The sequence below is a fragment of the Taudactylus pleione genome, unplaced genomic scaffold (genome assembly GCF_031769625.1).
Source record: "Taudactylus pleione unplaced genomic scaffold, aTauple2 ptg000065l, whole genome shotgun sequence".
Taxonomy (NCBI): domain Eukaryota; kingdom Metazoa; phylum Chordata; class Amphibia; order Anura; family Myobatrachidae; genus Taudactylus; species Taudactylus pleione.
The window spans coordinates 10809952-10954130 of NW_028284467.1; the positions used below are offsets into that span (position 1 = coordinate 10809952).

Here is a 144179-nt window from a genome sequence, read left to right on the forward strand (position 1 = left end):
CACACTGCAGCAAAAACAATACTTAAATCCTACATGATAATAGCGATTCAGAGGTATTAGTTACATACATTTGCAAATATATGAATAAGCGCCAGGCCAATTGTCAAGGCTCCTCTATACTGGCGTCCCTAGCATTAAGGGGTTCACGTCCGAGAAGCAAGGCACCCCAAAAAAATTCCAACCAAGGGCCATCCCCAGGGCATCACACGAAAAAGGGAAAAAGGTGATAGTGAAGTATAAAGAAAAGATGTGTAAGTATAAATCAATAAGTGTTAATGAAATGAGAAAGAATTAAAATGACACAAATAAGATACAAACAAATAGAGAAGTGATAAAGGTATTCTATGTGAATTAAGTGGTGATGCCATGAGAAAGGCCCAGTCAGAACCCCCCCGGGGGCCCCACTCCCAAATGCTCACCCCAAAATAATTATTGCTACATAATGGTAGCACCCACTCTGGGTCATATAATTACAATTGATGTACTGCATGATAACAGTACATATAAAAGCTGAGAGCTAACTTACCTTGGAGGTACCCCAAAAAACCTCCACATGGCACTATAAGCATCAGCACATCCTCCTAATGCTGACTGCCTTCATGCCTCTCCAAACTTGCAAAAAAAATGGTAGTTGCTCAGATCAGCTTAATTGCATAACACAGGTGCTTGTAAAGGGCGGGGTTTACACTGAACACAGAAAAAAAAGAGATTAGCCCCCCAGCACACTGCAGCAAAAACAATACTTAAATCCTACATGATAATAGCGATTCAGAGGTATTAGTTACATACATTTGCAAATATATGAATAAGCGCCAGGCCAATCGTCAAGGCTCCTCTATACTGGCGTACCTAGCATTAAGGGGTTCACGTCCGAGAAGCAAGGCACCCCAAAAAAATTCCAACCAAAGGGCCATCCCCAGGGCATCACAAGACAAAGGGAAAAAGGTGATAGTGAAGTATAAAGAAAAGATGTGTAAGTATAAATCAATAAGTGTTAATGAAATGAGAAAGAATTAAAATGACAAATAATATACAAACAAATACAGAAGTGATAAAGGTATTCTATGTGAATTAAGTGGTGATGCCATGAGAAAGGCCCAGTCAGAACCCCCCCGGGGGCCCCACTCCTTGACGATTGGCCTGGCGCTTATTCATATATTTGCAAATGTATGTAACTAATACCTCTGAATCGCTATTATCATGTAGGATTTAAGTAATGTTTTTGCTGCAGTGTGCTGGGGGGCTAATCTCTTTTTTTTTCTGTGTTCAGTGTAAACCCCGCCCATTACAAGCACCTGTGTTATGCAATTAAGCTGATCTGAGCAACTACCATTTTTTTTGCAAGTTTGGAGAGGCATGAAGGCAGTCAGCATTAGGAGGATGTGCTGATGCTTATAGTGCCATGTGGAGGTTTTTTGGGGTACCTCCAAGGTAAGTTAGCTCTCAGCTTTTATATGTACTGTTATCATGCAGTACATCAATTGTAATTATATGACCCAGAGTGGGTGCTACCATTATGTAGCAATAATTATTTTGGGGTGAGCATTTGGGGGTGGGGCCCCCGAGGGGGTTCTGACTGGGCCTTTCTCATGGCATCACCACTTAATTCACAAAGAAAACCTTTATCACTTCTCTATTTGTTTGTATCTTATTTGTGTCATTTTAATTCTTTCTCATTTCATTAACACTTATTGATTTATACTTACACATCTTTTCTTTATACTTCACTATCACCTTTTTCCCTTTTTCGTGTGATGCCCTGGGGATGGCCCTTGGTTGGAATTTTTTTGGGGTGCCTTGCTTCTCGGACGTGAACCCCTTAATGCTAGGGACGCCAGTATAGAGGAGCCTTGACGATTGGCCTGGCGCTTATTCATATATTTGCAAATGTATGTAACTAATACCTCTGAATCGCTATTATCATGTAGGATTTAAGTAATGTTTTTGCTGCAGTGTGCTGGGGGGCAAATCTCTTTTTTTCTGTGTTCAGTGTAAACCCCGCCCTTTACAAGCACCTGTGTTATGCAATTAAGCTGATCTGAGCAACTACCATTTTTTTTGCAAGTTTGGAGAGGCATGAAGGCAGTCAGCATTAGGAGGATGTGCTGATGCTTATAGTGCCATGTGGAGGTTTTTGGGGTACCTCCAAGGTAAGTTAGCTCTCAGCTTTTATATGTACTGTTATCATGCAGTACATCAATTGTAATTATATGACCCAGAGTGGGTGCTACCATTATGTAGCAATAATTATTTTGGGGTGAGCATTTGGGAGTGGGGCCCCCGGGGGGGTTCTGACTGGGCCTTTCTCATGGCATCACCACTTAATTCACATAGAATACCTTTATCACTTCTCTATTTGTTTGTATATTATTTGTGTCATTTTAATTCTTTCTCATTTCATTAACACTTATTGATTTATACTTACACATCTTTTCTTTATACTTCACTATCACCTTTTTCCCTTTTTCGTGTGATGCCCTGGGGATGGCCCTTGGTTGGAATTTTTTTGGGGTGCCTTGCTTCTCGGACGTGAACCCCTTAATGCTAGGGACGCCAGTATAGAGGAGCCTTGACGATTGGCCTGGCGCTTATTCATATATTTGCAAATGTATGTAACTAATACCTCTGAATCGCTATTATCATGTAGGATTTAAGCAATGTTTTTGCTGCAGTGTGCTGGGGGGCAAATCTCTTTTTTTTCTGTGTTCAGTGTAAACCCCGCCCTTTACAAGCACCTGTGTTATGCAATTAAGCTGATCTGAGCAACTACCATTTTTTTTGCAAGTTTGGAGAGGCATGAAGGCAGTCAGCATTAGGAGGATGTGCTGATGCTTATAGTGCCATGTGGAGGTTTTTTGGGGTACCTCCAAGGTAAGTTAGCTCTCAGCTTTTATATGTACTGTTATCATGCAGTACATCTATTGTAATTATATGACCAAGAGTGGGTGCTACCATTATGTAGGAATAATTATTTTGGGGTGAGCATTTGGGAGTGGGGCCCCCGGGGGGGTTCTGACTGGGCCTTTCTCATGGCATCACCACTTAATTCACATAGAATACCTTTATCACTTCTCTATTTGTTTGTATATTATTTGAGTCATTTTAATTCTTTCTCATTTCATTAACACTTATTGATTTATACTTACACATCTTTTCTTTATACTTCACTATCACCTTTTTCCCTTTTTCGTGTGATGCCCTGGGGATGGCCCTTGGTTGGAATTTTTTTGGGGTGCCTTGCTTCTCGGACGTGAACCCCTTAATGCTAGGGACGCCATTATAGAGGAGCCTTGACGATTGGCCTGGCGCTTATTCATATATTTGCAAATGTATGTAACTAATACCTCTGAATCGCTATTATCATGTAGGATTTAAGTATTGTTTTTGCTGCAGTGTGCTGGGGGGCAAATCTCTTTTTTTTCTGTGTTCAGTGTAAACCCCGCCCTTTACAAGCACCTGTGTTATGCAATTAATCTGATCTGAGCAACTACCATTTTTTTTTTACTATTTATTATATCATGCAAGAAATTGCTATTATTGTATATCCATGTCTGATAATGAAAAGGAACATACACTACCATCATCATGAGACTTATCTCTATCAAATCTTACTAATATATGTGTATTACACTAGTGCACTATTAAGAACATATGTCATCATAAAGTACTTATACCTGACCAATATGCAGTCAAGATTTACTGATTAAAGAATGGCAATAGCTGGGGAAGCACTTTCTGTATATAATTATTCTTAACTACCAAACAAAACCAAAGCACTCCCTTACTCCCTTACGAACAACAAAGAAAAGATCTTAACTAGTTTTTCATGGGGCAGTGCCAAAGCTCTTGCTGGGTTAATACAGATGCAAATACCAAGAGTAGAGTCATGGAGTTTAATGTATCAGTGGTGTTCACCAGGGAACCCGCAAGGGGGTTTGAGCTCCGCTGCACCTGAAACACAGGTCCTCTGACTGGGTTCCTAATGTATGTGACTGGTGAAATTTGAAGGAACTAAAAGCAGTGAACTGGGTGGTGTGAGGCGTACTGAAGAGTGGTCCTCAGAAACCGGTCAGAACCAGTCGGGCAGTGCGGTACCAGGAGGCAGGCAGAATCAGGTCAGGAAAAGCCAAAGTCACTAGAAGCAGTACCAAAGGCACATGCGAGGAGAATTGTCAGATATTTTGGATCAGAACACAGGTAAGTTCAAGTAGAACAGATGCTGGAGATCAGGTAGTGAGCCTAAAGCTCTGGCACTGCATAAACTTGATATTAGTATGTAGGCAAGTGGCATAAACCTGTTACCCGTTTTGTGTTTGTTGCCTGTGTCTGAGACTAGTTTATGCTGGTACTTGGTCAGCGCAGATTTTGCTTTTTTTCAGTTTCTCCAAATTACCAACATACACAGAGGTGGGTTATCTGCTGCAGTTCTATTTATCTTATACATGATTTACAGTGATTAGCTAGAAGCACCAGAATTGTGTTTTTTCTCTATTATTTGTAAAACTACATGAGTTACACATTTCTTTATTTATATACAGTGAACATATTAATAAAACACCAACATATTGATGGAAATGGGGCAGTGATCACTGTAGTGTCACATTAGTATGTAGGCAAGTGGCATAAACCTGTTACCCGTTTTGTGTTTGCTGCCTGTGGGGCCTATTCATTAAACCTAAAAATTCTCTAGAGATAATTAGGTTTAGAACTCTCATAGAGTTCTACCTAATTATAGGTGGAATTCATCATTCCACCTTTCCATAAGTATCTATTCTGAAAAGCTGTCATTTTTGCGATGACAGCTTTTCGGGAAATAGATACTTTTCCCTGCCTACACTACCTTATTGCATCCGGAAACAGTGCTGCGCATGCGCTGTTACATCTGTAAAACCAGCGCATGCGCAGCACTGCCTACAGATGCCTTAAGTTTGTGTACCCCCCTGACCCCCCTCCGCTCACCTACCCCCCCCCCCCCCCGACTTACCTGTCCGCGCAGCAGCCTCCGGCTCCGTCCTGCTGGTCTGTCATGTGGTTTCCCAGCAGAGCGCCGGAGGGACTTGTCGGGGGACCTGGACACGCCGATACAGGTAAGTCGATTCTGCTATTCGCCACCTCACAGTGGCGAATAGTAACTGCATCAAATTCCGAAAATTCATAATTTTTGGAATTTGATGAATACCACAATTTCCACATCCCCATACTAATGTATGGGGAGTGTGGAAATTAACGCAGGGGAACTTAGCAAGGAGATAATTGTGATATCTCCTGTGCTAAGTCTGTTCATGAATACCAAAATAATGTTATTTAAGGAAAATGTCCTTAAAAACGTTATTTTAGTGCTGATGAATAGGCCCCTGTGTCACAGACTGGTTTATGCTGGTATCTACTTTCCTCTGGCTCAGCAAGATACAGATTCCCCTCCTAAGGTGAGGGATTCTTTTGGGGACAATGTGACCTGTATCATCAGCAGCTTTGACCGATAGATTTAAAATGGCAATACAAATAAATGCTAATCAGGCTTGTTTTCCATTTATTTCTATAAAACTGTTGGTCAAAGCCGCCGATGATTGGTAACTTTGACAACCTGCTCCTTAGTAAATCTACCCCCTTGTTTCATCTGGACGGGATAAGCTTCTGTAACGGAGCAGCTAGAGAGGGAGGAACGAGGAGGAGCACCACTGCCTAGCTTGCCGCACCAGTCTTTTTAGTTACACTGTCACACAGAATATCCAGACATGGTGCAAAGTAAAAAGTGCATTGGCGCCGGCTTGTAAGATCCTCTGCCACACCCAGCATTAAGTAGATATTGGAGACATGCTTATGTTTTTAGTGTTGGGCAGCGTTGGCAATGCCTACCAGGTCCAAGCTCCCGAGACAGATGGTTAAAGCTGCCTAATGGATGTGTCTGCCATGTAGGGCTGTCACCTGCATCTACAACCAGAGAAGGGTATGTCATTTTAGTCTGCATTGTCTTGGTGCCATCCAGGGTTCTCTTGATGCTGGAAAGATTAGTGGGTTCAGGATACTTACAGTAATTGATAAGAGAGGTGCAGGTTATTAGTCAATTTGTTGCTGGTTACTAATGAGATGGGTGCAGGTTAATAGTGAATTAATGCTGCTTAATGAGCAGATAGGTGCAGGTTACTGGTCAATTGGTTGTCTGTTAATAGTCAGATTGATGCTAGTTACTGGCAAAATGGATATTTTACTATTCTTTTTAAATGATAACTGATCTAATTGGTGCTGCACTACCTGCTAGTCTTATGTAGTATGTAAGTGTGACTATGAGGTCTTTGGCATAATATATGGCTGAGTCTGAACAGGCCACATTATACATTCTTAGGGCAGTTCAATTATTAGCGACCCTTCCAGAGTGACTTGAGAACAGTCATGAAGGCACACTGCGGTCATGTATCTTCACTTCATTTTACTTTGCACCCCATAGAGGCACACAGGAAAATTAGCTGATTCCTTACCGTAATAAGCGGTAAAGTGCTCAGCGAATCAATGGTTACGATTTTCTGACCTGGTAAAGTGGGTTATCTTTCCAGGAATGTTGTCTTGAACGGGTAGATCTTGAAGTAGCAAAGTGATGTTTGTATAGGGGGTGAGCTTTGGGCAAATAATTTGAGGGGCTTATTTTGTCCTGTTTTGCATATTAAATGTTGAGGTATACATTTCCAGAATTTGTATCCTACTTATTTAATTTTGTCATGTGGTTACCAGTCATACTTCACTGTGTACACCCAGTGGCATCACAAGGGGGGTGTGGGCCGCAACCAGGTGTCACCCGCCGAGGTGCAGAGTCTCCATCACAGTACAGGAGCCAGGTGCTGACACTGTTAGAAAGCCGTCACTGCACACAGGGAAGATCACACCTCTGGCACCCCCCCTCCCCGTCCCCACAGCTAAGACCCATTTTCGGCAGCGCACGGCTTACCTGCGCACACAACATCCCTCCCCACACCGGGTGACACCACGGGGAGGAACGTCACTGTGTACACCTCTGTACTAGCACAGCAATTACTACAGCGTAGCGGTTGTCACTGACAGAGGAATTCAATGTTTGGTCATGTGTATTATTACTACATGATCTATATAAAATAGTACCAGTAGCAGTAAAGGTACTCTGGTTATATTCATATATACTGTCTTGTGTCTACAAAACTACACTGGTTAATTACATATACCATGATATTTGTAGACATTGTCATGGGCCCACTTACAGGGAAATCTGTTTATATGTGTATACTGTACTGTAGGTTGGTGAGGCCATGGACATAGGGCCTGCTTCCCATTTGTACATTATTGCCCAGCTGCAGGGAAGCTGTCTGTGCTGTACAACTAAAATGCAATACAGTCGGAGGTGTCAGTAGGAAATAGATGCCTCCAGCATTCATCTACGATCCGAGTGCTGCAACCAGAGATGCAGCATGAGATAACCTGGTCCGATGGTCGCAGTCCTCGGTCATTCTTCAAGAGGGAATATGATCCTGCAGTGTAACATGAAGACTTTTCAGAGACACAGACAAGAGTAAACATAATCACTAAATACACCTAGTAAATGAGTGTGATGCAATGGATATACTGTATTGCTGCATTCAAAAAGTAGACAAATTTACATTTCATATCCTGCATATATATAGTAGAATTATTACCACTGATTGTGTGTCCTTTTCTATTGTGTTCTACTTTCCCCTATGTTAGGGGTCATTTATGTTTTGAATAAATAGTGATTACTTTATCTAGTCCCTTCTATTTTGATTTTTATTTTATTTACTCAGCGCTTTGGTGGGATTTGTCTACTTTTTGCATACGTTTTTACGGTCCAATTAAAGTGATAGGATCTCCTCTTATTCCTATAAGCTGCAGAGCTCTGCGTCCAAAAGTGTCACATATCCTTTATATCTATAATGCTGCATTTTGCTTATGTATGAAAAGATTGAAACTGTTATAAGATATTTGCTGGGGATAAATTCTTTATTAGCAATTTGTTATTCGTATTCAGTAATATATATACATATATATATTATATTTTATTGTTGTTTGCAGAATTCTTTCCTGGGAGAAAGGTGTGATACATTTAGACATTCTGGAAAAAAGAAGAAAATATATTATTAGAGCACAATCTCACGTATTAGACTCTGATAACAAGGAGCAGAAATATCAGGACCACTTGTACTTGTATAACAGTACTGCAGACACAAATACCCCAAATATGTAATTTTAGACATCACTTCATTGACATTGTAGTAGCTTTAATAAGCTATAAAAAGGTAAAAGTCTAAATAAAGGCACGATTTGCTTATAACTGCAGTGTGGGTAATGTATAGTGATAAAGTGATTTTGTTTACTTTATGTCCTGACATGATGATTGTACCATTCAGACGTAAATGACCCAAGTAATATACTGTAACAAATAATATATAGGCCTGCGTTATCAATTAGTTAAAAAATGCTTTGTTGCTGTATTTACATCTAATGTATTTGCACCCAATTTGTAGGAGTTACTTTAAAACATAATTAAAATTAGTAAATAGACCCCACTGTCACACAGACTAGAACAGCCGGACCTGGTGCATTGGTGCAAGCCTGTAAGATCCGCAGTCACTGTCAGCATTAATTGACATTAGGGACATATATTATATATTTCAGTTGCTTTAAAAAATATACTATTACCTCACACATCTCTACTCTCCTGGAAGTCGCGGGAGGCTCCCGATATTTCGGGTAACCCCCCGCGAACCCCGGTAGAGTAGGCACTTCTCCCTCATTCCTTCCCACTTCCTAGTGAAGGGCAGAATGGAGGGAATTTTCAAGAAGATCGGGGTCCCCGAGTAGGGGGCGGGGCTTAATGATGCAATTCTACAAATATTGTCATGTGGCCTGCCCCCTATTTAAATATGTGCTATTTGCATCAATTTATTACAAGGGGGCGGGATTTAATTACGTGAACACCATCAGTCCCTCCCCATCTGCACCCACCTGCCTCTCCTCCCTGGGCTTCTCCCACGGGAGGAAAAATGAAAAGTTAGCAAGTATGTAGTACTTGTTAGTGGCACTAAAGCCAGGAGAAGTAGAGAACTAACCCATAACAACCAATCAGCTCTAGTCATCATATATCTAGCACAGTCTTTAAAATGACAGACGCTGATTGATTGCTTTGCAACTTCTTCACTTTATCTCTCTTAGGGCTCTATTTACTACAATCCGCATTTGTAATGCAGATTGTAGTGTGATATTACCAACTGATAGCCAATATCACAGGGATTTACTGCAAATCCCTTGCAGGGACAGAGCTTGTGATAAAGCTCTGTCCCTGCGAATCCCCTCCGGAGCCTTATCACGGTATTTTTGGAAAAAATACTGTGACAAGTGCCCTGCGCATGCACCGACTGGCCGCCGCTGCTACCCCCCGTCGCCAAGGACTGCCCCCATCGCTAAGCCCCACCCCCTGTGATCGCAGACACCCCGCAACCCCCCTTCCCTAAATTACACTCCTGCAGTTATCGGACCTCCGGTGATGTCCTCTGTAGCTCCGGTCAGCTGACATCCCATACTGCACTGGGACCCTGTCAGGTGACGACCGGGCCCCAGTGCAGCATGGGAGACCAGCTGACCGGATGGTGGACATCACCGGAGCCCCGAATTCCGGTCCCTGGACTCAGGTAAATTTGTTTTTATTTGACTTTTTTTACAGTGAATCAGCGTGTTGTCTGTTTAGACCATACAGCTGATTACTGGGACCGGCTCCGGGCTCTGCTCTGCACGTTAGAGCGGAGCAGGAGTCCGATAACCGGGGGAGACCCTGGATAATGCCATCTCCAGATGGCGTTATTATCACAGGGCTTTCTCTGGTATTTTTTCACATTTTATTTTTAGTAACTTTGGTCAGATCACATTTCCAATTAAATTATGGGAAATGCGATCTGCTTACTAAAAATAAGTGATACTTAGGGGTTGGAGTAGTATTTTACGACTTCTACTCCAGTTGCCTTTTAGTAACTGTAGGTGATACTAAAATAATTTTGTAAAAATAATGTTAATAAATAGAGCCTTAAAGATTTAAAACATCTCCCCCACTGTATACTATGAAATACTGATAGTATTTCACACTTGAGACATCCTATAGCACTTTACTTCCCTGTGATATACAATTCAGTTATGCCACAGTTCCTAGTAGGGGTGAGCGGGTTCGGATTTCTGAAATCCGAACTCCCCCGAGCCCCCCCGATCCGAGTCCGATCCGAGTCAGGCTCGACTTTTCCCGCCTGACTCGGATCTGAAATCGAGGCAAAACGTCATCATCCCGCCTTCCGAGTCTCGCGGTTTTTGGATCCTATATAAGGTACCCACGTCGGCGCCATTTTCTCACTCGGCTGTGGACAGTGAAGAGGGAGGGTGGGAGTTAGGGCTGGCTGGGCTGTGTAGTGTAGTGCAGTGTAGTGCTGCTGTTGTCCACTACTTCAAAGTCCTTAGGGGCTGGCTGTGTTGTGCTGTGCTGCTGTTGTTAATAGGGGCTGAGTCCACTACTTCAAAGTCCATAGGGGCTGGCTGGACTGTGTTGTGCAGTCAGTTCTCCATAGGGGCTGTGTCCACTCCAAAGTCCTGTGCAGTGTCCCAGTCCTAAAGGGGTGCTGTAGTGTTGTCCAGGGGGTGCTCTGTCCATCAGGGGTGCTCCCCCCAAGTGCTAAAAAAATAATATATTTTCTGTGCTTGTGAATTGTGTGCGCAGTAGCCGCACGTGCATCAACAAAGTAGTGCCAAGCGTGCGCCTGTGTCATCATAAGTAAAGGGCCGGCTGGCTTGACCGTTAAAGGGTGCTGTAACCCCCAAAGTACACTCCAGTCCAAACTAAAAAAAAAATTATTTTCTGTGTTTGTGAATTGTGTGCGCAGTAGCCGCACGTGCATCAACAAAGTAGTGCCAAGCATGCGCCTGTGTCATAAGTAAAGGGCCGGCTGGCTTGACCATTAAAGGGTGCTGTAACCCCCGAAAGTACACTCCAGTCCAAACCAAAAAAAAAATTATTTTCTGTGTTTGTGAATTGTGTGCGCAGTAGCAGCATGTGCATCAACAAAGTAGTGCCAAGCGTGCGCCTGTGTCATAAGTAAAGGGCCGGCTGGCTTGACCATTAAAGGGTGCTGTAACCCCCAAAGTACACTCCAGTCCAAACCAAAAAAAAAATATTTTCTGTGTTTGTGAATTGTGTGCGCAGTAGCCGCACGTGCATCAACAAAGTAGTGCCAAGCGTGTGCCTGTGTCATAAGTAAAGGGCCGGCTGGCTTGACCGTTAAAGGGTGCTGTAACCCCCAAAGTACACTCCAGTCCAAACAAAAAAAAAAAATATTTTCTGTGTTTGTGAATTGTGTGCGCAGTAGCTGCACGTGCATCAACAAAGTAGTGCCAAGCGTGCGCCTGTGTCATAAGTAAAGGGCAGGCTGGCTTGACCGTTAAAGGGTGCTGTAACCCCCAAAGTACACTCCAGTTCAAACCAAAAAAATAATATTTTTTGTGTGTTTGTGAATTGTGTGCGCAGTAGCCGCACGTGCATCAACAAAGTAGTGCCAAGCGTGTGCCTGTGTCATAAGTAAAGGGCCGGCTGGCTTGACCGTTAAAGGGTGCTGTAACCCCCAAAGTACACTCCAGTCCAAACCAAAAAAAAAATTATTTTCTGTGTTTGTGAATTGTGTGCGCAGTAGCCGCACGTGCATCAACAAAGTAGTGCCAAGCGTGCGCCTGTGTCATAAGTAAAGGGCCAGCTGGCTTGACCATTAAAGGGTGCTGTAACCCCCAAAGTACACTCCAGTTCAAACCAAAAAAATAATATTTTTTGTGTGTTTGTGAATTGTGTGCGCAGTAGCCGCACGTGCATCAACAAAGTAGTGCCAAGCGTGCGCCTGTGTCATAAGTAAAGGGCCGGCTGGCTTGACCGTTAAAGGGTGCTGTTACCCCCAAAGTACACTCCAGTCCAAACCAAAAAAAAAATAATTTTCTGTGTTTGTGAATTGTGTGCGCAGTAGCCGCACGTGCATCAACAAAGGAGCAGCGCCAAGCGTGCGCCTGTGTCCCATAAGTAAAGAGCCGGCTGGCTCATTTCTTAAAGGCTGGTGTAACCCACAAAGTGCACTACTCTCCAGCAAAAATAAAGAAATATTTTCTGTGTTTAGCCGCACGTATATATCAAATCGATATAACATAAATGGAGGACCAAACTTTCTCCGATAAAAATAAAATAGAGAAAGATCAAGAACCACTTCCTCCTAGTGCTGAAGCTGCTGCCACTAGTCATGACATAGACGATAACATGCCATCAACGTCGTTTGCCAAGGCCGATGCCCAATGTCATAATAGAGGGCACATACAATCCCAAATGACAAAGTTCAGGAAAATGACCTTGAAAAAAACATTTAAATCAGCTGAAGAGAAACGTAAACTTGCCAATATGCCATTTACGACACGGAGTGGCAAGGAACGGCTAAGGTCGATCCCTAGTATGTTCATGACTAGTGGTTCAGCTTCACATGACGATGGAAGCCCTCCTCCCACTAAAAAAATCAAAAGAGTTAAGCTGGCAAAAGCACAGCGAAGAACTGTGCTTTCTAAGAAGATATCACAAATCCCCAAGAAGAGTCCAAGTGTGGTGGTGGTTGCGATGCCTGACCTTCCCAGCACTGGACGGGAAGAGGTGGCTCTTTCCACCATTTGCACGCCCCCTGCAAGTGCTGAAAGGAGCACCCACAGTCCACTTGCTGATATGCAAATTGAAGATGTCACTGTTGAAGTACAACAGGATGAGGATACTGGTGTAGCTGGCGCTGAGGAGGAAGTTGGCGAGGAGGATTCTGATGGTGATGTGGTTTGTTTAAATCAGGCTCCGGGGGAGACAGTTGTTGTCCGTGGGATGAAAAAGCCCATCACGGTCATGCCTGGGCAGAAGACCAAACATTCCACCTCTTTGGTCTGGCAATATTTCTATCCAAATCCGGACAACAACTGTCTTGCCATATGTACCTTATGTAAAGGTGGAATAAGTAGGGGTAGGGACGTTAACCACCTAGGAACATCCTTCCTTATACGGCACCTGCAGCGCGTTCATAATAAGTTACTGTCAAGTTCAGAAACTTTGGCTAAGACCGTAAGCAGTCCAGGGACACCTAAATCCTGTTGTCCTGTTGTATCCAAGCGCCTGCAAACCACACCGTCGACTCCCTCCTCATCAATTTCCTCCTTAGTCAGGATCGGAAGTAGTCCTGCAGGCCATGTCACTGGCATGACTGACTCTCCTATCCGGGATTCCTCCGGAGGATCCTGCATTGCTACGCCTCCTGCTGCCGCTGCTGCTGTTGCTGGGAGTCGTTCATCATCCCAGAGAGGAAGTAGGAACTCCACTACTTTTACTAAACAATTGACCCTCCAACAGTCCTTAGCGAGGAGGATGAAGTACGACAGCAGTCATCCTGAAGCAAAACGTATAACTGAGGCCTTGACTGCTATGTTGGTGTTAGACATGCATCCAGTATCTGCCATTAGTGCAGTGGGATTTAGACAATTGATGGAGGTAGTGTGTCCCCGGTTCCAAATCCCGTCTAGATTCCACTTCACTAGGCAGGCGATACCGAGACTGTACAGAAACGTCAGAAAAAGTGTCCTCAGTGTCCTGAACAATGCCGTTGTACCCAATGTCCACTTAACCACGGACATGTGGACAAGTGGAACAGGGCAGACTAAGGACTATATGACTGTGACAGCCCACTGGGTAGATGTATCACCTTACGCAGCAACAGCAGCAGCGTCTCCAGTCGCAGCATCTCAGAAACGCCAGCTCGTTCCAAGGCAGGCTACGCTGTGTATCACCGGTTTCAGTAAGAGGCACACCGCCGACAACCTCTTAGAGAAACTGAGGGAAATCATCGCCCAGTGGCTTACCCCACTTAGACTCTCCTGGGGATTTGTGATATCTGACAACGCCACCAATATTGTGCGGGCATTACATCTGGGCAAATTCCAGCACGTCCCATGTTTTGCTCACACAATAAACTTGGTGGTGCAGAATTTTCTGAAAAGCGACAGGGGCGTGCAGGAGACGCTTTGGGTGGCCCGAAAAATTTCAGGCCACTTTCGCCATTCAGCGACTGCGTGCCAAAGACTGGAGCACCAGCAAACACTCTTGAACCTGCCCCGCCATCACCTGAAGCAAGAGGTTGTGACGCGGTGGAACTCAACCCACTATATGCTTCAGAGGATGGAGGAGCAGCAAAAGGCCATTCAAGCCTATACATCCACCTATGACATAGGCAAAGGAGGGGGTATGCACCTGACTCAAGCGCAGTGGAGAATGATTTCCGTGTTGTGCAAGGTTCTCCAGCCCTTCGAACTTGCCACACGTGAAGTCAGTTCAGACACTGCCAGCTTGAGTCAGGTCATTCCCCTCATCAGGCTTTTGCAGAAGCAGCTGGAGAAAGTGAAGGAGGAGCTAAGACGGAGCGATTCCGCTCGGCATGTGGGACTTGTAGATGAAGCCCTTCATTCGCTTTGCCAGGATTCCAGGGTGGTCAATCTGTTGAAATCAGACCACTACATTTTGGCCACCGTGCTCGATCCTAGGTTTAAAGCCTATATGGTGTCTCTCTTTCCGGCCGACACAAGCCTGCAGAGGTGCAAAGACCTGCTGGTGAACACACTGTCAGCTGAAGCGGAACGTGACACGTCAACAGCTCCTTCTTCATTTTCTCCCGCAACTGGGGCTGCCAGGAAAAAACTTAGGTATCCTAAGCAACCCGCTGGTGGTGATGCAGGGCAGGCAGGACCAAGTTTGGACATCTGGTCCGGACTGAAGGACCTGGCAACAATTTCTGACATGTCTACTGTCACTGCATATGATACTGTCACCATTGACAGAATGGTGGAGGATTACATCGGTGACAGCATCCAAGTAGGCATGTCAGACAGTCCATACCTGTACTGGCAGGAAAAAGAGGCAATTTGGAGGCCCCTGTACAAGCTGGCTCTATTTTACCTGATTTGCCCCCCAGTGTGTACTCCGAAAGAGTGTTTAGTGCAGCCGGGAACCTTGTCAGCGAAAGGCGTAGGAGGTTGCTTCCACAGAATGTGGAGAAGATGATGTTCATCAAAATGAATTATCAGCTCTTCCAGGGAGACCAGCCTCCAGAACGTACAGAGGGACCTGTGGTGGTGGATTCAAGTGGGGACGAGTTAATACTTTGTGAGGATGAGGATGTACACAACACTGAAGAGGGTGAGGAATCGGTGGATGAGGAGGATGAGGATGACATCTTGCCTCCGTAGAGCCAGTTTGTGCAGGGACACATTAATTGCCAGCTTGTTTTGTGGGGGCCCAAACGAACCAATCATTTCAGCCACAGTTGTGTGGCAGACCCTGGCGCTGAAATGATTGGTTTGTTAAAGTGTGCATGTCCTGTTTATACAACATAAGGGTGGGTGGGAGGGCCCAAGGACAATTCCATCTTGTACCTCTTTTTTTTCTTTGCATTATGTACAGTTTGGGGCCTAGTTTTTCAAACTGCCATCCTGTCTGCCACTGCAGTATCACGCCTAGATGGGTCACGTGTTTGTGCCGCCCACTCATGTCGCTTAGCATAGTCATCCAGCTACCTCGGTGCAACCTTTTGGACATAAAAACACTATTGTGAGGTGTGAGGTGTTCAGAATAGACTGGAAATTAGTGGAAATTAAGGTTATTGAGGTTAATAATAGCATAGGAGCAGAAAAACCTACAAATTCTGTGATTTTAGCTGTTTTTATGCTTTTTTTCAAAAAAATACAGATCCAAAACACAAAACCCAGAACCCAAAACACGGAAGGGTGGTTTTGGCAAAACCAATCCAGATCCAAAACACGAAGAAAGATCCAGATCCAAAACCAAAACACAAAACACGAAAAGTGGCCGGTGCACACCCCTAGTTCCTAGCTATTATATACTGTAGGTGGTGCTAGAAGTATAACAGATGGTTATACAGTATATACATTAGAATTATGACATAAGAAGGAAAGCACTGTTATCTGGAACATCCATAATGGGTCACTTATGCTGTTGATCCAGGCAGTGTAAACACTGATGGTTTCTGGACGTACTGTAGTTGCACCCAAGAGAGGATTCAAAGCTGACAATACCATGGACCTGGTACACACCACTGATAGAGCAGCTGAGGGGTCCACCAGAATCACCCTAATGAAAACACAGACAACAGAGATAATTGATATTACACATTAATACAACAGTTCGGTAATTAATTATATTGCTTCATATTTTTCACCCATTAGGGACTAATTCAGAGATTTTTGCACAGCCGATATTTATGCAAATCGAGCGATTGTTAGCTATTGTGCATGTATGAAAGCCGCACTGTGCATTCACAATGAATGCATTGCACATATGCTCAAACAGAGGAACCACTTGCAAAGTGGTAGTCAGAGGTGGTAATGGGGGGTGGTTGGTGGTTAGAAAAACGCAGGCGCGTCGGACCGTTTAATCGCTGTTTCATCGGCGTGTATAAATTAGCCATTGTGATCTCCTTCACAGCATGAGAGCTGTCTGCGTGTCAGGAAAGCTGCAGTACTTGGATTTGGTCAGACCTGACTTACATGCCAGATGTGCATCAATGTTAACGATGTTTATACCGTTGCATGTCATCGGACGGATATGAGAAGGCAGCAGTGGGCGTCCCTATGCTCGGCTATGCTTTGGAAGGCATTAGCATATTTTAGCAACTGCGATCCGTGAGAGTAAATCTCGGAACCAGGTCCTTAGGGGAAGATTTAATTAAGCCTGGAGAGAGATAAAATTGTGAGCGTTGAATCATCAACCAATCAGCTTCTAAATTACATTTTGCAGCCTGTGTTTAAGAAATGATAGTTTGGAGCTGATTGGTTGGTGATATATATTTCACAATTTTATCTCACATCAAGCTTTGATACATATGCCCCTTTGTCTATTAAAAAAAAACATAAAGAAACTTCCGGTGCGCGGGGCATCAAGCATGGCCACCTTTTAGCTTTCTCCCCAGAAAGGGATCTTGACATCTACCTTAATCCACTGTATTTAGGACACTTTTCACTTTACTAACCAGCCTATCACCTTGCCTTGGTAGTGGTGGTTTGATATTGTCCCTAAGGGAGTCTTTTACCACCGAAGTCTGCCCGTGTGTTTCAATGGCCTGTATGACCGCCTCAATTGTGGCAAGAAACTTACAGTAGAGACGGTTAGCTGCTGACTAGGCTCTGTTCCGTGCTAGTGGCTGGCCCTATACTTACTCACCGAGATCATTTTACTTGAGGATAGCTTACTGTGATTGAGTGTTTCTGTGCTGCACCTCCTGAAGTTCCCTTCTAATCGCTGGGTCCCCGGAAAGGATTGCTCTATCCTGCGCGGTCAACAGCCTGGAGGCTCCGTTTTACCTTCCAGTTAGCGGGCACATGGGAGGTTTACTCACCTGACTGCCTGCTGTGAAGTTGAGGATGTGATTCTCTGCTCTCCCCTGTAATCGTGCTGCCTGCCAAATAAAACTTCTCCCTGCTTCCCACTGTCGCTAGTGCAGTGCCTGAACAACTGCTGTGTGAGATGATTCTCTGAGCCCTGAAATACTCAGCATGGAGTTATTTCCTCCCCCCCTATCAGTAGCACACGCAGGGGGGTTTCTGACTACCCAGAAACCCCCCCTGAAGGACCTAATTGTTTTTTTCAGAGACGGAGACAGCCTTGTCTCCGTCTCTGCACCAGCCGCAGGCCAACGGGAGCCGAGGTGCCGCGAAGATGGCGCCGGAGCGATTTAAGGGAGGAGGGGCGCCCTGCGGCCCACGGGCCAGCGGCGGGAAAATGGGAGGACGGGCAGGTATGCCCGTCCTCCCCTTTCTCACACCTGGGGCGAAGGGCAGCCAGTAGAGGCCATCGGGGGCCGGCGCAGCGCACAAGGGTTTAAATCGGGAGGAAGGCGGGGGGCCAAGGCATTCGCGGGTAGCAGCGCACAGAGCATTTTCCCCTTACCTTCAGCGGCATGGAAGTACAGCAGGCACGTGCGGCGAGGAAGAGGACCCTGCCCCAGCGTTTTCGGGAGGCATCCGAGCAGCGAGACTTGCAGCCTAGAGCAGTGCCGATAGGAAGAAGCAGGCAGCAGCAGAGCTCTTCTAGGAAGCACGTGGTCGGAGCTCCCTCTGGTGGCCGGAGAGGTGCAAAGCGGCTGCACGAAAATAAAAGGAGACCAAGCAGCAAACAGCCAGACGGAGCTTCTAAAACCAAAGGGCAAGGGGGAGTACTTCCCAGCCAGGAGCTTTCGCAAGGGGCGAGTGGATGGCCGGCAATGTCAGATGATGTTCCGGTGGCTACAGAGTCAGATGGCCCCGAGTCGGGAGGGGAAGAGTAGGACTGTTACCTGCGCCCACAACCTTGGATCACCCCCAGCTCTCCCATAGGGCCGGCGAGGCAAATCCCCACATTATATCCAGAACACAAAGACAATTCACCAAGAGGGTCAGAGGGGCAAGCGCAAAGGTTTGAAGACACAGATGGTGAGCAGGATGCCACAGCAGGCTCACAGGGGGCATGGGTGTACCTCGCCAATACACAGTTATTTCAAAGGGCAGCGCAGCCACCTTGTTTCACCCCGAGAAGCAGGGGGCGGCAGAGTGTGACCCACCACAGCCAGCGGGAGGGCCAGTTGAGCAGTACCCAATATCAATATCATGCCTCCCCGCAATACCTCTCCCCCCCCAGGAGCAGGCACCATTTTCCATCCCCCCATGGGAGCCTAAGGAGTCAATTATCGCCCGCAAGGTCAGCCCGCCACCAGTGCGCATCACCACAAGGGAGCAGTGCGCGGGACCAAGGCTGCCGATGCTGCTGCAGGCATTCAGACAAGCGTTTAACACAAGGGATGCAGAAGGACGTTCAGCTGTTTTTACAAAGTAGCAGAGACAACCACCGCAGCAGTCCACAGCAGCATGGCAGGGCTGAGCCAGCACAAAGGGAGAAGCACCAGGGAGCACTAGCAGCGGAGCGTATTTGCAACACGGCCCACGTCACACGTGATGGGGCTCCTACAGCATCAGGACAGGCGCGCAGCCATGATACCACCCAGGCGGTTTTTCATGGCACCGCAACCTTAGCCGCGCCACGCAGGACAGCGCAAGGAGACATCGACACGGTCCACGCCTCATTCAGCGGGACTCCAGTACCAGCGCTGCAGGCCGAACAGGCCGCGACGAATCCAGCCACCGCCATTGCCAGCGGGGCCGACGATCCGGCTCCGCACAGGAAGGGTGAGAACATCAATAGTACTTGCAATGCTCATAATTTAAATGTTAATGCAGGGATTGTGCAGGGTGTTAGCGAAGGCAATAATACTGGCAATTCTCATAATGTAACTGTTTATCCAGGGATTGCGCAGGTGGTTAGTGAGAGCAACAAGGTTTGCGATGCTCATAAGGAAAATGCTAAGGCAGGGGTTACGCAGGATGTTAGCACTGCCATTGTAACATTTACGGGAGTGACTAGCGCTAAGGCAGCAGTACAAGGCAACACACAGGAAGGTAGTTCGTCAGAGTCAGACGAGGACGATGCGTGTAGGGTGTTGAAGGAGCAGCTGAAGCTAGCAAGGGCAAACAAGAAAAAAGAGAAGGCGGCCATCCCAGGTGCGGATGCAGTTAGAGACCAGATGGGGCAGGTGCAGCAAAAGAAGTTAGGAGGGTTCCTACAAGAAGGGGTGGCAGTAGGCTGCGCCCTGGGGTCAGTGGCGAGGCACTTGCCAAAGCAAACTAGGAAGGAGATTGTGAAAGGCGCATTTGTGGACATTTGTTCGTTGACGGAGGCGGGCTTGAAGGACAAGGAAAGAGCCGCAGTGAAGGGAGGGCAGTCTGAGGCATACAAGACCATTGAGCACTGGCTCAGCGGCATGTTTGCCTACACAGGCTGTTATACAGAGGCCTACCCGGAGGTAGGAGCGGGCTTGCTAAAGTATACAGATTTCATTTATTCTGTGTACAAGGAATACGGAGGATCCGTATGGCGCAGGTACGATGAGGCGTTCAGGCAGAAAGTACAGGGGGGAACGCCCATCGACTTCGGAGTCAGAGATGTGGACGAGTGGCTCAGGGCGCAATCTAGCGGGTTGGCTGAGAAGGGCCCGCCAGGGCAAAAGTCCTGGGCCGGGAGGCCTGGCACGCAGAAGCAGGATCTCAAATGCTGGGCTTTCAATGAGTCGCAGTGCACACGGGCACAGTGCAAGTTTAAGCACGCCTGCACATTCTGCAGTGCAAACCACTCCGCCAGGGACTGCAGAAAGAAAAGGGCTAGTCACGCACAGAAGCTACCCGCAGCGGCAGGGCTTAGCAAAGACAGTTAGTTCAGTAAAATTAGGTATGATCCTGGAGTGGCTGTCCAGGTACCCAAAGCCAGATGAAGCCGAGCTATTAAGGGCGGGGTTTAGGGATGGTTTCAGGATTCCGGTGGCGAGAGCGGTTCCTTCCTCAGTTAGCAGCAGGAATTTGAAATCCATCGCGGAGCAGCCGCTCGTGGTGCAGGGCAAGATTGTAAAGGAACTGGCACTAGGCAGGATGGCGGGTCCGTTCAGCGCCCCACCGGTGCCAGAGTTAGTGATTTCACCTCTCGGGCTGGTCCCGAAGAAGGTGCCGGGAAAATTTAGGCTCATTCAGCACCTATCTTATCCAGAGGGGGCATCAGTGAACGATGCCCTAGACAGGGACCAGTATTCAGTGCAGTACCAGTCATTTGACAGAGCGGTGCAGATTGTGAAAAGCCAGGGCAGGGGAGCACTCATGGCGAAGCTGGATATTGAATCCGCTTTTAGATTGCTGCCCCTGCATCCCGAGAGCTTTAGACTCATGGGTTTCCGTTACGACGGATATTTTTTCATAGACAAGTGCTTGCCCATGGGTTGCGCTATTTCGTGCGTTTTCTTTGAGGTCTTCAGCTCTTTCTTGCAGTGGTGTTTTCAGGAGCGCGCAGGTTCCAGGGCCATAGCACATTACTTAGACGACTTCATGCTAGCAGGCCCCCCGAGGTCAGAAGTTTGCGGCCAACTCCTGCAGGAGCTCCAGAGCATGCTAAGGGAATTTGGCGTCCCTATTGCACGAGAAAAGACAGAGGGGCCGAAGACCATAATGGCATATTTGGGCATAGAGATCGATTCAGAGAAGCTACAGTGCAGGCTCCCAGCGGAGAAGGTGGTAAAACTAGGTCGCGAGATCGGTTTTTGCGCAAGGGCAAAAAAGGTCACGCTAGGCCAGATGCAGTCCTTGTTAGGGAGGCTCAACTTTGCATGCCGGGTAATACCCATGGGCAGGATTTTTAAAAGGCGGCTGGAGCAGGCCACGGCAGGTATTAAGAAGAAGCACCATTTTATTCGCATCTCCAAGGACCTCCGAGACGACCTGACAATGTGGGAGGAATTCATCCGGCATTTCAATGGCGTTTGTATCTGGCAAGCGCCAGCAGCGGGCAACCATGCGTTGCAATTATTCACAGATGCGGCGGGTGCAATAGGCTTTGGGGCCTACCTGCAGGGTGAATGGTGTGCCCAGCAGTGGCTGGCCAGGTGGGTGGCCACTGGGTTGACCAAAAACCTGGCAGCGTTAGAATTGTTCCCAATAGTGGTAGCAGTGGTCATCTGGGGCCACAGGCTGGCCAACAGACGTATACAATTTTGGTGTGACAATATGGGGGTGGTGCAGATTGTAAACAACCAGCGGGCATCATCTCCACCGGTCATCAGGTTAGTGAGGAGATTAGTGGCGGCCTGCCTGCGGCACAACATCACATTCAGGGCCAAGCATGTGCCGGGGGAGCAGAACGTCATAGCAGACGCATTGTCTAGACAGAAGTGGAAGGCGTTTAGGGCAGCGGCGCCACAGGCACAGTTGACAGGTTTAACATGCCCCTCCAATCTTTGGCAGATAGTCGAGCCGATCACGGTCTGAGCGCCCTCATTGAGCGGTCCCTGGCACCTAGGACATGGACAGCATACAGAACCGCCTGGGAGAAGTGGCAGCAGTTTGCGAGTGCAGAAGGACTAGAGGGTAAGGACCCTCACCAGAAAATGTTGGGTTTCCTAGGCAGGCTGAGAAGGGAGAAGTTTTCCAGGGCAAGGGCAAATACGACGTTGGCCGGCATATCATTTTTTGCAAAGTTGACAGGGGAAAGGGACGCGACCAAAGATTTTGTGGTCCGCACAATAATGAAAGGGTGGGCCAGAGCAGAGGGGCGGAGGCTGGACAGTAGGGAACCAGTGACGAGTGAGAGGCTGACAAAGCTAGTGAGCATGGTGCCAGGGGTATGCAGAGACGTGGGCGAGGCCACATTATTTAGGACAGCTTTCATCATGGCATTCAGGGGAGCGTTTAGGGTGAGCGAACTGGTGGCAGAGTCCAAAAGTTCTCGCGACTCAGGTCTGCAGAGCACGGACGTGACGCTAGCTGACGACACAGTATTGTGCAAGATACAGAGGTCAAAGACCGACCAAGCCGGCAGGGGCAGATGGGTCCAGTTGAGAGCACAGCCGGACGCAAGGGTATGTCCAGTGACTGCAGTCAGGGAATTTCTGGTTAGTAGACCCAGGGAGGGTGACAATTTTCTCATCCATGCGGATGCATCCCCGCTAACTAGGTTTCAGTTCTCAGCGGTATTTAAGAAATGCGTAGGAAAATTGGGTTGGGATACGCGCAGATTTGGTACCTACTCTTTTAGGATAGGGGCAGCAACCTCAGCGGCCAGCGAGGGGTGGCCAGTGGATGATATCAAGGCATTGGGCAGGTGGAGGTCCAACAGCTACAAGGCGTATATCAGACCTGTAGTAGACAGCGCGGCAGCAAAATTATTAATCAAATATCCCCGTTAACCCCCCTCCCCCCCACAATTTTTATTTTTCTCCTCGCAGGGCGCAATGGAGGGAGGCGGATATGGATTGTTGGGCACTCCTTTATTTATTGGGCAGCAGCCAGGGCCGCCACCAGGCCCTACGGGAGGCAATTGGGGCTGCTGCCCGGGAAGGTATTCTGGTTTGGGAAGAGGGGAATGAGATGGTACGAGCTAAGAAGGGCCCTATTGTTAGCGGAAGATGGGGCGGGACGGCCAGACGCGATAGTTCTGCACCTGGGGGGCAATGACCTGGCCAAGGTGAGGTCCCTCGACCTGCTGGCAGCCATGCAGGAAGAGTTGGCATGGATTAAAGACCGCTGGAGTGCGGTGCACATTATCTGGTCTAGTATCATACCTAGGCTGACGTGGTATGGAGCATGGCACGGGGCGGGGGTGGAGAGAGCCAGGAAAAAGGTGAATGCGGCAGTCAAAAAACTGGTCACCGCGGTGGGGGGTGAGGTCATACAACATGGGGACATAGTGAACAATAGGGAGGGCATGTACAGGAGGGATGGGGTGCATTTGTCGGATGTCGGTATTGACCTGTTTAACAATGCATTCCAGGAAGCGCTTGAGGCGGTCATACGCCTGTAGTGGCAGGGTGGGGGCTTCGGTTCTGAGGCTGGCCCACAGAACCTCGGGTGGCGGAATGAAGCAGTGCGCAAAGCAGAGGTAAGGGGGGAGCCAGCCGAGGTTTGCAGATTCACCCTCGGCGAATGGCCGCACACTCGGTTCCAGCTTTGGACGGTTGGGCCGCTGGGGCTGCGTGCCAGGCGAGCGTGATATGCGCCACAGGGGCGGCTCCCAAAATGGGCGTAGCCTGGGCGCCTACTGGGTAGGCGGGGCACGCCCCGGAAAATAATCTAGTGAAGTGAAGATAGCCTTGCTCATTTTGGTGCCCTGCAGCGTATGCTAATAAGGTTGAAAATAAAGCTGTGGCCAGTTTGGTATCCCAAATTTCCTGTCTTTGAGTTTGATTTATGGGTGGGACAGCTGGGTAGCGGGACACAGGCGGGTCGGCCTCTCCCCCTTACCCCCATGATTGGAGCTGCCTGGGCACTGCATACAGTCCTCCCAGAGAGAGCGTCAGAAGGAGTGTGTGTGCTGCTGTGTAAGACAGGGTGTGTGCTGCTGCCATGTGTGACATAGTGTGTGTGCTGCTGCCGTGTGTGACAGTGTGTGTGCTGCTGCCGTGTGTGACAGGGTGTGTGCTGCTGCTGTGTGTGACACAGTGTGTGTGCTGCTGCTGTGTGTGACAGGGTGTGTGCTGCTGCCGTGTGTGACAGGGTGTGTGTGCTGCTGCTGTATGTTACAGAGGAAAGAATTAATGGGGAATATTATTGATTTGTTGTTTATGTACTGTAAAAGCCTCTTTCTTGGAGTGTGAGTTAGCCACTATCTCTGATTATGTGCTGCTGTGGATACAGTATATACAGCATATATATATTTGCTTGTTAAAAAGAAAAAAAAAATCAACCGTTTGGAAACCCCCCTTTAAAATTCCTGCGTTTGCCCCTGCCTAGCCAGCTGTCCTCTCTCCAGTATAACTGTGAGGCTGTTTGATCTTTGTGGGCTCTGGACTGTCTGGGGATCTAGGAAGGTCATCTGGAGTCAAGACCTTGTGGTTCCTTTGCTGCTTAGCTTCCCAGAGAGTTAGACGCAGTGCTGCTTCTCCACCCCAGGTACTAACACTGTTTGGGCTTTCCTCTTTTTTTAATATCAACTTTTAGCTAACCCTCTTTCATTTTACCCCAATCTATTTTCCTACCTCCCTTCTGTGTGACCCCTCCTACCCCTCCTTCTCCCCTCTCCCGTACCAGGTCATATTTTGCCCTTCTTTAAACCCCTACTTCGATCTATATTGGCTAACTGACAGTACCCTATTGCGATTTTTATGCACTTTACCTGCTGTATAAATTAGGGATGAGCGGGTTCAGTTCTCAGAGAACCGAACCCACCCGGATTTTGGGGATCCGGAGCGATCCGAGCCAAGCTTGGATCTCCCTCACCCGAGGTTTTGTATTGAGTGGGCTTAACGCTGATTGGCTGAGAGAGCCATCTGTCACGGCTCTCAGCCAATCAGCATTAAGCTAATTTAATATGCACACAGTAAGCAAAAGAAGATAGCGCCCGCCATCCCCCGCTGCCTGACACCTCTGGAACCCACCACTGTCGACATCCCCCACTACTGACACCACAGCTGCCGACACTGCCGGTAACCCCTGCACTGCTGCCCCACATACTGAGGACACTGTCAGCAACCCCCACACTGCCGACACTGCCGCCACTCCCACACTGAGGACACCACCAGCACGTCTGCACTGCTGACACTGTCAGCACACATGCACTGAGGACACCGCTGGCACCCCCGCTCTGCCAACACCGCCGGCACCCTGCATTGAGAACACCCCTGCACTGCCGACACAGTCAGCAAACCTGCACTGAGGACACTGCTGGCACCCCCACTGTGCTGACACCGCCGGTACCCTGCACTGAGGACACTGCCAGCACCGCAGCACTGCCATTCCATGTACTGAGGACACCGTCAGCAACCCCGCTCTGCCGACACTGCTGTCACAGTAAGTGCACTATTGGTGTATCCACCCCACACTGTATAACACACTGTATCCGTGTTGGAAATGGGAAGCTGAACAGCCACATGTTAGTGCCACCCACTGTGTCGCTTAGTTTAGTCAGCCAGCTAGCTGGATGCAACCTTTTGGCCTTAACTAGATGAAAAGAATGATATTGTGAGGTGGTCAAAATTGATTGGAAATGACTGGAAACAAATGTTATTGAGGTTAATAATACTGTAGGAACAAAAACAGGCCCATTTTATGTGATTTTAGCTGTTTTTATGATATTTTAAGAAAATATCCAGATCCAAAACTAAAACTGAAAAACAAAACACCAATGAAAAAAAATCCAAAACCAGATTCAGATCCAAAACCAGGTGATATCCAGATCCAAAATCAAAACCAAAAGATGAGGGTCAGCGCACATCTCTAGTTTAAATTTCCCAGAGGCTCTTAAGTGAGGTTACTAAAGCGGACTTGCTGAAAACTACTGTATAAGAAGGATGTCAAATTATTTATCCCCGTTCTTTGCTTTATATATTCATAACCTTCTGGTCTTGGTCTCTGAGGTCTTTATCTTTGAGCTGAGATCACTTATTATTCTCTTTAGTATGCAGTAAAGTGAATTGTATAATTTCACTTGGGAGTAGTTTGCGGTGAAAGCCGTGACTACCCCCTTTTGGTATTTTGGTAGGGAAAATTAGAAAATGTTTGTTTAAGAAGCTTGGTATCACAATGCGCATTATATTGTATGTTTTGCATATTATTACAATATTATTGTGGATTTCTATTACCTGAAACAACAAAAAGTAATCCCCCAGCACTCAGAATGAAATCAGCAATATCCCGGAGGTCCCTATCACTTGGTCAGAGTCTGGGGTGCAGAACCCCAAAAAAGCAAGTGAAGGCCAGCCATCCCAGTGAAGCACACCAGTGAGAGACTAAAGTGTTAGTTTTTGCTTTATTCTTATTAACACATACTATGTGTTACTAGGTGAAAGGTGTAATTAAAATGCTAAGAAAATAAATCTAAATATATATATACACACATTAAGAGAAAATAAATAAAGTGCTAAATAAAGTGTTAAAGTGTGCCACCCCAGAGCAGCCCAACCACACCAACCCCAGGAGGCACCGCACCCCAAACTCATCCCCATAACTGATAGGCATAGATGGGACCAGCGTTTGGAGGGCATGCTAGTTCTTGTAGTGCCATTAGGAGGATATAGGGGTGACTCCAAGGTAAGCTGGCTCTCAATTCAGGTATATTTGTATGTGTCATTATCATGTGGCCTTATATTGGGCAATTATATAGAATCAGTATGAAATACCGCCGACCCTGAGGCCGACAGTTCGAATCCTGTCAGCGCCTGGCCGACAAAAGCAGAGTTCCCGGCAGCAGAAGCCCGACAGTGCTGGAAATCCCGATCGTGGATAGGCAAGTATCTACTAACCTAACCTAACCCCCTAACCCTCCTTAGGGGTGCCTAACCCTAACCTCCCCCCCAAGTGCCTAACCCTAATACCCGATCTAAGTGCCTGGGCAGCACAGACGGTGTAATGGTTAGCGTTACTGCCTCACAGCACTGAGGTCATGGGTTCAATTCCCACCATGGCCCTAACTGTGTGGAGTTTGTATATTCTCCCTGTGCTTGCGTGGGTTTCCTCCGGGTACTCCGGTTTCCTCCCACACTCCAAAAATATACTGGTAGGTTAATTGGCTCCCAGCAAAAAATTAACCCTAGTGCATATGTGTGTGTGCGATTGTTATGGAATATAGATTGTAAGCCTAACATCAGTCCCTGGGGCAGGGACTGATGTGAATGGCCAAATATTCACTGTAAAGCGCTGCGGAATATGTGTGCGCTATATAAATAACTGGTAATAAATAAATAAATAACCCTAACCCCCCCCTTCCCCGCTGCCTAAAACTAAGTCCCCCGGGGTGGGTGCCTAACCCTAAGTCCCCTCCGGGGGTGCCTAACCCTAAGTCCCCCCCGGGGGTGCCTAACCCTAACCCTCCCTCCCCCTAGCCTAACCCTAACCCTCCCGGGGGTGTGCCTAACCATAAGTCCACCCCGGGTGCCCTAAACCTAACCCTCGCCCCCGCGGCTGTAGATATAGACGCTGGTCATTTATCCCACGCTGGTATAAAGCAATCGGGAAGCCGGCTGTCGGGATTAAGACAGTCGCTTTTCCAATTGCATCCCCAATTATATGACCCAAGTTGGATATAGTTATCAGTTATGGGGATGAGTTTGGGGTGCGGTGCCCCCTGGGGTTGGTGTGGCTGGGCTGCTCTGGGGTGGCACACTTTAACACTTTATTTAGCACTTTAACACCTTCAAATATTTTTTTTCTCTTATTGTGTGTATATATATTTATGTTTATGTTTATTTATTTTTCTTAGCATTTTAATTACACCTTTCACCTATTAACACATAGTTTTTGCTTTATTCTTATTAACATATACTAACACTTTAGTCTATCACTGGTGTACTGCACTGGGGTTCTGCACCCCAGACTCTGACCAAGTGATAGGGAACTCTGGTATCAGAGACGCTGTGACGGGGCTTGGAGACTAAAAGCCCCCATACACCTACGTGATTTCTAGACGATCACATGATTTTCGACTCGGCGCACGTTCAGTCTTGTTGAAATCGTGCATTTTTTAATCCGATGCACGCTCCCGTGGGTCCTTCAATCATATCTTATGATCATATGTGCAGCACATATGTTCCATCGTATCGTGTTCAGAACGTGGCATTTTTTTCTTTTACATGCGATCCATCGTGCGGTAATTCAAGTCATTTCAATGACTGTTTGTCCCTATTCCCATAATGAGCTTGTGAGGCACAGGATCGATCTTACGACAGATCCTGTGCTAAGAAAAAAAAAGAAATAGTAACGACGGGACTGCAGGGTAATCTGATGTGAATCGGATCGGATGCTGATAGCGTAGGTGTATGTGCCCTTTTAGCCATATTTTTGCAACTGAGATCTCTGAATTATGTACCACCATGTAGTTTTTCAAATTTTATTGCTGATTTCGTTCTGAGTGCTGGGGTAGGCAAGTATGCCTTACATGCACCTGAGTGATATTACTAAGTGATTGAGCAGCTACCAACATGTATTACTGTACCGATTTCTATTACTTGTCATGTGCAATGTTTTTTATTGCTTAAACTTGGCATCATATTATGCTTTATACTATATGCTTTGCATTTTGTTGTGACTTTGTTGTGGTTTTCTATTATATGTCATATTTAATGTTTTTTATTGTTTACTGAATTGTTTGTGATATCACTGTATCATTTTGACCTATGTACTTATCTCAACATGTAATGTATTACAGGTATGTCTTTACTAATTGTGATGTTGGATTGTGGTGCTTGTGCTTCAATAAAAATAAGTTAAACAAAAAAGACATAAAGTTCATTCAACTTACATTGCAGGAAGATTTGATTCCATCACCACCAGCACAGATCATGAGGTCTTGACAGTGGAGCTCCACCAGGCACTAGTAGAGCAGGTTGCATGGGCAACAACGGGCAGGGTGGCCTGCTGGAGGATGCTGGGAAGAGCCCCACCGGCTGCAGAGAAAGATAAGTTAGTATTCTAAAAATAAATAATAATACATAGTCAGTGGCATTACTTTTTTACATTACTTCTGTGTGCTCTATAGAGGCAGAGATCTACGGTCACACCAACGACAGTTAGTCAATTTAATTGGAATCAGTATAGAATGCAGTCAGTCGGGATCCCAGCTGTCAGAATCCCGACACCGGCATCCCAACAGGGCTAGCATACCGACACTTGTTTTGTATGCTAACCCTCTCCCTACCACCCTCCCTGTTTGGTGCCTAACCTCCCCCTCTAGTGCCTGAACCTAACACCCCCCAGCACCTTAAACCAAACCTTCCCCCCTTAGTGGCTAACCCTAACCCTCCTCCTAGTTCCTAACCCCTAACCCTCCCCGCCACCCTGATTCTTACCTTCAGGTCGGGATGTAGGCACTGGGATTGTGATAGGCATCGGAATTCCGGCACCGGTAATATTAGTGCTGGCATCGTGGCCACTTGGATACTAACTGACTATATCCCATTTCATCAGATTCCTCTGATATAGCAGCAGAATTATTCCCTTTGTTTATTTTCTATTTAATTCTATTAAATTATAAAGTATAGGTTTTTATCATTCTCATATTTTTATTTGATCTTTTACTGTACTTATGATTCTGACAATGTTGAATATATATATATATATATATATATATATATTTAACAAAATAAAACAGACATGTCCTTTCCTAAAAATGTGCTATTGCTCTTATGCCTTTTTCATTTAAGCCTCTCCAATTATATATTACTATAAAATCTAGCCCATTTTATAGACAAAGCTGTACACAGAGAACTTACTGGTGAGTCTTCCCCAGCCTGTAACAACGCAGTTGTAGTTGTGGGCCAGGATATCGCCATCAGTGGTTAGTGTAGCCACTTTCACAGAAGTGTTCAGGGTAGCACTGGAGGCCAGCCAGAGTATAGCAATATCAAAGCTGCAAAAATACAAATATTGAGAATATTCCAATAGGTAAAGGAAACATGCATAATCTGAATACATTGTATATTATATTGTATAAAATAACATATTGTTTAAAAGTGTTCTATTTTGTTAACCATGCTAATGTCAGTGGTTGTTACTGTCAGCGAAGAGGTTTACTTATTGGCTAAAATACTCTATAGACAAAATAAAGCAAGAGGTGGGGTAGCACACTTCATACTTGCCAACTTTCCCTCATTGTCAGGGATACTCCCTGTAATAGTAGCAATCTCCCTGTCTCCCTGAAGAGTCTAGTAATCTCTCAAGTAAGGTATAATGAAATGTAATCAATGAGATAGTAACAGAATAAAACTTAACTTTTAGTTATGAACCTTAAAAGCATGACGTACAACAAATATACATAAAGATCATCCAATCCGGAGGATCATCCAATCCGGATTAATAGGGGTTAAATAGGTAAATGACGTACACATATAACAGCTAAACATGCAAATCATCCAATCCGGAGGATCATCTAATTCGGACTAATAAGAATAAATAGATGATACCTGGCGTAAACAGAGTTACTTAATGAAGATTATTTCTCACAAATTATAGTCATAGGAAAACATCTGTTATGACATATATATTGACTCTGTCGCACAACATATATCAATATACATCATATGGCGAAAATATTTCTTATATGCGGGTCTCTATTAATAAATTATGTTCAATAAAAGAGAGATAAATAGCACACACAAAATTAGTATATAGTGCAATAAATGCAAAATACAAATTTCATCCACTAAAATACATTATTTGGCACTACCAGGTTAATGTAATCTTATTCTGTAGATAGTATTAAGAAATAAATCAATCAAGTGGATGATGCTGTAGATACATACTGGAAACCCGAACTAACAGAAGAAAGTAAGGCCTGGGATATAATTGCGCACACACACTTCTACTGTCACCTGTCTAAATCAAACAGGGGATGAGAGAGTGTGTACAGTCCCAGGTGAAGGGAAAGATACGCGTCCTTTCTTTGCTACTTCAGTAGCCTGTTTGCCGCCTTCCACACATGTCCATTGCATGCTGCATGCTGCCTCCTTGGATATAAGGTACTGCACTTTCCCTCCACCGTGCTCCTGTACTGAGCACATCAGCGGATCACTCTCCCTGCAATGCCTGTTGGCAACAGGGCTGAGATACAGCTGGCATCTCAGTTTCCACCAGCGTCACTTTTTCCTTCCCTTGTGAACCACGCGGTCACTCCTCCTGTATCCCCAGTTTGATTTAGACGGGGCAGATTAGAGTGGAGTTTCTGGATTCTGTGGATTACAGGACTTAGGGCCTGATTCAGAGCCGGACGCAAGTGGCCGTTTGTTCGTTCGGCGCACGAACAAAAAAATATAAATTCAAGCGCTCTCTCGTATGTTCGCTCGCAGTTAATCTTCCGCCCCATAGTCTCCCAACCCCTCCTCTAGCTAGCGAACGTTCTAAATAGCGACCGTCCGTCTCCTCTTTGGTTGCAGGGAATGCTCGCACAAGTCAAATCCGGAAGTGGGCCTGTCATTTTTCGATTGCCTGCTATTTCAATCTGCAAACATACTTTAATCGATTAATAGCAATCAGTATATTCATTAGCTTAATTGGTATTCACATCTTTGCAATCCGTTTTTTTTTTCACTGTCAATAAACTTTATTGTTGTTCGTGTGTGTCATTCCTTCCACAGAATACATACGTTTGTACCAAGGGGATGGTTTTTCAAATTTTAAAGTTTGTTTGTGTGCTACTATTGTTTTGCGTTAGTTTATATGCAGATTTTTCATCTTTATTAATAATATTTAAATTAGCTTACGCATGTCACTGCATCAAGCCTATCATAACTCACATTATATTTGTGAGGGTGTAGGTCACATGACTCATACAATAACCAATACAATGCTTTCTGTTAATTTTCAAAGTACATTAGCCAATCAAATTTTTTCTGGTACCTTTATTAAAACTGTTTTGTGTTGAAAAAATCATTGCCATCATGAGAGCTGCAGCATTTACACGCAGAGAACTCCTGGTCCTCACAGATGTGATGGAACGGAGAATTACTTCGTATCCGGTCCCCATCACTAACTGTCGCAATCGGCAAGCTTATGCGGAGGTGCGGCACCGGCTGCGTAACTTGGGCTACCGCCGCAATATCGGCCAGCTCGAAAGGCGCTGGTCCTATCTCCACCGCAGATCCCCACGCCTTTTGGCCAATTTGCGTCAGCAAATAAGCAAAAGTAAGTCTATTTTTGAAACATTTTAAATGTAAGCATACCTGCGTGTGCATGTTTTCCGTCTAGCCCTGTTTCTTTATTTAGGACAAACCTGCGTGTGCATGTTTTCCTTTTTTTTTTTTAAGAAATTTTTGGTTGTGTACATTTTTAACAAAACCCCCCCAAAAAAATAATATTAAAACTTTTTCTCCATCATTTAGGGGCTGAGCGCAGACTACGACGTATAATACGTCAACGACGTCGGCCTCGTCCCCTATCCCCCACTCCCACCCAAACCTCTTCTCCCCAACCTTCCCCAAATTCCACCTCCACCCCAGACTGGCCAGACCGTGAGGCCCCACCCTCTCCTAATATTCCCATCCCTCAAAATTCATCCTCCCCTCCACCCCCCCCTCTCTTTTCATCACCCTCCCCTCCACCCACCCCTCTCTTTTCCTCCCCCTCCACACCAAGTCAAATCTCCCCTCCTCCATCGGCCCAGCACTGGCCCACCTCAGAGGAGGACGATGTCGGGGCTCCAGAACCAGTCATCAATATGACCGGTATGTTTCCCTTTTAAACTATGGTTGCTTTTGCATTTTTTAGATTTTGGGTGATGTTGTCCTTTTGCCTGTGCATTTCCAATTTGTAAAGTATTTCTAATGTTTTGGATATATATCTTTGCAAAACAATGTCTAGGATGTTTTCCCCTTACACATATCACACATGTCCAAACACTCATACTTGTGTCTTTCTAGTTTACGGTACCAACAAATGTAGTGTTTTTGCGTACTTCTTCCTTTTTTTTGTTGTCTTTTTCTGTGTAATTTTTTTAGTTTTTATTTATACAATCTTTGAGTTTGCCAATATTTTATTTTTTTTCTCTTTTTTAAAGTATAGTCTGATTTTTAAGTTGTTTGGGAACATATAAATTAAGGTGTCAGTTTAGTAATCCACACATTTTTTTAACCCACAGAGGACCAGAGGCGGATGCAAGAAATGCAGGATTGCTTGCACAGGTTGAGGGGCCATGTTGTAGACATGCTCGTGGTCCTGGATCACATGTTGGCGCTCCTGCGCCACTAATTTTTTTGTTTTTTCTCCATAAAAATGTTTAAAAAAATAAAATATATTTTGATTTATTAAAGTTTCATTCATTGTCTGTAAATATTAGATTGTTTAACCTTACATAAGTCGACTATTGGAGCATGTTTTTTAAAGTAATGTAAATTAGATTGTAGAAAGCTCAAGAAAGTATGTAAGCTGGCACACTAAACACCTAACAATACCAATAGGTTTGTAGAATTACCAGCAATTTTTTATTTTTTTTTGGTGGGTAATGTAAATATTAATTCAAAGCTGCTTAGGCCTAGATTAGAAAACATACTGATTCACCATAATACCTTTGGTGTTTGTTTTTAGCCACAAAGCATGGTAAAATACTTTACAATTTAACACATTACAGGATTAGCCATTAAGCAAGTTTGCCTTTTTTGGACCAGGTTACACTTGCTTGTAATTTACCAAGGAAAAGTTTTTTTTAACGTAAACCCAAAATGTAATCCACACAAATAATAAACACAAAGTGAATTGTGACAAGCAATTCACACAGTGTAAACACACTCCAAAAAACAACCAACACCAAAAATAACAAAATAACAACAACAATCAAGAACTGTTTGAAGAAGTAGCATGCCAACATGAATCCACAAATGAGGCGAAGAAATAATTGTTCCAGAAGTTAAATCCAATGTGGCCACATGAAGACAATTTTTTGGATCAGGTAGTAGGCATCGTTTTTTCGGGTAATTTTATGGAAGAAAAGACAAAAAAAAAAAAAACTAATTAAAATTGGCCATTAAAATCTTACATGTCTACATTGTGTCAATTAACTAAATTTGTAACAATAATTACCTAAAAAATCTGGACACCACATCATCGCTTATGGCCTCCCCACATACTGACCTCCGACCAACCTCGGGGGGGCCATCCTCAGGCAAGGCATCCTCTGGCTGCATTGGGACACCACTCCTTATGGCGATGTTGTGAAATATCCCACACAGGACCACAATTTTCGAAACCATATCCGGCAAATACATGAGCTCGCCACCAGAGCGGTGGAGGCATCTGAATCGGCCTTTCAAAAGGCCGATACAGCACTCCACCACCTGCCTGGTGGCTGTAAGTGCAGAATTATACTCACTTTGTGGCCCTGGTGTGGGAGCCAAATAAGGAGTGAGCAGCCAGGGCGTGCAAGGGTAACCACTGTCTCCTGTGACAAAAAACAAACAAACATCAGGACCATTGTGTAACAAGCTTTGCAGTGGTTGCAACAGAAGGTGTCAACTTACCCAGAAGCCAGGCATCACCAGCTTGTAGGTTGTCTAATTTGTGCCAAATCCCTGATTGCCGGATGATGAAGGAATCATGTGCACTCCCGGGGAATTTGGCATTCAGGGACAGGATCTGGAGGGAGGCATCACATACCACCATTACATTCAGTGAATGAAAGTGTTTGCGGTTCCTAAAAATAGCCTCCAGCCTTGCTGGAGGCTGAAGTGGTATGTGAGTGCCATCCACAACCCCTATGATGTGTGGGAAGCCAGCTATTTGGTAAAAATTGGCCTTCGCCACACTAAGTGAACCCATATCCAATGGCATTGTAATAAAATGATGGAGGTGTGTAAAAATGGCCTCCATCACTGCCCTCAGGATCCTTGAAAAGGAGGATTGGGAGATTCCGGCAACTATTCCCACAGTGGTTTGAAAGGATCCTGAGACACAGAAATGTAACACCGACATTAATTGCGTAAGTGGTGGTATTGCTGTAGGACTGTCAATTTGCCATTCAAGATCACTCTCTATTAATGAGAGAGTGTCTAGGATGATTTGTGGAGGAAGACGGTATTGTCTTAATACCTCATCATCTGGCATTCCAGAAAGGGTGACACGTGTTCTATATATCTGGGGCCTTGCATGCCTACGAGGCCTACACCTGGGATGAAGTTGAGGTTGGTCGGGTTCTGGAACCATGGCCAATATAATACGACCAACTTCAACCTGAAATGGTAAGCCAGGTAGTTATTGTTTTAGACAAATGTGTAAAGAAAAATATACTTATCTTTTCTAAGACATCCAAAGATGCTTACAGGCCGGGGTCTTGTCATGAGTAGAACAACCTACAGCACACATTAGTTTGGAAAATCGCACGCTACATTTAGTGGTAAAACATGATTTTACACTGAAAAAATAAAAACACATTAGTGCGCTAAATAGTACGCATTTTTTACAGTTAAATGAGGAGACATTAGTGCGCTAAATAGTACGCATTTTTTAAAGTTAAATGAGGAGACATTAGTGCGCTAAATAGTACGCATTTTTTACAGTTAATTAAGGAGACATTAGTGCGCTAAATAGTACGCATTTTTTACAGTTAAATAAGGAGACATTAGTGCGCTAAATAGTACACATTTTTTACAGTTAAATAAGGAGACATTAGTGCGCTAAATAGTACGCATTTTTTACAGTTAAATAAGGAGACATTAGTGCGCTAAATAGTACGCATTTTTTACAGTTAAATAAGGAGACATTAGTGCGCTAAATAGTACGCATTTTTTACAGTTAATAAGGAGACATTAGTGCACTAAATAGTATGCATTTTTTACAGTTAATTAAGTAGACATTAGTGAGCTAAATAGTACGTTCATTTTAAATTAAAAACAACTCAAACATTATTTCGCAAAAGAGTACGTTATATTTAGTGGTAAGACATGATTGGTCCAAGAAAAAATAACAAGATTACTTAGCGAAACATATGCGAAGACCAACACATCGAAATTGTAACTTCATGAAACTAAAAACAATTACCAAAAACAGACAAATATCCCAAATTACAAAAACTTCAATGGGGCAATGCCAAAATAACTGTAAAAAAAAATAAAAAATAAAATAAGTACTAACATTTGTAAACTATTTACTATTATTTTTTACGGTGGTTTTTAAAAAGACACTCAAAAACTCCAAAAAAAAAGCTAAACAATAAAATAAAAAGTGAACAGAAATTAAATAAGTAAAAAACCAAACAAAATGATCACAATAGAAAAATACGCCTCATACTCCAAATACCGCCAACAATCAACTCCTATGCCGAACCTCCAACATTCATAACCCGCCACCTCGACTCGAGTCACACCAAGCCATAAATAGTCTTTATATTCCCGCCCAAATTAAGGACGGACAATAGGAGCACACAATCAATGATGCGGCCAAATAATGCTGACGCATGTATAAAAACGTCACTGAAAACCCCAATCGGTCTGCTGTAGTGAGACCTGAAAGTCAAAAATGGCTACAGAGCAGCAAAGCACTGGCCAAGAGGCGCCAGGTAAGTATTTGTCTTTTTGGGACTAAAGGATTCTGTTTAACAAAAATTTGGGTAACGTTTGACATTATAATTTTTACAATCTTTTTTAAAAAAGGAGTGGAGGATGCCATGGAAGACGCTGCTGGGCCTACTAGGGCAACTAAACAAACAAAAAAAAAGGCCGCCACAATTCACAAAAAAGGAGATGGAGGTTTTGGTGCAAATGTGCAATGACAACCTGCCACAGGCACCAAGGAATATGGGTGCAAGCCAGAAATGGAAAATGTGGGATGACATAGCCAGTGGTGTCAATAGGGTGGGTGATTGTGAACGTTCAACCTGGGAGGTCAAACGCCAGTACGTCAAAACTACATTTTAGTAAAAAGTGTTTACAGGTCCAAATACTGCAGGAATAATGCCAACTTTTTACCCCACAGATGGAGCAACTTCAAATATCGGCTTAAGCAAAAACTGGCTGATAGGGCTAGGCATGCAGGGGGGACAGGTGTCACTGGAGCTCACAGATTTGGAGGAGCTGGCCCAGGGGTATGTGCAGGATGAGGAGGTGTTTGGTGTGTCGAACATGGATACCGACATGCCAGACTTTGCGGCTCCTCATGTTGCCCCAGGTAAATGTTGTAATGTTAACAACTCAGAAATGTGTTTGGGACAATATCTAGATTATAATGTTACTCTTTTCTCTTTTTTCTCACAGAGACACAGGCGGATGAGTCTGCTCCAGAGGGGAGCTGTGGCCGCAGAATATCTGCTGGCTCTGCAGGGGAGGAAGCAGTAGATCCGGCTGTGGACCCTGTGGCAGACAGTCCAGGGCATTCCCCCTCGCAGGCAGTGGGCCTCCTCACTGATCTCAATATTAAAATGGATCAGCAGACCGAGATTCTGCTGAGGATGGACGCCAATCTGCTACGGGTTGTGGACGCCCTGGAGCAAAGTGCTGCGGCCAACGTGACCATCGCTAAGGCCCTGGCGGAAAATACTGGGGCCAACGTGCGAATAGCAAATGCCCTGGAGCAGCTCGTTCGCCAGCACATGTTGGAGCCGGCCTCCCTTCCTGCCAGAACATCAGACCCTCCACCTCTGGTACAACAACAGCCATCCCTCCAAATGTGCCTAGCCCTATGCCTAGTCCAGAGGCCACAACATCTGCCTCTGGCCAGGCCAGCAGAAGGATATCCAAGACCCGTTCAGGCTCCCTCCCTACCCCGGCCAAACAGGCCAAAAGGCGATGACAGCACTGGCTAATTTCCCCCCAATCCATCTCTGTGTTTGCCCCATATTCCTTAATGCCCAAAACCTCCCTCTCCTTTCTTGTGAATTTTTTATTAATTGTGTTTGTTTGTGGATTTCAAATGCCACTTATTTTGTTTGTGTGTTTTTTAAAATCATTTGTTATTTGTTTTTACGTTATCAAGTTTTTTTTATTTGCCCAAAATTTGTTTAGAAATAAACACAAAAAATAATAAAATGCTGTTGAAAATCTGCACAATTCTATTGTTAATTTATTTAAAAACTGGTTAAAAGGTAAACCCGCAAACAACATTACAAACATTACAACGGAAATCGAAACATTTTTTAGGGAAAAAAACCCCAAGGGTTAAAAACAATTTATGAGTTTTAGTTAACACTTAGCAAAAAACAAAAGGATGATTGTTTTCTTGGCCCCTAAAAAAATGAAGAAAAACAACAAACCTGCGTACAATATTGTTGCCCGAAAAAAAAAAAAAATTTGGCAAAAACATGCAAATGTTAAATTTGTAAGCTAATTGATTGTCTAACCCAGAAATGATCAGCTGAGTAGTTCACCTGCGCACGTTTTTTTGCTACTAAAAAAAGGCTATTAGCTAAACACCTTACAAGCATTTTTGCAATTCAAAACTGATTGTTTTTGTGTCCTCAATTGATAAATCGGGAACCCATCAATAAGCCTCGGGAAGAATGAAGAGACCATCGTCATTGCGGTAGAGAATACCAGACCACAAACTGAGCGAGCAGTTTGACTGGAAAGTGGATCAGACAGTGACGTAACATTTTTTCCGTTCACATTGGACGTTCGCATCAGATAATTTATGTACGCCCAAAAAATGCCTCGACACGCCTGCGTTTTCCCACCCCCGTCACCGCCCCAAAATGGACAGTTCTGTCAATCACATTTGACATGTCACTTCCTGTTCGCTATTCGACGGACGACTGAAAAAATGATCGCAAACAGCCGTACGCACATGCGCACTGTTACACCGGCGCATGCGTGGTTTAACAACATTGGATGACTACGAGCGTACGAGCGCTTACGAGCGGCTCTGGATGAGGACCTTACTTCTTTCTTTCTTTCTTTCTTACTTTTACACACTTGACATTTAACGTTTAACCAATATTTTTTTATACATCTGTGTATCCCTTATTTATAGATACAGTAGGAGCGTTGACTCCTGCTCATGTTTTATTACACATAACTTTAGTAGATATTTCCTGAGCACACTCAATCCCACACCCTTTTGTATCCCTCCATCAAGCTCTCTCATCTGGGTCCCCTCTTTTCATCTCCTCTGTAATACAATCTGTACCAGAGGAGAGATACAGTATATTGGATATCCCAGAAAGCAGAAGCATTGCCTATCTCTTCACCTGGGACTAACGTATCACACACTCTCTCATCCCCTGTTTGATTTAGACAGGTGACAGTAGAAGTGTGTGTACGCAATTATATCCCAGGCCTTACTTTCTTCTGTTAGTTTGGGTTTCCAGCATGTATCTACAGCATCATTCACTTGATTGATTTATTTATTTCTTAATACTATCTATAGAATAAGATTACATTAACCTGGTAGTGCCAAATAATGTATTTTAGTGGATGAAATTTGTATTTTGCATTTATTGCACTATATACTAATTTTGTGTGCGCTATTTATTTCTCTTTTATTGAACATAATTTATTAATAGAGGGCCGCATATAATAAATATTTTCGCCATATGATGTATATTGATATATGTTGTGCGACAGAGTCAATATATATGTCATAACAGATGTTTTCCTATGACTATAATTTGTGAGAAGTAATCTTCATTAAGTAACTCTTTTTACGCCAGGTATCATCTTTTTATTCTTATTAGTCCGAATTGGATGATCCTCCGGATTGGATGATTTGTATGTTTAGCTGTTATGTGTGTACGTCATTTAACTATTTAATCCCTATTAATCCGGATTGGATGATCCTCCGGATTGGATGATCTTTATGTATATTTGTTGTACGTCATGCTTTTAAGGTTCATAACTAAAAGTTAAGTTTTATTCTGTTACTATCTCATTGATTACATTTCATTATACCTTACTTGAGAGATTACTAGACTCTTCAGGGAGACAGGGAGATTGCTACTATTACAGGGAGTATCCCTGACAATGAGGGAAAGTTGGCAAGTATGAAGTGTGCTACCCCACCTCTTGCTTTATTTTGTCTATAGAGTATTTTTAGCCAATAAGTAAACCTCTTCGCTGACAGTAACAACCACTGACATTAGCATGGTTAACAAAATAGAACACTTTTAAACAATATGTTATTTTATACAATATAATATACAATGTATTCAGATTATGCATGTTTCCTTTAACTATTGGAATATTCTCAATATTTGTATTTTTGCAGCTTTGATATTGCTATACTCTGGCTGGCCTCCAGTGCTACCCTGAACACTTCTGTGAAAGTGGCTACACTAACCACTGATGGCGATATCCTGGCCCACAACTACAACTGCGTTGTTACAGGCTGGGGAAGACTCACCAGTAAGTTCTCTGTGTACAGCTTTGTCTATAAAATGGGCTAGATTTTATAGTAATATATAATTGGAGAGGCTTAAATGAAAAAGGCATAAGAGCAATAGCACATTTTTAGGAAAGGACATGTCTGTTTTATTTTGTTAAATATATATATATATATATATATATATTCAACATTGTCAGAATCATAAGTACAGTAAAAGATCAAATAAAAATATGAGAATGATAAAAACCTATACTTTATAATTTAATAGAATTAAATAGAAAATAAACAAAGGGAATAATTCTGCTGCTATATCAGAGGAATCTGATGAAATGGGATATAGTCAGTCAGTATCCAAGTGGCCACGATGCCAGCACTAATATTACCGGTGCCGGAATTCCGATGCCTATCACAATCCCAGTGCCTACATCCCGACCTGAAGGTAAGAATCAGGGTGGCGGGGAGGGTTAGGGGTTAGGAACTAGGAGGAGGGTTAGGGTTAGCCACTAAGGGGGGAAGGTTTGGTTTAAGGTGCTGGGGGGTGTTAGGTTCAGGCACTAGAGGGGGAGGTTAGGCACCAAACAGGGAGGGTGGTAGGGAGAGGGTTAGCATACAAAACAAGTGTTGGTATGCTAGCCCTGTTGGGATGCCGGTGTCGGGATTCTGACAGCTGGGATCCCGACTGACTGCATTCTATACTGATTCCAATTAAATTGACTAACTGTCGTTGGTGTGACCGTAGATCTCTGCCTCTATAGAGCACACAGAAGTAATGTAAAAAAGTAATGCCACTGACTATGTATTATTATTTATTTTTAGAATACTAACTTATCTTTCTCTGCATCCTCCAGCAGGCCACCCTGCCCGTTGTTGCCCATGCAACCTGCTCTACTAGTGCCTGGTGGAGCTCCACTGTCAAGACCTCATGATCTGTGCTGGTGGTGATGGAATCAAATCTTCCTGCAATGTAAGTTGAATGAACTTTATGTCTTTTTTGTTTAACTTATTTTTATTGAAGCACAAGCACCGCAATCCAACATCACAATTAGTAAAGACATACCTGTAATACATTACATGTTGAGATAAGTACATAGGTCAAAATGGCCACTTTTCGTGTTTTGTGTTTTGGTTTTGGATCTGGATCTTTCTTCGTGTTTTGGATCTGGATTGGTTTTGCCAAAACCACCCTTCCGTGTTTTGGGTTCTTGGTTTTGTGTTTTGGATCTGTATTTTTTTGAAAAAAAGCATAAAAATAGCTAAAATCACAGAATTTGTGGGTTTTTCTGCTCCTATGCTATTATTAACCTCAATAACCTTAATTTACAATCATTTCCAGTCTATTCTGAACACCTCACACCTCACAATATTGTTTTTATGGCCAAAAGGTTGCACCGCGGTAGATGGATGACTATGCTAAGCGACACGAGTGGGCGGCACAAACACGTGGCCCATCTAGGAGTGACACTGCAGTGGCAGACAGGATGGCAGTTTGAAAAACTAGTCCCCAAACAGTACATACTGCAAAGAAAAAAAAGAGGTGCAAGATGGAATTGTCCTTGGGCCCTCCCACCCACCCTTATGTTGTATAAATAGGACATGCACACTTAACAAACCAATCATTTCAGCGCCAGGGTCTGCCACATAGAAAACAAAGAAAAAAGGTATGTGACTTGCGCTAAAAGAACGGCAGCCGGGGTCCAACCCACAGAATCACCAGCTCTTAACCTTGCAAAACATATACAGAAAATAAGAGAAGGCCACCCAGCGCTGCTCTGAAAAACAATTATTTGTTAAAAAGATTAATAAAATATATTATGAAAGGTTCTTCTGTCCGATAACACCAATCCAAGTCCTTAGGGAACTTCAAGCAATCGATGTCAACTGATATATCCCAATGAGAGTATGCTCACCTCAAAATGGTGAAAAATGTGCACATAAAGGTATCTTTAAGGAGATCTTCTAGATTTATTCAGGGATAACCTTTGTCCTACTGTAATCGATGTTCCATGGACCCTCAAATAGAATCACAGAGAGCGCACTCCCATCGTGTAAAGCAGTAAAGCAATTTATTCACAATAAACACGTAACAAACAGCACAGGACAAAAAGATATGTATAATAATAATAATTTTAAAAATCCCCCTTCGGGGTATCCTGCGTACCGGAATGGGCCTAGAGATAGGCACTGTAAAGAACGTGGGTGGATAGATGTTAACCCGGGTACATCTCCTCCCCGATCAGTCCAGAGAAAATCCTTTCCTAGGTCCAGCCAGGCAGCAGTAATTTCTCCCACACCACCAACGCGTTTCGGAAACCTGTTCCTTCCTCAAGGTGTATGGGAGAAATGGAAACTAAAGCTCCTTATATACCTGAACACATGATTGATAGTGTTCATTAGTAAAAACACCTGTGATCCTAATGATACATTTTTTAAAATAATAAATGCGTCAAAATGACCAAAAAAAAACTCTGCAATATCCACATAACACACATGATGATAATCCCAAGACCCTAAAACAAAACAAACTTTAATAATAAATATATAAAAAATATATAAAAAACATGTAAAATCTCACAAAGTGTCCCCGATTGGTAAGAAACAAAGTGCGGTGCATAATCCTAGCATAAGGCTATCCATCCTTAATGATCCAATTATTTCATTGATCCATTTCCTGCTTTGTTAGTACAGAACGATGTATCCAGAATGTAGCTGCGACGTAATATCCGGTGCGCGGAATCTAAAACCGGATGTCGTTTGCCGTCAGTGAGTCCATCTGGCTTGACACGCAAAAAAGGTATTTCCGGGATATGACCCGCAAAACCGGAAAGTGTAACAATGTCTCAAGTCCTGACTGTAGAACGCACAAGCGGAAGTCATGGATGGAATGGAGAAATTGCTCCGCAGTGTAAATATCAATTAGCCACGCGCTCCGTTAACTCTTTGTTCACTGCATCTCCGTTCACTAAATAATACCATGGGGATGGAGAATGGTCTCAAAAAGCTGATAACACTGCAGGCACAGGGATACCTCATAATAAAGAAAACATGCAGTAAGAGAACAATATAAACAAACACCTAACACATTCTAAAATTATAAATATTATAAAAACCACTTAGTCTCAAAGTCAATATTGAGACCCCTTGGGGTCAAAGTGCGTAGATCATAAATGGTCTTCATTTCTAGCCTGGCTAGGTCTCCTTCCTGATCTTGGGTTCTCCATTTACAGGGAGATATCTTAATGCCACAAAAAGAAATTAAATATTTAGGATCACATAAATGTTTATCTTTAAAATGGAGGGGAACACTATGAGTTTCAACACCCTTACGGATATTCCTACAATGTTCTGAGAGTCTTTCTTTCAGCATACGAGTAGTTCTGCCTACATACTGACTCCCACAGCTGCATTCCAGTAAATAAACACAATTCTTGCTGTGACATGTAATAAAATCTTTAATAATATATGTCTTCCCTGTTTGATTTGATTTATATTGAGTGATTTTACTTGTGGGGCTCTTACATGTTTTACACATCATGCAAGTCCCACATCGATGGAACCCCTCGGTTTTAATCATTTTCCTTGGACCTGGTTCGGAGGTCATACTACGTACCAAGGAGTTGTTTAAATTATCAGCTCTTCTATAAATAAAAGTGGGTTTCTTCTCAATAAACTTTCTTAATGCTGGATCTCTATATAAAATCTGCCAATGCTTAGAAATTATGTTCTCCACTTGACGAAATTGATTATTGAATTTTGTAATGAAGGGGATACATTCCTTGTTATATTTTTTATACCCTCCATCTTTTTTATTAAAAAAATCATTCCTATCAGAATTTCTAATTTTTACACGTGCATCCTCAACTTTTCCAGCATCATAGCCTTTCGCCACAAAATGTTTTTTTAAAATTTCTGATTGTTCTTCGTATTCTAAAATCTCCGTACAATTCCTACGAATGCGTTGGAACTGTCCCGCAGGAATACTTTTTAACCAATTAAAATGATGGTTGCTAGTGTAATCTATGTAAGAGTTGCAATCTGTAGGTTTAATGTAATTCCGAGTTAATAGACATCCATCCGTTATATAAAGTGTCAAATCCAAAAAATTCACTTGGTTAATACTAATATCAAAAGTTAAAACAATATTCTGAGTATTGGAATTAAAGGATGAACAAAAAGTGTCTAAGGATAATCTGTCACCTTTCCAAATAAAAAAGATGTCATCTATATAGCGTGTCCAGAGCACTAGACTGGCCCCAAGAGATGGATCCTCAAATATCGAAGTGGACTCCCAATGGGCCATAAATAAATTGGCATAACTCGGAGCCAGTCTAGTGCCCATCGCTGTCCCAGATACCTGAAGATAAAAATCACCTAAAAACCAAAAAAAGTTATTGTTTAAAATGAAGGATATACCATCAATAATAAAAGATTTTTTATCCTCTGAGATGTCCTCCTTGTTCAAAAAATATTTAATGCCCTCTAGACCTGCTTGATGTTGTATTATGGTATACAGTGAAGTAACATCCGCAGTGACTAGAAACCAACCTGCCTCCCAAACAATGTTTCAATCGTTCTATCAAAGCTAAGCCATCTTTCAAATAAGAAGGGGTTTTGTGGACTAATGGCTGAAGTAGATGGTCTAAAAAATGGGATAAATTTGAGGTCAAGCAGTTGGTTCCAGCCACAATGGGGCGCCCTGGGGGTTTTTCAGCATTTTTATGTATCTTGGGCAAGATATATAGTACCGGTATTGACGGTTTTTCTATTTTCATATATAGTCTCTCTGAATCTGAGTAGATATCCTTATTTGCATATAAAGCCAAAAGGATATCTAAGTTTTTTACAATCCTTTCAGAGGGGTTACCTCTCAACTTCTTATATGTGTTGGAGTCCCCTAATTGTCTTATGACTTCCGCATTATAATCCTCTATTGACATAATTACAACCCCCCCCCCCCTTTGTCTGCGGGTTTTATAACTATTTCCTTGTTCTTTTTTAGTGATTTAATAGCTTCTAGTTCTTCCTTTGACAAATTCATGTCCCTTCGTTTCCTTGGTTTCAGCAATTCTAAATCTTCTTTGACTAGTTTCTCGAATGATTCAACAAAACATCCTTTCTTGTATGTGGGATTAAATGTCGATTTCCTCTTAAATACTGATATTGGACCTTCTGGGATGGGTTCCATACCCTCACTTTTCTCTGAATAGAACTTTTTAAGTGCAAGTTTCCTCACAAATTTTTGAAGATCGATGAAAACCTCAAAGGGGTCCATCCTACTACTAGGGGCAAACTTTAGGCCTTTTTCTAAGACCCGTATCTCATATTGGTTTAGGGCATACTTACTGAGATTATAAATCTTAGTACTCGACTTTAAGTCCGAAGTGTCCAATTTTTCCCCAAGAGGGTGAATATTTGGGGGAGAACTATCAGCCCCTTTTTTTCTTCTTTGTCTAATCCTTCTTCTACTATTTAAATGCTTACATTTTCCTCCTCTCTTCCCACGTTTTCTCTGTTTCTTCTGTTGGGCATTCTCATTTGAGACCGACCCTCTCCTAAAAAACGATCCTGATGTGGTCTTCCTGAAAAGGAACCCTTCCTAAGGGAGACCTCATCATCATCATATCTTCCCTCATAAGGGCCAGAACGAGAGCTCTTAAAACCTCTTTGAAAGTTTGTTTTTGATCTAGAGTAAACATCTCCACCTGGATTATAAGATCTTCTACCATAATATTGCTTTCTTACAGAGGGGCTCTTATGATCCCAATCCCATTCTTGTTTAGAATCCCCATAATTGTAAATATTTGATTTATTTATCAATCTATCATTATAAGGGGTTTTGGATATAGGTCCAGAGACCCTAAGTGATTTTTCTTCTGGGAACGATTTCCTTTCATATTTATCCTGGAATTGAATCTCTTTCCTGGTAATATGATGTTGCAAACCAAGTTTATAATCATTTTTATCCCTTCCATATTTTTTCCGTTTTTTGGAAATAATTTCCCTTTCATGACTGTGGCTGAAATGATTGGTTCGTTTGGGCCCCCACAAAACAAGCTGGCAATTAATGTGTCCCTGCACAAACTAGTTCTACGGAGGCAAGATGTCGTCCTCATCCTCCTCATCCACCGATTCCTTGGATAAAACAGGAAAAAGGGATTTAGGTGTCCCTGGACTGCTTACGGTCTGAGCCAAAGTTTCTGAACTTGACAGTAACTTTTTATGAACGTGCTGCAGGTGCCGTATAAGGGAGGATGTTCCTAGGTGGTTAACGTCCCTACCCCTACTTATTTCACCTTTACATATGGTACATATGGCAAGACAGTTGTTGTCCGGATTTGGATAGAAATATTGCCAGACCAAAGAGATGGAATGTTTGGTCTTCTGCCCAGGCATGACCGTGATGGGCTTTTTCATCCCACGGACAACAACTGTCTCCCCCGGAGCCTGATTTAAACAAACCACATCAATATCAGAATCCTCCTCGCCAACTTCCTCCTCAGTGCCAGCTACACCAGTATCCTCATCCTGTTGTACTTCAACAGTGACATCTTCAATTTGCATATCAGCAAGAGGACTGTGGGTGCTCCTTTCAGCACTTGCAGGGGGCGTGCAAATGGTGGAAAGAGCCACCTCTTCCCATCCAGTGCTGGGAAGGTCAGGAATCGCAACCGCAACCACACTTGGACACTCCTTGGGGATTTGTGATATCTTCTTAGAACGCACAGTTCTTCGCTGTGCTTTTGCCAGGTTAACTCGTTTGATTTTTTTAGCGGGAGGAGGGCTTCCATCGTCATGTGAAGCTGAACCACTAGTCATGAACATAGGGAAAGACCTTAGCCATTCCTTGCCACTCCATGTTGTAAATGGCATATTGGCAAGTTTACGTTTCTCTTCAGATGATTTAGATGTTTTTTTCAAGGTCATTTTCCTGAACTTTGTCATTTGGGATTGTATGTGCCCTCTACTATGACATTGGGCACCGGCCTTGGCAGACGACGTTGATGGCATGTTATCGTCTATGTCATGACTAGTGGCAGCAGCTTCAGCACTAGGAGGAAGTGGTTCTTGATCTTTCCCTATTTTATTTTTATCGGAGAAAGTTTGGTCCTCCATTTATGTTATATTGATATATATGTGCGGCTAAGGCGCACACAAACACAGAAAATAATTTTTTATTTTTGTTGGAGACTAGTGCACTTTGTGGGTTACACCACCCTTTAAGAAATGAGCCAGCCGGCCCTTTACTTATGGGACACAGGCGCACACTTGGCGCTGCTCCTTTGTTGATGCACGTGCAGCTACAGCCCGTACAATTCACAAACACAGAAAATATTTTTTATTTTGTTTGGAGTGCTCTTTCGGGGTTACAGCACCCTTTAGCTGTCAATCCAGCTGGCCCTTTATTTATGGGACACAGGCGCACACTTGGCACTACTTTGTTGATGCACGTGCGGTTACTGCGCACACAATTCACAAACACAAAAAAATATATTTTTTTATTTTGTTTGGATTGCCCTTTGGGGGTTACAGCACCCTTTAACGGACAAGCCAGCCAGCCTATTACTTATGGGACACAGGTGCACGCTTGGCGCTGCTCCTTTGTTGATGCACGTGCAGCCACAGTACACACAATTCACAAACACAGAAACATTTTTTTAATTTTGTTTGGAGTGCCCTTTGGGGGTTACAGCACCCTTTAGTGGTCAATCCAGCCGGCCCTTTATTTATGGGACACAGGCGCACGCTTGGCACTACTTTGTTGATGCACGTGCGGCTACTGCGCACACAATTCACAAACACAGACAATATTTTTTTATTTGGTTTGGAGTGTACTTTGGGGGTTACAGCACCCTTTAAAGGTCAAGCCAGCCGGCCCTTTACTTATGACACAGGCGCACGCTTGGCACTACTTTGTTGATGCACGTGCGGCTACTGCGCACACAATTCACAAACACAGAAAATATTTTTTTATTTGGTTTGGAGTGTACTTTGGGGGTTACAGCACCCTTTAACGGTCAAGCCAGCTGGCCCTTTACTTATGACACAGGCGCACGCTTGGCACTACTTTGTTGATGCACGTGCGGCTACTGCGCACACAATTCACAAACACAGAAAATATTTTGTTATTTGGTTTGGAGTGTACTTTGGGGGTTACAGCACCCTTTAACAGTCAAGCCAGCCGGCCCTTTACTTATGACACAGGCGCATGCTTGGCACTACTTTGTTGATGCACGTGCGGCTACTGCGCACACAATTCACAAACAGAAAATATTTTGTTATTTGGTTTGGAGTGTACTTTGGGGGTTACAGCACCCTTTAACGGTCATGCCAGCCGGCCCTTTACTTATGACACAGGGGCACGCTTGGCACTACTTTGTTGATGCACGTGCGGCTACTGCGCACACAATTCACAAACACAGAAAATATTTTTTTATTTTGTTTGGAGTGTACTTTGGGGGTTACAGCACCCTTTAACGGTCAAGCCAGCTGGCCCTTTACTTATGACACAGGCGCACGCTTGGCACTACTTTGTTGATGCACGTGCGGCTACTGCGCACACAATTCACAAACACAGAAAAAATATGTATTTTTTTAGCACTTGGGGGGAGCACCCCTGACGGACAGAGCACCCCCTGGACAACACTACAGCACCCCTTTAGGACTGGGACACTGCACAGGACTTTGGAGTGGCACCTGACTGCACAACACAGTCCAGCCAGCCCCTATGGGCTTTGAAGTAGTGGACACAGCCCTATGGACAACAGCAGCACAGCACAACACAGCCAGCCCCTATGGACTTTGAAGTAGTGGAGACAGCCCCTATGGACAACAGCAGCACAGCGCAGCACAGCACAGCACAGCACAGCACAACACTACTCTGCACTACACTACACTACACTACACAGCCCAGCCAGCCCTAACTCCCACCCTCCCTCTTCACTGTCCACAGCCGAGTGAGAAAATGGCGCCGACGCGGGTACCTTATAAAGGATCCAAAACCCGCGAGACCCGAAAGGCGGGATGATGACGTTTTGCCTCGATTTCAGATCCGAGTCAGGCGGGAAAAGTCGAGCCTGACTCGGATCGGCCTCGGATTGGGGGGGCTCGGGGGGGTTCGGATTTCAGAAATCCGAACCCGCTCACCCCTAATTTAGACATTCTGGAAAAAAGAAGAAAATACATTATTAGAGCGCAATCCCACGTATTAGACTCTGATAACAAGGAGCAGAAATATCAGGACCACTTGTACTGCAGACACAAATACCCCAAATATGTAATTTTAGACATCACTTCATTTACATTGTAGTAGCTTTAATAAGCTATAAAAAGGTAAAAGTCTAAATAAAGGCACGATTTGCTTATGACTGCAGTGTGGGTAATGTATAGTGATAAAATGATTTTGTTTACTTTATGTCCTGACATGATGATTGTACCATTCAGACGTAAATGACCCAAGTAATATACTGTAACAAATAATATATAGGCCTGCGTTATCAATTAGTTAAAAAATGCTTTGTTGCTGTAATTTACATCTAATGTTTTTGCACCCAATTTGTAGGAGTTACTTTAAAACATAATTGAAATTAGTAAATAGACCCCACTGTCACACAGACTAGAACAGCCGGACCTGGTGCATTGGTGCAAGCCTGTAAGATCCGCTGTCACTGTCAGCATTAATTGACATTAGGGACATATATTATATATTTCAGTTGCTTTCAAAAATATACTATTACCTCATACATCTCTACTCTCCTGGAAGTCGCGGGAGGCTCCCGATATTTCGGGTAACCCCCCGCACCCCCGGGAGAGTAGGCACTTCTCCCTCATTCCTGCCCACTTCCTAGTGAAGGGCAGATTGGGGGGAATTTTCAAGAAGATCGGGGGTCCCCGAGTAGGGGTCGGGGCTTAATGATGCAATTCTACAAATATTGTCATGTGGCCCGCCCCCTATTTAAATATGTGCTATTTGCATCAATTAATTACAAGGGGGTGGGATTTTATACATTCATTTATACTAGCACCAGGAGTTGGTTAATATATTACCCTTTCCCCCCTTTTTTAAGGGGGCAGGATTTAATTACGCGAACCATCAGTCCCTTCCCATCTACATCCACCTGCTTCTCCTCTCCGGGCTTCTCCCAGGGGAGGAAAAATGAAAAGTTAGCCAGTATGTAGTACTTGTTAGTGGCACTAAAGCCAGGAGAAGTAGAGAAGTAACCCATAACAACCAATGAGCTCTAGTCATCATATATCTAGCACAGTCTTTAAAATGATAGACGCTGATTGATTGCTTTGCAACTTCTCCACTTTATCTCTCTTAGGGCTCTATTTACTACAATCCGCATTTGTAATGCAGATTGTAGTGTGATATTACCGACTGATAGCCAATATCACCGGGATTTACTACAAATCCCTTGCAGGGACAGAGCTTGTTTAAAGCTCTGTCCCTGCGAATCCCCTCCGGAGCCTTATCACGGTATTTTTGTAAAAAATACCGTGACAAGTGCCCCGCGCATGCACCGACTGGCCGTCGATGCTACCCCCGGTTGCCATGCCCTGCCCCCATCGCTAAGCCCCACCCCCTGTGATCGCAGACACCCCGCAACCCCCCTTCCCTAAATTACACTTACCTGCAGTTATCTGGCCTCCGGTGATGTCCTCTGTAGCTCCGGTCAGCTGACATCCCATACTGCACTGGGACCCTGTCAGGTGACGACCGGGCCCCAGTGCAGCATGGGAGACCAGCTGACCGGAGGGTGGACATCACCAGAGCCCCAAATTCCGGTCCCTGGACTCAGGTAAATTTGTTTTTATTTTACTTTTTTTTACAGTGAATCAGCGTGTTGTCTGTTTAGACCATACAGCTGATTACTGGGACCGGCTCCGGGCTCTGCTCTGCACGTTAGAGTGGAGCAGGAGTCCGGTAGCCGGGGAAGACCCTGGATAATGCCATCTCCAGATGGCGTTATTATCACAGGGCTTTCTCTGGTATTTTTTCACATTTTATTTTTAGTAACTTTGGTCAGATCACATTTCCCATTACAATTATGGGACATGCGATCTGCTTACTAAAAATAAGTGATACTTAGGGGTTGGAGTTGAATTTTACGACTTCTACTCCAATTGCCTTTTAGTAACTGTAGGTGATACTTAAATAATTTCGTCAGGTTGCTGCATGTCAGGGAATGGGGGAGAGAGCCCGGCGCTGAACGATATCGTTAATGATATCGTTCAGCGGCTGTGCTCAATGGGCCTGATTCAGACCCACTCGCGAGCGGCTGTCCGCTCGCAAGTGGGTCGATGTTATGGACTGAGCATGCGCACGACGGAGGGAGCTCCGTCGTGCGCATGCGTCAGACGCGACGAGCGAAGGAAAGTCCTTCGCTCGTTGTGTCCGATCAAAGGGGGCGTGCTGTCAATGTTGATTGACAGCACGCCCCCTTTGGTGGGCGTGCCGGGGGCGTGCCTCCCTGACGGGGGCGTTCCTAAGGGAACGCCTCCCGTCAGAAGCCGGCCCACTGACATCACTAGTGATGTCAGTGGGAGTGATTTTGGCTCTGATAGAGCCAAAATCACTCCGGAGCTTGCGGTTGAAAACCTCAACCGCAGACTCCGGCTCGCAAATTCGATGGTCGCGATGGTCTCGACCATCGCGACCATCACAATGCACGCTCGTATAGCCTGTGGGTGGTGACCCACAGCTATACGAGCGTCCAGGAGGACGCTCCATGAAAATGGAGCCCGGCCCTCATTCAGAGCGTGCGCTCTGCTCAGAGCGTACGGCTCTGAATGAGGGCCAATGTCATGAACGACATTGAGCACAGCCTGCCGGGGACGACACTACACGATATCGCTCAGGGAGCATATCGTGTAGTGTGTACCCACCATAAGTCAGAGATTTTTGCAAAGCCAATATTTATGCAAATAGAGCGATTGTTAGCCATTGTGCATGTATGAAAGCCGCACTGTGCATACACAATGAATGCATTGCACATATGCTCAAACAGAGGAACCACTTGCAAAGTGCTAGTCAGAGATGGTAACGGGGGGTGGTTGGTGGTTAGAAAAACGCAGGCACGTCAGACCGTTTAATCGCTGTTTCATGGGCGTGTATAAATTAGCCATTGTGATCTCCTTCACAGCATGAGAGCTGTCTGCGTGTCAGGAGAGCTGCAGTGCTTGGATTTGGTCAGACCTGACTTACATGCCAGATGTGCATCAATGTTAACGATGTTTACACTGTTGCATGTCATCGGATGGATATGAGAAGGCAGCAGTGGGCGTCCCTATGCTCGGCTATGCTTTGGAAGGCATTAGCATATTTTAGCAACTGCGATCCGTGAGAGTAAATCTTGGAATCAGGCCCTTAGAGGAAGATTTAATTAAGCCTGGAGAGAGATAAAATTGTGAGCGTTATATCACCAACCAATCAGCTTCTAAATTACATTTTGCAGGCTGTGTTTAAGAAATGATAGTTTGGAGCTGATTGGTTGGTGATATATATTTCACAATTTTATCTCACATCAAGCTTTGATACATATGCCCCTTTGTCTATTAAAAAAAAACATAAAGAAACTTCCGGTGCGCGGGGCATCAAGCATGGCCACCTTTTAGCTTTCTCCCCAGAAAGGGATCTTGACATCTACCTTAATCCACTGTATTTAGGACACTTTTCACTTTACTAACCAGCCTATCACCTTGCCCTGGTAGTGGTGGTTTGATATTGTCCCTAAGGGAGTCTTTTACCACCGGAGTCCGCCCGTGTGTTTCAATGGCCTGTATGACCTCCTCAATTGTGGCAAGAAACTTACAGTAGAGACGGTTAGCTGCTGACTAGGCTCTGTTCTGTGTTAGTGGCTGGCCCTATGCTTACTCACCGAGATCATTTTACTTGAGGATAGCTTTCTGTGATTTAGTGTTTCTGTGCTGCACCTCCTTAAGTTCCCTTCTAATCGCCGGGTCCCCGGAAAGGATTGCTCTATCCTGCGCTGTCAACAGCCTGGAGGCTCCGTTTTACCTTCCAGCGTGGGGGTACATGGGAGGTTTTCTCACCTGACTGCCTGCTGTGAAGTTGAGGATGTGATTCTCTGCTCTCCCCTGTAATCGTGCTGCCTGCCAAATACTGGACATGCTCCTGTGTCCTTGAAGTGAAGTCTTACTTGCCGGTGTCTCGAGCGTGCTGGCAGTTTTGGATGTCCTGTTGGTCCGGACCCTGAGCTTCTCCCTGCTTCCCACTGTCGCTTGTGCAGTGCCTGAACAACTGCTGTGCAAGATGATTCTCTGAGCCCTGAAATACTCAGCATGGAGTTATTTCCTTCCCCCCTAGCAGTAGCGCACGCAGGGGGGTTTCTGAGTACCCAGAAACACCCCCTGAAGGACCTAATTGTTTTTTTCAGAGACGGGGACAGCCTTGTCTCCGTCTCTGCACCAGCCGCAGTCTAACCACCACGATTGGAGCTGCTGGGCACTGCATACAGTCCTCCCAGAGAGACCATCAGAAGGAGTGTGTGTGCTGCTGTGTAAGACAGGGTGTGTGCTGCTGCCGTGTCTGACATAGTGTGTGTGATGCTGCCATGTGTGACAGTGTGTGTGCTGCTGCCGTGTGTGACAGGGTGTGTGCTGCTGTCGTGTGTGACACAGTATGTGTGCTGCTGCTGTGTGTGACAGGGTGTGTGCTGCTGCCATGTGTGACAGGGTGTGTGTGTTGCTGCTGTATGTGACAGAGGAAAGAATTAATGGGGAATATTATTGATTTGTTGTTTATGTACTGTAAAAGCCTCTTTCTTGGAGTCTGAGTTAGCCACTATCTCTGATTATGTGCTGCTGTGGATACAGTATATACAGCATATATATATTTGCTTGTTAAAAAGAAAAAAAAAATCAACCGTTTGGAAACCCCCCTTTAAAATTCCTGTGTTTGCCCCTGCCTAGCCAGCTGTCCTCTCTCCAGTATAACTGTGAGGCTGTTTGATCTTTGTGGGCTCTGGACTGTCTGGGGATCTAGGAAGGTCATTTGGAGTCAAGACCCTGTGGTTCCTTTGCTGCTGAGCTTCCCAGAGAGTTAGACGCAGTGCTGCTTCTCCACCCCAGGTACTAACACTGTTTGGGCTTTCCTCTTTTTTTAATAACAACTTTTAGCTAACCCTCTTTCATTTTACCCCAATCTATTTTCCTACCTCCCTTCTGTGTGACCCCTCCTACCCCTCCTTCTCCCCTCTCCCGTACCAGGTCATATTTTGCCCTTCTTTAAACCCCTACTTCGATCTATATTGGGTAACTGACAGTACCCTATTGCGATTTTTATGCACTTTACGTGCTGTATAAATTAGGGATGAGCGGGTTCAGTTCTCAGAGAACCGAACCCACACGGATTTTGGGGATCCGGAGCGATCCGAGCCAAGCTTGGATCTCCCTCACCCGTGGCAAAACATTGCGATCGGGTTGTGAGGTTTTGTATTGAGTGGGCTTAACGCTGATCACAGCCGTCTGTCACAGCTCTCAGCCAATCAGCATTAAGCTAATTTAATATGCACACAGTAAGCAAAAGAAGATAGCACCCACCATCCCCCGCTGCCTGACACCTCTGGCACCCCCCACTGTCGACATCCCCCACTGCTGACACCACAGCTGCCGACACTGCCGGTAACCCCTGCACTGCTGCCCCACTTACTGAGGACACTGTCAGCGACCCCCACACTGCCGCCACTGCCACCACTCCCACACTGAGGACACCACCAGCACCCCTGCACTGCCGACACTGTCAGCACACATGCACTGAGGACACTGCTGGCACCCCCGCTCTGCCAACACCCTGCACCCTGCATTGAGAACACACCTGCACTGCCGACACAGTCAGCAAACCTGCACTGAGGACACTGCTGGTACCCCCACTGTGCTGACACCACCGGTACCCTGCACTGAGGACACTGCCAGCACCGCAGCACTGCCATTCCATGTACTGAGGACACTGTCAGCAACCCCGCTCTGCCGACACTGCTGTCACAGTAAGTGCATTATTGGTGTATCCACCCCACACTGTATAACACACTGTATCCGTGTTGGAAATGGGAAGCTGAACTGCCACATGTTAGTGCCACCCACTGTGTCGCTTAGTTTAGTCAGCCAGCTAGCTGGATGCAACCTTTTGGCCTTAACTAGATGAAAAAAATTATATTGTGAGGTGGTCAAAATTGTTTGGAAATGACTGGAAACAAATGTTATTGAGGTTAATAATACTGTAGGAACAAAAACAGGCCCATTTTATGTGATTTTAGCTGTTTTTATGATATTTTAAGAAAATATCCAGATCGAAAACCAAAACCGAAAAACAAAACACCAAAGAAAAAAAATCCCAAACCAGATTCAGATCCAAAACCAGGGGATATCCATATCCAAAATCAAAACCAAAACATGAGGGTCGGCGCACATCTCTAGTTTAAATTACCCAGAGGCTCTTAAGTGAGGTTACTAAAGCGGACTTGCTGAAAACTACTGTTTAAGAAGGATGTCAAATTATTTATCCCCATTCTTTGCTTTATATATTCATAACCTTCTGGTCTTGGTCTCTGAGGTCATTATCTTTGAGCTGAGATCGCTTATTATTCTCTTTAGTATGCAGTAAAGTGAATTGTATAATTTCACTTGGGAGTAGTTTGCGGTGAAAGCCGTGACTACCCCCTTGTGTTATTTTGGTAGGGAAAATTAGAAAATGTTCCTGGAAGAAGCTTGGTATCACAATGCGCATTATATTGTATGTTTTGCATATTATTACAATATTATTGTGGATTTCTATTACCTGAAACAACAAAAAGTAATCCCCCAGGTCCCTATCACTTGGTCAGAGTCTGGGGTGCAGAACCCCAAAAAAGCAAGTGAAAGCCAGCCACCCCAGTGAAGCACACCAGTGAGAGACTAAAGTGTTAGTATGTGTTAATAAGAATAAAGCAAAAACTATGTGTTACTAGGTGAAAGGTGTAATTAAAATGCTAAGAAAATAAATCTAAATATATATATACACACATTAAGTGAAAATAAATAAAGTGCTAAATAAAGTGTTAAAGTGTGCCACCCCAGAGCAGCCCAACCACACCAACCCCAGGAGGCACCGCACCCCAAACTCATCCCCATAACTGATAGGCATAGATGGGACCAGCGTTTGGAGGGCATGCTAGTTCTTGTAGTGCCATTAGGAGGACATAGGGGTGACTCCAAGGTAAGCTGGCTCTCAATTCAGGTATATTTGTAAGTGCCATTATCATGTGGTCTTATATTGGGCAATTATATAGAATCAGTATGAAATACCGCCGGCCCTGAGGCCGACAGTTCGAATCCCGTCAGTCTGGCCGACAAAAGCAGAGTTCCCGGCAGCGGAAGCCCGACAGCGCTGGAAATCCCGATCGTGGATAGGCAAGTATCTACTAACCTAACCCCCTAACCCTCCTTAGAGGTGCCTAACCCTAACCTCCCCCCCAAGTGCCTAACCCTAATCCCCGATCTAAGTGCCTAACCCCCCCTTCCCCGCTGCCTAAAACTAAGTCCCCCTAACTAAGTCCCCCAAACTGTCCCCCTAACCGTAAGTCCCCCCCCCGTGGGTGCCTAACCCTAAGTCCCCCCCGGGGGTGCCTAACCCTCCCTCCCCCTAGCCTAACCCTAACCCTCCCGGGGGGGTGCCTAACCCTAAGTCCCCCCCGGGTGCCCTAACCTAACCCTCCCCCCGCGGCTGTCCGCTGGCGCCGCCCGGCGTCGGGTAAATGACAGGCGTCTAGATATAGACGCCGGTCATTTATCCCATGCCGGTATAAAGCAATCGGGAAGCCGGCTGTCGGGATTAAGACAGTCGCTTTTCCAATTGCATCCCCAATTATATGACCCAAGTTGGATATAGTTATCAGTTATGGGGATGAGTTTGGGGTGCGGTGCCCCCTGGGTTGGTGTGGCTGGGCTGCTCTGGGGTGGCACACTTTAACACTTTATTTAACACTTTAACACCTTCAAATATTTTTTTTCTCTTATTGTGTGTATATATATTTATGTTTATTTATTTTTCTTAGCATTTTAATTACACCTTTCACCTATTAACACATAGTTTTTGCTTTATTCTTATTAACATATACTAACACTTTAGTCTCTCACTGGTGTGCTGCACTGGGGTTCTGCACCCCAGACTCTGACCAAGTGATAGGGACCTCCAGTATCAGAGACGCTGTGACGGGGCTTGAAGACTAAAAACCCCCATACACCTAAGTGATTTCTAGACGATCACACGATTTTCGACTCGGCGCACATTCAGTCTTGTTGAAATCGTGCATTTTTTCAACTTACATTGCAGGAAGATTTGATTCCATCACCACCAGCACAGATCATAGAGGTCTTGACAGTGGAGCGCCACCAGGCACTAGTAGAGTAGGTTGCATGGGCAACAACGGGCAGGGTGGCCTGCTGGAGGATGCTGGGAAGAGCCCCACCGGCTGCAGAGAAAGATAAGTTAGTATTCTAAAAATAAATAATAATACATAGTCAGTGGCATTACTTTTTTACATTACTTCTGTGTGCTCTATAGAGGCAGAGATCTACGGTCACACAAACGGCAGTTAGTCAATTTAATTGGAATCAGTATGGAATGCAGTCAGTCGGGATCCCAGCTGCCAGAATCCTGACACCGGCATCCCGACAGGGCTAGCATACCGACACTTGTTTTGTATGCTAACCCTCTCCCTACCACCCTCCCTGTTTCTTGCCTAACCTCCCCCTCTAGTGCCTGAACCTAACACCCCGCAGCACCTTTAACCAAACCCTCCCCCCTTAGTGCCTAACCCTAACCCTCCTCCTAGTTCCTAACCCTCCCCGCCACCCTGATTCTTACCTTCAGGTCGGGATGTAGGCGCTGGGATTGTGATAGGCATCGGAATTCCGGCACCAGTAATATTAGTGCCGGCATCGTGGGATACTGACTATATCCCATTTCATCAGATTCCTCTGAAATAGCAGCAGAATTATTCCCTTTGTTTATTTTCTATTTCATTTCTATTAAATTATAAAGTATAGGTTTTCATCATTCTCATATTTTTATTTGATCTTTTACTGTACTTATGATTCTGACAATGTTGAATATATATATATATATATATTTAACAAAATAAAACAGACATGTCCTTTCCTAAAAATGTGCTATTGCTCTTATGCCTTTTTCATTTAAGCCTCTCCAATTATATATTACTATAAAATCTAGCCCATTTTATAGACAAAGCTGTACACGGAGAACTTACTGGTGAGTCTTCCCCAGCCTGAAACAACGCAGTTGTAGTTGTGGGCCAGGATATCGCCATCAGAGGTTAGTGTAGCCACTTTCACAGAAGTGTTCAGGGTAGCACTGGAGGCCAGCCAGAGTATAGCAATATCAAAGCTGCAAAAATACAAATATTGAGAATATTCCAATAGGTAAAGGAAACATGCATAATCTGAATACATTGTATATTATATTGTATAAAATAACATATTGTTTAAAAGTGTTCTATTTTGTTAACCATGCTGTCAGTGGTTGTTACTGTCAGCGAAGAGGTTTACTTATTGGCTAAAAATACTCTATAGACAAAATAAAGCAAGAGGTGGGGTAGCACACTTCATACTTGCCAACTTTCCCTCATTGTCAGGGATACTCCCTGTAATGGTAGCAATCTCCCTGTCTCCCTGAAGAGTCTAGTAATCTCTCAAGTAAGGTATAATGAAATGTAATCAATGAGATAGTAACAGAATAAAACTTAACTTTTATTTATGAACCTTAAAAGGATGACGTACAACAAATGTACATTAAGATCATCCAATCCGGAGGATCATCCAGTCCGGATTAATAGGGATTAAATAGGTAAATGACGTATACATATAACAGCTAAACATACAAATCATCCAATCCGGAGGATCATCCAATTCGGACTAATAAGAATAAATAGATGATACCTGGCGTAAGCAGAGTTACTTAATGAAGACTTAACTGCAGACTTTCAGATTTAATTTGAGGGTAATTACATCCAAATCAGGTGAACGGTGTAGTAATTACAACGGTTTCTATATGTGCCTCCCATTTTTTAAGGGGCCAAAAGTAATGGGACAAACTAAACAATCCTAAATCTAACTTTCACTTTTCAATACTTTGTTGCAAATCCTTTGCAGGCAATTACAATCTGAAGTCTGGAACGCATAGACATCACCAGACGCTGGGTTTCATCCCTGGTGATGCTCTGCCAGGCCTCTACTGCAAATGTCTTCAGTTCCTGCTTGTTCTTGGGGCATTTTCCCTTCAGTTTTGTCTTCATCAAGTGAAATGCATGCTCAATCGGATTCAGGTCAGGGGATTGACTTGGCCATTGCATAACATTCCACTTTTTAGCCTTCAAAAACTCTTTGGTTGCTTTTGCAGTATGCTTCGGGTCATTATCCATCTGCACTGTGAAGCGCTGTCCAATGATTTCTGAAGCATTTGACTGAATATGAGCATATAATATTGCCCGAAACATTTCAGAATTCATTCTGCTGCTTTTGTCAGCAGTCACATCATCAATAAATACAAGGGAACCAGATCCATTAGAGTTCCCTTGTATTGTATCCCAGATCCATTGGCAGCCATACATGCCCACGCCATGACACTACCACCACCATGCTTCAATGATGAGGTGGTATGTTTTGAATCATGAGCAGTTCCTTTCCTTCTGCATACTCTTCTCTTCTCATCACTCTGGTACAAGTTGATCTTTGTCTCATCTGTCCATAGGATGTTGTTCCAGAACTGTAATGGTTTTTTAGATGTTGTTTGGCAAACTCTAATCTGGTCTTCCTGTATTTGTGGCTCACCGATGGTTTACATCTTGTGGTGAACCCTCTATATTCACTCTTGTGAAGTCTTCTCTTGATTGTTGACTTTGACACATATACACCTACCTCCTGGAGAGTGTTCTTGATTTGGCCAACTGTTGTGAAGGGGTTTTTCTTCACCAGGGAAATAATTATTTTGTCATCCACCACAGTTGTTTTTCATGGTCTTCCGAGTCTTTTGGTGTTGCTGAGCTCTCCGGTGTGTTCTTTCTTTTTAAGAATGTTCCAAACAGTTGATTTGGCCACACCTAATGTTTTTGCTATCTCTCTGATGGGTTTGTTTTGATTTTTCAGCCTAATGATGGCTTGCTTCACTGATAGTGACAGCTCTTTGGATCTCATATTGAGAGTTGACCACAACTGATTCCAAATGCAAATGTCATACCTAGAATCAACTCCAGACCTTTTACCTGCTTAATTGATAATGAAATAACGAGGGAATAGCCCACACCTGTCCATGAAATAGCTTTTGAGTTGATAGTCCCGTCACTTTTGGCCCCTTAAAAAGTGGGAGGCACATATTGAAACTGTTGTAATTCCTACACCGTTCACCCGATTTGGATGTAATTACCCTCAAATTAAAACTGAAAGTCTGCAGTTAAAGCACATCTTGTTTGTTTCATTTCAAAACCATTGTGGTGGTGAATAGAGGCCAAAATCTGAAAATTCTGTCAATGTCCCAATATTTATGGACCTGACTGTATATGTCATAACAGCTCTTTCATTCTGCAGCAGCCTGAGGGCCGACCACGCCCCCCCTTCGGCCTCGCATAATGCAAACCACCCAACCCCCCCTCTCCTCCAGCACCGCTGCAACACTGGACCACCGGTGAAGAAGCTAACCATAATGGACTGGAGCACTATGGAGGACTGTGCTTTCTAATGCCCTCCCAGCGCTAGTAAATGGCAGCAGCGGAGCCTTCACGTCATGTGACGTCACTGCGTGTGACGTCACATAGCTGCTGCCCGCCACTGCCACCGCACCGCGTCTTCGTGCAGCCCGTCCCAGGCAGTGCACTGACCACCGGCACCACCACCGTCACATGCTCTCAGCTCCTCCGTTTAGGGCGGCTGGTGACTCCGTGATAGCAGCAGCACTGGGTGTGATCCCCCAAAAGGTGAGCTGCCTGCTTTTCATTTTTCTGGCCAAACTGCTGCTGCTGTTGTAGTACTATATGTATTGATATGTATGTATATCAATCATATACATAATAGAATTTTATTGAATATTAAAATATATATATGTGTATGTATGTATGTATGAATATATATATACAATGTGTGTGTGTGTGTGTGTGTGTGTGTGTGTATTTATACTGTGTGTGTTTTTATATATATATATATATATATATCACTGTGTGTGTATATTATATATATGTGTATATACTGTGTGTGGACTACACCCATTCCAGGGCCATAAGGAGGGCAGTGCGGTCGGTGCCTTTGCATAGGACGGGGTGCCCAGGGGACAGAACCAGCCATACTCACCTGCCACCACAGCCCGTGCCCGTCTCTGTATTCCCGTCTCCCCCACTGTATTGGAACCGTGGGATATGTACTGCTGCTCAGAGTGTCCTTAGGACACCCCAAGCAGCACCCTAGTTACCTGGTGAAGTGGCACGGGACGCAGGGTTATAGGTTATGATGGACTGGCACTCTGGTACGGGGCTACTCATTTCTATAAAGTGACACTAATGCTGGCCATACACGGTGCGATGCACCGTGTAGTGTGACTGCCGATCTGTCAGCAGACGGGTCGTGCTGTCACTGCCGGCAATCGTGCGGTCCCTGCTGACCGCACGGTATGCCGGCTCCCCCCTCCACCATTTGAATGGGATCGTACATCGCATCCCAGGTCAGATGGTTTTGCAGGAAGACCTGGGGATGCGATGTACGACCCCACGGGAGCGCGCAGAATGATATCAGGTACGATATCGTGCCCATACATGGCACGATATAGCACCTATAACGTGCCGTTCTGTCGGATTGGCACATATATCGTGCCGTGTATGTGGGCCTTTACACACTGCATAATCTGGTGACTGACCACCTGATACAGTATGTCGTTCACCGGCACCATTGACCTTGCAGGCATCGGCAGCTGGGTCGCTTCACCGTCCCTGCATGCATGGACAACGGAAGTGCGCAAAGTGGGTACATACTAAACAATGTGCCCAATATGTCTGCCCAATCCATGGGATTGGGCAGGCATATCGTCTAGTGCAGCGGTTCCCAAACTGTGCGCCGTGGCACCCTGGGGTGCCTCAAGACGCTTGCAGTGGTGCCTCAGGTTAGTGGTCCACCACCATATCATATTATTTATGGTCAAAGTAATGTAAATATGTGGACAAACAGAAGTGCATACCTTTCCCCCACCACATAACTGAGCCTGGATGACAGGTAAGTACAATTTACTTCACTTTACTTAATTATTTTCTGAATTTCTGAATAACAGACTTAATGTTAGGGGTGCCACGAAAACATTTCTGATACTCTAGGGTGCCATGATTCAAAAAAGTTTGGAAACCTCTGGTCTAGTGTGTAGTACCCACCTTTACACTACCCCTGCCAACCCAGCTGACTTCAGCTGTGACCTGAGGTCTTACAGTGCAGAGGCGGACTTCCTTCCCATAGGAAGGATCGGGCCTCCAGGAACCAACGCCATCGGAAGAGGTTGTTGCTTCCCACACATAAACTAAAGTTTTCTGAATACTAGGCGTCCTAATAATAATGGGCTTGTTACAGAAAACATGCAGAAACTAGCGTTTCCACATGTGTAAAAGGTCTATAAGGGATAATGAATAGGCCCCTAAACACAAACCACACCTCTAGTTATGCACCAACATCAATAGTCACACTGCACAGCGCGGGTCACCCCCCCGGTAGCAGCACACAATAGGCCCTAAATAAATGTCAGCTCCAGGCCCATTTGGACCTTAATCTGGCACTGCATAACAGATGTTTTCCTATGACTATAATTTGTGAGAAGTAATCTTCATTAAGTAACTCTGTTTACGCCAGGTATCATCTTTTTATTCTTATTAGTCCAAATTGGGTGATCCTCCAGATTGGATGATTTGTATGTTTAGCTGTTATTTGTGTACGTCATTTACCTATTTAATCCCTATTAATCTGGATTGGATGATCCTCCGGATTGCATGATCTTTATGTATATTTGTTGTACATCATCCTTTTAAGGTTCATAAATAAAAGTTAAGTTTTACTCTGTTATTATCTCATTGATTACATTATATTATACCTCACTTAATAGTGCCCCAGTATAGACAAAATGTGTCTTTCCCCCTCTTTTTGCCTAGAGCAAAGGCACTTGTTTTGCATGTGTACAGCACAAAGTCTATGGGTGCACCACCAACTCCAAGTTATCCAGGATTCTCTAAAGTGATATATTAGCATGTTGTTTTTTTCTAATATTTTGATTATTTTCTAGCTATCTTGTTTAGCTACCAATCTAGATTTCTTCACTTGTGCGGACTCATCTCTGTCTTTTTTGAGTCTAGTAATCTCCCTGATTGCACCTTACCCCCATTATGTAGCTGTTATATAAAAAAAAAAAACAGAGATATATATATATTAAAATGTGATAATTAGTATTGGTTATAAGGCACAATGATCCCTATGGCTACTTGCATTTTCTGTAAAGTATTAGTGTGTTTTCATCAACAAGTAGATCTTACTAACTGCTTTGGGTCTCGTTTAAATTTGTTTGTAAATCAATTTTATGACACGCCTCTCAGATGTAGTAGTACACGCCCACTTTACAGCGCATTCTTAGGTGTTGTTTTCACAATCTCCCTCAAGTGTTTTTTCAAAAGTAGACAAGTATGACACTAAACACTACAAACATTGGAAGGTTTTTTTTTTGTTTGTAATGCACTAAATTCATTTTGAAAGATTTAATAGGTGCTGTAAGGTACTAAACCCAAAACAAAGGGACATTCTCATTCATGGGGAGCTTTTATGTAGATACAGTGACTAATGTCACTTCTAAATCTCAGGGTTTCAAGTCAGAGAGTTCTATGATGATCTCTCTAAAATAGATAGTACTGTATTGTATATACTTAAAGTAAAAATACAATAATAATAGACATACTCTGCACCAGGGAAGTGACCACGCTCTCTAAGTACTTAGAACAAGACCTTATCCCAAAAGGCTTAAGAATTTTCAAAAATCCCACCTTTGAACCAAATACCATTGATTTCCAAAAAAGATGGAATGCTATTTTAGACACATGTTCCAGAAACCTAATTACTTTAATTATTGAAGACAGAAAAACCTCATGAAGAACCATTAATGAGAAAATAGAACAACTAGAAAAAAAGTTTGAACCACTGCAAAGAATGGATGACTACCAAAACTTACTGAGTATGACAAACGAAAAAATTGGACAATTGGAAGAAAACATAATGCAACAAAAAAAGAGAAAATACTTAAGAGATTTAGGAGAAAAAGATAAATTCATGAAAACAGAAAATGAAAAAAGATACCAAAAAATTAATGCAACGTGACCTTATTGGGAAGGGAATAAAAGATATCAAAAGATACAAGATTACACCTACAAAAAAGAACCACTGATCAAACAAAATCTGAAAACCACAGGAGAACAGAGGAAGTACAAACCTTATAATCAGAGGAATTTTTCGTACAATCATTCTAACCCATATAAATTAATCAAACAATCGTATGAGAAAGGAATGGAAACAGCAAAGAAAGAAGAACGTACAAGTTTCAAAACATTGCTACAAACCATAGAAGAAAAAAATAGAGAAGACCACACATTAAGAAAAAAACCACAAAAAAGAAATCATGCAGTAAAATTTTGCAAGTGTTTACGACTCAGATGAGGATTTTTTAGATGAAATTTGGAGCTCAGAAAAAACCCCGGATTACAGAAAACACACACAGACAAAAAGATGCAATATTTCCATACAAGAGGAACAAGAGGGGGTAAGAGAAAAAAGAAATCAGAAATAATAGAAAATGACAAGCAAAAAGAAACAGTATACAATTTAAGTCGGAAAGAACTTACAATAGATCAAATTGGCTTATTGAGAAAAGGACTAAAATTCCCTCCTGAATCCAGACTTAACAAGTTTGATCTATATATCGACACTCAAAAACGTATCCATAATCTATGCATTAAAAAATATTTTCAAAAAAATCCAAATATGAATGAAATAGTTTCCTCCCACCAAGAATACAAACACACGAGCTTCAAACCTAAATCTACATTTTATCCCAACTACATTAAAGGACCACACATAACGACATTTCAGCATCTGATTGAAGACGAAATATCCAAACTTCCCGAAAAATCAAAAATCCCATTCAATTTAACAATGAAAGAAAAACAAAGCTTGAAAGAACTAAAAGATGACAAAACCATCGTAATTAATGCCGCAGATAAATGCGGCGGCATCGTAATAATGAATGTGGAAGATTATACAAAAGAAGCGGACAATCTCCTCTCAGATACAGAAACTTACAGTCGATTAAAGAATGATCCCACTAAACAATTCAACAGACAATTGCAAGATCAACTTGAGGAAGGCTTGAAAATGGCAATCCTAACGAAGAAAGAATACGAATATATTTACGCAGAACATCCACGTATCCCAACCTTCTACCACTTACCTAAAATCCACAGGAGATTGGAGAGCCCACCAAGAAGACCCATCGTGTCAGGTATAGAGTCCCTGATGGCAAACCTGTCAAGATATGTAGACTCTTACTTACAAGAACTAGTATGAAAACAAAGGAGTTTTTTAAAAGACACGACAAACATTCTTCAAGTATTAGAAACAATCGAATGGAAAGACACTCACCTTCTTTGCACAAGCGACATAAAATCCTTATATACGGTAATTAATCACCAAGACGGATGTGAAGCAACAAGATTTTATCTTTCTACACAGACAAGCATCCCGAACAGATAAATCAATTTTATAATGGAAAACATCGATTTTATTCTTACGCACAATTATTTTTGGTAGAATGATGAATTCTTTTTACAAACAACGGGACCACTATGGGAACTTCATTTGCACCCAGTTACGCTAACCTGTTTGTAGCGTACTGGGAAGATAACAACATATGGACAAATAACCCTTTTTTAGACAAATTGATTTGTTGGCGTAGGTACATATAACATAAACAGTAATAACAATTGCGCAATAAACCAGTAATCTGCAGCAATTAGAACCATACAAGAGTGAACATCAATGCTCCTACATTCATAAAAATAAAAATAAAATGGATACAATTGCGCTGATGACTGGAAAGATGTAAACAATTTTATTTAATTAAATTCACAATTTAACATGAAATAAAGTGTCACAGTGCATCATTTCATGTAAATAAATATAAAGTGTAAAAAGTTGGAGATTAATCCAATATTCCTAATATTATATCATGAGGGAATGATGTCATGAAAAATATGATGAAATCATCCAATTGTCATATATTACAGGATGAAGAAAAAGACATACCATATGGGAATGATGGTGTGTGAGAAAGTAGGTGTTGAAGGTATCCAATTAGGCCATTCATCAAAACACCATCAAACTTAGCCAAACAATGAGTCCTTTTAAAGTCCAGGTACCACAGCAAGGCATGAAGCACAATGCGTTTCGGATATTTTGATCCTTTTTCAAGTGCATGCCGCTGTGAATGCAGATGGTACTATTTATACAGATACAGGGGGAGTGATTATCCACGAGTTCCTGCATTGATTCCCGCCACCTGCGTGTCACCTCAGGTTCTCAACCACGGAAACGTGCATTCCAATACACTTCTCTGGATCCAAACGTAGGTATCAGTGATGTGTGTCTGCCTCTCTTGCCCCACCAGAAGTCACGATCGCCGGAAACACATGCCGCAATGCGATCGTGTGAAACCAGAAGTAGAAGCCAGTGACACGCATCCGCCATTTGGGTGTCACCGTCATTTCAAAAGCCGGAAAAATTCATTTCCTCATATTAATCCTGACCCGGAAGTGAATAAAATAAGCTTTGACTTGCTTTTCCAAGGATTCTTAAAATAATAGTTTTTAACTCTTTTTCTTCAAAATCTTTAGTTTTGTATCTTCCTGACCCATTTCCAATATAAACTATTGTGGTACTTTGTATTCCCACAAAGTCCAACCCTCACAGGGAAATGGGTAAAATATAGGGATCTCGTATTACATGTAAAATATAATGAGAAAAAGGCATAAGGTGAGAAAAACATAAAACAGTGATAATTATATGGCATAATACACATTATACATTTAAAAATAGAATTTATTAGAGAAACCATTTTAACTCGAAATCTGAGTTGAGGCCATGAGGAATAAGACTGTCTACAGTATATATCCATTCCATCTCTTTTTTTGCTAGTATGGTTTCTAAATTCCTAGACCTACAGGACTCCTTCACCTGTTCAATACCTATGTAATTTTTTATCTCAGATTCAGAACTGTTATGATGTGATTTAAAATGTTCTGATAATGGATGATTTAACAAACCTTTTTTAATGTTATATATATGTTCTGACATGCGAGTCTTTAAATTCCTTTTAGGCGTAGGTACATAGACGACCTTTTCTTCATCTGGAATGGCTCGAATGAGGTATTACAACAATTCATTCTACATATGGGAAACAATAAATATAATCTGGTGTTAACACTACACAAAGCAAAGATTTGGTTATTTATTTGGATTTGGAAATTTTCATCAAAGATACAGATAAACAAATTCACACTAGTAATCATATAAAAGAAGTTAATGGTAATAACATCCTACCAATCCAAAGTAACCATCATAGGAAATGGATTCATAACATTCCAGGAGGACAGTTCCGACGCATAAAAAGGAACTGTACCGAGATTTCTTCTTATCAACATCAGACTACAGAGATGAAAGAAAGATTCGTACAAAAAGGATATAAAGAGAGTTTTCTTCAACAGGAAATAGAAAAAATATCTAAATTAGAAAGAAGAGAACTAATTACATACAAAAAGAAGAACAAAGAAGACTACGGACCAATTTCCTTCATCACCCAATTCAATAGAAAACATTCTCCAGAAGCACTGGAACATATTGTTCCTGGATAATGACATTAAAACAATAATAACAAAGAAACCACGAATAATATACAAAAAAGCAAAGAATTTAAAACAACATTTGACACAAAGTTTCCTTCTGAAATTTGAAACAACAGGAAATACAAGGAAAAAAGGTTTCTATTTTTGTACCAAATGCATGGGATGTAAGAACCGAAATTCAAGTACAAAACCAACACAGAATTTTATATCTTCAATAACCAAAAAAGAGTATAAGATAAAAGAAACGATATCATGTGAAGTTGAAGGAGTCATCTACTTACTCTAGTGCCCCTGTGGGACTCAGTACGTAGGACAAACAAAACGTAAACTTAAAGTAAGGATATCAGAACATATCTACAACATAAAAAGGGGCCTCACCACTCACAGTTTATCAGCCCATTTTCTTAACCATCATAACAGAGACCATAAGGGGTTGAAATTTTTAGGAATACAGAAGATACTGCCCCATTGGAGAGGAGAAGATGTAGTAAATCTCCTGAAGAGAACAGAAACAAAATGGATTTTTCTTTTAAATACTATGGAACCGAATAGTCTGGCATACAAACACATATTTACATTTTTAACATTTTTAAGCATAATAAACGTTTTAAACATTTTTTAAACAATTTTTTTTTTTTTTTTTTATTTATTCGGCCCAGGAACATGTGCTTGGTGCCAAAACCTGAGGCACATCCGGTAACAACATCCGGTTTTTTAAATCAATCATCAATAAAGTTTTGCCTATTTAAAGAGCTGTGGGAGCTGATTCTCCCATTCTTGAGAAAGGACCTAGATGGTCTGAAACGCATGGAAGTCAAGGAGGAAGGAGGAAGCAGCCAAGTCAATTCCGACAGCGCCCAAGTACAACATCCGGCGCCGTGCGTCTGACGTCATCAACCTGCGCCGCAGCACAGCCGACTGCCCGCAACAAGTCCCCGCCAAAGAAGCAGAAGGAAACCCCTGACGGAGGCAATTCCAAAGAAGATCGGCGGTAAGGTAGGGACAGTTAGTACGGGCACAGGCGGACTACCATCCGGAGCGGGCTCTGACCTTCCTCCCAATTAGTCACATAAGACTATAAACATCAATGTTATGTTTTATGTTATATGTTTATTATGCTTAACACATTTACATAGTGCTCTTTCCTATTTTTATAAATACTCTGCACCTTCGCCGATAGTACGTCTTTGTACGTACACCGGCGGATACATGCCGCAGTTGGTGGGCATCTCAACAGGACGTCATCAGCTGTGGCATTAGCAGAAACACGCAGTTGCGGTTATTACAAAAGTCACAGCCACTACTACCTCTGAATTACCCCCACACAGTGCAGTCAATGGCTCTCAGCTACTGGGAGGAGGGACCCGGTGGCCGATCAGGGAAGGGCTAACGTTAGTGCATCCTGTGCCGCGGGAGGAAAAAAATGTGGTGGCGTAGAACCATCGGATCTATGCCATTGATGACATAACCATCAGGAGCAAATCATCGATGAATGTTAACCATTGATGGTTGATGGCCAGGAATGTTGACATGACTGATTGTTATCAGGCATTGCATTTTTTTAGGGCTACAGAGGATGTGCTATTGGGCAATTTGTTGCAATAAAGAAGCATGAAAATGCCGTATCCAGCAAGTTGTTTTCTAAATAAATGAATATTAAGTTTCTGACATTGAAGGAAACATAGCAAAATTCACCCTTCTCTGAAACATAGTAAACTAATAATTTTTTAGGGTTAGTTTCACATTAGAACCACAATCCAAGGCAGTAAATGACTGGAAAATGAAGCTTCATAAAACCACGTATCTGCCAATATTCACTGTCTACCTTTTGTCTAGTATAGATTTTATATTATGTTTTTACATGAACTTCAAAGTCTTTTAGTTAGATGTGATAATTGTTCCTAATTTAGTTCCCTACCCAGCAGCGACATTGTTGGTATTCCAGCTGGCATGCTGCCTGGTGCTAGACACGGCAATGATCTGTTCAGTGCCTTCATTAACACTGAGGTTGTGATCTCCCAGAGCCACACGGAAGGAGAGGTTACTGTTGCAGAGGATGAGAAGAGGGAACATGGTATTAGCAGTGTGTACTGTCAGTCATTTTATAAAGCATGAACCCAAATATCTTCATCAATTTTATAATAATGTGATAAACACAGCACAAAACAACTATATGTGCCAATTATAATAATTACTAAAAGAAACAAATATAATGCATTGAGTATATGTGGAGTGGGGCAATAAGATCTCAAACCTCTATTTAACTAGCATAATTAGCAGAACAATTGAGATCCCTCAACTGGAATCCGCAGCATCCCAAAATATACTCTAATAGGAAACCAGTGCACAAGAGAAAAGGGGTGTTGAAAGGTGGTATTGGTAAGAATCAACCAATACACAAATAGCAATCTACAAAGCCTGCCTGTTAATATGTAAATCACTGTCCTATAAAGAGCCCCATACACTGTGCGATATACACCTTGCGATGCGACAGCCGATCCGATGGCCAACATATCGGGCAGTCCCCACACACTGAGCGATCCTGTGGCCGACCACCCGATATGCCAGCACCCCCCCACTCCCACACGCATAGCGCTGCATGGGATCCTTCATCAATCCCCCAGATCAATTGAACAAGCAGAAAGATCTGGAGGAGCAAGGGACCACCCCACAGGAGCGGGCAGCAGACTATATCATGCCCACACACGGAACGATATAGTGGCGATATCGTTCAAAACTGTCGGATCACCCACTATATCGCTCCGTTTGTGGGGGCCTTAAGACAGAGAAGCACCCAACTCCTAATACCGCAATTGAGTTTAGGTATATAATTGTATCTGATATACTGTATATCAACGTTCAGTAGTCTTTAATACCTTCTTGGAAAAAGCCTGCTATTTAACAACTAGATTAAGTATTGCAGTAAATATTATATAAGTGATCTTAGTGGACTAGTAACAATAAACAAGGCCGGTTTGTTACCTGTCCACGCAGTGAGCTGCAGTCAGCACACGGTTAGAACGGATCAGGGAAGCTCCACAGGTGTGGTACCAGCTGCTGCCAGAGCGATATTGGAGGGATGCCTGGAGGAACACAATAACAGAACATTACTTTATGACTCAGTGAACTAAATAGTAAAAGCTTGGATATAATGATCAACACATGTTGCTTAATGCTTGAGCTTGCAAATAGTATGAAATAAAACATACTGTATGTATGGAAGTTGTGCTAATATGTAAATAAACAAGAATGTTCATTTTTCCAACCTAAACCTTTCAATGAAGTTGTGCTATTTTAAAATCTATTCATGAGTCATAGAGTCCAAGGGCCAAATGTAATAGGGTGAGAGTTTAGAAATTGTGAAAGAGTTTAGCAGTAAACTGTCACACTTATTAAACTCAGTAAATGTAATCAAGGCCAAGAACATGCAAGCTCGCATGTTTTTAGACTCAAAAACTCTCACGATTTAAACTCTCATCCAGATGTTTTCCTGTTTTGGAGATAAAACTCGACCAATGTGATAGTTTGCTGCTAAACTCTCACATTTTCTAAACTCTCACCCTATTACATTTGGACCCAGGTGTGTGTAGTATGAGCCGTGTATCACATAGTTCAGGGATATGAAACATTTAGCCTGTGATTCCCAATCTTGGCCATCAAAGTACACTAACAGTCCAGGTTTTAAGGATATCTCTGCTTGAGCACAGATGGTAAAATCAAAATGACTGAGGTACTAATTAAGTCACCTGTGTGATTTATGGCTAACCTTAAAACCTGGACTGTTAGTGTGCCTTGATGACTGAGGTTAGGAAACACTGCTTTAAGCAGATTATGTGGCCATACTATGCTTCAAGTTACAGTCACTGCATCTTAAATGTATAATAAAATATATATAATTGAGCCATATAGTGAACATGAAGTTGCTACACATTGACAATTCTTAAATGCTTGACAGTCCATTTATGGACACACAAGGGTTCATGTAGAGTTGGATGGAAGCCTTTTTTTCTCTTGCATAGAACACAGATTTCCATACAGCTCAGGTGCACACTAAAGACTTACACTTGCGTCCATCTGCAGATCAAGTCATATTTTACACTTACAGTACCATATGCTTAGTGATTTGGAATGGCAGAGGGAATAATAATAATGTTATTTATATAGCACTTTTCTCCTAATAGGACTCAAAGTGCTTTACATTTGCCTTTACAGCTCAAAATACAAAACAAACTTAACAAGGGACATTAGTGAATTGCTTGGTGAATAGGTGAGTCTTGAGTCTAGTTTTGAAGGATTCTAGTGTAGAGGCTTCTAGAACTGTGCGGGGAAGCAAGTTCCATAGAGTAGAAGTCACAAAGCTGAAATCTCGACCCCCAAATGAATTCCAGGAGATTATACAGTAGGTACTATTAATAGTCCTTCATCAATAGATCGCAGTAATAGAGTGGGACAGTAAGGGATCAGAAGCTGCTTTAAGTACCTCTGGCCCTGGTCATGTAGGACTTTGAAAGTCAGTAAGCCAATCTTGAAAACTATTCGCCATCTTACAGGCAGCCAGTGAAGGGAGTAGAGAATAGGTGTTATGTGACTGGAACGGGGCTGGTTGGTTAATAGCCTGGCAGCTGCATTTATACCATCTGCAAGCAGTGCAATTATTTTGCAAGGAGACCAAGACAGAAGACATTACAGTAGTCTAGGCGTGATGATACAAATTCACGTATGACTTTAGGGAGATCTTCTGAGGGATGTGCTTGATTCTGGTGAAGTTCCTCAGATGATAGAATGAGGATTTAATTGTGGCTAATACCTAATGTTTCAGTGTCAAGCCACTATCCAGGACAACACCAACATTCCGCACATGTTCAGTGTTTTGTCTTTTCTCTGTTTTATCAGGGTTCAGTCACAGCCATCTCGCACTTATCCATTCATGAAGCTCAGCTAGACAGCCATTTAGGATTGTTATTGGGTTCTCAGTACCTGGAGCAAAGGACAGATACAGGTGTGTCTTATCTGCATAGCAGTAGTAGACCAGGCCATATAAGATGAATACAGTAATATATTCCTGGTGAAGGTGACTTAGTCATCCCTGGACATGAACTCACTACGTATATCAGCAGGTAAATCTTTTGAGTGTGCTTGACCCATAACGCATAATACACACTGATTATAATGCCAGCCTTATGATTGGTTGATTGTGGATTAACTTCTCCAGCTGATTAACCTTAATTAAGCTGTGGCTATATCACAGGTGTCTGTTAGCATTTATTACTCTTAAGCCTTACAACCATTGTGCCAAAGAAGCGACACTATAAAGTGCCACTACAAGTGCACACAAAGCAATACTCAAGAAATAACCATAAGGGGAACACCATTGTGGGTCTTGTGAGCACTGCAATAGCTGCATTTCATTATGTCGAAGCTGGATAATTGGCTGAGACAAGATCAGTTTAATATTGAATCGCAGCGACGCCATCTTGCGACTGGCCACAAGACGCCATCTTGGAAATGAGATCGCAAGACACCATTTTGCGAATGGCTACCCAAGCGCTATTTTAGTTAAATTCACACTTAAGTACATATGGCAATATCACTATTAGCATCATGCGATTGCATCTTTCACCATTTCTCATACACACATTAATACGCACAATTGCGCTGTTAACTAGTCGCACATTAGCGAATGCATAAGATCCTGTATGAAAACGCTGAATATTAGCTTCATGCGCACGCCTCTGCCCCAAGTTAACTAGCGTCTTTATAACAAACCCTGCATACTCACACATTACATATTCACATACAAGGTTCCATAAGCTTTAAGGTATAAGATTCAAGTATGTTCATTTATTATAATTGCTGTGAAATAAAGATTATTTGGTAATGAAGGTTTTATACGTGATATGTAAGACATGTTTGGTATTGTAATGATGCGTACTCTTTCAACAGTGTTCCGGTATCATCGGTGTAGAGATCGCATCATGCATTCTCAACTTATGGACCGCAGAGATTTCAAGCAACAAAATGTACATTATATGACCAACTGTTAGGATTTGCAGGAGGCGGGAAACCAGAGACCACCAGTTGTTAGAGGCTGGGTTGTGTCTATTTGAATCAACCTGTTCAATGCTCTGTAACATATGCCCTCTCTTTTAGGACCAATGGTATTATCAACAAATTTCTCTATTGTGTTATCTATTTCTTGGGGGTATAAATATGTGTGCTCTAACCCTGGCTTGTTAGTCTTCTTGCTGAATGCTGATTGACAGGGGTTTCTTGCTGATGCCTACATCTGGTCTAGAAGTGCTGCATATGTATACTGTACTTGGGTCTGTATAATTCCTTTGCGCTAAATTGTACTTAGATCATAGCGTGTAACTGACTGTACTTTTACTTGAATAATACTTTGTGCTTTGGAACCACAGGTTCTAGGTCTGGAGTCTTTATTTACTGTATGACTGCTTATGTCATCCTTAGAGGTTTATAGGCAGGATATTAGAAGGTATAGGCAGGACATTAGAAGGTACAGTATAGGCAGGAGTGTATAGAGGTTCTAATTCAGTATCGTTAGTTGGGGGCTCGTAATGAAGTCACTTACCTACTCACACGGCACATACAGTTATCGATATCTCACCAAAGGGTGGAGTGGCCACATGCAGGGTTTACCTGCAACCGCTCGGTGCTGAGAAATCGCTACCCATTTTCGTGTGAGCCAAGGACGCTGACTAGAATCCAGGGACAAGAGAGGAAAAAGTTTGTTTTCCTTTGTTGATAGAACCTAACGTTTAAAGGGGTGCTGCAGTATTGAACACGCGGCTGAGTCGCAGTTTTGCGCACAGAAAAGACGGACTTTTGTGTACGCAGCTAAAGGTTGTTATATGGTTGTGAGGTAGTCGAATTATTGTGTATGCGACTGGTTGCAAAATAACATGTACGTACTTCTGGTTGTGCTGTCACGTGTTTAAAAAAAGCCATTGAGGTTTACATTCTTTTCAATTGTTGCCAATAATTGGGTTAACGTGTAGTTTTCTGCGCAGGAAAACAGTGTGTGATTGTGAGTATTTGTTTAGGGTGTAACACGGGACCTAAAGGTTAAGGGTATTGTATGACCCTTAAGTACTAGGCGCAGGGGTTGGCCTAGTAGCTCGGTAAGTAGCTTACCGTTCTATACACATCAGCAGGTGTACATGTTGTCTTTGTTGTAGGGACCGGCAGTGTTCAATAATTAGATAGGGTTATTTGAGCATTGTAGTTGAGCCGCACTGGGAAACTTGTGATTGTGAGCTGAGAGATAATAGTTGAGCGGGGGCATCTAGAAATTTCTTCCGTAGGTGAGCGGGGGCATCTAGAAATGTCTTCTGTAGGTGAGCGGGGGCATCTAGAAATTTCTTCCGTAGGTGAGCGGGGGCATCTAGAAATTTAATCCGTAGGTGAGCGGGGGCATCTAGAAATTTCTTCCGTAGGTAAGTGAGAGTATCTAGACTGTCTTTCACCAATTTAAATCTTTATTGAAAAACTTAGGGTTCACCCAGGATGAGGACCAAGCGATCGGTAGAGATGTTAAATGATTTGCTGCTGTTGGAAGCGCCACTTGGGTCGGCGCGGCATATTGTGCATATTAAGTACGGTGCCAATGCAACCAGGTATTGTGATTTATGGTTTAATATGACGAGGAAGAGTTTTAAACCGTTTCCTAGAATTGGTAGTTTTGATAAAGATGTATTGAATAATGTCCGAGACCACATCAGTCTGATGCGCTCTTGAGGTAAAAAGGTAAAATATTATGAATGTTTAAAGTTGTGGCAGCATGAAGGGGATGCGTGGCTTAAAAATGCGCAAGCGACGCAAACTAGCGTTGTGAGCGCATTGCCAGAGAATGCATCCGCGACGCTAAATTGCAATACGGGCGAGCCGCAAAATGTTGCGCACATGCGGCAAGGTAGTGTTGTGGAAGGTATTGCCAGCAGTTCACGCACACCACCTCCTCCTTATGTGGATGGAGTAAAAGTACAGTTATCAAAAATACCCATAAAAATGTAACAAGCATTTTGTACCCTCTCTTAAGCAACCATAAAGAAAATGTTCATGATGTGGATGATGAGCCTATTGTAATGTCTGCCATTTCCCATGCTGTACAGTTGATAGATGCTGTACCACAACAATCATAAGTGGTACCGTCATCTCCATCAGTAACAGTAAGGGAAGTGCTAGCCCCCTCTGCACCCGTAGAGGAAGTTGTTAATATCATACATAGCAGCAGCAGATTAAACCCCCAGCCAGGTAACAAGATCAAAGGTAGCAGTGCTGCCGGTCTGCATCCCATTCGGACTATAACTGTTCCAAATGGAAATGCAGATGCGAATGGTGTAGTGCCCACGAGGGAAGTGGTAATGCATTGTCCTTGGACAAGAGCAGAACTAAGGCCCTGATTCAGACCCGGACGCAAGTGGCCGTTCGTACGTTCGGCGTACGTGCCGAAAAATTTAAATTCAATTGCTCGCTCGTAATTTCGTACGCAGCTAATCTTCCGCCCCATAGTCTCCCAACCCCTCCTCTAGCTAATGAGCGAGCCAAATTGCGACCGTACATCTCCAATTTTGCATGCAGGGAACGCTCGCACAAGTCCAAACCGGAAGTGGGCCTGTCAGATTTCGATTACCTGCTCGTTCATTCTGCATACCTACTTCAATCGTATCATGCGAATCAAGATATCAATTAGCTTAATTGCTCTTCACATGTTTGCAATTACTTTTTTTTTTCATTTTCAATAAACTTTACTCTTGTCCGTGTTTGTTTTTTCACGCAGAATACGTACAGTTTAAACAATGGTTTCCTTTATCCAAAATACATGTTTTTGTCATTTTTCCTATTGTTTTCCGTGTTTTGTCTGACGCATATTTTAATGTTTCATTTATTTATTTAAATTAGCTAACGCATGTCACTGCAGTAAGCCAATCATAACTCACATTAGATTTTTTAGCCTGTCGAACACATGACTCATACACTAACCAATAGAATGGTTCCTGTTAATTTTCCAAATACATTAGCCAATCAAAATTATTATCTGGTCTTTATTAAAACAGTTTTTTCCAAAATCCACCATTGCCATCATGAGAGCCTCTGCGTTCACCAGGCGGGAGCTTCTTGTACTGACGGAGGTAATGGACCGGCGGATAACCAGCCAGCCTCCCCCCATCAGCAACAGAGAGAAGCGGTCCGCCTATGCGGAGGTTCGCCGCCGCCTGCGCTCCTTCGGCTCACGCCGACAGATCGGCCAGCTGCAGCGCAGGTGGTCGGATCTGCAACGCCGCACGCCACGCTTGCTGGGATGTTTTAGACAGCGTATAGCTGAAAGTAAGTCTATTTTTTTTTTGCTTTCCTTTTGTTTTTTTGCGGCCCTATCTGCGTTGCATGTTTGCATTCTTGGCCTGTTTGTTTATTTACTACATATCTGCGTGTGCATGTTTTCATTCTTGCCCTGTTTGTTTATTTACTACATATCTGCGTGTGCATGTTTCATTCTTGCCCTGTTTGTTTATTTACTACATATCTGCGTGTGCATGTTTTCATTCTTGCCCTGTTTGTTTATTTACTACATATCTGCGTGTGCATGTTTTCATTCTTGCCCTGTTTGTTTTTTTAGTCCATATCTGCGTGTGCATGTTTTCCGTTTTTTTATTTTTTATTTGTAAATAATTTTTTAGGATGTTTTCAAGGTAAAAAATTAAACAAAACTTAAATTGTTATCCATCATTTAGGGGCAGAGCGCAGACTACGCCGTCATCGGCAGCGACGACGTCGGCCTCGTCCCCTATCCCCAACTCCCAGCCAATCCTCCTCTCCCCAACCTGCCCCTAATTCACCCTCCAACCCAGCCTGGCCAGACCCGGACGCCCCTCCCTCTAGGATACTTCCCATCCCTCAAAATTCCCCCTCCCCTCAACCCCCCTCTCTCTTTTCATCACCCTCCCCTCCAACCACCCCTCTCTTTTACACCCCCTCCCCACCTTCAGAAATCACCCCTCCTACAACAGACCTGCATTGGCCTACCTCCGAGGAGGACGATGGTGGGGCTACAGGTCCAGGCGTCATTGTCAATGGTATGTTTCCCTTTTACCTTTTTTTTTTTTATTGTTTTTTGGTGGATGTTAGCCTTTGCCTGTGCATTTTTCAAATTTTTGTTATTTATAATGTTTGTTATATATATCTTGGTTTAAAAATGTCTATGATGTTTTCTCCTTACACATATCACACATGTCAAAACACTCATACTTATATCTCTTGTTTACAGTACCCACAAATATAGTTTTTGTGCGTACTTCTCCATTTTTACATTTTTTAGTTTTCTGAGTCATTTTTGGGAATTTACTTGGGCCAAGAATGTTGGATTTGAATTGTAATGTTTGTCCAAATTGTCACTTTTTGTAAAGTAAAATTTCCTTTTGAAGTTGTTTGTCAAACAAAATTACGGATTTTTTTTATTAAGCACCCCCATTTTTTAACCCACAGAGGACCAGAGGCAGCTGACGGAGGCAGCAGCGTGTGTGCAGAGGCTGAGGGGCCATGTTATAGGCATGCTGGTGGTCCTCGATCACATGGCGGGGATCCTGCGCCATTAATTTTTTGTTTTGTCCAAAATTTGGACATGTTTGATAAAAATAAAAAAACAAGTTTGGTTTCAAGTCTCATTCCTTCTCTGTAAATATTATATTGTTTAACCTTACATAAGTCGACTATTGCAGCAAGTTTTTTAAAGTAATGTAACTTAGATTGTAGAAAGCTGAATTATGTAAGCTGGCACATTCAACACCTAACAATACCAATAGGTTTGTAGAATTATCTGCCTTTTTTTTTTTTTTTGGGGGGGGGGGTAAGGTAAATATTAAATGAAACCTGCTTAGGCCGAGATTAGAAAACATACTGATTCACCATAATACCTTTGGGTGTTTGTTTTGAGCCACTAAGCATGGTAAAATACTGCAAAATTTTAATCATTACAGGATTAGCCCTTAAGCGAGTTTTCATTTTTTGAACCAGGTTACACTTGCATGTAATTTAGAAAGGAAATGTTTTTTCAAACGTAACAAAAAATTTTTTAATCGAAAATAAGAAACACAAAGTGATTTTTGACAATCAATACACACAGTGAAAACACTCTCAAAAAATCAGCCTACACCCATAAAAAACAAATAAAAAACAATCAAGAACTGTTTGACGAAGTAGCATGCCAACATGATTCCACAAATGAGTTGCCGACAAATTTGGTCCAGTAGTTAATCCAATGTGTCAACATGAAGTCAATTTTTAGGATCAGGTAGTAGTCATCGTTTTCCCGAAAAATATTATGGAGTAAAACACAAAAAGATAAAAAAAATGTTAAAATTGTTAATTACATTATTACATGTCTACATTGTGTCATCTAACTTCATTTGGGACAATAATTACCTAAAAAATCGGGCCACCACATCATCGCGTATGGCCCCCCACATACTGACCTCCGACCAACCTCGGGGGGGCCATCCTCAGGCAAGGCATCCACTGGCTGCATTGGGACACCACTCCTTATGGCGATGTTGTGAAATATCCCACACAGGACCACAATTTTCAAAACCATATCCGGCAAATACATGAGCTCGCCACCAGAGCGGTGGAGGCATCTGAATCGGCCTTTTAAAAGGCCGATACAGCGCTCCACCACTTGCCTGGTGGCTGTAAGTGTGGAATTATACTCACTTTGTGGCCCTGGTGTGGGAGCCAAATAAGGAATGAGCAGCCAGGGCGTGCAAGGGTAGCCACTGTCTCCTGTGAAAAAGAAGTTACAAAATCAGGATCACTGTGTATCAAGCTTTGCATTGGTATCTAAAAAAGTTCTCCACTTACCCAGAAGCCACGCATCACCAGCTTGTAGGTTGTTTAATTTATGCCAAATCCCTGATTGCCGGATGACGAAGGAATCATGTGCACTCCCGGGTAATTTTGCATTCAGGGACAGGATCTGGAGGGAGGCATCACATACCACCATTACATTCAGTGAGTGATAGTGTTTTTGGTTCTGAAAAATGGCCTCCAGCCGTGCTGGAGGCTGAAGTGGTATGTGAGTACCATCCACAACCCCTATGATGTGTGGGAAGCCAGCTATTTGGTAAAAATTGGCCTTCGCCACACTAAGGGAACCCATATCCAAAGGCATTTGAATAAAATGATGCTTGAGGTGCCCTCAGGATCCTTGAAAAGGAGGATTGGGAGATTCCCGCAACTTTTCCCACCATGGTTTGAAAGGATCCTGAGGCACAGAAACGTAACACCGCCATTAATTGTGTAAGTGGTGGTATTGCTGTAGGACTGTTAATTTGCCGCTCAAGATCACTCTCTATTAATGAGAGAGTGTCTATGATGATTTGGGGCAGAAGACGGTAGCGCCTTAACACCTCATCATCGGGAATTCCAAAAAGGGACACGTGTTCTATATATCTGGGGCCTTGCACACCTACGATGCCTATGCCTGGGACGAGATTGAGGTTGGTCGGCTTCCGGCAGCATGGCCACAATAATACGACCAACATCAACCTGAAATGGTAAGTAATGTAGTTAAGGTATGTTGCCCCAAAAAATGCCAAAAAAATACTTATCTTTTCGTTAAAATCCAAAGATGCTTACATGCCGAGGTATTGTCATGATTTCAAAAACCTACATTTCAAAATCCAAAAAAAAGTTTAGAATTTGGGGTGGCCATTTTGTAATCTTGTGATTTTAGAAAATGGGCCAAAATAAAGGGTGGGAGCACACATTTCGAACAATAGAACCAGAATATAGTGAAAGATTGACATCTAAATTTTAATTAATTTAATGTAAATAGGTGTTGAGGATGACATGGAAGAGGCTGCTGGGCCCAGTATTCCGGCCAAAGCTGGCAAAAAGAAAAGGCAGCCACAATTCACAAGAAAGGAGATGGAGGTTTTGGTTCAGAAGTGTGTGGACATCCTGCCACAGTCAGACAGGAATAAGGGTGTAAGCCAGAAGTGGAGAATGTTGGAGGAGATAGCCAGTGCTGTCAATAGGGTGGGTGATTATGTCCGCCTAGCCTGGGATGTCAAACGCCGGTAAGTTAAAAAAAAAAAAAAAGTGGATACTGGGCCAAATAATGCAGGAATAATGCCAACTTTTTCACCCACAGATGGCAAAACTTCAAATATTGCTTGAAGCAAAAACTGGCTGACAGGGCTAGGCATGCAAGGGGGACAGGTGGGGGTCCCACCCCTGTGTCATTGGAGCTGACTGATTTGGAAGAGCTGGCACAGGGGTGTGTGCAGGATGTGGAGGTGTTTGGCGTGTCCAACATGGATACGGACATGCCAGACTTTGCGGCTCCTCATGTTGTCCCAGGTAAATGTTGTGATGTAACCAACTCTGAAATGTTATTGTGACAATATGTAGATTCTAATGTGACTCTTTTCTCTTTTTTCTCACAGAGACACAGGCGGATGAGTCTGCTCCAGAGGGGAGCCTTGGCCGCCGAATTTCTGCTGGCTCTGCAGGGGAGGAACCAGTACATCCTGCTGAGGACCCTGCAGAAGCCAGTCCAGGGCAATCCCCCTCGCAGGCAGTGGCCCTCCTCACAGAACTCAATTTTAAATCGGATTACCATACGGAGATTCTGCAGAGGATGGACGTCAGTCTGCTACGGGTGGCTGAGGCCCTGGAGCAAAATGCTGCGGCCAACGTGACCATTGGTCAGGCCCTGGCTGAAAATACCAGGGCCAACATCAGAATAGCCAATGGCCTGGAGCAGCTCGTTCGCCAGCACATGGTGGAGCCGACCTCCCTTCCTGCCGGAACATCAGGATCCTCCACCTCTGGCCCAACAACAGCCATTCCTCCAAATGTGCCTAGCCCTGTGCCTAGTCCAGAGGCCACAACATCTGCCTCTGGACAGGCCAGCCAGAGGACATCCCGGACCCGGTCTGGCGCCCACCCTACCCCAGCCAAACGGGGAAAAAGCGATGACAGCACTGGCTACTTTTCTCACACTCCTTCTGTGCTTGCCCCATATTCCTTTAGGGCCAAAACTTCCCTCTCCTTTCTTGTGAATTGTTTTTAATGTGTTTTTTTAAGTTTGCCAACACTGGGAATATTTTTGAAAGAATTCTTTCCGTTATTATTGGCTAACACTGCCCAAAATCTGTATTTGCCAAATGCACCTGAAATCTTTAAAAATGTGTGTATGAAATAAAAAATTTGACAAATGTTCTCCATTGTATTGTGACATTATTTGAAAAATGGTTTAGAGTTAATCCGGCCCACAAGCCAAAAACGATATCCAAAAAAAAAAAACAAAGCGTTTAAAAAAAAAGGTTTCTTTAAGGAACACTTTAAAAAAAAAAAAAGGATGCAAATTCGCCTGCCAAAAGCAAAATGGTAAAATACACACAAACATGATGACATTATTGTTACAAGAGCACAAACCCCCCAAAAAATAAAAAAAACATTCCTAAAAATGTACGCTAATTGATTGGGGAATCCTGAAATTAGCAGCTGAGATTTTCACCTGCGTACGGTTCTGTGCTAACCCAAAAAAATATTTTCAAAACACATTACAAGCTGGTTTGCAATTCAAAGTTGATTGTTTTTCTGACAAGCCGTGATAAATCGATGAAACATCGAGGAGGCCCGGACCGGAGGACAAGCCCATCGACATTGTGGTCGAGTAATCCACACCCCAAGCTGTGCGAGCAGTTTGAACGGAAAGAGGATCAGCCAGTGACGTATGACTTGGTACGAACACATTTGACGTTCGCATGAGCTAATTTATGTACGCCCCAAAAACGCCTCGCAACGCCTGCGTTTTCCCATCTCCACCCCCGTCAACGCCCAAAAACGGCCTGTTCTGTCAATCACATTTCACATGTCACTTCCTGTTCGCAATTTGACGAACGAGACCAAAAAAGCTCACAATCTGCCGTACGCACATGCGCAGTGTTACACCGGCGCATGCGCGGTTTCACAACATCGGAACGCAACAAGCATACTGATGCTAACGAACGGCTCTGAATGAGGGCCTAAATTCCATCATAAATGATTTCCCCGATCCCAAAAAGGAACTAGCCAAATGTCAAAGATTTTTGAGGAATTTGGGTAGTTCTCATTAGCCAACTAATAAAGATTGGCGTGTGGTGTTAAGGGCCTGTCTACCACGCAATACCGATGTTACAAAATTAATCACGGATTGTGTTTTGGATGGTGACATTCCCTTAACAGACCAAGTAAACCAAGATAATATTTTCCGCATCATAACTCAATTGGGTATATATTTTCCAGTAGTAGTTAACTGGAATAACATTTTCACCATAAAGCAAAAGGAGAGTGAATCTGCAGAAGATTATTGTGACCGGGCTCTGCAGACTATCACCCAGTACACTGGGTTAGAAGATATTAAAGATAGCACTCACCACAGGGGAATGATTGTTACCATACTCATGGATGGCCTTAAAGAAGACTTAAAGACCCGGGTTCAGACCTCACAACCTGGCTGGAGAGGAGTCACAATAGATACCCTCATAGAATCTGCCATAGAACATGATAAAAACATCTCAAAGAAGAGAGAGACCCAGAGCAAAAAACTAATGGCTGTCAGTATCCAAGCTCTGGAAGGAATGACTGTAACATCACAGCCAGTAGACACACCTGCACTATACACACACTTGCACCTGAACAGTTACACGTCCTCACCAATCCCACACCACAGCAAACACATCCTTACCCCACATATCATACACAACCACAGGTCTCATGCTACCCACAAACTTCATACCTCCCACCATACCCTTATCCTCCATATTCCTACCCATACCCACCATCTTTCCCTCTTGCTCAACTCCCACAACAATCCTTTCATCCACCCCATTCAAAAAGATGTTTTAACTGTCAACAAGTGGGACACATATGTAAGTACTACAAAGTGAAGAAAACCACACATGAACACGGGTTTCCCATGGGTTCATAGGCAACCTCAGTATCTTCTCCCAGGCCTTATATGACTGTTTACAATCTTTTCAATCTGCCAATGGATCTGTTCTAATGTAAAATGTGGATGATTTATTGTTGTATTTAGGTCATGTTTAAATGATATTAAACTGTTGTGCTTTATCTCTCACACACAGGACACAAGGTTGCTAAGGATAAACGGCAGCCATGCCAGGCTAAGGTCTGAATACTATACAACCCAGGGGCCCAGGCATTATTTAGAGCAGTAGCTATTAATAACAAGATTTAATTGCAGGAACCTGTATACAGATACTATATCCCTAGAATTATTAAAAGTGATAGGGGGACTCATTTTTCAGGTGACATTTCCCAGAACATGTGTAAGGTGATGGGTAATAAAACCAAGATCATTCCAGACTGTCATTTCTTTTATCTGTCCCCCCTTTCAGATACTGTTTAAACAGGCAGCCTCATGTGAAAATAAAAAAATGATAATGAGGTTGTTGTACAGGGTCCCACGAAGATGAATAAGAATGACAGAAATTTAAAGTTTTATTAACTAACATGTCTAATGCAAACTGTCATGATGTCAAACCTGGGGAATTTGTTATGATCCGAATTTTTTTAGCTCAGGTTGTTTGACTGATCGGTGGAAAGGTCCGTGTCTGACGATTGTTGACAAAGTACCACATCCTCAAAGGGTGGCCGGGGAAGATACATGGGTCCATTCCACTCACTATAGGGAGGTTAACCAACCGGTGGAGATACAAGGCGGAGATGAGGCCGATAACGTGGACCTGTCGATTGCGAGTTTGTGCCGGAAGGATTAAAAAAGTGACGGTGAGATACCTGAGCTAAAGAAATGTGTAGATCAGTGCTTCCAGCAATGGAGTGGTCTGCTGTGGTCATCCTAGTTCTTTCTTCCAGAATTTCTGTCGTGATGATCTGTTTGGGGATACCCAGTTTCTGTGATGGATGACTGATAGAGGAGATGGGAGCTGATGGCAGTGCTGATGGAGTGGAGTCAGGAGGAGTGCTATGCCAATCAGGGGAGTGTCTGACCAATCTTAGTACTGTTATTGTTAAGAGAGCTGTTATTCCGGATACTCGGGGACGGTGTGAAAGTTTGTCGTCTGAAGATTCCTGTATTTGTGAGCTTTGTGGCTCCCTAGTTGATGAGAACTGTATCCAACGGTGCCAACCTAAATATAACCCGTACTGGGGTGGGTATCCTTTAGAGGATTATTATAGCATGGTAGGCAAAGTGTTAAATCAAACTGATTGCTGGGTGTGTTCACATGTGCCACAGGGACAGCATAATGTAGGGCTGGTGCCATTTCCGTTGAATATCACGGAAATTTTAGAATTACAGAAAGGGAAAACATTGGATGGAAAATTCCTCTCATCCAAGCCACCTCATTTCAAACTCTATCAATTCCAAGTAGATAGATCACTTTTGTGTTTAAACATAACCAACCCCAATAAACCCGGGAGTTGGGAAGTGACAGGGAATAATCAGATGATGACCTTCTCACAAAGAGCTGATAATGAGTCCGTAAACCATGATCTGTTACGCTCAATTAAATCTAGTGGGAAACATTTTAGGTACCGGTATACATTGAGTTCCACCAAAGAAATTATTGGTAAGGTGCCAGATGGTTATTGTGCTAAAATAGTACAGCCAGAGACTTGCATGTACCAGATTGAAGACCCAGAAATAGGATTGTTTGCAAGGGAAATGTGCTAATGATAATGATGCATACCATTCCTTATGTTCTCCCTGATAATATATATTTTATATGTGGAAGAAAAGCATATAAGTGGCTCTCCCCGAGTTCCGAAGGTTTTTGTTACCCGGGAAGAGTAGTCCCAGAAGTTATGACCCTCACACATGTTGATATGCTTGGTATACATAAAAACACACCATCACCATAACTTCACACGCAGTATGAACACAGAGGCAAACGAAATATGATACTTGGTGACGTGCATAAAGCCACTCAGTTAATTAGTGAGACAATTGGATTTCAAGTTTTAGTCTCACTTGATCCCACCAGGATTGCTCGGGGTACATTAAATTTTAGATATATTCAGGAACTTGCTAAATTGATAGATAATATCACCAAGATATACGATGACACATTCAGATATACAGGGAGAGAATTGCAAGCGTACAAGAAAGAACTGGTGCAACACAGGCTAGTGTTAAATTAGTTAACTGATGTTACTGGAGGGTACTGCATAACTTTGGCCACCCAATTTGGAGTAAAATGTTGCACCTATCTCACCAATGATACCAGCGACCCCAAGGAGGTGATAGACCGGAAGATGGATGAAATTCTGCAGCTAAAATGGAAATTTCGTAAGAACCATAATGCTTCAGTGGCTGAAGTAGGGGAGAAGATATAAGGATGGGTCTCATGGTTGAACCCAGTGAAATGGTTCTCAGGTCTAGGAGAATGGGTCCAGGAAGTAATCGCCAGCATAGGCAAATTCTTGATCCTTATACTGATTGTCATCATAATAATTGGCATATGTGTCCAGTGTGTTCCTATTGTGTTGAAGTGTGGAAAATGTAAAAATAGAGTAAAACGAAAGAACAAAACTATGATGGTGGCCAGTAATGACAATATGAATACTGAGGTAGATATAGAATTGCATTACAACCCTGAACTAAGAAATACCATCATCTAATGTATTATATTTAGACATGCATAGAATGTATTATTGAAATGTTATTTTTAAACAAACACCTCAGATAATGTGGAGTCTCAATTCCCCTTCAAGACTGCCTTTATAAGACTGGTGCATCCCCACACCTTTCACATGATCTTCCAAGATCCGTGGTGTGCGTATAATAGTAGTTTTATGTCCCCACTCAGAGACACATTATTGATGGATTAAGAACCACCTTGTGCCATCCCATAATAACACTAAATAATATATAAATGTAAGCCTAAATTACATTTTAAAAATCAGATTGTGATAGCATGTTGTTCGCTATCAAAGGGTGGACTGTCAAAGCTGAATAATTGGCTGAGACAAGATCAGTTTAAAATTGAATCGCAGCGACGCAATCTTGCGACTGGCCGCAAGACGCCATCTTGGAAATGAGATCGCAAGATGCCATTTTGCGAATGGCCGCCCAAGCGCCATTTTAGTTAAACTTACACTTAAGTACATATGGCAATATTACTATTAGCATCATGCGATTGCATCTTTCACCATTTCTCATACACACATTAATATGCACAATTGCGCTGTTAACTAGTCGCACATTAGCGAATGCATAAGATCCTGTATGAAAACGCTGAATATTAGCTTCATGCGCATGCATCTGCCCCAAGTTAACTAGCGTCTTTAAATCAAACCCCGCATACTCACACATTACATATTCACATATAAGGTTCCATGAGCTTTAAGGTATAAGATTCAAGTATGTTCATTTATTATAATTGCTGTGAAATAAAGATTATTTGGTAACTAAGGTTTTATACGTGATAAGTAAGCCATGTTTGGTATTGTAATGATGCATACTCTTTCAACAGTATTTTGGTATCATCGGTGTAGAGATCGCATCATGCATTCTCAACTTATGGACCGCAGAGACTTCAAGCAACAAAATGTACATTATATGACCAACTGTTAGGATTTGCAGGAGGCGGGAAACCAGAGACCACCAGTTGTTAGAGGCTGGGTTGTGTCTAATTGAATCAACCTGTTCAATGCTCTGTAACATATGCCCTCTCCTTTAGGACCAATAGTATTAGCAACAAACTTCTCTATTGTGTTGTCTATTTCTGGGGGGTATAAATATGTGTGCTCTAACCCTGGGTTGTTAGTCTTCTTGCTGAATGCTGATTGACGGGGGTTTCTTGTTGATGCCTACATCTGGTCCAGAAGCGCTGCATATGTATACTGTACTTGGGTCTGTATAATTCCTTTGCGCTAAATTGTACTTAGATCATAGCGTGTAACTGACTGTACTTTTACATGAATAATACTTTGTGCTTTGGAACCACAGGTTCTAGTTCTGGAGTCTTTATTTTAGGGGTGAGCGGGTTCGGTTTCACTCAGATATACTCGGTTCTTATCGCCACTTTACCGCAAATTCGGATTTATTATATTGGCTATCCAAAACACATGATAGGCAATAGCCAATAAAATGCCATTTAAAGATCTGAGTAAATCCGAGTAAAACCGAACCCGCTCACCCCTACTTTATTTACTGTATGACTGCGTACGCAAAATAGCTTCATCCTTAGAGGTTTATAGGCAGGATATTAGAAGGTATAGGCAGGACATTAGAAGGTATAGGCAGGAGTGTATAGAGGTTCTAATTCAGTATCGTTAATTAGTAACTGTAAGCATACAGCCGTAGTTTGAGCTGTAATTGAATTTTTTTGGATGCATTTCTCATGTAAAATGCTACCAACCCTACATGTGGCCCCGAGTTGCTTATTTTACACTCGTGGAATGTACAATTCAAGCAACAAAAGCTTGATGGACCATGAATGATGCTTGCGATGTATAAGGTCCATTGGGTGTTCAGCATATTGTCTGTGTGAGCAGTATAGTTAGCTAGAAAGCCAGATGTACAATCTGTGTGTGTACTATAGTCCTGCTCACCTGCCATGTCCAGGCGTTCTTTACTGCATCTGTTCCTCCTACCACACGTCCATTTACGTTTTCTTTCAAAAAGAGTATGTTATCCTTGTGTCAATATCCTTTAGGCAGAGAAAATTATTATTGAAGAGACTTACTACTTTAAAAAAAAAAAAGTAAGCATTTTTTTTAAACATCTATTTAGCTCACTAAAACAATATTTGAGAGGTGTTATAGCAAAATATTTTATTTGGTAATAATACAATGCAAGTTTTAATATTTATTCAGTCACTTCAGTTTCCTTTCATGGTATGTTACATTTGCAAACTATGGATAATGATACATTATTATAACCAGGAACATACTAACAAGAGGGCCTGTGTGCAGCGGGCTCCCTCCTCTGAGCGGTGGGGCTCCCCCAAACCCTGCATCTTACCTTGTGCAATCAAGCGAGTCTGTCCTTCTCCGTGGTACAATCTTCCCAGCGATATTCAGGAAGATGACACATGTGCACAAGAGAGCAAAGACTGGCACAGCACCAGGGTGTTTGCTTTCACTGCATGGCACCATCTTCCTGAAGATGTCACTATGAAGATGGTGCCATGGAGGACGAGGGACCAGCTGGTCTAATCAATGAAGGACATGTGCATATGGGAGGATCTGAAACCCCTGTACTCTGGGCCTGATTCAGACCTGCTCGCAAGCGCTGAGCGCTCGCAAGCGGGTCGATGTTGGGCCAGTGTGCATGCGCACGACGGGCCCGGCTCCGTCGTGCGCATGCGCGAGACCCGGATAGCGACAGGCACTCGCTACAAAGGGGGCGTGCTGTCGATGGTGAGTGACAACATGCCCCCTTTGGTGGGCATGCCGAGGACGTAGCTGCCCAGACGGAGGCGTTCCCATGGGAACGCCTACCGTCTGGGGCCGGCCCCACTGAAATGGTCTCGTCGCAAGCCTGATGGTCGCGATGGTCAAGACCATCGCGACCATCATCATGGACTCTTGCATAAGCTGTGGGTGGTAACCCACAGCTATGCGAGCGGCCAAGAGGCCGCAACATTTAAAAAAAAAAATGCCCTGATTCAGAGCGGGCGCTCGTTCAGAGCGTCCGACTCTGAATCAGGCCCTCTGTTCCATCTGGAGGTAGCGGGAATTGTTGCTCCCTCTGCAAAAATTGAATGTGATAATTACATACGTTTTGCATTTTAAATGTTCCTATTCAATAAATGTTAACTCCTAAAGCCTAGATAATACGAATGTAGATGTAAAGGATATGCATGTAACATTAACTATTGACTGTTGTGTAAATGAGCCTAGTTATTTAATTGTGTGGACATGATCAGAAGCCTATTCTTCATGCATTTAAATGAACCTATTATCTCATTGTGGCTTTAAATATATTTTGTGAATATTTTGTAAACGGTCCTATTTAAATTTAAAAAGGTGAATAATAGTAATAGAACATAGAAAATAGACTGTCTTGCTATTCACCCCTGCGTGAAGTCTCTTCTCTTAAAACTATGAAGGGGAGATGTATCAAGACTTGGTGAGTGATAAAGTGGAGAGTGATAAGGTACCAACCAATTAACTGTCATTTTTTAAGCACAGCCTGTAAGGAGCTGATTGCTTGGTACTTTATCTCTTTCCAAGGCTAGGTTCCATCTTCCCCTTTAGTGTGAAAGAACTAAAACCTCTATTTTCCTACAAATGTGTTTTGCTTCGGCTTTACAATGTATGGTAACATTCACTTTTTCACCACAAATTATATAATAAATTTGATATACAGTATGATAAAGCGTGATTGTAAATTTGAAGAAGGGATGAAGACTTGTTGATGGGGAAAACAGAGAACTAGGGACTAGGGGGAAGGGGGTCTTTCAGAATTTGGTCACCTCTGAACAACATAAGTATGATTAATTATTACAGTACAGTATTACAGCACAATAGTAATTGTAGCAAGGCAATTCAAGAAACCACAAATATAATATTTAAGAATTGCTTATAAAGATTTGCCGGTATAAATAGAAAATACAGTACATGTATTTAGATAATAAAACTTACCGCAAAGGACAAGAGCAGCCAATACAAGAAGCCTGAGCATGGTGAGACGATTCCTGGGCAATTGTTCTGTAAAGACCTAACAGTGGTGTCTCCCCTTTTATATAATTGAAAAAGGCGTCAATAAATAGTGAGAATACTTCCAGATGATGCAGGTAACACATGTGGCTAATGTGTTTCCATGTGTCAAAGAGCGTTTTAAGAGAGGAGGGGGCCCGTGTGCATTCCTTGTGCGGGGCCCCCTCCTCTCTCCCTGGTGGTTGGCAGCTGACTAATGCGGCTGGCCAGCCACCAGACAATTAGTAGACTCCGGGCACTAGAGTGTGCCCGGAGTCTACTGCGCATGAGCAGAACGCCGGAAAAATGGCCACGGCAGCCATTTTTCCGGTGTTCTGAGCAGCAGTGACCTCGGACAGGTAAGTTTAAAAAAATATGGGTGCAATGTGTGGTGCGGGGCCCCCCTGGACCCAGGGGCCTGTGTGCCCCGCACACACTGCACCCATTATAGATACGCCACTGCATGTGTCCCTGAAGGACAAATATAGATAGATATGTTCAGCGACGTATCTGGATGGCAGTGTGCCCTGTGCAGCACTGCCGCCCCTCTCGCTCCCTCTCAGCCCTCCTCCTCCCCCTGAGCGCTTACCTTTCCTTCCAGGGGATGATGGGCGGGCGGGTTCCTGTGCCGACGTTCTTCGTGCACAGCGCACCACTGCCGGAGGTCTCTCCCACCACTGCCGGAGGTCTCTCCCTTTCAGACATCCGGCGCCGGGAAGTGTGTGGCCTGTGCCGCTGGAGGATTCCGGCCTGTGCGGAGGCACCGGCGCACCACCCTCCGTACGGCCCTGGATATGTTGTTATAAAAAGAATTTCAAATAGGTTGCATTGCTGTATCTTGTGCGGCTAACACACACACACACACACACACAGAAATATTAGACAAAAAACGACACTATTTGTTTTATTTTTTTTTCACGTCCAGAACTTGGGCCCAGAGCACAGATTGATGATGACTGGAGTCGGGCAGCACTAGGTTGCGTTGCTGTCTCTTGTGCGGCTAAGCCTAACATGCACACACACACAGAAAAATTTTAGAAAAAAAAAGACACTATCTTTTTATTTTTTTTTCACGTCCAGAACTTGGGCCCAGAGCACAGATTGACGATGACTGGAGTCTGGCAGCACTAGGTTGTGTTGCTGTATCTTGTGCGGATAAGCCTAACAAGCACAAAAAAAAAAAAAAAGACAATATATATTTTTTTCGGGTCCAGAACTTGGGCCCAGATGGAAGCAGCAGACAGCACCAGCCCAGGTGGATCAGCACCAGCCCACATGGATGCAGCAGATAGCACAGCACCAGCCCAGATGGATCAGCAACAGCACAGCACCACAAAACAGAAAAAAAGAGATTTGCCCCCCAGCACACTGCAGCAAAAACAATTCTTAAATCCTACATGATAATAGAGATTTAGAGGTATTAGTTACATACATTTGCAAATATAGGATTTAAGTATTTTGTTTTTGCCACAGTGTGCTGGAGGGAAAATCCCTTTTTCTGTGCTCAGTGTAAACCCCGCCCTTTACAAGCACCTGTGGTGTATTATTAGCTAATGTGAGCAACTACCATATTTTTTGTTTGCAGTTTGGAGGCATGAAGGGAGTCAGCATTAGGAGGATGTGCTGATCCTTATAATGCCATGTGGAGGTTTTTTGGGGTACTTCCAAGGTAAGTTAGCTCTCAGCTCATACATGTACTGTTATCATGCAGTACACCAATTGTAATTATATGACCCAGAGTGGGTGCTACCATTATGTAGCAATAATTATTTTGGGGTGAGCGTTTGGGAGTGGGGCCCCCGGGGGGCCTTTCTCATGGCATCACCACTTAATTCACATAGAATACTTTTATCACTTCTCTATTTGTTTGTATATTATTTGTCATTTTAATTCTTTCTCATTTCATTAACACTCATTGATTTATCCTTACACATCTTTTCTTTACACTTCACTATCACCTTTTTCCCTTTTTCGTGTGATGCCCTGGGGATGGCCCTTGGCTGGAATTTTTTTTTTTTGGGTGCCTTGCTTCTTGGATGTGAACCCCTTAATGTTAGGGACGCCAGTATAGAGAAGCCTTGACGATTGGCCTTGCGCTTATTCATATATTTGCAAATGTATGTAACTAATACCTCTAAATCTCTATTATCATGTAGGATTTAAGTATTGTTTTTGCTGCAGTGTGCTGGGGGGCAAATCTCTTTTTTTTTTCTGTGTTCAGTGTAAACCCCACCCTTCACAAGCACCTGTGTTATGCAATTAAGCTGATTTGAGCAACTACCATTTTTTTTGCAATTTTTTTGTTTTTTTTGCAGCACAGCACCAGCCCAGATGGATCAGCTATAGCACCAGCCCAGATGGACACAGCAGACAGCACAGCAGTGACAGCACCAGATGGATCAGCAGTGCACCAGCTCAGGACACAGCAAACAGCACAGCGACAGCACATCACCAGCACAGGTAAGTACCTCCCAGCGTTCCTCCCAGCCCTACACTACCCACCCTCCCTGTTCAGTCTCCACAGCCGGAGTGAAATGGCGACCGCCTCGTCAGCCCTTATATATAGAGACGAAAGCTCGCGAGCCGCGAGATTTCGTCTCTATGGTTTTGCCTCGATTTGAGATTTGGGGCCGGCGGGGGAACTGAACGCACATTTGGTTCTTGCCCCGGAATTTAAAACTAGGGTGGGTTCAGATCTCTGAGATCCGAACCCGCTCATCTCTACTTTAAATCAGTTCACCAAAACAAAACTAAGGTTGAAAAACAAACTGTGTGTGTTCACTAAACTTCACAAATCCCTGAGGACAGCCTAATGTTGCATACACACTGGACGACCATCAGCGATAATGATATTACTGAACAATCTCCTAGGTGTGCTGGATGATCGATATTGATCATCCAACACACCACCAACCCACCAACTACAGCCAATGACCCACGATCAACGATCGTGGGTCCTTATGGTAACCTGGTCGATATCGACAAGGTTGGCCTGCATGCACGGGCGATGGACGATATCATTATCGTCCATACATGCCCATGCATCGCAGGTTGTTGGTGGGTTGGAAGGGACCAAAAATTCACAATATGAATGACAACAATATGATTGATATTGTTATCATTCATATGGAGCATTTTAATCGTCCCGTGTGTACGCACCATAAGTATCCATGAGTGCTATATGTGTGAGTCTGACATTTCTGACACTGTACTCTTAGAGAAGCCTCCTTCCACCATTTCTGCACCCTATGCAAATATGGGGATGAGCAGTACGAGTTAATATGGTGACATAGAAATTGAGGATGCAACTGTGGAAATACAACAGGGTGAGGGGGATATTTGTGTATCGGACGCTGATGAGGATGTTGCCACCAGTGGTACCTTTTCTTGCCCATGATAAAAATAAGACTATTGTCATGCCTGGGCAAAAGACCAAAAAAGTCACCTCTTGTACATGGAATTATTTTTACCAAAATCCTGACATTTGTCAAACCAACTGTACCATTTATGAACCCAAAGTAAGTAGAGGTAGGGACATTAACCATTTAGGAACCTCCCCCCCTGTTACGTCATTTGCAGCGAGTTCATGCAAAGTTTTTGGAAAATTCTGGTAAAATAACAAGCAGTCCAGCATCAGTTAGCTGCTCTCAGCTAGATCCCAGCTCATGAAATCTCCACCACCAACACCTTCATCATCAATCTCATAAATGATGATAGGCATCCAATTTGCGAAGACTAACTAACTCTTCCTCTATCCAGGATTCCCCAGAAGAATACTTGCACTCTAGGGCTGCTGCTGGTGGAGGTGAATCTTCATCTCAGAAGGGGACCAATAAAACTAGTTTAAACAACATCTGACTGTGAAACAATCCTTTGCAAGAGGAGTCAGGTATGAAAGCAGCCATCCAGTTGCACAGAGGATCACTGAAGTCATGATGGTTATGCTAGCATTAGATCTGCATCCAGTATCCATCAACAATGCATGTGGTTTTAGACAGTTAATTGAGGTCATGTGTGCCTGCTACCAAATTCCATCTTGATTCCATTTTATAAGACCAGAAATTCTTCTCCTTTGCTAGTCTTGGCCTAGAAAATTCCATTATACCCACTATCCACTTAACCTCAAATATGTAGTATTGGTCAAATGAAAAGATAAAATTTTTGCATAGACAAATATTTTTATTGGTTATTGCTCTTACACATGACTAATTTGCAACACACAAAACAGAAGTAGTGCAGAGCCTCACAGAATATAAAAAAAACTAACAGAATTATGGAGCATATGAAGTATTATTTAGTAATATGAACAAGAAGATACATGGCTACGTCTCAATTAAAAAAAAATTAATTGATCATTCTGTATTACCTGCCTTCCAGTACTCTAAGCTAGTTTCCCTCATATTCAGACTCTCTGGTGCACATCATAAATGTGCTACAGGGGTTGTTACCCAATTTGGGAAAATGGAGGGGGGAGGCAGTATGATCAGCTTCTCTTGCAACCTTTGTCAGGAATCCTTGGCTATATTAAAAATATTGTATTCTTTGATGGCCTTTTCTCTTCTCAGTTGCAGAAAAACAGATCTTGCAAGGCCACATCTCAAATTAAATTGTCTTAATCAAGCAATCCTTTACCTGCCTTCCACTATATACTCTACCTCCATTTATCTGTACTATCCTTGGGCTTCGGAGCTAGATTCTCTCATACTCAGACTCTCTGGTGCAACTCTATTGGGGTTGTTAACAAATTATGAAGGAGGGTTTAGTATGGCCAGCTTCTCTTGCAACCCTTGTTAGGAATCATTGGCTATATTAACAACATTGTATTCTTTTATGGGCTTTTCTCTTCTCAGTTTTCTAAATCAACCAACCAATGCTTTACCTGTCTTCCACTAAATATGTCACATTAATTTTCCTGTAATGCCCTCGGGCCTCTTACCTAGTTCTTTTATTAATGAAAACGTCCTCTCTATGGGGTCGTATAGTTTATGAAACTGCCATTCATCCTGCCACTGCTGTACTGCAATGTTTCATAGATGTGTTATATTCTTTTAAACTGCTGTGTGTTTGTGCCACTGCTCTGTTGCTTAGTTTAGCCAGCTAGCCTTTGGCCAATATTGGTGTACAATATTGTGAGCTTTGAGGTGGTCAAAATGACTGGAAATGAATGTTATTGAGGTTAATAATACAGTAGAAACAAAATCAAGCCCAAATGATATGACTTAAGCTGTTTTTATCAATCTAGAACCAAAACCAAAACACAATGATGAATTAGAACCAAAACAAAGAGGTCCGCACAAATCTCTACTTCGTATATATACAATATATTTAACTTGACTATTTTATTTAAGATAAATTAGGCAACATTATTTGTATTGTATGTGTCATCATGATTATTTTATTTGTATCAGATTATGATGTCCTCATTATGTATACCAGTCATTCCCAAACAAGGTGCCCTGGGGTGCACTTGCAGGGGTGCCAAGTCTTGGAGGTCCAGGAACAAATCAATTTATTTATGGTCAATGTGATAGGCAAAACCAGTGCCGTTGGCTGCCAATCATAAATCACCTCCAGGCCTGGTAATAGTAAAGGAGGTGGAGTAGGAATACTACTGTCCCAATCTTTTACATACACAGTTATTCCACAGGTACCGTCCCTTACATTTACATCATTTGAAGTACATTCTATTAGGACTTTCACTCCTTTCTCACTGCGCATTGCTGCTATCTATCGCCCACCTGGACCACCCAATCAATTTCTGGAACATTTTTCTGCCTGGCTCCCTCACTTCCTATCCTCTGACATCTCCACCATCATCATGGGTGATTTCAATATCCCCATTGACAGTCCACAATCCCCTCATGCCTACAAACTTCTCTCCTTAACATCCTCCCTTGGCCTCTACCAATGGACTGACTCCTCTACTCATCAAGATGGCCACTGCCTTGATCTTGTATTTACAAGACTATGCTCAGTTCTGATTTCACTAATTCTCCTTTCCCGCTCTCAGATCATAACCTTATCGCCTGCACACTCTCCTCCATTACGTCAACCTCAATGCCAAGCAAATCAACCAAACCTCCTAAAACCCGCAGAGATATTAATGCTATTAATTTTGAACAACTATCCACCTCTCTGTAGCAATCACTCTTACCTATTTCTAATTTCACTTCTCCTGAGACTGCTGTATCACACATGAACCAGACCCTAGAACTAGCCCTTGATGAAGTAGCTCCAGCAACCCATCACATTCTGCGTAGACTTAGACGTCAACCGTGGCATTCCAAATTCACAAGACGCCTACAAAAACTCTCACGCAAAGTAGAACATCAGTGGCGAAAGTCTCATACTCCAAGTGACTTCCTCACATATAAGACTATCTACCACTCTTATCGTAATGCACTGGATAATGCCAAACAGACATATTTCCAATCTGTCATCTCTGCCCAAGCCTCTAACCCCAGGTGACTTTTTAATACATTTAAATCACTACTTACCCCTCCGTCACCCAACCCGCCTGCTACTATCAGTGCACAAGATCTTGCTACCTATTTCAAGAACAAGATAGATAATATCCAAAATGAAATGGTATACACTTCCTCAGCCAGGCACTTGTTCAATTCACTACCTGAACCCAGCGACATGTTCTCATCATTTGACCCCACTAATGAAGATGAAGTATCTACATTCTTCTCATCCTCCTACTCTACTACCTCTCCTCTTGATCCTATGCCCTCACAAATCAGTAAAGCTCTGTCTCCTATGCTCATCCCACACTTAACTAAAATCTGTAATCTCTCTTTCTCTACTGGTATATTTCCATCACTATTCAAGCATGCAGTGATCACTCCTATTTTGAAAAAACAAAATTCTGACCCTAACACTCTCTCAAATTACCGTCCTATCTCCCAGCTACCTTGCTCCTCCAAGCTACTGGAGAGACTTGCCTACACTCGCCTCACACACTTTCTTAACACCCACAACTTATTAGACCCACTTCAGTCTGGCTTTCATTCCCAACACTCCACAGAGACAGCACTGACTAAGGTAGTAAATGATCTGGTCACTGCCAAGGCTAAAGGCCATTATTCACTTCTAATTCTTCTAGATCTCTCTGCTGCCTTTGACACTGTTGACCACTCTCTCCTCATACAAACACTACAATCCCTAGGTCTTCAAGACACAGCCCTTTCTTGGTTCTAATCCTACCTATCTAATCACTCCTACACTGTTCGCTTCTCTGATTCTACCTCCACTTCGCTACCTCTATCAGTGGGAGTACCACAAGGCTCAGTATTAGGTCCTCTGCTTTTCTCAATCTATACCACCTCTCTTGGCAAACTAATTAGCTCTTTTGGTTTTCAGTATCATCTGTATGCGGACGATACTCAAATTTACTTATCCTCCCCAGATTTGTCAACATTCATGCTGGTCCGTGTCACTGACTGTCTCTCTGCCATTTCATCTTGGATGTAATCTCGCCACCTCAAACTTAATATATCCAAAACAGAATTAATTATATTTCCACCAGCCAATTGTAGTTACCAACCTGATATCTCTATCACTGTTGACAACTCGACAATCAACCCCACCCCACAAGCTCGCTGCCTAGGTGTCATCCTTGACTCTGAACTGTCTTTTGATCCCCACATTCAATCTGTCTCCAAATCCTGTTACCTACATCTAAAAAACATATCCAAAATTCGACCATATCTTACGCAAGCAAAAACTCTAATACATGCACTCATTATTTCCCGCATTGATTATTGCAATAGTCTGCTTATTGGTCTTCCCAAAAACAGGCTCTCCCCACTACAATCCATTTTGAATGCAGCTGCGAGGTTGATCTTTCTCACCAAACGTTCAGTGTCTGCTGATCCACTCTGTCAGTCCCTCCATTGGCTGCCGGTCTTCTACCGTATTCAATTTAAAATACTTACACTCACGCATAAAGCTATTAACCAAACCACACCAACATACATCTCTTCACTTATCTCAAAATATCTTCCAACCCGACATCTCCTCTCTGCACAAGATCTGCATCTCTCATCCCCGCGCATTACTTGTTCCCATGCACGGTTACAGGACTTTTTATGGGCTGCACCAACCCTGTGGAATGCCTTACCACGCACAATAAGACTTTCCACTAGTTTCCAAACATTCAAGCGTTCTCTAAAAACTCACTTCTTCAGACAAGCTTATCAGATTCCAGAGCCGCCCACCTAACCTTTTTATAGCATCCCTATCTAACTCTCTTCTCATAGTAAACACCCATCACATCTTCTCCTTCTTCAATTTTACTTCCTTCTTACCCTAGGCCAACTTTCCAGTGTGATTGGATCATACAGCCCACCAAGAACATCTGCAATCGGGCTGGACCAATTTGCAATATATAGCACCTATCCTTGTGTATCAACACCTATTTCCCTACAGATTGTAAGCTTATGAGCAGGGCCCTCTTACCCTTATGTATGTGTCTTACGTATGTCATGTATGTATGTCTTTTACAACCCAGTAAAATGTTAATGTTGATTCAAATTGTAAAGCGCAACGGAATTTGCTGCGCTATATAAGAAACTGTTAATAAATAAATAAATGTGGACAAACAGGATCACAACACTGACTACCACCACATAACTGAACCTAAGAATGACAAGTAAGCAAATTTTACTTAATTTCATATTTTGTTGCTGAATTTATCAATAAGAAATGTTTGGCCTAGGGATGGCGTGAAAAAAATGCTGATAATCTAGGGTGCTGTGATTCAGGAAAGTTTGGAAACCACTGAAGTATACTATTTATTATATCATGCAAGAAATTGCTGTTATTGTATATCCGTGTCTGATAATGGAAAGGAACATACACTACCATCATCAGGATGCTTATCTCTATCAAATCTTACTAATATATGTATATTATACTAGTGCACTATTAAGAACATATGTCATCATAAAGTACTTAAACCTGACCAATATGCAGTCAAGATTTACTGATTAAAGAATGGCAATAGCTGGGGAAGCACTTTCTGTATATAATTATTCTTAACTACCGAACAAAACCAAAGCACTCCCTTACGAACAACAAAGACCAGATCTTAACTAGTTTTTCGTGGGGCAGTGCCAAAGCTCTTGCTGGGTTAATACAGATGCAAATACCAAGAGTAGAGTCATGGAGTCTAACATATCAGTGGTGTTCACCAGGGACCCCTCAAGGGGCTTTGAGCTCCGCTGCACCCGAAACACAGGTCCTCTGACTGGGTTCCTAATGTATGTGACTGGTGAAATTTGAAGGAACTGAAAGCAGTGAACTGGGTGGTGTGAGGCGTACTGAAGAGTGGTCCTCAGAAACTGGTCAGAATCAGTCGGGCAGTGCGGTACCAGGGGGCAGGCAGAATCAGGTCAGGAAAAGCCAAAGTCAGCCAAGAAGTCACTAGAAGCAGTACCAAAGGCACATGCGAGGAGAATTGTCAGATGTCCTGGATAAGAACACAGGTAAGTTCAAGTAGAACAGATGCTGGAGATCAGGTAGTGAGCCTAAAGCTCTGGCACTGCATAAACTTGATATTAGTGTAGCACCCCGCTAAGGGTGTACTGTACTAAGGCCCTCATTCAGAGCCACTCGCAAGCGGGCGCACGTACGTTAGGCGTACGTACAAAAATATTTAAATTCAAGGGCTCGCTCGTATTTTCGATCGCATCTAAAAATCCTCCCCAAACTCAGACGACCCCTCCTCTAACTAACGAGCGTGCGAAATAGCGAGCGTACATCCCCGAAATGGCTTGAAGGGAACGCACGCACAAGTATAAACCGGAAGAGGCCATGTCAGATGTCGATTACCTGCTCCTTTATTCTGCCTACCTCCATCAATCGTATCATGCCAATCAATGTATCAATTAGCTTAATGGTTTTTTTTTTTCAACACAATGCAAGAAACTTTACTCTTGTCCGTGTTTGTGTTTACCCGCAGAATACGTACGGCTTAAACATTCGCTTTTATTGCTCAAAAAACATGTTAGCCACAATGAGACAATTGTTCTATTGCTGTGGATCCCCGCATATTTTCCGGGGTTCATTTCTTTATTTAAATTTGCTTACGCATGTCACTGCATCAAGCCTATCATAACTCTCCAGAGATTTCTGGCCCTGTCGAACACATGACTCATACACTAACCAATCAAATTGCTCCTGTTAATTTCCAAGCTACATTAGCCAATCAGAAATTTTTGCCACACTTTATCCAAAATGAATTTTAAGAAAAACACCATTGCCATCATGAGAGCCTCCGCATTCACCAGGCGCGAGCTGCTGGTGCTAACGGAGGTGCTGGATCGGCGTATCACCAGCCAGCAGAAGCGTTCCGCGTATGCGGAGGCACGGGCCCGCCTGCGCTCCTTCGGCTCACGCCGCAACATCGGCCAGCTGGAGCGCAGGTGGTCTGACCTGCAACGGCGAACGCCCCGCTTGCTGGCATGCTTTCGCATGCAGATATTGGAAAGTAAGTGTTATGTATTGTGGTTTTCATGTTTGTCTTTGTGGGGAAAACTGCGTGTGCATGTTTTCATGTCTGTCCTATTTTTTCATTCTCATCATATCTGCGTGTACATGTTTTTATGTCTGTCCTATTTATTCATTCTCCTCATATCTGCATGACCATGTTTTCCCTCTATTTCTGATATATTCATTCTACTCATATTTGCATGTTTTTTGTTGGTGGTGGGTGATTTTAAAATGTTATTTGGGCAGGATTTGGCCAGAAACTAACCACAATTTGTTTGACATCTTTTAGGGGGACAGGCAAGACTACGCCGTCACCGTCCGGCCAGACGGCGGTCCCGCCCACTCTCACCCACCCCCAGCCAACACTCCACCCCAAATAATTCCCCTATTCCCCCCTCCTCCCAAGCCTTCCAAGAGCCTCTCCCGGAACTGTTGGGCCTCCTTCCCCTCTGTCCCCCTTCCCCCTCTCCTCCAACCACCCCTCTTCCAATTACCCCCTCCCCGGAGTCCGTGATAACCCCGCCCCGTTCTTTGGGGAATGAAGGCTCCTCCGAGGATGAAGATGGAGGGACTTCGGGATCTGCCGTTTTGGCTACCGGTATGTTTTTATTTTGCGTATTTTTTAACCACAAACTGTTTGTATGTAATCATGTGTCGTTCCTTTATTCGTGATTTTTGGGTTCTTTTTTGGTGATTTAGCAGTTTGCCTTTACCTATTCCTGCTGATTTCAACATACACATATCACACCTGTGGGTATTTCTACATAGGCCTTGTAATTTTTGCAGCACCCCTTTTTTTTTAAATTTTGGTTTTGGAGTGATTTCGTTGTTTTTGTTTTTTTAATGTGGATTCCCTATTGTTTGATTAATCCACACACTTTTCTCACCCACAGAGGAACAGAGGCGTCGGCAAGAGGTCGATCATTGTGTGGCACACATGCGCCAAAATGTAATTGGGGTGCTTGTGGCCCTTGACCGGCTGTCTGGCATCCTTCGCCAGTAGTTTTTTTTTGTTTTTATATTTTTCAAAATAAATTGTTTATTTCTAATATACGTTCTGCCTCATTCGTTTTTTCAAAACCAAAGATAGTTAACCCTGACATAAGTAGACTGTTCCTGCAAGGTTTTGCATTTTTTAAAAATTAGAGTGGGTTTTGTATTTGTATGTAAAACACCCTCAAGAAACACATAACAGTAACAATGTCATTTCCCTTTTTGTGTGTAGTGGCAATTAGATATTTCTACATTTTACAGGTTCCTAGTTGGTGGGCAAGCTGCTTAGGCGAATCTTACAAAGCCAAATGATTGGATAGGCTTCCTTTTGGTGTGGGTTGGGAACCTGAAAACATATTTCATTTTTGCTCAACTGGCGTCAGTACTGGATTACCCCTTAGTCAAATGTAAGGTGTGTTAACCTGGTTAAACTTGCTGGTAACGTACAAAAAAAGGAAGAACATTTAACTCTCCAAACATTTATTCACAACATAACTGAGAAATCAAAGTGGTCACTCACAAAAAAAACACACAGTGAGAATCTCAAATACAACACATACCCAATAAAAAAAAAAAAAATCAAGAACTGGTTGAGGAAGGACCATGCCAAAATGATTCCACAAACATGGCGTTGCGATATGGGTTCCAGAATATATTCCCAAAATGAGCAGATCCAGGTTTGGTAAGGGTAGCATGAAGTAGTGAGCGTTGTAGGGCCAAAGATTATGTGAACAAACCGAAGATGTTGAAAAAAAGAAAACAAAATTAGATGTTCGCAAACAAACACATACACATTAGGTTAAAACACTGTTTTGTTCAAACTTACCTAAAAAATCTGCCCACCACATCATCGCGTATGGCCCCCCCACATACTGACCTCCGACCAACCTCGGGGGGGCCATCCTCAGGTAAGGCATCCTCTGGCTGCATTGGGACACCACTCCTTATGGCGACGTTGTGAAATATCCCACACAGGACCACAATTTTCGACACCATATCCGGCAAATACATGAGCTCACCACCAGAGCGGTGGAGGCATCTGAATCGGCCTTTTAAAAGGCCGATACAGTGCTCCACCACTTGCCTGGTGGCTGTAAGTGCGGAATTATACTCACTTTGTGGCCCTGGTGTGGGAGCCAAATAAGGAGTGAGCAGCCAGGACATGCAAGGATATCCACTGTCTCCTATGGAAAAGAATTGACAACATCAGGAACACTGTGTATCAAGCTTAACATTGTTATGTACTAAAGGTCTCCACTTACCCAGAAGCCACGCATCACCAGCTTGTAGGTTGGTTAATTTGTGCCATATCCCTGATTGCCGGATGACGAAGGAGTCATGAGCACTTCCTGGTAATTTAGCATTCAGGGACAGGATCTGGAGGGAGGCATCACATACCACCATTACATTCAAGGAGTGATAGTGTTTCCTGTTTCTAAATATGGCCTCCAGCCGGGCTGGAGGCTGAAGTGGTATGTGAGTACCATCCACAACCCCTATGATGTGTGGGAAGGCAGCTATTTGGTAAAAATTGGCCTTGGCCACACTAAGGGCACCCATATCCAAAGGCATTTGAATAAAATGATGGAGGTGCTTGAAAAGTGCCTCCATCACTGCCCTCAGGATCCGGGAAAAGGAGGATTGGGAGATGCCCGCCACTATTCCCACCGTTGTTTGAAACGATCCTGAGGCACAGAAATGTAACACCGCCATAAATTGCGTAAGTGGTGGTATTGCTGTTGGACTGTCAATTTGCCGCTCAAGATCACTTTCTATTAATGAGAGAGTGTCTATGATGATTTTGGGAGGTAGACGGTAGCGTCTTAAAACCTCATCATCGGGCATTCCAAAAAGGGTGACACGTGTTCGAAATATCTGGGGCCTTGCATGCCTACGATGCCTACGCCTGGGACGAGATTGAGGTTGGTCGGCTTCCGGGAGCATGGCCAGAACAATCCGCCCCAGATCAACCTGAAATTCAAAGATTTTAAAGTAAGGCTTTTGACCCACCCCAAAACTATATTAAAACAACTTAGCTTGATGATACCATCCATTGCTGCTTACATGCTGGGGTATTGTCATGATACGTCCAAACTGAAAATAAACACCAAAATTACTTGACACATTTAACTCTGTGCATTTTTGTTTACAAATTTTGTGCTAGACCAAAGTTAAAATATGCCAAACACCCATTTAGCAAAACAGCAAAGCGACATTTAACACAGTACATCAAAATGGGTCGAAATGTTGGCCCAAAAAGTGAAAGAGAAACCACCAAAAAGTTAGAATGATTATTAAGCTGTTAAAAATGCGCTAATTAGTTCGCTAATACAAGTCACAAGAGTAACTACTAAAAATGCGCTAATTAGTTCGCTAATACAAGTCACAAGAGTAACTACTAAAAATGCGCTAATTAGTTCGCTAATACAAGTCACAAGAGTAACTACTAAAAATGCACTAATTAGTTCGCTAATACAAGTCACAAGAGTAACTACTAAAAATGCGCTAATTAGTTCGCTAATACAAGTCACAAGAGTAACTACTAAAAATGCGCTAATTAGTTCGCTAATACAAGTCACAAGAGTAACTACTAAAAATGCGCTAATTAGTTCGCTAATACAAGTCACAAGAGTAACTACTAAAAATGCGCTAATTAGTTCGCAAATACAAGATAAAAAATGGACTTACCAAGAGCAAATATATAAGAGTCAAAAACAAAAGGTCTTTTGGGTCGAAAATAAACAAAATCTAAAATAGAAGAAATTATGGATCCAAAATTAAAAAAAAATAAGAAACACAATGAAACAACAATTGAACAAAAGTTAGACTTCACAAAACTCACCAAATCAAGAAACGAGGTCCCAAAAATATAAACCAACAAAGCAAACGGAAAAAAAAACCGCAAATCAAACCAACAAACGAATCTACAACCGCCAACTCCTTTCTACGCAATCAATAAACTCCAGCCAAGATAACCTCCAACAATCCAAAAACGCCACCTCGACTTGAGACACACCAAGCCATAAATAGTGTTTCGTTTCCCGCACAAATTAAGGAGGGATCATAGGGCCGCACAATCAATGATGCAGGCGCAAAATAAGGACGCATGTATAAATACGTCACGAAAACACATTCAAATTCTGTTGTATTTCTTGTTTGGACCTCAGACATGGCGACAGACCAGGGAAAAAATGCCCAAGAGTCAGGCGGTAAGTCTTTCATGCATTTTCTATCAACGATTAATTTGAAACATAAGATTAGGCAAGTTGTGATTTTGTGAATTCTGTAAATTTACACAAATAGGTGAGGAGGATGACATGGAAGAGGCTGCTGGGCCCAGTATTCCGGCCAAAGCGGCCAAAAAAAAAAGGCAGCCACATTTCACAAGAAAGGAGATGGAGGTTTTGATCCAGAAGTGTGTGGACATCCTGCCACAGGCAGACAGGAATATGAGTGCAAGCCAGAAGTGGAGAATGTGGGAAGAGGTAGCCGTTGCTGTCAATAGGGTGGCTGATTATGTCCGTCTAGCCCGGGATGTCAAACGGCGGTAAGTAAACCCTTGCCCCCCCTAAAAACAAACCCCATTTTAAACCAAAGGATAATGGCTTCCATTTTTTCCCACAGATGGGGCGACTTCAAATATCGCTTAAAACAAAAACTCGCGGACAGGGCTAGGCATGCAAGGGGGACAGGTGGGGGTCCCACCCCTGTGTCATTGGAGTTGACGGATTTAGAAGAGCTGGCACAGGGGTGTGTGCAGCCTGTGGAGGTGTTTGGCGTGTCCAACATGGATACGGACATGCCAGACTTTGCGGCTCCTCATGTTGTCCCAGGTAAATCTTTGGATGTCATCAACTCTGAAATGTTATTGTGCCAATATGTAGATTGTAATGTGAGGCTTTTCTCTTTTTTCCTAACAGAGACACAGGCGGATGAGTCTGCTCCAGAGGGGAGCCTTGGCCGCCGAATTTCTGCTGGCTCTGCAGGGGAGGAACCAGTACATCCGGCTGAGGACCCTGCAGAAGCCAGTCCAGGACAATCCCCCTCGCAGGCAGTGGCCCTCCTCACAGAACTCAATTTCAAATCGGATTCCCATATGGAGATTCTGCAGAGGATGGACGCCAGTCTGCTACGGGTGGCTGAGGCCCTGGAGCAAAATGCTGCGGCCAACGAGACCATTGGTCAGCCCCTGGCGGAAAATACCAGGGCCAACATCCGCATCGCCAATGCCCTGGAGCAGCTCGTTCGCCAGCACATGGTGGAGCCGACCTCCCTTCCTGCCGGAACATCAGGATCCTCCACCTCTGGCACAACATCAGCCAATCCTCCAAATGTGCCTAGCCCTGTGCCTAGTCCAGAGGCCACAACATCTGCCTCTGGACAGGCCAGCCCGATGACATCCCGGACCCGGTCTGGCGCCCTCCCTCCCCCATCCAAACGGGTGAAAAAACGGTGACAGCAATGGTGACTTTTCCCACAATCCTTCTGTGCTTGGCTCATATTCCTTTCGGGTCAAAACTTCCCTCTCCTTTCTTGTGAAATGTTTTTATTTTTGTGATGTATGTTTATGTCAACAGTTATGTTGGGCCAATTTGTTTGATTTGGGAACATATCTTTGGGCAAAAAAGATGTCCCCAAAATTTTAAAAATAACTTTTTTTGTTTGAGCAATAAATTGGAAATTAAACAATGACATTGGATTGTGAAATTATTGTACAAATGGGTTACATTTAATCCTGGGCCAAAAGGCAAAAACTCGGCCAAAAAAAAAAAAAAAAGGGCTCTTTAAGGAACGTTTAAAAATTCATATAATTCGGCAAATTCAAGAGGCACAAATAAAATGGTGCGAAACTGAAAACATGATGAAATTATTGTTACAATAGGCCCTAACCACCAAATTGCTGCCCAAATAAACCCCCCCAAATGTACGCAAATTGACTGTGTCATCCTGACATTAGCAGCTCTGAGTTCCACCTGCGTACGTTTTGTGCTATCCCAAAAAACTGATTTCAAAACACATACCAAGCCGGTTCTCAATCCAACACTAATTGCTTTTCTGCACGCCCGCGATTAATCGCAACAACATCGTGGAGTCCAGGGACGGAGGAGAAGGCCATCGCCAATGTCGTCGAGTAATCCAGACCCTAAGCTGTGCGAGCATTTGGAAGGGAAAGAGGATCATCCAGTGACGTAGGAGTCGGTCCGTACACATTTTACGCTCGCATCTGCTAATGTATGTACGCCCCAAAAACGCCTCGCCACGCCTGCGTTTTTCCATCTCCACCCTCGTCAACACCCTAAAACGCCCTGTTCTGTCAATCACATTTGACATGTCACTTCCTGTACGCTATTTTAGGAACGAGCCCCAAAAAACTCGCAATCTGCAGTACGCACATGCGCAGTGTTACTCCGACGCATGCGCGGTTATTGAACATCGGAACGCAACGAGCGTACTGCTGTTAACGAGTGGCTCTGAATCAGGGCCTAAGTGTGGTGTGTTGGAGTGCTTACCAAATATTTGGTCTCTGGTTCATTTTGGAATCTTCCGGAAGGTGTTGATTTAGATACAGGCAATAGGGCACAATTAAATGAGGCATTTATTCAGCAATACAGAATAACGATTTACAATGCAATTTGTCATACACACTTCAAGACAGGAAAAGTACATTGCTATCTGGAAATTTTATTATAACTGGAACTCTGGATTCTCAACCCGACTGTGGGAAAGATTGGGTTAACAGCAAACATACATATAACTTTATATTCATATGTAATAGTATGAATAAAGAAAACTATGACCAACAACTATTTGGTGCACCAAAAGAGAAAAAGAACTAACTACAATGGCCTCTAGTCCTCCCTGCATGCAAGGGGTTACCTCATTAGGGTTCAGTATTTGCAAACATTGCCCGGGTTGAATCATAATATTGGAGGATGAGACAAGGGCCCTGATTCAGAGCCGGTCGCTATTTGCGCTCGCTCGTCCAGGAAATAGGGGTGGCTATTCAAATGAACCGTTCGCTGTTTGCGGTCTGTTCACGCCTCTAGGTCTGAACGAGCGAACAAAACTTGCGGTCTTTTTTTGGGAAACTACGCCCCCTGGCCGCTCGCATCTGACGTCATGTCCGCTATTCATTAGATTAATCGAGTACATCGAACAGGGTATGAACTGCTCGCTATTCTTGTGGTTGGTTTTTGCTACCACAATTTTGCGATCAGTTCTGGCTAAAAAAAAACCCAGTGACGTGGTCAATGACGCTGCTGTTTTAAATATGCACACCCATAAAACGCCCGTTTTGACCTTTAAGCACGCCTGCGTTCTGATTTCCACTCCCTGTTTTCAAGCACCTTCCCCTGTTACCACCCACATACGCCTCATCCTGTCACTCAAATTAGCAGGCATTCGCTATTTTGCGAGCACATGAATTTCGGCAGCACTGACTGGGTCGCGCATGCGTATAACGATCCGTACGCATGCGCAGTTTGGCAAACATCGCTCGAAGCGAACGAGCTGCCGCTTACGAGTGGCTCTGAATGAGTGCCAAAGTATCCTCTTTTTATGCCAGATCCTGCACTGGTGCTTTTTAACTAGCTTAAAGGCCCCCATACATCAGCAATTGATTGCAGCAATTGTGCAATTTGCAATCGATTGTGTATAATAATCTTTCCCTTTTTCAATCGATTGTGGCAATTCTGCAACTGCAATTGATTGAAAAAAGGAAAGATTTTTATACACAATCGATTGCAAATTGCACGATTGCTGCAATCAATTGCTGATGTATGGGGGCCTTTAGTTCCTTGTCTCTGGTATTAGTGTGCACAATGTATCCTCTGTGACTTCTTAAGGTGCCCACACACATAGTGATTTTTCACCCAATTTCGCCGATTTCGACGAATCGCGCAGATGAATTGTGTGAAAAAAGGCCAAATCGTGAATTTCTACTCACGATCATGATGCTGATGCGTGTCCCCGTCGGAATGAGGCGGGCGGTGGCTGGGTCATGCATTAAGCTCCCACTGCCCACCAATGTGTGCCACCCACCTACCCACTAACTGCCCACCAATGTCATGGGGCCACCTAATAATTATGTAGAAAACACATAAAAAAAAAATGAATAAACAAATATATTGCAGCAAGATAAACAAATACATTACAACAAGATTAACAATCATATTTAAATAACATAAAATAGTTGCAAAAACATGTTTTAAAAAAAACAATACATTACATTTAAAAACACATAATTCATTCCACCCTTATGTACTTATCACTATAAAAAAAAAGGCTCATTTGTATTGTTTATTACATTTGTGCTTTTCCAGGTTTTTCTCTGTGAGCTTTCTAAATAAAGAATTTATAAAATAAAAACACACATCATTCCTTGTAAAACAGGGGTCTTCAACCTTTGGCCCACCAGCTGTTGTGGACTACACATCCCAGCATGCCCTGCCACCTTTTGGAAATGCTGAAACTGTGCCAGGGCATCCTGGGATCTGTAGTTCCACAACAGCTATAGGGCCAAAGGTTGCAGACCCATGCTGTAAAATAAAGAAAAACATTAAAATACCAAAAAATAAACACATGACATTCCTGTAAAAGAAAACACAATTACAATACCACACCAAACATTAAAAACCTGTAAAAAAGAAAATATTAAAACATTAAAAAATGTAACCATAACAACATAAAATATAACAAAACTATATACACTAATATTTATATGTCCTTTTTTTTCTTCTTCCTAGAAATGTCCATGGATAGTGAACATGACTTTGTGGCTGGATTCATAGAAATCCTGCAGTGTAAAGACTGTGGCGTATAAGTTCTCGCCAATACCGTAACAAGAACCACAAATTGGCCGCTTTACAGGTGTTGTTACAGTATATGAAAAGGTTCATTGCCGACGCAGACCTCAAAACTGTCCGGCATAAGATCAAAACCTCCGGACAGTGTACATTAAAGAGAAGAAGAAAGTCAATGACTACAAAAGATCCGGCGCAGGCACCGATGATGTGTATGAACCATCGCTGTGGTACTACTAACAGATGTCCTTCTTAAGCGATCAGCAGCCACAACGGCAGTCTCTGGTGTTGATGGCTGAGCGAGAGATAGAAGAGGAGGTTGCAGAAGTGACTGGACCGTTTGCTGATGTATTGGTAAGTAGTGACACAGTTAATAAACCGAAACCTTATTGTTTTTGTAATTCAATCCCAAATGTCTAATATAGCCAGTTAGTTCACAGACATTTGTCCTGCCATGGCACCGCACCTGGTCCGTTGAAATAGGCCATGTACTCCTCTCTCACTTCTTTGGCACGTGCGGTCGATGTTGTTGTATTGGGTGGTGCAGACACAGATGTCAAATAGCCAATGTCCTCCGGAGGTCCTACATCTTCTGGTCTAGCTGGGACTGGTCCTCGTTGGGTAGATTTTCTTCGCAGAAAGTTATGCAGCACACAGCACGCCATCACGACCCAGTCTATCTTCTCCACACGTAGGTTGACGGTGATGTGGAAAATGCGGAAGCTGTTACTCAGTATTCCAAATGCATTTTCCACAATGCGCTGTGCCCGGGATAAACAGTAGTTGTAGATTCTCTTCTCTCTGGTCAGGCCCCTCTGTGCAAATGGCTTCATCACATGTTCATGTAATGCAAAAGCCTCGTCTGCGATGAAAACGTAATTTAGGCCGTGCTTTGTCTGGTCCAGTGAGAGCAAGTTAAGAGTTTTGTTGGTGAGTCTCTGGTAGAAAGCAGTCTGTTTGAAGGACCCACCATCCGAAGCACGGCCATTCTTGCCGACATCCACAAACAGAAATTCGTAGTTGGCATTCACCACTGCCATGAGAACGATGCTGAAGAATCCTTTGTAGTTGTAGTAATTAGAGATGAGCGGTTCGGATTCTGTGGAATCCGAACCGCTCCGAACATTGGGGATCCGAGTCCACCCGAACCCTGTTCGGGTGTTCACCGCCTGACTCGGATCCCCGTTCGGGGCCGAACGGCGGCCGCCTGATGTCGGATTCTCACTAGAGAATCCGACATCAGGTCTCCTCGCGTGTAGGGCAGAGCGCAGTGATAGCGCTCTGCCCTACACAGACACAGACACACAGCCACCAGCGGCAGCTGTGTGTTTGTTACAGCAGCCAATGAGAGTCACACAGACTCTCATTGGCTGCTGCACGGAGGGAGCCGGCTGGAGCTCACACATGAGCTCCGTCTTCCGGCTCCCTCCTCAGCGTGTGACAGAGCGGACGGCGCGGGAGCGGGGATACAGGTAAGTTTTATTTTTTTTATTTTTTTACTTGTCAAAGGTCCGGGGGCGCTACTGGGGGGGGGGTCTGCACTACTGGGGGGGTCTGCTACTGGGGGGGGGCTATACTACTGGGGGGGCCATACTACAGAGGGGCCTGCTACTGGGGGGGCTATACTACTGGGGGGGGGTCTGCACTACTGGGGGGGGGGTCTGCTACTGGGGGAGGCAATACTACTGGGGGGGCCATACTACAGAGGGGCCTGCTACTGGGGGGGGCTATACTACTGGGGGGGGGGTCTGCTACTGGGGGGGCCATACTACTGGGGGGGATCTGCACTATTGGGGGGCCATACTACAGAGGGGCCTGCTACTGGGGGGGGCTATACTACTGGGGGGGTCTGCACTACTGGGGGGGGTCTGCTACTGGGCAGGGCTATACTACTGGGGGGGCCATACTACAGAGGGGCCTGCTACTGGGGGGGGCTATACTACTGGGGGGGGTCTGCTACTGGGGGGGCCATACTACTGAGGGGCCTGCTACTGGGGGGGGCCATACTACTGGGGGGGCCTACTACAGGGGGGCCATACTACAGGGGGGGCCCATACTACAGGGGGGGCTACTACTGGAGCAGCCTACTACTGGGGGGGCCTGCTACTGGGGCAGCCTACTACTGGGGGAGCCATACTACTGGGGGGGCATACTACTGGGTGGCATGCTAATGGGGGGCATACTACTGGGGGGGCCTGCTAATGGGGGACATACTACTGGGGGGGCCTGCTAATGGGGGGCATACTACTGGGGAGCATTCAACTGGGGGCACTGCATAGTGGACCGTACTACTAAGGGGACTGCATAGGGGGCACCACTGCTGGGGGACATTGTGTAAGGGACACCGCTACTGTGGGCATTGTGTAAAAGGGTCACTACTGTGGGCATTGTGTAAAAGGGGCACTACTGTGTGTCGTAACATAAATAAGAGACACTACTTTATGGTGTAATGTGAATCAGGCCCTATGTGCGGTGTAATGCTAATAAGATTGTGCACTGTGACTCCTAGGGCCGTAGCCCACTTTGTAAACAAGTACTGTGACTCTGCTGGCCGTACCCCACTGGGTGGGTGCACTACTTTTCATTTCTGCCACTGCTGTGTGGCAATGTGTCATAGATGTGCTTTATACTGTGGTGTCTGTGTCGTTGTGCCGCTGCTTTGTCGCTTAGTAACCAGTCAGCTCACTGCAACCTTTGGCCAATAATGTTGAAAACAATATTATAAGCTGTGATATGGTCTAAATTGACTGGAAATTAATGTTATTGAGGTTAATAATACTCTAGGAAGAAAAAAAAGACCAATTTATGTGATTTTAGCTTTTTTTGTCAATTTTTGTAAAAAAATCCAAATCCAAATCCAAATCCAAAGCCAGTCACCGCAGTTTGGCAAATCCAAATCCAAATCCAAAGCCGGACGACGAATTAGAACCAAATCCAAATCCAAATCCGGCAAAAATGGTCCGGCGCACATCCCTAGTAGTAATATGATCCGGTGTTGGCAGGTGGGTTGATGCGGATGTGTTTTCCATCAATGGCACCTCCACAGTTAGGGAAATTCCAACGTTGTTCAAACTGTTCAGCGATGTTCTTCCACTCCTCCACAGTGTTAGGAAACTGTAAAAATAGTAAAAAAAGGGTTAAAACATGACTATAATATTTTTTTTATTTGTTTTCTATATAGACTCCCACCCAACACCCTGACTTGGCCTCCACACCAGACCTCAGTCTGCTCGGGGACAGTTATGTGGAGAATAACACCCAACTGGCAACACCCATTGCACCCGGACCCTCATCCTCTTCCCTACCATCACAAAAAAAAAAACAGGTTCATAAGGAACGGGAGGACATATTTCTAAAGAATGCAGAATGCCTCCTTCAGAAACTTCCAGATGCTATAGACGACTTTACGGCACATGTAAACAGCAGTATGAGGAATATGTACAAGGATACAAAGAATAATTACCTCAGGCTAAATTATGACCTATTGAGCAGGTGTATGAGCAAAAACCTACACAACTCCACTTATATAGCTGACCCAATGCTATATTCCCCTGCCCCAAACACCTATGTCAGCCCCCCCAGCCCAGTTAGAGATTACTCCCCCACCCAGCACCCCAAGCACAAGCACTTCCATGTTTAATGCTCTGATGGATGAAGCGGATGAATCGCCCCGTTATAAACAAATGTAATTTATTTTCTTTTTTTTCTTCTTGCTTTTAATATCACCAAATGTTATCCCTCCCAATAGGTGCTGCCTGTATGGTATAGGGTGGTGAAGACGCTGTTTGGACAAGGTCACTACACACATGGCACAAGTAACATTGATGGAAGCCAGGGCCACAATGTATACTTGTGCCATGTGTGTATTGACCTGTTCAAACTGGCGTCTGACCCACCCCATAACATACAGCAGGCTACTTATTGGGATTGATAAAATTTGGTGATAATGCTGATTTGTAAAAATGTTATTACAATCTATATTGCATACAGTTCAGTGCACAGTTTGGGTTGCCCACAGGTCAGTGCACATTTTGGTTAATGCAGCCTATTATTTGCTGTCTAATAATAAATACAAAAACACAACTTTGTGAGGACATAGGCCCTCATTCAGAGGCGCTCGCATGAAGCGAGCGCTCGTTCTGAATGAAGGCGGCCGCTTCTATTTTTAAGTGCGGCCTCCTGGTCGCTAGCTAAGCTGTGGGTTACCACCCACAGCTTAGCGACCGACCAGGGTGATGGTCGCGATGGTCAACACCATCGCGACCATCGGGGCTTGCGACGAGACTCTAAGGTTGGGTCTTGGCAGCCGCAAGCCCCAGGGAGCTTCCTGCTTTGATCGAGTGGAAGCTCCCCACTGACATCACTGCTGACGTCAGTGCGGCCGCCCACAAAACGGCACGTGTTCCTTAAGGAACGCTTCCGTTTGTGAAACCACCCCCCGCCCCGCCTACAAAACGGGCCGAGCTGTCGATCAACATCGACAGCCGGCCCTTTTGTAGTGAGCTCCGGAGCGAGACAGTTTCTCTCTCGCTCCGGGCCTAACCATCAACCCAGTTGCGAGCGCTCAGTGCTTCCGACCGGGTCTGAATGAGACCCATAGTGTGCAAGTGTTTTTTTGCCACAGTGGCTCTGTATTGTTCCAATGGTTTAAAAAACCTTTACTAATATGTAGTGTTGTTTACACAAGATGGCTGCTATGCAGCACAGTTTTCTGCCTAAACCTAGTAACGGCTGATGTGTGCCCAGTGTGATCATTATACCATAACAATATAACACTTCAAACTTATCTAAGAATAAACACACAGAGACAGTAATGGATTTTAAAACAGGTCAGCTATTTATTTAAGAAATTAATTTAAATATTTTAAATATTGTATGGTGGCTGGAAGGACAGCACTTACACAGAGCAGCCCAACAATGCAAACTCAACAACAAAACACAGCATTGCGGGCGAAGTCTACCCTGTGGATGTCAAACACTGCACTTGGGTATCAAGCATAGACCTTCTACCAAACACAATCCCATCCTTAGATCGCTGTACTGCCCCTGTAGAGGTGGTACAGTACTTCTCTACAAATAGATAGAAGGTGAGCACACCCAATGCACACACACTACACCCGGGCTGATGATAAGCCGTACTTCCCGCCAATGCAAGATTCTACCTCAGAGAATCGCAGCCCGCCACCATACACACTAAACCACCTGACCTATGCTAGCGAACAAACTTCCCACAAACAAAAAACAGCCTCCGTCAAATGCACCCCATCAGGCCTATGGAGATGCTTATCACGGTACCGTATTAACGGATGTGTAAATAACAAAACCTCTATGAGACAGCATAAATTTTGTCACTGCAGCTTTCATCTTTTACGAGCCTCGTCCAAAGCTTTAGGAGAACGAGCGCCTCGCCACTGTTGCCTAGGGGTAATGCATGACCACATGACAGTACATAAAGGCCAAGCACCCATAATGAGGAGGAGATCTGACACAATGTTAAGCCGTAAATCAAGGGCAATCCAGGAACCAATATCGTTCCCACCTAGATGTATCACCAGCACTTTGGGTACACCAAATTGCCGTACTGCGGCTACAATAAAAATTAATAATTTAAGATAGAGTAAATAACAGAAAAGCAACAGACAGGAGCGTAACACAATTTTTTTTCTATTATAACCAAATTATAAACTAAGCAGTAATTAATGTTTAATTTGAATGACAAACTTTAAAGTATAAAATTAAAGCTAATTAAGATATATTGTATGTCCAGTTTAATGTTAGCTATCTAATGAAACATTGAACAAACGCATTTTAATTTTAAGTTTAATCTAGATTAGCTTGGACAACAGTAGAGAATGATAAGGAAAAAACCAGGGAGGGTAGGGGAGGTGGGAGGGGGGGGGTTGGATGGAGAGAGGAAAAAACAAAACAACTTGGCGAGAGGTAAACCAAAAACCTGTTGAGGGACTATATGTTTGGCCGAATTAGTCCGTCTAGTTAGGTAAAATAAAATCCCTCAAGACCCCCACTTGTTACAAGCGACAAGTGGCAAGTATTACTCCAGTAGGATGGACAGGGGAGACATAACAATACAAACTACACACAGATAGAACAAGATGAACAATGAACAAACACATGAAACATAGGTAAACAAAACATTAAGAAATACGCAACAGTAGTTTCAGCCCGCGGCCACCGGCCTAGCATAACGCTTATAACGAGCAGCTTTCCAACGCCCCAAGGCCATGATCTGCAGAACCGACAACCCAGCCGTGGCGGCAGCAGTAGCTGCGCCAATTCTAATAGAATGGTTCACGAAATCCCCAGGGGAGAGGCCAATGTGAAGCAAACAGCATCTAAAATGAAGTGGAACTGATATTTGGTAAGAGGCGAACCATCAGCATGAGGCAACCAATGCCTGCCAACTACGAGCCGCAATGCCATGCAAAGTTTTGCCAGATGTACTGGGCAAACACGGTCATCTTTGCAAGCTGCTAGGGAGACCCAACGGCCGCGACCCATTTGATCAGTTTTAGAATGCCGTATTCTGCACAACACAGCCCCCACCCTGATATTGACATCCGAACGGGACATGGGCGAAAACGCTAATTCAGCAGGGGCAACTAGTTCCGAAATTCGGAAGGCGCCATGAAACGCTATTGAAAATGCTAAACAGAAGAGATTAGCATCAAACTGGGAAACCACAACATCCAAAATCGCAGCTATCAGCTTAAGCAATAGGGGAATATCGATTGGCCTTCTCTTATCAACTGGCCAAGGTGAGGCGCAAGCCCAACCCTTAAGGGCCTTAATAACGGCAAAGCTCTTGGTAAGGTCTGGACGCCCCTTCAGTTGCGAAAGAAATGCCCTACAGCATGCGCGCAGCTACCTCACGGGGCCAACCTGAGACATAAAGACTCGAAACAAAAGAAAGCATTGAGCAATGCGTGATCTCACCTCTGCTTCCGCGGTAATGGAGGTAGCTTTCCCATAAGGACCAAGCCTTCTGATAGGCCCATAACGTAGCCGGAGCATTGATTGCTCGGCTAGGCCCTCCATGCCGGCTCGATGACCGGGCCGAGCATAGGGGGGGGGCAAGGCTCAGCAACTAAACAAGCCACAGGAGCAAGCGACCTAAACCTGTCCCACTGGAAATATGAGAGCGCGTCAGCAATGTTATTGTTAGAACCCGAAATGTGAATCGCCTTGAACAAGGTGTTAAATTGTAAGCAACGCAGCACTAACTGCGCAAGCGAGCGTAAGGCTGGCAATGAAGAGGCGCGCTGTCCATTAACAGCGTGCACAAAGCCTAGGTTGTCGCATCTAAAAACAATACTCCTATCGCGCAACTGAGGGGCCCACAGTTCAAGCACCTCCATAATGGGAAACAATTCAAGGAGTAGCAGGTCTTTAGTTAAACCCCTGGAAAACCCCTCTGGCGGCCAAGGGGCAGCGCACCATGACTCTCGAAGGTAACACCCAAAGCCTGACGAACCGGCCGCATCAGTGAACAACTGTAACTGAGAGCTGGGAACCGGAGGGGGCAGGCGCAAGAGAACACCATTAAAGTCGGCCAAAAAAGAGATCCAAATAGATAGATCCCGTTTTATTTCAGGAGGGAGCCAAATTAAATGGTGCACCTGGCGAACACCCGCGGTGGCTCTCTGGAGTGTCCTGGAAAATACCCTACCCATGGGAATCACCTGGCATGAGAAATGGAGCAATCCCAGGAGAGATTGCACACGCCGCAGTGTCAGCTTACCCACAGCCATGCAATCCTGAATGGCATGTTTTAAGTTGAAAATTTTCTCAGACGGAAGTCTGCAGCAGCCATCCGAGGTATCGATACCCAAATAGGACAGCCGGGAAATGGGGCCCAAGGTTTTCTCGCTGGCAAACGGAACCCAAAAAAAGGAAAAAAGGGGGGTTGAATGGACTCTGACAAAAAACCCGCAACGTGGGGAATCAGCAGGGCTGACGCACAGAAAAGCCGTGCCCCATGGTACCAGCCTCGAAACACCAATGCAGAAAGGTGCTGAACCCTTCAAAATAAGTACAGGACACGGAACACCCCATAGGCAAGCACTTGTCCATGGAGTAGGGAGCTCCGTCGTGCGCATGCGCGAGATGCGACGAGCGAAGGACTTTCCTTTGCTCGTTGTGTCTGATCAAAGGGGGCGTGCTGTCGATGTTGATTGACAGCACGCCCCCTTTAGTGGGCATGCCAGCCAGACGGAGGCATTCCCAAGGGAATGCCTACCGTCAGAAGCCGGCCCACTGACATCACTCTGATAGAGCCAAAATCACTCCTGGCCTTGCGGTTGAGAAACTCAACCGCAGGCTTCTGGTCGCACTAGCGATGGTCGCGATGGTCAAGACCATCGCGACCATCATCCTGCACGCTCATATAGGCTGTGGGTGGTGACCCACAGCTATACGAGCGTCCAGGAGGACGCTCCATATTTATGGAGGTGGGCCCTGATTCAGAGCGAGCGCTCTGGTCAGAGCGTCCGGCTCTGAATCAGGGCCTTTGTCCTTAACTATGAGGGGCAGCTCTATGGCCGATCGAAGGTTCCGTGGAGAACCCGTAGGCACGACTGAAGCTATCGGCAAACGAAAACCAGACTCAAAACCGACACTCAAAAACTGCGCCTCAACTGTGTTGGGGTACCATGCGAGCCATTAAGCAATGGCATCCAGGTAAGCATGGGAATCGAGCTTAACAGGGGAGAAAGCATTAACTAGCCGGCCCGGGGCCGGCAGGCTTCCTGGGGGCCGGGGAAACAACAGGTTCCGAGGAGCTGGAAGCTGGGTGGGCATCGCTGCATTTGCTAAAGAGGTGGCGAAATCGACACCGGTGGGCAAATGAACACTGAGTTGAGTTAAATGCGAAGCACTTACCCTTACTACTGTTGGACGGGCCAGGCCGGCTAGCGCCTGATTTTCGTCGCTGGTTAACTGCAGTTGTGGAAAATTTGAGGCCATGAGTGACGTAGAGCCAAAACTCAATATCCTTACACCCAAAATCAATAATGGGGAGCCAGTCCTGCTTACGACGAAATTCTTCATTGTAAAAATGCCATGCAACCCCTCGGCCGGACCTTTGCATACTATGAATACGGTGAAAGTACTGAATGATATTGTGGCGTTCTGCGGGGGGAGTTTCCGAATAGCAGGCCAAAAAGATAAATATCCCAGCCTGCCAGTAAGAATAAGTCTGGAAAGCTTCCAAACCAATACCGCCTTTGCGATTAACGGCTGGCAACTCCTTGCGCATGTTATCTGTAAAGGAGAATATATCAACATAACAACCCTTCCGTATTTTGTCTTTAACGGTAGGGCGGAGGTCCCTCAGGGCCGCAGTGTTCATGCAACAAACCACCCCTGTGTCAGCGGGCGCCTTGTCATCACGAGGGGCATGGCGATTACGCCGATGCCTCCGCAAGCGCCTGTCAGCCTCAATCCTAGCAAACTTAGCTGCATGTTTGGGCATCTAGCCAGCTTTCTGGGAAGGGCTAGTGTCACTGGAGTCAGAGGTGGAATAACTGCCGTCACTAAACGTAGAATAAGAAATAATCGAACACTCACCAACCGCCTCCGTTGGGGGAACAGCGTGGCTACCAGATTGATAAGCCCCATAAGTCGGCTCGCAGCCAGCATCCAATGAGGGATCATCGGAGCAAGGGCCTCCGGGGCCAGGGCAGGTTGCGGAACCCCAACAGGCCAGCTACATGCAGCATTGAGGGAGCTGCTATACTATATAGAGGAGCCAGTGGCCCAGGGACAGCAGCAATCACAGGGAGCCCACCAAGCTGAGATGCAGTCCCCGGCAGCACTGAGGGGTTACTGCCTCAGCCGCAACAGGCCCCGCCCCCCGCCGAGCCCTAAAATGGTGGCCGCTTATACTAGCGGAGGAGCCAGAGACAGCGGCGCCCTCTGTGCCACCGCCGGGTGTATTAATACCTCCCGCACTGCGGCTGGAGGCAGCCGATTAGGGGGATCATGACCAGAGTCATAGATCTCCACGTCCGGCACCGAGTGGCGCGCACAGACGGGGTGCGGCGTTGGGAGTGGGAGCAGCAGCAGGGGGCTAAGTGATGCTGGCGGGCCCAGAGGCAAAGCTCCAGGGACTGCACTAGCCACTGGCGCTGGTAAGTAACGGGCGCGGGGAGGTGCAGGGCGACGAGGGCGGCCCATAATGTCACCAGCAATGCAGGCAGCTACCCGGGAATCAGACCAAGCCAAGTGACTGGAGGGGCACAGAGAGAGAATAGAAGAGAAAAGAAAGGTAGATAAAAGGGGGCACACGGAGAGAATTAACAGAGATATGAAAAGTAAAGAATTAAAGATATAAAGGAAAGAGTAATGTTTCCTGTGCACACAGTACCTTGACCAAATGATTTCCAGGAAAGAGGCCTCAGGCTTGTAAGTCTGGCCTTACATAAGCTCTGTCCCTACTCCTCCCACTAAGGATTTCATAGGTTGGGACCAACACAATAATCACCACCCAGGCCAAAGCCCAGCCTCCTGGTTTAAGTCACTCCTGGCTCATTCGAGCCCTCCGTTATTCTTATTGGCACAGTTAAAAAGTAAAATTTAAAACAATATTTAAAAACAAATAAATTTTATTTTCTTTAAACAAGAAAAAAATGTATGGTGTGTCTGTTTTCTTACCTTGCAATACTGGTACTGCAGCACTTTAACGATCACTTTGCAGGTCTCCGGAATGATGACGCCCAAGGACTGAGGTGAGATGAGTGTCCCAAACTTCAGGTCTTCAAATGACCTTCCTGTAGCCAGATACCTCAGGGTAGCCACCAGTCTCTCTTCAGCAGGGATTGCCCTCCGCCACATTGTGTCCTGTCTCTGGGTGTGGGGGGTCACCAGATGCAACAATTCCATGAAGGTGGCGTCATCCATCCGCAGGTAGTTACAATATTCCTCTGGGTTGTTCTCCTTGATCTCCATCAGCAGGGACATGTGAGAGCAGGTATCCCTTCGTAGCAGCCACTCCTTAGTCCAGCATGCTCTCAGCCTTCTTCGCTGGGCCCTTTTCCTAATCTCCTGGACCCCAGCTTCGGCAACCAACACTCTATACTGATAGGGATGCATCAGTACAGAATTCAGGAACAGAATACAATGCAGGTAGCACACACTTGCAGGTAGAATAAACTTTGTAAAAGGCAAGCCAAATGCAAAGAGCACAGTAGCAATGTACAGGATTTAGCAGGAATACACCTAGCCTCACTAGTAGCAGAGCAGAATGTGCACAGAGTTTAAAGGGCGCCTGCTTTTTATACTCCCTTGCTAGCCCCTCCCATTGTTATGACTATTTAATTTTCTCACCATTTGTCAAGAGCCTTTTTTTTTTTTTTAAACTCACGATTTATGTTGCCCGATCTCACGATGCGTACAATCCGATAGATCGTAAGATCGTGAAACAGATTGGGTGAAAATGTTCCAAAATCGTGATCACGATGGCAAGGGAGCGGCCGTGAGAGTTCACGGGGAGATCGTAAACGATATCGGATTGTAAGCATATCGCTATGTGTGTGGGCACCTTTACTGAGCAATATTGGCAACTTGCCTGGGTACAATGTTTATTGCAACACTATCTCTTTAGTAGAAGCTGTATGGTAGCAGATTAGGCTCCATTAAAGTTACTTGTAGTAATATGATTGCACTTTCTCCTGGCTAGACCCCCTGCGTATTGGATGCTAGTACAGATGCTCACTTACATACACAATCTTTGTTATATCCCGTCAGCAAATTAACGAGCTTTGGGGTCCCAAAGAATGTACTGGATATGAGTCACCTGACAGTAACGTCTGTGTCTGAATAGTTAAAACACACACTATGTTCTCCCTGAAGGATGTGAATGCTCTCACTATATTACAGTCAGTTTACAGTATATTCCACTAAGCAGCTTTAGATCATAGCAGTAGCATTACGAATGCTGGCACTGTGGTTTTATTCTAACACTGTTACTAACTGTGGTACCTGATCTCCAATATACTGTCTCAGGGGTTAATTTTGATATTTTGAATTCAGTCTATGATGGTGGGCCACTGTATGCCCTTCTGAGGGATTAGAGAAGCTTTCTTACCGCCCCAATTTCACCTCTTTGTCTCCTGCTTAACTTCATACTCCGGCTCTCTCTGTAGCTCCACCCGGGGCTGCTCTTCAGGCTCCCAACTGTCAATCACCACAACGGGAGAAGTAGCTGGGCGGTCCTGCTGAGGCTGCTTCCTCCGTAGACCTGGCAGCAGCTTCCTGTGTGCTCCAGCAGCGGCACCTCACACCTTCGGCAGTTCCACACGGCAGAGGCGGATCCTGGTGAGTCCGGTTCCTGCTCTCCTCAGACAGCTCCCTATGTGCTCCAAGGCTGTTCCGAGTGCTGAAAGTCACAGCAGGGGATCTTCCGCAACCCCGACCACCGCCGGGCTCTGAGGTAAGTCCCCCCTAATGCAGGGAACTCCAACCAGGTGACTCCCTCAGGCCCCTTCTCCCAGTCACCCACGGGAGTTACTTTGAAATCATCGGTCACTTGCAGGGCTCATTCCCATCGACCCCACGTGCCGCTGTCTCCACTGGCCCCCTGTGAAAGTTCAGAGGAAGCAGGTTTCCCCTCTGTAGTGGCTGGATTGTCCTGTTTCTGGCCACATGCCAATTCCTATCCATAGCCCAGTGTGGGCAGTCCAGTTCAAGTGTCCCTTTGTTAGGTGTGAAAACACATACCTACATATTGGCAGCTCCACTGCCCTACTATTTGTAAAAAGCTAAATCTGCACTGACTCTATATTAAATCAAATCGTTGATTGGAAAAGTAATAATGCGATAATGAATGTACATAAATACACAATAAATATTTAATATCCACTAAGGTTGCCACATAAAATAAATATTAAAAATAAATACATACAACACTCTAAAAAATCAATCTAATATTGTACTTTGAAATTATTATAACACTGTGTAACTATTAAATGTATCGATACAAAAGTTGCCAATAGCTGTAGTCCAGCACAACAGAATAAAACACGTATAATAGATGCTGAGAGCTGTTAGGTGTTTCTACAGGCCAGATAGTAAATGCTTCCACAATGAAGATAATGACGGCTAATTGATTTAGCAGGTTTAGAAAAACAGTCCTCCGTGTTGATTAAAAAGAAAAGTCACATATGGTCATATGCAGTGACATGTAAACTTCAAATATTGTGGAGAGATCGTCATCCAGTATACCAAAGATTATACTGCTGAAGCCATGCGGGAGCTCGGCAATAGGAGTCAGTATTTGGTGCTACAGATGGATCCAACAAACATGTTCCAGAAAGATTTGGTTCTCCTTTTGGATAGGGCTTTGGGAGAGGGGGTGATACTGAAGGAAGAGAGAAGATACCTGCTACTGAACCACCCTGTGATAACCACATATTATCACCTCCCAAAAATCCATAAGACACTTATTTCACCATGTGGGCATCCCATTGTGGCTGGTATTGGATCCCTAACCTCACATCTTTCACACTTCATTGATTTTTTTCTTCAGCCTTATGCCACCACACTAAAATCACACATCAAGGACACTAATCACATTTTACACTTAATTAATGGTATTAAATGGAAAGAAACATATTTATTTGTTACCTGTGATGTACAAGCCTTTATTCGAATATTCCTCATGATAGGGGTATTAAGGTGATGGAAGATATATTAAAAGTGGACATTGGGGTCACAATCAGTTTGAGAAAATTTATTTTAGACTCTATTGATTTTATACTTACACACAATTACTTTATATTTGACCACGTTTTTTATTTACAGACACTTGGGATGGCGATGGGCACGAGGTTCGCGCCGAGCTTTGCCAACCTATACATGGGGGCGTTCGAGGAGGCACATGTTTGGAGGGGGGCTCGGTGCAGGCCTCATGCTCTACGCATGCTATACTTTCCTGGATATCACACTCTATGTAGAGAATGCCAACGTTCTTACAAAAACATTCAGGAAGGATGTCAACACTTTTAATTATTTACATTATAATAGCTTGCATTATCAGCCCTGGTTACAAAATATACCATATGGACAACTGAGGAGAATACGTCGCAACTGTTCAAGCGATGCTGTTTTTGAGAATCAAGCGATGGAGATGCTTGAATCTTTCAGAGAAAGGGAATACCCTGATACCCTTTTAAAAGTAGCACTTGAGAAAACCAGATAACTTGATAAAAATGACCTTTTGGTAACTAAACTGAGAAGCACTTGCGGGTCAGATCACCCCAAATTCATATCTATATACAATAACTGTTCCAACAAAATCAGAAGGATCATAGCATCAAATTTTCAGATCCTGCTATCAGATAACATACTAAAAGACAACATTCCAGTTAATCCTTTGAATGTTTTTAGGAAAGCTGCCAATCTAAAAGACTTATTAGCACATAGTTTTTTTTAAAAAACAGCCACTCCATGTTGATAGCACTATCGATAAGAGCGGCTGGATGACTGGTAAACCCAAAGGCTGTTATAAGTGTGGACGCCCTTCGTGTATCACCTGTGATTATATTGTTAATAGATCTTGCGACATAACATCAAATTATTCGAAAGAAAAATTTCCATTAAAGAGTTTTATTAATTGCAACACATCTTATGTGGTATATATGTTGGAAAGTACTTGTGGGACCCAGTATATTGGGAGAACCATAAGACCACTTAGATGCATATTTCTTGAACACAGGAGACTTATTATGAAAAGTAACACCATGCATAGCGTCCCTAGACATTTTACCTGTACCCAACTGTCCAACCCGAAAGACATTAAAAACACAGGTATAGAGCATATTCCACAGACAGATCGGGGAGTGGATAGGTTCTCCAAACTCTGCCTGCATGAAAATTTCTGAATACATAAGATGGGCATGTTATCCCCTGAAGGTTTCAATGAGAACATTGAAATTGACCTTTAGATCTGGATTATCTACTGTATCCTTCATTATGCCACAATGTTTGATGTGCCGTCTAGGACTGTCGAGGGTGGGGGTGGGATTTGTTTGTCGGGGACCCTTGGTCCAGAGGGACCTGAGATACATTGTACTTATCCCATCTTTTGTTATTTCTACAAGAGCACACTGAGAATCTTAGTCTTTTAGTCTTAGTTTTAGTCTTTTATCGGATCTTGGTTTTTGTATTAGTACCAACCGTTGGTATCACCTAGTGCAATATTTTCTCCCATTATTGGTTTTGTTACATCTATCCCTAGCATTTTTTTGTTTTTCCTCTCTTCCCCTTATTTATTCTTTCTTATTTTCCTTTTGAGATATATTTATATAGAGTTACACTGAGATATATGTTACTATAAAGATTTGATTATAGGTTTAACATCAATGATGGTCTCTATGAGTCCTAAAGGCTCAGGTACATTACTACATCTCTACTGCCATGATTGATACCCTTATCTCAGCAAGTGTAGCATTTTTTGCTCACATTGTTTGAGTATATATGGGACATTCTTAGAACAGGCTAACTTTCTGAAATTTTTGATTCATAACTGTTAATACTTATAGACTGGACTATCTAGCAACTCTCAAGGCTGTATTATTATTCTTTGCCTCATTTTCTTGTTCACCTCATTTAACACCTATATTATCGTGCTGCTGTGACGAATGAGGCATACAACAGCTACTTTTTCCTGTTAAAATTTGTTAATTACTATAGTTTTTTTTTTCTTAGATCATATATTGATACTTTAGCCTCATTGGGTAAATATAATTTAAAGTTAAGGCTGAGCTTTCATTGTTCAGTACTATTTTGTAATGTCCGATCTATATCTGTAGGATGTTAATATTATATTTGTATTATTGGTCAAATATTACAAACTGGTTATGATCTAGGTGAGCGTACATTATTATGATTATTTTATATTTCAACATTCCATTTGTATTTATTTATTATTATATTATTTAACTATATATATTCCTTATTTTAATTTAAATGTATTTTAATTTTACATTTTTAAATATATATGTTTCTTATCTATGTTTATATGCGATATGATTATACTAAACTATGCATGATTTAAAAGGTTTTTCTTATATATTCTACATAAAACGTACATTAACAAAATCATATTGATTGACTTTACCCATGGACAGTTGTTTCCACTAATTGTCTTTTAAGCGTCACCTGTGAGAGCAGGTATATCTAGGCACTATGCAGGTCTCCCCCATTACCTTTGATAAAGTCACATGATATGTGATGAAACTAGTTAGGCGGGACGCTTTTACCTTTTCACTGTGCTACACTGGATACACAGTTGCCATCCGTTATTGGTCTGATGCTTCATTAAACACCTATACCCAGGACTTTCACAGCAAACTTTGCAGCAGAATTCCTTTACATCAGTAGCACCTGTCACAGATGTGTGCATTTCCTGGCATACAATACAGGATACCGGAGGATTGAATCACACAAAGGGGGCCCCCACATTTGCCGACTACAAAGACACGAAGGCAACACTGTGAATACGCAGTGCAACATAGTTTCTCTAATCTGCTGTGACTGTGATTGTTCTATATCCCGGCTCAGTGGCTGCTTCTTGGAGTATTTTATACAGCTGTATTTTTGCGCAATCATACTTGGGGCTGGTGACTACAGCACGAGATCGATATCATTTATGTACCTCACAATATTTCACTGCATATGACCATATGTGACTTTTCTTTTTAAACAACACTGAGGACTGTTTTTCTAAACCTGCTAAATCAATTAGCCGTTATTATCTTCATTGTGGAAGCCTTTACTATCTGACCTATAGAAACACCTAACAGCTCTCAGTATCTATTATACGTGTTTTATTCTGTTGTGCTGGACTACAGCTATTTGCAAATTTTGTATTGATACATTTAATAGTTACACAGTGTTATAATCATTTCAAAGTACAATATTAGTTTGATTTTTTAGTGTTATATGTATTTATTTTTGTTATTGATTTTATGTGGCATCCTTAGTGGATATTAAATATTTATTGTGTATTTATGTACATTCATTATTGCATTATTACTTTTCCAATAATCTATTTGATTTAATATAGACTCAGCGCAGATTTCGCTTTTTTCGGTTTCTCCAAATTACCAACATACACAGAGGTGGGTTATCTGCTGCAGTTCTATTTATCTTATATATGATTTACAGTGATTAGCTAGAAGCACCAGAATTGTGTTTTTTCTCTACTATTTGGAAAACTACATGAGTTACACATTTCTTTATTTATATACAGTGAACATATTAATAAAACACCAACATATTGATGGAAATGGGGCAGTGATCACTGTAGTGTCACATTAGTATGTAGGCAAGTGGCATAAACCTGTTACCCGTTTTGTGTTTGCTGCCTGTGTCTCAGACTGGTTTATGCTGGTATCTACTTTCCTCTGGCTCAGCAAGATACAGATTCCCCTCCTAAGGTGAGGGATACTGTTGGGGACAATGTAACCTGTATCATCAGCAGCTTTGACCGATAGATTTTAAATGGCAATACAAATAAATGCTAAATCAGGCTTGTTTTCCATTATTTCTATGGCTGTTTTAAAACTGCTGGTCAAAGCCGCCGATGATTGGCAACTTTGACAACCTGCACCTTAGTAAATCTACCCCCTTGTTTCATCTGGACAGGCTAAGCTTCTGTAACTGAGCAGCTAGAGAGGGAGGAACGAGGAGGAGCACCACTGCCTAGCTTGCCGGACCAGTCTTTTTAGTTACACTGTCACACAGAATAGCCAGACATGGTGCAAAGTAACAAGTGCTTGTAAGATCTGCTGTTACAGCCAGCATTAAGTAGACATTGGAGACATGCTTATGTTTTTAGTGTTGGGCAGCGTTGGCAATGCCTACCAGGTCCCAGCTCCCAGCTCCCGAGACAGATGGTTAAAGCTGCCTAATGGATGTGCTTGTCATGTAGGGCTGTCACCTGCATCTACAACCAGAGAAGGGTATGTCATTTTAGTCTGCATTCTCTTGGTGCCATCCAGGGGTCTCTTGATGTTGGAAAGATTAGTGGGTTCAGGATACTTACAGTAATTGATGAAAGAGGTGCAGGCTATTAGTCAATTTGTTGCTGGTTACTAATGAGATGGGTCCAGGTTAATAGTGAATTAATGCTGCTTAATGAGTAGATAGGTGCAGGTTACTGGTCAATTGGTTGTCTGTTAATAGTCAGATTGATGCTAGTTGCTCGCAAAATGGATATTTTACTATTCTTTTTAAATGATAACTGATCTAATTGGTGCTGCACTACCTGCTAGTCCTATGTAGTATGTAAGTGTGACTATGATGTCTTTGGCATAATATATGGCTGAGTCTGAACAGGCCACATTATACATTCTTAGGGCAGTTCAATTTCCTTCCAGACCCTTCCAGAGTGACCTGAGAACAGTCATGAAGGCACACTGCGGTCATGTATCTTCACTTCATTTTTCTTTGCTCCCCATAGAGGCACACAGGAAAATTAGCTGATTCCTTACCGTAATATGCGGTAAAGTGCTCAGCGAATCAATGGTTCCGATTTTCTGACCTGGTAAAGTGGGTTATCTTTCCTGGAATGTGGTCTTGAACGGGAAGATCTTGAAGTGGCAAAGTGATGTTTGTATAGGGGGTGAGCTTTGGCCAAATAATTTGAGGGGCTTATTTTGTCCTGTTTTGCATTTTAAATGTTGAGGTATACATTTTCTGAATTTGTATCCTGTTTATTTAATTTTGTCATGTGGTTACCAGTCATACTTCACCGTGTACACCCAGTGGCGTCACAAGGGGGCTGTGGGCCGCAACCAGGTGTCACCCGCCGAGGGGTGACACCAAGGTGCAGACTCTCCAGCAATGACAGGAGCCTGGGTCCTGCACTGTATAATAATATACAGGACCCGTTCGCACATGCGCAGACCGGGTCCTCTGCATGCACAGATCCCAAACATCGGATTTGTATGTAACTATTTTATTTTTGTTTATATTTTTAGTGACATTTCTTCAAGAGGGAATATGATCCTGCAGTGTAACATGAAGACTTTTCAGAGATGCAGACAAGAGTAAACATAATCACTAAATACACCTAGTAAATGAGTGTGATGCAATGGATATACTGTAATGTTGCATTCAAAAAGTAGACAAATTGCCATTTATTGTCATATCCTGCATATATATAGTGGAATTATTACCACTGATTGTGTGTCCTTTTCTATTGTGTTCTACTTTCCCCTATGTTAGGGGTCATTAATGTTTTGAATAAATAGTGATTACTTTATCTAGTCCCTTCTATTTTGATTTTTATTATATTTACTCAGCACTTTGGTGGGATTTGTCTACTTTTTGCATACGTTTTTTACAGTCCAATTAAAGTGATAGGATCTCCTCTTATTCCTATAAGCTGCAGAGCTCTGCGTCCAAAAGTGTCACATATCCTTTATATCTATAATGCTGCATTTTGCTTATGTATGAAAGGATTGAAACTGTTATAAGATATTTGCTGGGGATAAATTCTTTATTAGCAATTTGTTATTCGTATTCAGTAATATATATACATATATATAGTTTATATTTTATTGTTGTTTGCAGAATTCTGTCCTGGGAGAAAGGTGTGATACATTTAGACATTCTGGAATAAAGAAGAAAATATATTATTAGAGCACAATCCCACGTATTAGACTCTGATAACAAGGAGCAGAAATATCATGACCACTTGTACTTGTATAACAGTACTGCAGACACAAATGCCCCAAATATGTAATTTTAGACATCACTTCGTTGACATTTTAGTAGCTTTAATAAGCTATAAAAAGGAAAAAGTCTAAATAAAGGCACGATTTTCTTATGACTGCAGTGTGGGTAATATATACTGATAAAGTGATTTTGTTTACTTTATGTCCTGACATGATGATTGTACCATTCAGATGTAAATGACCCAAGTAATATACTGTAACAAATAATATATAGGTCTGCGTTATCAATTAGTTACAAAATGCTTTGTTGCTGTATTTACATCTAATGTATTTGCACCCAATTTGTGGGAGTTGCTTTAACACATAAGTGAAATTAGTAAATAGACCCCGCTGTCACACAGACTAGAACAGCCGGACCTGGGCCCTCATTCAGAGCCGCTCGCTATTTGCGGTCGTTCGTTCTAAAACAAGGGGTGGCTATTCAAATGAACCGAACGCTAATTGCGGTCTGTTCACGCCTCTAAGTCTGAACGAGCGAGCAAAACTTGCGGTTGTAATTTTGAAAAATACGCCCCCTTGCCGCTCGCACCATACGTCATGTCCGCTATTTAATAGATTAATCAAGTACATCGAACAGCGTATGAACTGCTCGCTATTCTTGTGGCTGTTTTTTTCAACCGCTATTTTGCGAGCAGTTCTGAGTAAAAAAAAACCAAGTGACGTGGTCAATGACGCTGCTGTATTAATTATGCACTCCCTTAAAACGCCCGTTTTGACCTTTAAGCACGCCTGCGATCTAATTCCACCCCCCCGTTTTCAAGCACCTTCCCCTGTTACCACCCACATACGCCTCCTTCTATCACTCAAAATAGCAGGCATTCGCTATATTGCGAACAAACGATTTTCGGCCGCACTGACTGGTTCGCGCATGCGTATTAAAAACCGTACGCATGCGCAGATGTGCGAACATCGGTCAGTACGAACGAGCGGCCGCTTACGAGCGGCTCTGAATCAGGGCCCTGGTGCATTGGTGCAAGCCTGTAAGATCCGCAGTCACTGTCAGCATTAAGTTGACATTAGGGACATATATTAAATATTTGAGTTGCTTTAAAAAAATATACTAGTACTTCATACATGCCTACTCTCCCGGAAGTCGCTGGAGGCTCCCGATATTTCGGGTAACCCTCTGCACCCCCGGTAGAGTAGGCCCTTCTCCCTCATTCCTGTCTACTTCCTAGTGAAGTGGGCAGAATGGGGGGAATTTTCAAGAAGATCGGGGGTCCCCGAGTAGGGGGCGGGGCTTTCTGATGCAATTCTACAAATATTGTCATTTGGTCCACCCCCTATTTAAATATGTGCTATTTGCATCAATTTACCACAAGGGGGCCGGATTTAATTACGCGAACCATCAGTCCCTCCCCATCTGCACCCACCTGCTTCTCCTCTCCGGGCTTCTCCCAGGGGAGGAAAAATGAAAAGTTAGCCAGTATGTAGTACTTGTTAGTGGCACTAAAGCCAGGAGAAGTAGAGAAGTAACCCATAACAACCAATCAGCTCTAGCCATCATATATCTAGCACAGTCTCTAAACTGACAGACGCTGATTGATTTCTATGCAACTTCTCCACTTTATCTCTGTTAAAGATAAAACATCTCCCCCACTGTATGCTATGAAATACTGATAGTATTTCACACCTGAGACATCCTATAGCACTTTACTTCCCTGTGAGATACGATTCAGTTATGCGACAGTTCCTAGCTATTATATAGGTGGTGCTAGAAGTATAAGTTATGGTTATACAGTATATACATTACAATTATGACAGAAGAAGGAAAGCATTGTTATCTGGAACATCCATAATGGGTCACTTACGCTGTCGATCCACCCAATGTAAGCAGAGACTCTGGTAAACACTGATGGTTTCTGGAAGTAGTTGCACCCAAGAGAGGATCCAAAGCTGACAATACCATGGACCTGGTACACACCACTGACAGAGCAGCTGAGGGGTCCACCAGAATCACCCTGAAAAAAACACAGACAACAGAGATAATTGACATTACATATTAATACAACAGTTCGGTAATTACATTGCTTCATATTTTTTTCCCATTAGGGACTAATTCAGAGATTTTTGCACAGCCGATATTTATACAAACAGAGCGATTGTTAGCCATTGTGCATGTATGAAAGCCGCACTGTGCATATGCAGCGATTGCATTGCAAATATGCTCAAACAGAGGAACTACTGGCAAAGTGAGTGACAGGTAGTCTGGGGTGGTAACGGGGGTGGTTGGTGGTTAGAAAAACGCAGGCATGTCAGACCGTTTAAACGCCATTTCATCGGTGTGCATAAATTAGCCTTTGCAATCTCCTTCACAGCATGAGAGCTGTCTGCGTGTCAGGAGAGCTGCAGAGCTTACAGCTGGTCAGACCTGACTTACATGCCAGATGTGCAACAATGGTACCGATGTTTACACTGTTGCATGTCATCGAAATGATATGAGGAGGCAGCAGTGGGCGTCCCTATGCTGGGCTGTGCTTTGGAAGGCATTAGCATATTTTAGCAACTGCGATCCATGTGAGAATGCAGCTGCGATTGCATTAGCGTAAATCTCGGAATCAGGTCCTTAGGGGAACATTTAAGTAAGCCTGAAGAGAGATAAATTGTGAGAGATATAGCACCAACCAATCAGCTCCTAACTGTAACTTTACAGGCTGTGTTTGAAAATGACAGTTAGGAGCTGATTGGTTGATGATTTATCGCTCTTCAAGCTTTATTAAATCTCCCCCTTAGTATTTAACTTTTAGAAATTTCAAAAACCCTTTATCATTATTTAAGCAGCATAGAACTGTTTACGACCTTACCACTTATACTTGTCATTTATTATTCTAAAATACATATATTAGTTGATACAATTTGCAAGTAGTTTGATTTATAGGGCCAAATGTAATAGAATGAGAGTTTAGAAGATGTGAAAATGTGAGAGTTTAGCAGTAACCTCTCACTCTATTACATTGGTTGAGTTCAATATTCAAAATAGGAAAACATCTGGATCAGAGTTTAAATTATGAGAGATTTTTGAGTCTGAAAAACATGCGAGTTTCCTTGCTCTGGTACTCTAAACATTGGGCGAGTTTAAAAAGTGTGAGAGTTTATTCTCAAATTTTCTAAACTCTCACCCTATTACTGTACATTTGGCCCATAATCTCTATCTTTTTATATGACCTGGGTGATATTTATACATTTTTATACATATGCATATTTATACATTTCTTGGTCTATTAAAATAGAGATAAAGTACATTCAACTTACATTGCAGGCAGATGTGATTCCATCACCACCAGCACAGATCATAGAGGTCTTGACTGTAGAGCCCCACCAGGCACTAGTAGAGCAGGTTGCGTGGGCAACAACGGCCAGGTTGGCCTGCTGGAGGATGCTGGGAAGAGCCCCACCGGCTGCACAGAAAGATAAGTTAGTATAATGAAAAAAAAGAAATAATAATAATAATACATAGTCCACGGCATTACTTTTTTACATTACTTTCTTCTGTGTGCTCTATAGAGGCAGAGATCTACGGTCACACCAAAGGCAGTTAGTCAATTTCATCGGAATCAGTATGGGATGGCGGCAGTCAGAATCCCGGCTGTCAGAATCACGACACTGGCATCCCGACAGGTCTAGTATTCCGACACTTGTTTGGAATGCTAACCCTCTCCCTACCCTAACCCTCCCTCTTTGGTGCTTCCCCCCATAGTGCCTCAACCTAACACCCCCCACACACCCTAAACCTAACCCTCCCCTCTTAGTGCCTAACCCTAACTTCCTTCCCCACCCTGATACTTACCTTCAGTATCCCGGCAGTCGGGATGTCGACGCCAGTATTGTGATTGGCGTCGGGATTCCTGCACCGGTAATATCAGTGCCAGCATCGCGCTCGCTGGGATACTAACTAGAGATTCCTCTGATGAAACAGCAGAATTATTCCCTTTGTTTATTTTCTATTTCATTTATATTAATTTATAAAGTATAGGATTTCATTATTCTCATATTTGTATTTGATCTTTTACTGTACTTATGATTCTGACAATGTTGAATATATATATATTTAACAAAATAAAACAGACATGTCCTTTCCTAAAATTGTGCTATTGCTCTTATGCCTTTTTCATTTAAGCCTCTCCAATTATATATTACTATAAAATCTAGCCCATTTTATAGACAAAGCTGTACACAGAGAACTTACTGGTGAGTCTTCCCCAGCCTGAAACAATGCAGTTGTAATCATGGGCCAGGATATCGCCATCAGCGGGCAGTGTAGCCAGTTGCACAGAAGTGTTCAGGGTAGCACTGGAGGCCAGCCAGAGTATAGCAATATCAAAGCTGCAAAAATACAAATATTGAGAATATTCAAATAAGTAAAGGAAAAATGTATAATCGCAATACATTGTATATTATATTGTATAAAATATTGTATAAAAGTGTTCTATTTTGTTAACCATACTAATGTCAGTGGTTGTTACTGTCAGCGAAGAGGTTTACTTATTGGCTAAAAATACTCTATAGAGAAAATAAAGCAAGAGGTGGGGTAGCACACTAAACACTACAAACATTGGAAGGTTTTTTTTTGTAATGCACTAAATTAATTTTAAAAGGTTTAATAGGCGCTGTAAGTTACTAAACCCAAAACAAAGGGACATTCTCATTCATGGGGAGCTTTTATATAGATACAGTGACTAATGTCACTTCTAAATCTCAGGGTTTCCAGTCAGGGAGTTCTATGATGATCTCTCTAAAATAGATAGCACTGTATTATATATACTTAAAATAAAAATGCAATACTAATAGACATACTCTGCACCATCGCCGATAGTACATCTTTGTGCGCACATCGGCGGATACATGGCGCAGTTGGTGGGCATCTCAACATGACGCTCATGTGCTGCGGCATTAGCATAAAGATGCAGCAATGGCTGCGACAATAGTCACAGCCGCTGCTATAACTTCTCCACTTCTGAATTACCCCCACACAGTGCAGACAATGGCTCTCAGCTACTGGGAGGAGGGACCCGGTGGCCGATCAGGGAAGGGCTAACCTTAGTGCTTCCTGTGCCACAGGAGGGAAAAAATGTGATGGCTGGGAACCATCGGATCTCTGCCATTGATGACATAACCATCAGGAGCAAACCATTGATGAATGTTAACCATTGATGGTTGATGGCCAGGAATGTTGACATGACTGATTGTTATCCGGCATTGCATTGTTTTAGGGCTACGGAGGATGCGCTATTGGGCAATTTGTTGCAATAAAGAAGCATGAAAATGCCGTATCCAGCAAGTCGTTTTCTAAATAAATGAATATTAAGATTCTGACATTGAAGGAAACATAGCAAAATTCACCCTTCTCTGAAACATAGTAAACTATTTTTTTTTAGGGTTAGTTTCACATTAAAACAAGGCACTAAATGGCGGGAAAATGAAGCTTCATAAAACCACGTATTGTTCACTTACTTCATAAAACCACAATGTTCACTTTCTACCTTTTGCCTAGTACAGATTTTATATTATCTTTTTACATGAACTTCAAAGTCTTTTAGTTAGCTGTGATAATCGTTTCTAATTTAGTTCCCTACCCGGCAGCGACATCGTTGGTATTCCAGCTGGCGTGCTGCCTGGTGCTTGACACGGCAATGACCTGTTCAGTGCCTTCATTAACACTGAGGTTGTGATCTCCCAGACCCACACGGAAGGTGAGGGGACTGTTGCAGAGGATGAGAAGAAGGAGCATGGTATTAGCAGTGTGTACTGTCAGTCATTTAATAAAGCATGAACCCAAATATCTTCATCAATTTTATAATAATGTGATAAACACAGCACAAAACAACTGTATGTGCTAATTATAATAATTACTGAAGGAAACAAATATAATGCATTGAGCATATATGGAGTAGGTCAACAAGATCTCAAACCTCTATTTAACTAGCATAATTAGCAGAACAATGGAGATCCCTCAACTGGAATCCGCAGCATCACAAAATATACTCTAATAGGAAACCAGTGCACAAGAGAAAGGGAGTGTTGCTCACAGGGCATGGCAGGTTAATATTGCAGTCATTTGAATTGTCCCCTCCCTTTTATAAGAATCAACCAATACACAAATACAAATCTACGAAGCTTGCCTATTAATATGTAAATCATATATATATGAAGGGCCCCATACACTGTGTGATATACACCTTGCGATGTGACGGCCGATCCGACGGACGATATATCGGGCGGTCGCCACGCATGGGGCAATCTGGTGGATGACTGCCTGATGTGCCAGCATCCCCATCCCCCACCCGCATAGTGCTACATGGGATCGTTCGTCGATCCCTCAGATCAATTGAACATGCAGAAAGATCTGGAGGAGCGATGGACGACCCCACGGGAGCACGCAGCGGACAATATCATGCCCACACATGGAACGATATAGCAGTGATATCGTTCAAAACTGTCGGATCGCCCACTATTTTGCTTCGTGTGTGGGGGACCTTAAGACAGGGAAGCACCCAACTCCTAACACCGCAGCCTGCTGTAGAGGACTTAAAGAGAGCATAAGGAAATATTGAGTTTAGTGTAACCCTTAAGGTGTATAAGGTATATAATTTTATATGATACATATCAATGTTCAGTAGTCTGTAATTCCTTCTATTTAACAACTAGATTAAGTATTTCAATAAATATTATACAAGTGATCTTACAGCATACTTGCCAACTCTCCCTGATTGTGAGGGAGACTCCCTGAAATAGTAGCAATCTCCCTGACTCCCTGAAGAGCCTAGCAATCTCCCTGATTGCACCTTACCTCAATCTTGAAGCTGTTAAATATAAATAAAAATAGCGATATATGCATTCAATTAGTATCATTAGTATCATTTCCCTGCATTGTTTATAAGAGTACAATAATCCCTATGGTTACATGCATATTTTGAAGCGTATCAGTATATTTTCATCAACAAATAGATCTTACTAACTGCTTTGGGGCTCATTTACATTTGTATGTAAATCAATATTATGGCAAACCTCTCTGATGTAGCAGTACACGTCTACTAGACCGCCGCTCATAGGTGTTGCTTTCACAATATCCCTGAAATGCTTCTTCAAAAGTAGACAATTATATCTTACAGTGGACTATTAACAGTAAACAAGCCCGGTTTGTTACCTGTCCACGCAGTGAGCAGCAGTTATCGCACGGTTAGCACGGATCAGGGAACCTCCACAGGTGTGGAACCAGCTGCCGCCAGAGAGATATTGGAGGGATACCTTGAGGAACACAATAACAGAACATTACTTTATGACTCAGTGAACTAAATAATAAAAGCTTGGATATAATGATCAACACATGTTGCTTAATGCTTGATCCTGCAAATAGTATGAAATAAAACATACTGTATGTATGGAAGTTGTGCTAATATGTAAATAAACAAGAATGTTCATTTTTCCAACCTAAACCTTTCAATGAAGTTGTGCTATTTTAAAATCTATTCATGAGACATATATTCCAAAGGCCAAATGTAATAGGGTGAGAGTTTAGAAAATGTGAGAGTTTAGCAGTAAACTCTCACACTTATTAAACTTGGCCAATGTAATAGAGGCCGAGAACATGCAAACTCGCATGTTTTTAGACTCAAAAAGTTTAAACGCTCATCCAGATGTTTTCCCATTTTGGAAATAGAACTCAACCAATGTGATAGTTTGCTGCTAAACTCTCACATTTTCTAAACTCTCACCCTATTATATTTGGCCCCAGGTGTGTGTAGTATGAGCCGTGTATCACATAGTTCAGGGAAACTAATCCTTAAGCCAGTGATTCCCAACCTTGGCCTTCGAAGCACACTAACAGTCCAGATTTTAAGATATCAATGCTTGAGCACAGATGGTAAGTCATATCTTACACTTACAGTTCCCTATGCTTAGTGATTTGGGATGGCAGAGGGAATGATAATAATGTTATTTATATAGCACTTTTCTCCTAATAGGACTCAAAGTGCTTTACATTTGCCTTTACAGCACAAAATACAAAACAAGCTTAACAAGGGACATTAGTGAAATGCTTGGGTGAATACTGTAGGTGAGTCTTGAGTCTATTTTTGAAGGATTCTGGAGTAGAGGCTTCTTGAACTGTGCTGGGAAGTGAGCTCCATAGAGTTGGAGCCACAAAGCTGATAGCTCGACCCTCAAATTAATTCAGGGAGATTCTAGGTCCTATTAATAGTCCTTCATCAACAGATCGCAGTAATCAAGTGGGACAGTAAGGGATCAGAAGCTGCTTCAAGTACCTCTGGCCCTGGTCATGTAAGGCTTTGAAAGTCAGTAGGCCAATCTTGAAAACTATTCGCCATCTTACAGGTAGCCAGTGAAGGGATTGGATAATGTGAGTTATATGGCTGGAACGGGGCTGGTAGGTTAATAGCCTGGCAGCTGCATTTGTACCATCTGCAAGCAGTGCAATTCTAGGGAGATCTTCTTAAAGAAGTGCTTGCTTCTGCTGAAGTTCCTCAGATGATAGAATGAGGATTTAATTGTGGCTGATACCTAATGTTTAAGGGATCTATTTACTAAGCAGTGTTAGGAGACAGAGTGAAAAGTGATAAGGTGCCAACCAATCAGCTCTCAACTGTCATTTTTCAAACACAGCCTGTGAGATGGCACTTAGGAGCTGATTGGCTGACATCTTATCACTTTTCACTCTGTCTCCTAACACTGCTTAGTTAATAGATCCCTTAGTATCAAGCCACTATCCAGGACAACACCAAGATTCCACACATGTTCAGTGTTTTGTATTTCTGAACCCCCAAATGTAAGTCCTGTTGGTTGGCTACAGCCTTGTCCTGTGACCGATCATAAGGACCTCTGTATTATCAGGGTTCAGTCACAACCAACTGGCACTCATCCACTCATGGAGCTCAGCAAGACAGCCATTTAGGATTGTTATTGGGTTCTCAGTACTTGGAGCAAAGGACAGGTACATTTGTGTCTTATCTGCATAGCAGTGGTAGACAAGGCCATATAGGATGAATACAGTAATATATTCCTGGTGAAGGTGACTTAGTCACCCCTGGACATGAACTCGCTATGTATATCAGCAGGTATATATTTTGAGGGTGCTTGACCTGTAACGCATAATACACACTGATTATAATGCCAGCCTTATGAATGGTTGATTGTGGATTACATTCTCCAGCTGATAAACCTTAATTAAGCTGCCGCTATATGACAGGTGTCTGTTCGCATTTGTTACTATTAAGCTTAACAACCATTGTGCCAAAGAAGCGACACTATAAAGTGCCACTACAAGTGCACACAAAGCAATACTCAAGAAATAACCATAAGGGGAAAACCATTGTGGGTCTTGTGAGCACTGCAATAGCTGCATGTCATTAGTAACTGTAAGCATACAGCTGTAGTTTGAGCTGTAATTTAATTTTTTTGGATGCATTTCTCATGTAAAATGCTACCAACCCTACATGTGGCCCCGAGTTGCTTATTTTACACTCATGGAATGTACAATTCAAGCAACAAAAGCTTGATGGACCATGAATGATGCTTATGATGTTTAAGGTCCATTGGGTGTTCAGGATATTGTCTGTGTGTACAGTATAGTCAGCTAGAAAGCCAGATGTACAATCTGTGTGTGTACTATAGTCCTGCTCACCTGCCATGGCCAGGCGTTCTTTACTGCATCTGTTCCTCCTACCACACGTCCATTTACATTTTCTTCCAAAAAGAGTATGTTATCCTCGTGACAATATCCTTTAGGCAGAGAAAATAGATATTGAAGAGACTTACTACTTTAAAAAAAAATGGAATAAGGATTTTTATTAAAACATCTCTTTAGCTCACTAAAACAATATTTGAGAGTTGTTTTTAGCAAAATATTTTATTTGGTAATAATACAATGCAAGTATTGTGTACATATTCATGTTCATTCGGCCACTCGAGTTTCCCTTCATGGTATGTTACATTTGCAAACTATGGATAATGATACATTATTAATACCAGGAACGTACTAACAACAGGGCCTGTGTGCAGCCAGCTCCCTCCTCTGAGCGGTGGGGCTGCCCCAAGCCCTGCATTTTACCTTATGCAATCAAGCGAGTCTGTCCTTCTCCGTGGTGCAATCTTCCCAGCGATATTCAGGAAGATGGCACATACGCACAAGAGAGCAAAGACTGGCACAGCACCAGAGTGTTTGCTTTCACTGCATGGCACCATCTTCCTGAAGATGCCACTGGGATGATGGCGCCGTGGAGGAGGAGGGACCAGCTTGCTGGCACAAGATAAATATACTACACACCCTAAATATACCTGTGATTATAAGTAACCTATAGTGTCAGTTTATATTATAATTAGTTTATTGTAGTATTATAGTATATTTTAACAAATATAATTTTTCAGATAAGGGACAAGTACAATATAAAATTCACTTTTATATTCTTACAAATTGGGAAAAAAAAGTTTTCCTCAGATCAATAAAATGTTAGAACTGTATAATCAATAAAGGACATATGCATACGGGAGGATCTGACCCCCCTGTACACTGTTCCATCTGGAGGTAGCGGGAATTGTTGCTCTCTCTGCAAAAATTTAATGTGATAATTGCGTAAGTTTTGCATTTTAAACGTTCCTATTCAATAATGTTAACTCCTAAAGCCTAGATAATACGAATGTAGATGTAAAGGATATGCATGTAACATTAACTATTGTCTGTTGTATAATGGAGCCTAGTTATTTAGTTGTGTGGACATGATCAGAAGCCTACTCTTCATGCATTTAAATAAACCTATTATCTCATTGTGGCTTTAAATATATTTTGTGAACATTTTGTAAACGGTCCTATTTAAATTTAAGAAGGTGAATAATATTAATAGAACATAGAAAATAGACTTTCTTGCTATTCATCCCTGCGTGAGGTCTCGTCTCTTAAAACCATTAAGGGGAGATGTATCAAGACTTGGTGAGGGATAAAGTGGAGAGTGATAAGGTACCAACAAATTAGCTTCTAAGGGGTAAATTTACTAAAGTGAGAGTTTTTAGAAGTGAGTTTATAAAGGGATGTTGCCCATAGCAACCTATCAGATTCTACTTAACATTTAACTAGCACCTTCTTGAAGATAATAGTTAGAATCTGATAGGTTGCTATGGGCAACATCACTTTTAAAACTCTCACTTTAGTAAATTTACCCCTGACTGTCATTTTTCAAGCACAGCCTGTAAAATGACAGTTAGGAGCTGATTGGTTGGTACTTTATCTCTATCCACTTTATCTCTCTCCAAAGCTAGATACATCTTCCCCTTTAATCTGAAAGAACTAAGGGCCTGATTCAGACCCACTCACGAGCGGCTGTCCGCTCGCAAGTGGGTCGATGGTCTGCACTGAGCATGCGCACGACGGAGGGAGCTCCGTCGTGCGCATGCGCCAGACACGACGAGCGTCTGGCGCATGCAATGTTGATTGACAGCACGCCCCCTTTGGTGGGCATGCCGGGGGCGTGCCTCCATAACGGGGGCGTTCCCAAGGGAACGCCTACCGTCAGAAGCCGGCCCACTGACATCACTAGTGATGTCAGTGGGAGTGATTTTGGCTCTGATAGAGCCAAAATCACTCCGGGCCTTGCGGTTGAAAACCTCAACCGCAGGCTCCGGCTCGCAGTTTCGATGGTCGCGATGGTCAAGACCATCGCGCCCATCAAACTGCACGCTCGTATAGGCTGTGGGTGGTGACCCACAGCTATACGAGCGTCCAGGAGGATGCTCCATTTTTATGGAGGGCGGCCCTCATTCAGAGCGTGCGCTCTGCTCAGAGCGTACGGCTTTGAACGAGGGCCTAAATCCTCTATTTTCCTACAAACGTGTTTTGCTTCGGCTTTACAATGTATGATAAAATTTGCCACAAATTATATAATAAATATGATATATGATAAAGCGTGATTGTAAATTTGAAGACGGAATGAAGACTAGTTGATGGAGAAAACAAAGGACTAGGGACTAGGGGGAAGGGGGTCTTTCAGAATTTGGTCACCTCTGAACAACATAAGTACCGTATGTTTAATTATTACAGTACAATAGTAATTGTAGCAAGGCAATTCAAGAAACCACAAATATAGTACAGTATTTAGGAATTGCTTATAAATATTTGCCTGTATAAATAGAATATACAGTACATGTATTTAGATGATAAAACTTACCGCAAAGGACAAGAGCAGCCAATACAAGAAGCCTGAGCATGGTGAGACGATTCCTGGGCAATTGTTCTGTAAAGACCTAACAGTGGTGTCTCCCCTTTTATATAATTGAAAAAGGCGTCAACATATAGTGAGAATACTTCCAGATGATGCAGGTAACACAGGTGGCAAATGTGTTTCCATGTGTCCCTGAAGGACAAATATGTATAGATATGTTGTTATAAAAAGAATTTCAAATAGGTTGCGTTGCTGTATCTTGTGCAGCTAAACCTAACACGCACACACACACAGAAAAATATTAGACAAAAAAAGACACTATGGGCCAAATGTAATAGGGTATCAGTTTTGGTAAATTGAGAGTTTTGTGCTAAACTCGCAATTTTTCACAACTCTCCAATGTAATAGGTTGTCAGTTCACTAAAACTCGCATTTTTCATAGTTACTAAGAATCCCCATTCTCAAACTCGCATCCAGATGTTTTCACATTGAAAACAATCAACTCGCCCAATGTAATAGGGTGTCTATTTTAGACTCGCGAAAAAAAAGATAACCAAAAGTCTCCAAATAATAGACCTGCTTCAGGCTAGCGAGTATATCCTGAGCAGGTCAGATGAACACAGAAACATGCACATATCCATGAGATACGTGCATCTTTCTGTGTGTACATATGTAAAAGGTTTTAAATTATAAAAAAAAATGACGTTAACCCCCTCCCCAAAAGCATAACAGCCCCTGGCTTTATAAAGCCTGTCCTGGTTCTAAAAATACAGGGTCCAAAATGCATAGGGGGCCCCTGTATATTAAGAACCAGCACAGGGCTTTGTTGTGCTGGTCCTGGTTTTGGAAAATCAGGGGACAAAACGAGTAGGGGTCCCCTGAAATATCCAAAACCAGCACCAAACTCTTACTAGAGGGGGGATAATGCCACAGCGAGGGGTCCAATAAAGGGGTCCCCCTCTCCAGGGCACCCCAGGCCTAGACTGATAGCTTGGGGCTGTCCCCGGCACCCTAGGGCGGTGGGTGCCGGTTTGATAGTGTTAGTGTTTTGTGTAAAATAAAGGGTTAAATATTGTCTTTAGTTGTAGAATCCCAAGTACCAGCAAGCCTCCCCTGCATGCTGGTATTTGGAGAACCACAAATACCAGCATGCGGGGCATTACGGAACCGCTGGCACTTGGTATGTTTTTTTATCGAATTGTTATTTTAACCCTTTGGATGCCTACAGGGAACAAAGCAGACGTGAACTACGCATAGGAGAGGTGAGTATGGATTTTTTTTTCAGGTACCTCTATGAATTACTTAGGATACTAGGTGAGTATGTGTGAGTGTGATTGTGCAGGTATGTTTTATTAAAATTTTACTTTCACGGTATGTGTTTGTTTTTTTACGTATTTCTTTAGTTGTGGAACTACAAGTGCCAGCGGGCCCATAATGCCCCGCATCCTGGTAATTGAGGTTCTCCAAATACCAGCATATGGGGGAGGCTTGCTGGTACGTGTGGTTCTACAACTAAAGAGAATGTTTAACCCTTTACTTTACACAAAACACTAACACTATCAACCTAGCACCCACCGCCCTAGGGTGCTGGTGATAGCCCCGGGCTATCAGTTTAGGTCTGGGGTGCCCTGGAGAGGAGGACCCCTTTATTGGGGGGGTCCCCAACTCCCCAGGGATCCCCATCCTGGGATGACTAGCGGTTAGGGGTAATGCTTTGGCCGGGGAAACCGGTGAGAGGTTTTCCCTGGCTGTGGCATTATCCCCCCACTAGAAAGAGCTTGGTGCAGGTTTTGGAATTTTCAGGGGACCCCTATTCGTTTTGTCCCCTGATTTTTCAAAACCAGCACTGGCTCTGCAAAGCCCTGTGCTGGTTCTTAA

General features: G+C 43.3%; 1 protein-coding gene and 1 pseudogene across 1 annotated transcript; both read right to left on the reverse strand.

The window, feature by feature from the left end:
• Nucleotides 1-16067: 16067 nt before the first annotated feature.
• Nucleotides 16068-91071, reverse strand: LOC148534678 (chymotrypsin-like elastase family member 1; annotated as a pseudogene).
• A 38906-nt stretch (nucleotides 91072-129977) lies between these two features.
• LOC148534679 (chymotrypsin-like elastase family member 1) lies at nucleotides 129978-142350 on the reverse strand. The gene is made up of 8 exons (XM_088466314.1): nucleotides 142308-142350; nucleotides 139775-139872; nucleotides 137282-137382; nucleotides 135711-135836; nucleotides 134324-134460; nucleotides 133390-133535; nucleotides 131949-132098; nucleotides 129978-130013 (listed from the first exon to the last, which is right to left on the reverse strand). The coding sequence occupies exons 1-8, from the start codon at nucleotides 142345-142347 to the stop codon at nucleotides 130005-130007; spliced, it is 807 nt and encodes a 268-aa protein (XP_088322440.1). The 5' UTR covers nucleotides 142348-142350; the 3' UTR covers nucleotides 129978-130004.
• Nucleotides 142351-144179: the final 1829 nt, after the last annotated feature.

Bases quoted from the DNA above. Each gene is read 5' to 3' on its own strand.
- LOC148534679 (XM_088466314.1), bottom strand. From the start codon at position 142,347: ATGCTCAGGCTTCTTGTATTGGCTGCTCTTGTCCTTTGCG. The intron at 139,873-142,307 runs GTAAGTTTTATC...CTCTGCCTAAAG, and splicing joins GGCTGCTCTTGTCCTTTGCG to GATATTGTCACGAGGATAAC. The intron at 133,536-134,323 runs GTAAGTTCTCTG...CTTTCTGTGCAG, and splicing joins AGGCTGGGGAAGACTCACCA to CCGGTGGGGCTCTTCCCAGC.